General features: G+C 42.1%; 3 protein-coding genes and 1 pseudogene across 10 annotated transcripts; 3 read left to right on the top strand and 1 right to left on the bottom strand.

Moving 5' to 3' along the window:
• The first annotated feature begins 41,325 nt into the window (after positions 1 to 41,325).
• On the top strand, positions 41,326 to 43,244 carry LOC18434179 (uncharacterized). The gene has a single exon (XM_006844253.4). It carries the CDS (start codon positions 41,395 to 41,397, stop codon positions 42,958 to 42,960), a length of 1,566 nt encoding a protein of 521 aa, XP_006844316.1. The 5' UTR covers positions 41,326 to 41,394; the 3' UTR covers positions 42,961 to 43,244.
• A 4,933-nt stretch (positions 43,245 to 48,177) lies between these two features.
• On the top strand, positions 48,178 to 50,558 carry LOC18434180 (Tetratricopeptide repeat (TPR)-like superfamily protein). The gene has a single exon (XM_011625047.3). It carries the CDS (start codon positions 48,411 to 48,413, stop codon positions 50,094 to 50,096), a length of 1,686 nt encoding a protein of 561 aa, XP_011623349.1. The 5' UTR covers positions 48,178 to 48,410; the 3' UTR covers positions 50,097 to 50,558.
• A 50-nt stretch (positions 50,559 to 50,608) lies between these two features.
• On the bottom strand, positions 50,609 to 94,341 carry HOS15 (WD-40 repeat family protein). 8 transcript variants are annotated; one of them, XR_016046169.1, is made up of 15 exons: positions 94,086 to 94,341; positions 86,406 to 86,559; positions 85,917 to 86,316; positions 75,041 to 75,132; positions 74,903 to 74,949; positions 62,337 to 62,487; positions 62,055 to 62,118; positions 60,682 to 60,840; positions 60,440 to 60,564; positions 60,133 to 60,207; positions 59,781 to 59,834; positions 59,615 to 59,688; positions 53,620 to 53,774; positions 51,326 to 51,400; positions 50,609 to 51,218 (listed from the first exon to the last, which is right to left on the bottom strand). XR_016046169.1 is itself a non-coding variant. In XM_088854190.1 (14 exons), exons 4-14 carry the CDS (start codon positions 75,119 to 75,121, stop codon positions 50,999 to 51,001), a joined length of 1,125 nt encoding a protein of 374 aa, XP_088710316.1. In that variant the 5' UTR covers positions 75,122 to 75,132; positions 85,917 to 86,316; positions 86,406 to 86,559; positions 94,086 to 94,341; the 3' UTR covers positions 50,609 to 50,998. The 8 variants fall into 8 exon arrangements, 4 of the variants coding, with proteins under 4 accessions (XP_088710316.1, XP_088710317.1, XP_011623350.1 ...); XR_016046170.1 differs by having other exon boundaries at positions 60,440 to 60,561; XR_016046166.1 differs by having other exon boundaries at positions 86,406 to 86,551.
• Positions 94,342 to 142,202: 47,861 nt separating this feature from the next.
• Positions 142,203 to 142,656, top strand: LOC148779467 (uncharacterized; annotated as a pseudogene).
• Positions 142,657 to 144,179: the final 1,523 nt, after the last annotated feature.

The raw sequence follows: 144,179 nt of genomic DNA, 5'->3' as shown, positions 1-144,179 counted from the left end.
CAATCTCAGGTCACATGTTTTGCACGCAAGTCTGGACTGCTTCTTTCTTTGATATAGGATTGACGTGGTAAGCAGCCAAATCCCTCCATCTTGCTAGGAACTCATCTACAGGCTCGTCTTGTCCCTGAATCAAGGTTAGAAGCTCGATGGTTTTGAGTTCTCTCTCGACTTCATAGAAGTGCTGGTAGAACAGTTCCATCTCTTCCCAAGTGTGTACTGAATTTGGGGGAAGCTGAGCATACTAGTGAAAGGCCGGGCCATCAAGAGTTTCAACAAACTAATGGAGGAGGAGTCTCCCATCAGCCGCTGTCTCTCAACATGCCTCTTGGAAATGCACGACATGCTGGTGCGAGGATGTTGTACCATTGAATAGGGGGAGCTTTCCCTTTTGGTAATCCGAGGGAAACAAAACTTGATCAATGTTGGAGGGATACAGCTTTTGGTAAAGCGTTATCCCTTGCATTTCTGGGATCTATCTGTTCTTCAAGCCGTGGGTCACCATGGTGTCTATGTCTACCTGTGAAATCATTCGAGGGACATAACTCTTTTGCTAGGCCGGCGGGGGAGTCTGCTTTGGAGCTACGTCTTCTGGAGGATGGGAATTAGCCTCATTGCTGAACAAAGCAATTGTAGCCCGCATGCTTTCCATGTGATTTATTTTCTCCATCATGGCGCGCACCATGTGTTCTAACCTATTCATACTCTCTTCTTAGCCATCGTTAGGTTTGTTCACAACCATAACGCTGACTACTTCTTTAGGGAGGTCAGCCTCAGGTGCGATTGAAGGCTTCCTAGCTTAGTGGGTCGTGCGCGATAGATCGGTCAACAAGGTCTCAGCATGTCCCTACTGAACTTGAGTCTATATGTCGATTGCTTGAGAACCAGTTCTAGATGGTCTTGGGACAGTGGCTGCTAGGTGGTCGGGTAATCTTCTACGACGTCGACCACTGTACAGGATTCTCAAACCTCCTCTTCGGGCTCTGTCATCTGAAGAGGGTAACTCTGTCATCTGAAGAGGGTAGAAGGGGTTCTTGTGAAGAGGGTCATCGAAGCTGGCGATCCTGACTACTTGAGTGGCTTCTCTAGCCCTGTCGCACTTGGCTTTGAGGCTTTGATGGACCTCACGCCAGAACTGTGATCAGAACTACGGTTGTCCGATTTTCTTGCGCAAGAAAGAGCTGTCTCCATCAGATGAAGCAATGGGTGTGGTCCAAGAACTGGGGTCAACCTGGGTCAAGGAGGACAAATGACTTGATCTCCCATAGGGTCTTTGCCCTGAGCTCTCTTATGGGCTCCAGAGACATGACTGAGCTGTTGTGGTTGGCTCAAGATCGTACTCTTGGGGAAGGTCTTTGAGTACTAGGGCTCGAGGTGCTCACCCGAAAGAAAAGGGGCAAGCGAGAGAGAGATCGACTCATGATGGCATCTGAATCAAGAGCGAGCGGTAGTCTGGGAAGGCGACGTGTGTGCACCTTTCGAAGAAGGATCACGACTGACTTGGGAGTCGACCCGAGCTCGAACAGTCATTTTAGCCTTTGGAGACCGAGAATCGCGAGCATGTGACTGCAAGGGAACAGGAGGGAGCCTGTCTCTTACAGAGTGCGTTAGTGTGTGCTGAGAGCGAAGACGAGGGGGTCGTCTCCTATGTACTCGGGTTGGCGCGGGAACGACGTTGCCCCAAGTGGTGGGATGCACATGCATGCATACATGTTTTGGCCCAAGGAGGCCTAACCCTGGACACTGACTCGAGGCACTATAAGGGTTGCCCCGAGGTGTGGCTCGAACGGACGACCTTCGAGCCTTAGTGTGTGTTCGAGAGGTAGAGGCCCCAAGGTCTCCTTCTCGATGTGTTGAGTGTCTAAGAATAGGGACCCCAGGTGGTGCACGAATGTGGGGAGTAGCCTTATGACAACCCACATGAGAAATGACAACATGTTTACCTTTTGAAGCTAAGGACAAGTAGTACCTCAATAATACTACCGGCAAGTGACTTACCGATAATAGGGTGCATGCTATGAGTGGGGGTAGACGTGCCACCCATGCAGAGTGCTTTAGTGGGGGTTCCACTAAAGCTTGGAGATGGGGAGTTAAGGATCTTTAAGTCCCTTCTCACACCTATCCAGTTCAAGACCTAGGAGCTAGACACTGGGTCGTCACTCAGCAGGTAGGTCAGGAACAAAGTTGGAGGAGCTTGTTCTCGAGGGGAACTCGCGAATACAGGGATCAGAAAGTCCCTGATTCGGATAAACAAGTTAGAGAACCCTAAAGCCATGTGAATGCAATGCAGAAAAACAAAGGAGAAACTAGCCAAACAAGAACAATCCGGTGAAGGGGTAGTGTGACCCCAGTGGAGTCACCAAGCTGGTTAGATGCCTCAATCTCACCCCCGGGTCGGGATGATCTGGTGTCACATGTCTCGTGTTTCAAGGAGAACCTGGAACTTGAGACCGCTCACTCGGAACCTTGTTAAGAAACAAGGGTAGGTACACCAATCGGTGAGAGAGGAATTTGGTGTGAGGTGGGACACACCTCACCGGGGTCCGTCACTTACTCGGGTTGACTCACGTGGGGTGCCCTCTTAATGGAAAGCCCCCCAGTCTTACAACTGGTTCGAAATCACCTCCCTTGACCTATATTCTCCTATTTCTGCGATCACACACACATGGTTAATTTACAAGACAAGTGGGCTGATGGACCCCACCTTGTCATTGGGGGAATGCACATAAACGTAACATTTAAAAGAAGAAAATGATGAATATGACGATAGATATTAGGGTGATTGAGAGAAAAAGAAGAAAGAAATAGAACAAGGAAAGAGAAGAGAAGAAGGAGAGGTTGACCAAGTGGCTAGATTGTCACAATGGCTAGACCAGTATGGTGATTGACTTAGTGTGGTAGAAAGACAGGCATGGTAACTCAGACCAGCAGGCAGCAATACTACTCGACGGTAGAACCAACACCAACCTGCCTGACATGATGGTGACTCTAATATGGCAGCAAATTGCTCGACGACGAGACTACCATGACAGTGTTAGACTTAGGCTATCTCTTGGTCAAACAAGAGAGGAAGAAGAAAAAAAATAGAGAAGAAAGAAGAGAGAAGAGAGAGGAGAGAGAAGAGGAGAAAAAAAAGAGAGAAGAGAGGAGAAAGAGAGAAGAAGAAGAAGAGAAGAAAGAATGAAAGAGAGAAGAAAGAAGAGAGGAGAAAGAAGAGAGAGGAAAGAGAAGAAATAAGAGAGAAGAGTGAAGAGAGGAGAATAAAGAGAGAGAACAAAGAAGAAAGAGAGAAGAAGAATAGAAGAAGCGAATAAAAGAGAGGAGAAAGAAGAGAGAAGAAAGAGAAGAAAGAAGAGAGAAGAGAGAAGAAAGAAGAGAGGAGAAAGAAGAGAGAAGAGAGAAGAAAGAAGAGAAGAGAAAGAAGAGAGAAGAAAGAGAAGAAAGAAGAGAGAAGAGAGAAGAAAGAAGAGAGGAGAAATAAGATAAGAAGAAGAGAGAAGAAAGTGAGAAGAAAGAAGAGAGAAGAGAGAAGAGAGAAGAGAGAAGAGAGAAGAGAGAAGTGAGAGAAGAGAGTAGAGAGAAGTAAGAGAGAAGAGAGAAGAAAGAAGAGAGAGAATAGAGAAGAAAGAAGAATGACGAAATTAAGAGAGAAGAAATATGAAAGGCACTGGGGTTCTGCCGCCCATGCTAGAGGAGAGAGAAAGAGGGAGAATGCATGGACAACGATGGAGTTTCACTGTCCATGATAGAGGATAGAGAAAGAGGGAAGGAGAGATGAAACATGGACGACGATGGGTTCCATAGTCCATAATAGGAGAGAGGGAATAAGAGAGAACATGGATGATGATGGGTTTTGTTGCTCATGATAGAAGAGAGAATAAGAAAGAATATGGATGACAATGGGTTCCACCGTCCATGACAAGAGAGAGAATAAGAGAGAACATGAACAACGATGGGTTCCACCGTCCGTGATAAGAGAGAGAGAATAAGAAAGAATAAGGACGGTGATGGGTTCTGTCGTCCATGATAAGAGAGAGAGAATAAGAGAGAACATGGACGGCGATGGGTTCTATCGTTCATGATAAGAGGGAGAGAGACAGGAGAGAGAAAAGAAAAGGTGCACGGTAATAGGCACCACTGTGCGTGTCAAAAGGGACTCAGACAAGACCTGGCCCACCACTTGGGAAAGGGCCCGGTTCAATGTCCTTGTCAGAGAATGGGGGAAGAAATATCATACGTGGGGATGAACATCGTCGTGCACAACATGGAGAAAGAGGACTTTGGACAAAGGCCTGGCCCTCCACTCGGGTTAAGGCCCGCCTCACTGTGTTCATTCCAGGAGGTAACAAAAGAAGGGGGATGTCATTGATTAGGTGCCTCGATCTCACCTCCCCAGATTTAGGTGATCTGGTGACACGTGTCTCGGGTTCAGAAGACCCGAGACCTAAGATCGCTCTCTCGAGAACCTTGTTCATAGAACAAGGGCATGTGTCCAACTAGTGAGAGAGAAATTTTGGATGTGAGGTGGGGACCAACCTCACCTGGGTCTGTGACTTACTCGACTGACTCGGGTGGGTGCCCTCTTAGATCATGACGAAAAGCCGCCCAGCTGCTTCAGCTGTTTCAAAATTGCCTTCCTTGACCTGCAATCTCCTTGTTTTCTGCACAATACTATCATGGTTAATTTGCAAGACAAGTGGGCTAAAAGACCCACCCTTGTCTTAGGGAAATGCACATTCATATGACTAGGAAGTTAGGGTGATGAAAAGAAAAGGGGACCTGACAAGGGGATGAGACTAGCATGATAGCTAGACCAGTGCAATGAACTTGGAGTGGTAGTAAGACAGGCACAATAACATAGACCAGCACGACGACAATACTACTCAAAACCAAGGTCGATATGACTGTCCTAATCTGGTGTGGCAGCAAGATGGACATGGTACTGAAGACCAGTCAAGTGAGAAGAAAATGAAGAGAAGGCACGAGACGGCGAAGAGATGGGATCTCGACTATGCTAGACATCGCTACCCACAACCGTGGAGTAGCAGTGTCACGGTAATTGGACAACGCTAGACACTACTGCTCACGGTTGGAGAGCGAGCAGTGAACTACAGGCGGCACTGGCAACACGAGAAGGCACACACCCCTTCATAGGAGGCGATAACCTCTTGTGAAGCGTGCGACAATAGCCACTTGTTGAGCGCCCGACGATAGTTCCTTTTGAGGCACAAGGTGATAGACGTGGGACGCAAGAAGAACCTGTGGACGATGATGAGTACCAAGTGCAAGAAAGAGGCTCACAAATGGAGATAGGCACTGAGAGTGTGAAAGTAACTCGTTGATGGCGATGGGCATCGAGCGTACGAAGGAAGCTCGAGGACAGCGATAGGCACCGAGAGTGCAAACGAAGCTCGTGGACGGTGACACTTATTGCGGTGACCTCTCGCGGGCAACGATAGGCATCGTTGTCTGTAATAGGCATGTATAAGGGGCTACGGGTGGCAATAAGTTTTGCCATCTGTGCTCCTCACTGAGATGTCGAGGACACATCTGCGGACAACGATGAGCAGCACCATCTGCGGACAGTGATGAGCAGCACCATCTACAGACCATGTTGAGAGATAGAGATGAACAAAAAAGAAGGAGAAAGAAGCTCGCTCATGGCGCTAGCAGCCATGCAGGACCTGTGAAACCACAGGAGGGGGAAAAAGAAAAGAAAGAGATATGCGCGGCACTGCCACTGCCGTGCATGGCCTCTAGAGGAGCTCAGACGAAGAAGAAGAAGAAGAAGAAAAAGAAGAGAGAGAAGAAGAAAAGAAGAAGAAAACAAAAGAAAACAAAAGAAGAGAGAGAAAGATTTACCTTGAGCTTAAGGGTACTAATCCAAAATTTTCTCTCTCCTTCCTCTCTCTCTCCAAACAAGACCCAACAATAAGAAGGAATGGGAATTTTATTAAGCAAAAGTTCTCTTTGGCAAAGGGTCTGTGTACAATGGTAGTACGTTGTATATATAGAGTTGTGCCCTGAGTGGATTGATCGAAATTAAAACTAATTGCTGGAAATTAAGATTTAACTGAATGAAAAGAAATTAGAAAATAGGGTGCAAAATGATAGATTTGGCCCCCCTTCCTAACAATTTGTGGAATCCCAAGACAGTCCCTGTGCTGCCCTAGAACGTGCATGATTTTTCATGGATGATCTGGGGTTGTTCTGATGCCTGTTTGATCAAAAGATGATTGTTTTCTTGTAGGGATCGGCATGGAGATTGATTTGATATCAACTTCGAGCCATGGATTGTGTTTTTAGGCCACGATCACATGTCTTGAAATTTGGATGAATAGTGTGCTCGTTCCTTAATATTTTTCGTTCATTTCTTCACTGGATCACATTGAGCATGCCGTCACGATCGCGTGGCAACAAAAGAAGCTCGATTTCGTGTCCGAACGAGAATTTTGTAACTTTGAAGTTTTGGTTGAAATCTAGAATTCCGGTGACAGAATTTGTAGTCTCTTCATCGGCTTCATGTGCGAAATCCGATTGTTCATCATGTACAGGGTTCGGACTAGTGATAGCCATAGACGCTACGCACATGATGCAACTAGTTTCACGTCGATCAGAGTCTGTGAGCGGCATGATTTGGCTGCTCGAGCGAGGCATGATGCTGCTGATTTTCCTGTAACTTTCTTCACAGATCAGCAACTTCTCTCTAGCTTTCCTTCATGCTCCGGCGTCATCACGGGGTGTGCCACATATTGAAATGCTCGTCTTGACGAGACAAGCATGATCACAAAATTTGAGCGTAATCGGACTCCAGACAGGTGAGATATGAGTGTCAAAAGTCACTATTCGTGACTGCCTCTATAATGGACTTCAATTGCAGGGTGGTCGCATGAGAATAGCGTGCGACTCCTCCTGCTTCGCTCTTTTGCCTATAACTTCTTCCTGAAATATCTGCTGAAGCTGAAATTTGACCCCTAAGGGTTTTCAACTGTACCGGATCCAGTGACAGTGGTCTCACAGCAATTTGATGCACTAAAAATATAGTTCCAGTTATAGGGTCTATTTCAGGGTGCCAGAGGTTGATTTTGTCAAAATTGTTTCTTAGTCTGCATTGCCTTAGGCATGTCAGAATATGACAAAACTTGACAGGAGGCTTTTTGGAGTCCCTATGAAGATCGTGACTAGTTCTAGGGCCATTTTTGAGACTGTTGAAATTTCCACTATTTGTTAGGCTTTATTGATTGGCTTCTTCCTTTTATTCCGCATCGAGGACCCATGATGATGAAAAATATCTTCCAACAGCATGTCCCACCAAATTTTTTTCTTCTATATAAGCGGGAAGGACAATCATTCGAAAAATTTCCTCTGGCTTTATTTCTTTTTTCTTCATAACCACAGGACCATGTGAACACCGAGGAGATGCACGCAATGCTGAAACTAGAATGCTCAGACGTTTGGATCCATTGTGCAAGTCCATCAGTGGAGACTTTAAGGGGATAAGAGACTTTTGAGTGATTTGTCGAAGACCTCACCCTCAGGGGACCATTGGAGATTCTGATAGCTTGAGGATTTTGTGTGGACCTCATTGGTCAAAATCAGGCCTATCTAGCGGCCAAGTGTTATAAACCTTTGATCGGCATTGTTTGCTGCTACACCAGGTTTGCTTTTGACAATCAAGATACCTTAGTGCTAGTAGGGGGCTTTTGGCCTTCGTGAAGGTCTTAGCCTGTCGGCTAGGGGAAGTTTTGGTGAGGCGGCCTTGTGGGCCCCATCCTACCGGGTCTAGTCGGGGGCTTTTTATTGGCCTATCCCGAAGGTCTGGGCCTGTTGATTAAGGAAGGTTTTTGGTGAGGCGACCTCATGGTGAGGCATTGCCTTAAAGTCTCTTGTAGGTTGGATCCTCGCTTTGTCAGTTTCTTACCTTCATGGGGGTCTTTAGCATTTTGGAGGGATCTTTCGGTCATCATGCTCACCCTCAAGGACTCTTTTTGTTTGTTTTTGGAGGTGAAGTGTGGGAGATCTTATGAGCCTCTCACTCCCGAGTGAGCTATTTTGTGTTGTGATTGGATGCTGGCAGTTGAGGATTTTGTGTGGACCTCATTAGTTAGAATTATGTATGTTTGGAAATTGGGTGCCGGCTGAGACTGTGGTGCAACATCAACCTGCTTTTTGTTGGTCCAAGAGCCCTTTTTAGGTTTTCACCTGGATTGGGGAAGTGGAGGTGTAAAGACGGTTTTCACTAACCTCCTTTAGTTTTTGACTCTTTTACCCATGACCTTGCAGCCATGTCAACCATTTTCTTCCGTTTTTGCTCACGGTATTCTTTTTGGGTTTTCACCATGCCCAAGTTTTATCTTCATGAAACTCTTTTACTCATAGTTTTGTGACCATGCCCGTCCATCATTTTTACTCATGGTGTTCCCTTCTCCAGGTATACACCATGCCCGACGTGTTTGGTCATGCCTTCAAGATCTATGTGAAGCCTTTTAACGTCGTGCGGCCAGGACGTGCACTATAGTTTAGGGTCATATAGCTTGATCGTATTGGGGATGAATGGCAATCTGTTGAGGCAATAGAGTGAGTATGGTGATGCTTTTGACTCACTTTGGGGAGATGGAGGCTACTTATGAAAGGTGGATGATGTACGAATGGTGGGTGAAAAGTGGTGACCCACTAGCTGACAGCGAGTATGGGCGGCAGAATGGTTCATCCTTTTGTGAGTATGGGTGCAAACTCACTGAAGAATGATGGATGGTAATAATGAAGTGAATGAATTCACTGGGAAAGCAATGAAGGTGGTGTGAGCACACGAATGGGTTGGTTAGGAAAGGCATGCGTGAAGATGCACGTAAAGGGCATGTGCGCATATGTGGGGGCATCTTTAAGGTCATGCCTCCCGGACCTGGGCAAAGTAGTTTAACATCATGTGGCCAGGACGTGCACTATGGTTTAAGGTCATGTAGCTTAGACCACGGTTAGCAGTTTAAAGTCATGCAACTAAGACCATGCAGTTTAAGGTCATGCAACTAGACCTCTGCTATAGTTTAAGGTCATATAGTTTGGACCATGCAGTTTAGGGTCGTGCATCTAGACCATGACTGTGTAGTTTTAAGGTTATGCAGCACGGACTAATGTATGGGTCACCATGTAGGTGAAGCTCCATGGGGGATAGTGTATGGGTCACCATGTAAGTGAAGCTCCATGGGGGATAGTGTATGGGTCACCATGTAGGTGAAGCTCCATGGGGGATAGTGTATGGGTCACCATGTTGGTGAAGCTCCATGGGGGATAGGTCTGTGGATAGCAAAGAGGTTGTCCATTTCACAGTTAAAGTCATGCGTATGGACTATTTGTCGCACCGTGCATTACAATTTTAAGGACTTGTAGCTCGGACCATGGTTATGTAATTTAAAATTATGCAGCTAGGACTATGCAGTTTAAGGTCATGCAACTAAACCTTTGCTATAGTTTAAGGTCATGTAGTTTGGACCATGGTGCTAAGCCTTTTAACGTCATGCGACCAAGATATGCGCTATGGTTTAAGGTCATACAGCTGGACCATAGTGGTGCAGTTTAGAGTCATGCAACGAGGATGATGCAGTTTAAGGTCTTGCAACTAGACCTCTGCTGCAGTTTAGGGTCATATAGTTTGGACCATGGTTATGCAATTTAAAGTCATACAACTAGGACAATACAGTTTAAGGTCGTGCAACTAGACCTCCGCTACAATTTAGGGTCATATAGTTTAGACAATGCAGTTTAGGGTCATGCACCTAGACCAAGGTTGTACAGTTTAAGGTCATGCAGCACGTACCAGTGCGTGGTGAGGGAATGCGACTCCATGGGGAACAGAGCCATCACTGGAGACTAGACTTCTTGAGGAGTGAGACTGTGATGCAGGGAATGAACTTTCTGAGAATGCAGAACGATGGTCCAGATGGAAATGCCATAGTATGCACACGACGCTAGGTCTTGGATGGAGCACGTGGCATTCGTCTCTGGGTGAAGCACACGACGGAGCGCATGGTGTTACCCTCTGGTGAGGCTCATGACGATACTCTCTGGTGAGGCACATGGCGATAAGTCCTCAAGAAGCACACGATGATAACTCCTTGATGAAGCGCATGGCGACAGCCCCTTGACGAAGCACGTTGCGATAACCCCTTCAAGTCTCAAGCTTGACCCTCCCCGGCCTGGTCTTATTGCCATTTAAAGATGAGGACTGGAGTGTCATTTCGAACTTGTGAGGGGCAGTTTGTGGCACTGTTGAGTATAAAAGGGAGAAAACCCCCATTTTACTATTTCACTGAAGGGTAAAACAGTCGAAGAGAGTTTTTTAGAAAGAGAGAGCTGGAGTTTCTGGCAAGAGACATTCAACGAGAGTTTCTCTGCTGATACTCGCAGCATACAGGCCTTCAGGAGTTTTTTAGTGAGCTCGAGCAGGTCACAAACCTTCGCACAGTGTTTTGCGAACGTTCTTAGAGAGTGCTGGGTTCTTTTGATCAGGGAATGGGGCTTCTTAGAGCCTTAGCGGGATTTACAGTGGTGCTTTGCTGAAGCTCCGGTGCTTTTTCGATAGTCCCTTGGCTGAAGGAGAGGTTGCAAAGAAGTCAGGGGAATTTAACGTTCTTCTGGTAATCGGAAGAGAAGAAGCAGAAGCAGCAGTGGGCTCACCGAAAACACAGTGAAATTTCGATGAGTTGTGGGGAACTGTAGAAGTGCGAGAAAAAGAGAAGGGAAACCCGTAGGGTCACAGGGAAGCTTTCGGGGGATTCCGATGGTTTTCCTGATATTAATGGCTGTTGGAAAGGGGAAAGAAGAGGGTCAGACGAGGATTCATGGTGGTCGGAGAAGTGCTTTCCCAGAAGGAGAGGAAACGTCGATGAGGACTCGAGGTGTTGCGAGGCCGTAACGGTCGAGGAGGTGAAGGGTCGTGGGACGGCGCACAGTCACCTGCCCCACTTGCGGTGACAGGCCACGCAGTGAGTGTCAAGCGGCGTGCCAAGATTTCGAGGGACATGGTGTGCTGCAAGTGTGACACGTGCGAACTGTTGGAACACATGTGTTTTTGCTTTACTCAACAGACGGTGATAGTCCCTTGATTGCGAGACGGCGATAGTCCTGTCTTTTACCGTGAGAGAGCGATAGCCCTGTCTTCTGCACACGACAGTAGCTAGTTTTTTTGGTTTTTGCTTGTGCATAGACGGTGGATGGATTCAACAAATGTCTTCCCAGTGGTTAGTCAATACCTCTAAAGCTCCCATAATGCAGGTGCCTTCAAACAGGGGTCTCATTGTCGGTGAGGATGAAGAGCCTCTCAATACTGAGAATGAACCGCATCCCTCTCCTCGACCTATTGTATCTGAGAGCGAGAGTAAGTTATTGTCTTCTCAAGATAATTCCAGTTCGTGCGACTTGATAGTAATGGGCAATAGGGAAATTCCTCTTGCGACCTTGAGAGGGATCCTTGCACTTTCTGCTCAAAGAGAATTCATCATAGGGTCAACTTTTGTAGTCACCTCCTTTTCAGGACAGGTTTATTTATCCTCTCTCCTGGCGCACTCGTGGAGGCTTTGTCATATCACAGGCCTTGATCCCTTTCCTACACAAGTTACAAGGCTCAATCGTCGTAATGTATCTGCGGATAATGGATGTGATCATCTTAGAGCCACTTATCCACTTTTCGGTCGGGCTTCTTTCTTCGAGCTGGTCATGTTCCCATTTTTGGCGAAGAGGCTGATAGATAACCTCCTAGACTTTGATGTTCCTTGTGCAAATTTGTTCAAAATGAAAGTGACTGAAATAGCTCAACAGGTTAGGGCAGTTCTGGATTTAAAAGAATCAGCTTCTATTGAGAAACATCCCTGTATCAGGCCTTTACTTAATTTCTTCCCTGAGCCTTTGACTGTCGCAGATTCTACGATGGCACACTTGAGTAACCTTGAAACCAACTTGCTCATCAGTCTGTTCGTTCACACGAATTTCGAGATTTTTCCTTCAGAGATTCCTTTGATATTTAAAGAAATCGCATGTTTTGAAAATGAGGATGACATGGTGATTCTTGAACATAACATCAATGATTTGAAAGGCTTGCTTGCTATGGCCCGTGAGGTAAAAAAAGACCCATTTTCACCTCAGCTGGTACGTGGAGAATATCCTCCCTTGGTTAGAAATTTTGCCTTTCTTCTGGCGACGGCTATGAAGGATGGAATCAAATGGATACAACAGAACTACTATCAGCTTAGTCTTGACAACTGAGTGTTCTTCTCCATTTATAATTCGTTGTACACAAATATTTGGCAATAAAAATGCCTCTCTTTGCCTTTTACTTTCTTTGTACGCCATCGCTTGTGACATTCTCTTGTTTTATGAAAAAAATTCTCTCTTTTGCTTCAGTGTGATGGGTGGATCTTTTATTCTTCCTTCTCTTTCTGGGGGAGCCTTGGCTTCATTCGAGGTGCATTTCTTTTGATCTCTTCATAAGTCTTAGTCTCAGGGATGAACTCCCTTAACTGCTTTGAAGTAATGCGCATAATCTCCAACTGATTCTGGAGGCTACGAACCTCACTTCTTAGCTCTGCCATGGGATCCTGTTCCTGAGAACTAGAGGACTGACTCTTGTCCACCTATACTTCTTAGATAGCCCCTGAGAAGTGTAAGACCATCTTTTGGCTATTGGTGATCTCCTTATTCAAGGAGGATGGAATTTGGAGTACTTTCCTTGGTGCCTGGTATGCCAATTCTGCTTCTAGAAGAGAAAAGGGGACATGCAGGACCTTTTGCTAGTCCGACGTGTAGGTTACCATCAATGTTGGAAGGTCCACCTCTAGGGCTTCCTCGGGCTCATGTCTTACTTCTTACTTGTCATTTTGTTCTTGCTAATTAGAAGTAGAGGTAGAGGGGGAAGCTTCATATTCGGGAGAGGACACCATGACCTCGGAGAGGTGACAAGGTATACTTGGGTAGATAGGAGTCAAAGGGAGGGTATTGCCTTGTCTTTCCTCCTCTTTGAAAATGTTTGTAATCATTCGCCCCCGATCTTCAACATCATCATGAGATGAGGGTCCTGTCTCTCTCACAGGCTTCCAATCATCATCCTTTACCTTTTCTGGTGCCGGACAGTCTGTGAAATAGTACTTAGCGTCAACGTAGTAAGTCTCGACTATAGGGAACGGTCTCTTGTCAGCATAGACCACGTGCTGTCTCCCACCTCGGCTAAACTTGAAGCATTGATGGAGCGTGAAAGGATCCATCCCCTGATCATGAAGCCAAGGGTGGCTGAGGAGGACATTGTAAGATGCATTGGTGTCGATTACATGAAATTGAGCATAATCGTTGAGGTCACTGATCTTGAGGCGAAGACAAACTGTCCCAGCTGACTTTTCTCTTGATTGATTGATCCCTTGCACGCTGATGTCGGTAGGAGTGAGGTCATCAGATCCTAATCCCAATGGGGTGAGGATCCTTCTTGAGATCAGGTTGACTGGTGATCCTCCATCCAGCATGATCTGGTTGATAGGGCAGGTGTGTAGTTCACCATTCTTGAAGAGGGGGCGATTGTGGAATTTACCCCCAACTGAAGGTCATCTTCGAAAAAGGAGGTTGCCAAGCACCCACTCAAGATGGCTTGCTCAATAGGCTCCACTTCAGTCTCGTACACCTCTGGGTTAAAAAGGGCCTAAACCAGGGCCATACGATAGTCTTTAGACAGCAGGAGGGCATCATAGATACTTAGAAGGGCTGGAAGCTTTCTCAAATGCCCAATTACATCACATTTCACCTTATCCTCATTAGTCTTCTATGTTCCTAATCCAATCAGCTTGAGGGATATTTGCCTCATCGAATTTCCCGATCAAGGATACCCCTTCTCAGTGACCTTCAAGAAGAGACATAACAGGGTTGCTGGCTGGAAGAAGGTTCAGTTGGGTACCCATCGGGAGACTTGGCTCCCAAGGCACATTCGCATTGCTTAGGCCACAAGCTTGGAAGCTACCAAAATCAACAAGTATGTGTTGCCCCATTTTGGTAGAACAGTGCGAGCAACAGAAGCCCACGAACGCTGGTGGCGGATCACCAGTAAGGGGTATTGGGACGTGGACCACCATTTGAAGGGGGAGAGTAGCTGTTGGAGTCAAGATACGAGGTAGCAGAAGGTGGCGATGACTCCTCCCCTGGGCGATATTTTCACTCTAGGTTTCCCTCAGGACTGGTGAGAGATTAGGCGGCCATGTCAAATTACTGTAGACAAGTCCATGCCCTGATTTCTCATTATGGAGAATGGGACAAAGAGTATTTTTTACCCTCTCTCTATGATCTTCAAATGGAAGGAAGGTCGTAAGGTTCCGGGGTTTGAGACACGTCTGGTGCAAGACTTGAACGAACTACACAACAAGCTGGCCACTAGTTCCTCCAAGATAGGTACCCCCAAGGCTGTTGCATCCACACAGGCGAAAGGAAAGAAGAGAGAGCTGGCTACCCCAGCGGCTCCCCGTGCTCTAGCTAAGAAGGCAACCGACGTTCCAAAATACAAAGGGCATAAGATCCCAGCGGTCCACAAGCCAGGGGATGGCTCCTCACCCTCGGTTTCTTCAGAGGACTACGTGTCTCCGTCTATTTCTAGATCGCCCTCTGCTCTTAAGGATTCACCTTCTTATTCACCTGAACCTTCTTCTAGCCCTTCAAAGGCTCAGGTCGGTGCCTCAAATCCCACTGCCCCGATCGAAACTGCTTCTGACCAGGAAGTGACGTCTATGGCTGAAGCGGAAGGTCCAATCCCGATGGAGGTGAACGGGGCTGATGAGACCGGCCTTGTTGAGGCAATCGAGGCAAAGAGGGCCTCTGATACTCAGGAGGTTCTTGTGCCTATCGAGGAAAGGAAAGCCTCGGTAGATCTACTGATCATATGAGAGGCTGAAGCCCTAGGGACTGAAGAGGGGCCACCCGAGCAGCAGGAAGTTGCTCCCCCGGGTGATGTTGTTGTAGGGGATGTAGAGGTAGGACAACTAGGGGTCAGACTTTGAGGGTCCAAAGGCAGTATCTTTGGCTATAGAGGAGGTAGGCCCCATGGGAGAGCCTGTAGCTGAAGTTGTTACCCTAGAGGAAAAAGGCGAAGAAGGTGTCAAACCTACCGAGGAGGAGATGGTGGTTCAAAAAGAGAGCGAAAAGGGAGAAGGGGCTGGCCCTGAAGGGGCTGAAACAACTTTGGAGCATATTATGATCGCTTCAGAAAACGAAGGGTGGGGAGAAGAGTTTGGCCATGGGGGGACCGAGCCTGTTGATGATGAGGCTGACAAGCAGGTTGAAACTATGGCTCCTTCCAAACCTGCAACTGATGAGAGCCTAGGCTTCACAGTCCCTCAAGAAGAGCCCGCCACTCACATGGCTATCATCCCTTCGATTTATGTCGTAGAGACTAGTACTCTTCCCACTGCAGCAGCCTCAATAGCACTGCCTAGGCCTAGCTTGAGTGGTATGTTCGGGATAATGATGGACATGCTTCGTCTGGGTGTGCAGAGGCTAAAGGGTCTGCCTCTTACTGAACGTAATGGTGCAATCAATAGTTGAGGCAGGTTGCCCTTGCAGGGGGAGTACCAGAGATCATCCCTTACTTTGATGGCATCATAAATGAGCTAGAAAGGTGGAGAACAAAGGCCTTATGTGAAGAAGCAACTGCGCAGCGGCTGGAGGGCTTGTAATTAACCCCTTTGGAATCCTCACCTTTGTGCTACCGTGAACTGGTAGAAACCTAATTGCAGCAGAAGGATGCTGCAATCTCCTAGAGATCTAACCTCGCTGAGGAGGCCATCGCCCACCACTGCAAGGTGATGACTCTGAGGGGGAAGATATTAGAGCTGACGCAGAAGCTTGACATGCTAAAGAAGGAGACTGCGGCTTGGGAAGCAAAGGACAAGATGCTTGATGAAAACATTTTGGCACTCAAGTACTCCTTGGAAGAAGGGATCACCTTGTTGGAGCATGAGGCGAAGTTGGTGGTAGAGTTGAAGAGCAAAATTAAGCAGGCGAAGGCATCAGCTGCAACATACATGGGGAAGATCAATGAAGTAATTGATCAATGTTGATGACGCCTTCTTTCTCTTTTTCTTTTCATTTCCTCTTATTGTAAGGAAAAGAAGCTTGTCATGCCCTCTTGATTTGTGAATGGAACAATTCTTTTCTCTTTCTGTGTGCGGCATGTCTTTTGTTCTTCCTTCTCTTTTTATTTCTTCTGCACTTTCACCGTGTGAGATGAAAAAGAATATCCCACTCCTTACTTCATCTTTTGACAGCTTGTCATGGCTTCAATGACCTTGAATGGGGGAGCAATTGCTTCCTCACCCCTTAGTGTTTGGTTGGACAGGGGTTCATAATTCATGGTCCTCATTATTTGGTGAGCTTATTCACTGTATATACTCCAAACTGGGGGAGCCTTGGCTTCGATTCGAGGTGCATTGCTTTTGAGCTCGTCATAAGTCTTAGTCTCAGGGAAAAACTCCTTCAAGTGCTTTGAAGTGATGCGCATAACCTCCAACTAATTCTGGAGGCTACGAACCTCACTTCTTAGCTTTGCCATGGGGCCTTGTTCCTGAGAGCCGGAGGGGTGACTCTTGTCCACCTGTACCTTTTGGGAGCCTATGAGAGGTGTAAGACCTTCTCTTAGCTGCTGGTGTTCCCCTTGTTTAAGGAGGATGGTGGTGTGCCAATTCTTCTTCTAATAGAGCAATGGGGACATACAGAACCTTTTGTTGGTCCAGTGTATAGGTGACCCTCAGCGCTGGAAGGTCTACCTCTAGGGCTTCCTCAGTCTCAGGAGCTGCTTCTAGCTCGTCATTTTGTTCTGGTGAATTAGAAGTAGAGGTAGAGGCAGAAACTTCATCTTCAGGAGAGGACACCATGACCTCGGAGAGGTGGCAAGGTATACTTGGGTAGATAGAAGTCAAAGGGAGGATCTTGCCTTGTCTTTCCTCTTCTTTGAACATGTCCGTAAGCATTCGCCCCAAATCTTCAACATCATCATGAGACGAGGGTCCTGTCTCTCTCACAGGCTTCCAATTGTCATCCTTTAACTTTTTTGGTACTGAAAGGTCTGTGAAATAGTACTTAGCATTAGCATAGTGAGTCTCAACTATCAGGAACGGTCTTTTATCAGCATAGACCGTGTGTTGTCTCCCATCTTGGCTGTACTTGAAGCATTGGTGGAGCGAGGAAGGAACTAACCCTTGAACTTAAAGCCAAGGGCGGCTGAGTAAGACATTGTAAGACCTATCGGTGTCGATTACATGAAACTGGGCATAATCATTGAGGTCACTAATTTTAAGGTGAAGGCGCACTATGCCAGCTGGATTTTCTCCTGATTGGTTGAACCTTTGCAGAGTGATGTGGGTATGAGTGAGGCCGTCAAACCCTAATCCCAATCGAGTGAGGATCCTTCTTAAGATCAGGTTGACTACTGACCCTCCATCCAGCATGATCCTGTTGATAAGCTAGGCGTGTAGTTCATCATTTACGAAGGGGGCAACTGTGGAATTTTCCTCCCAACTAAAGGTTGTCTTCAGAGAAGGAGATTGTCAAGCACCCACTCAGGATGGCTGGGTCAACCTCAATAGGCTCCACTTCAGTCTCGTACACTTATAGGTTAGAAAGAGCTTAAACCAGGGCCATAAGATAGTCTCTAAACATTAGAAGGGCATCATAGATTCTTAGGAGGGCTGGAAGCTTCCTCAAGTTCCCAATGACATCATATTTCACTCTATCCTCATTAGTCTTCTGTGTTCGTGCTCCAGTCACTGATGTAGCTGGTAGGGTAGGTTTAGGAACAGGATTTAGTTGAGTTTTTTTTTGTGACACTGGTTGACTTTGTTGTTCAGCAGATGCGGTCTGGGTGAGAAGTAATAGGTATTTGTATTAGGGATGTAGAGGCTTGAGGTTTAAGCTTAGGGAAAAGTGAAGGATCAGGAAATTTGAGGACCTTGAGCTTTTGAGGTGTGGGTTGTAGCTTCTTCCCCAATCTTAAGCTCATTTGCCTTGTGCTGAATGGAACTTCCAAGATATGCACCCTATAGGAGGCCTCTTTGGAACAAGAGCTTGAAAATGGCTCGGTTTTGGCTTGGGCTACGTGGGCATTGGTGACTGTCACGAATCCAACCTCTTGGGCTAGCATCTCTCTGAGATGCATTCGCTGCGACCTGCTGAGGCTAGTGCCTTTGAGCTCTTTGTTGAGAGCGTGGAAGTCTGGGCACTGTCGAGCTGCACCTATGAAAGAAATAGAAGAGGAGGGAGGAGAAGAAGAGTTAGAACGTTCCAGGTAGCTTTTACGTCGTCGTCGGAATTGGACGTGTGCAAGGGGTATTTTAGGTCTTGCCGCGAATCTGACCATTAGGGGGTGCTTTTAGTGTCGTCACCCTCATTGGACTAATCCTAAGCTGTTGATGACTCAGGGATGTCCGCCTGATTAGATGAAGGGATAAGGAGAGTTGCACTTGGGATGAAGTCATGCAAGGTTGGCAGTGGAAGAAGGGGCCTGAGAAATTCTTCCTCGACTAGTGGCTGAGGAAGACGATTCTCTCAACGAGCTGACCTGAGTGCTCGTCTCCTTTTGGATCCCTGAGGAGGGGTTTGGTGTACTCTATTGGGCTGGTGAGTAGCCCTAGCATGGTGGACTCCCTCACACTTCAAGGACTTTAGCCTACTTCGTCCATGGTAGACTTCCCAAGGCTGAGAAGTCGAGGGCACTGAAGGGTCCAATGTATGCTCATAGGGGGCCTATAGTGGGGCTTCCTCTCAAGCAGGAACGATGGCTTGGAAGCATTTTGGGAGGACTGTACAAATAATGTGACCTTTTTGGACTTTCTCCCCGACTATAGCTTCAAACCCAGAGCATTCTTTCAGCTCGTGGCCCCATACTTGGTGATATGGGCACCAAAGGTCTTTTGTACCCTGAACAAGACACTTAGGCTGCCTGGCGGGCTTAGGAGTGATGAGGCCCTGTTGGAGCATTACCTCAAAGAGGGCCTGCAGAGGGTCTTGTTCAGCACTTCCCGGGGCTTGTGTCTGGATGACTTATTGCGCCAGTGGAGTAGGGACTTGAGAGTGTCCTTTTAGGTTACCATGAACTTCCTATCATTACTGCATCTTCTTTGCCAAGAGCTCATGGAAGCAAGTGCATTCACTCAGGTCATGGCCTCACATCCGGTGGTACGTGCATCAGAGGTACTCAGTTCCTAGAGGCAGGAACTTGGGCTGCCTTGTCGGCTTGGGCATGACGAGTTCTTCTTTGAGCATTACGGAGAATCGTGCACATATGATAGCGGGTGCCTCGTCATCCTCTTAGATCGTCACTATGTGAGAAGCCTCAGTTGCCCCAAACGCTTTCTTTAACTCTTCGAGCTTTATCTGATCCTTGTTAATAAGGGCTTCGATAGTGTTTTTGAGCTTATAGCAGTCATGAGTGGGGTGGCCTACTTACTTATGATAGGCGCAGTACCTCTCGTATCCAGCTTGTTCTTCGGTGTTGACCTCCAGTAGTTGGATTATGTTTTGCTTCAGTAATAATCGAAGCGTAGGAACCCACTCCTTGTCAAAAGAATACACCTTGTTCTAGTGCTGGATCAAGTAGTCACTTCGATTAATATTTTTAGAAGGCGAGACCCTGTTATAGGATTGTTGCTTTTCCCCTGCCTCAAACGTTTGAGCCTTGGATAGGTCCAACATTTGAGGGGAGGTGTTCTTACTATCAGTCATAGTGACAGCCGCACTGATAATCACTTTTTGCTGATTGCACCGATTGTTGGAGATGGAGTTTGAGCCAGAGGGTCACTGGAGAGATCCACCATGATGCTTGGACAGACCTTCTACACGAACTGCTTTAGAGATGAGCTCTGACATGGAGGTTGGATTGGAGGCCTTGACATGCAGGGCAATCTCGGGCAGCATATTCTATATACAAGTCTGAATTGCTTCTTTTTCGATCATGGGAGTGGCATGAAACGTTGCCAACTCTCTCCATCGGGCGATGAACTTCTCAACGGGCTCACCAGGGTCCTGAGTCAAAGTGAAGAGCTCGATGATCTCTACACTTCTTTGGACTTCATAGAAGCATTGGTAAAACAACTGCTCCATTTCTTGCCACGTATGCACCGAGTTTGGAGGCAGCTGAGCGTACCATTGGAAGGCTGGCCCTTCGACAGTCTCGACGAACTGACGGAGGAGGAGTCGCCTGTCAGTCATTGTCTCTCAACAGACCGCTTGGAAGTGAGCAGTATGCTGATGCGGGGATGTAGTACCGTTGAACAAGGGGAGCTTCCCTTTTTGGTAGTTTGGGAGAAATGATACCTGCTCAATGTATGAGGGGAACGACTTTTGGTAAAGCGGAGCCTCTTGCATGCCCGGGACCTTGTTCTTGAGACTGTGAGCCACCATGGCATCTATGTCAGTTTGGGAAAATTCGCGGGAAGTAGAGCTATCTTGGGAGACCGATGGAGGAGTTTGTCTAGGAAATGTGTCTTCACCAGACGAGGAATCAGTCTCATGGTGAGAAGAAGGGGACTTGGAGGCTTCTAGGCATTCCATCTTTTCAAGGATGGACTGCATCATTACCTTGAACCTGTTCATCTGCTCTTCTTGGGCGTCGTCCGACTCGTTAATCACCATGACATTGAACGTTTCTTCTGAAAGGTCAGAGCCAGGTGGAGTAGTAGACTATTGAGGTTGGCGAGTCATGCGTGGCAAGTCAGTTTACAAGGGCTCAGCTTGCCCCGACTGGACTCTCGCCTAGTACGCCGACCTTGTGAGGACCGATTCTTGATGGTCTTGGGACCGTGGCTTCTGGGCAGTGATCACCGAGCAATATTCTTCGACGTGCTCGGGTTTTGGAGTTTGGAGAGGGAAAAAGGGATTAAGAGGCAGGAGGTCACCAAGGATGGTGACCTCAACGCAAGATATGCAGGCCTCTCTTCTTCTTAATCTTGAGCATGTAAGGGTTGTGTCTATCAACTGGAGTAGAGAGTGGGGCCCAAGGATAGAGGGCAAACTGGGTTTTTTCCTTGGAGGCTGGAGGCAACCAGGTCGTTCCCTCGAATCCCCTTATGAGGCCCAGGTGCATGCCTGATCTGAGGCGATTGACTCAAGATGGTACTCTTAGGTAAAACCTTTGAGTACCAGGTCTCGGGGTGCTTTCCTGGTGAAGGAAGAGAGACAGGAGAAGGAGCTGGTTCATTACTCCGCTTGAGTCAGGATCGGGGAGGAACCTGCAAAGCTGGTGCATGTGCACCTTTAGGGTTAGTCGTCCAGGTGACTTGGGGGGTCTGCCCTGGCTCCGTCAACTGGTTCGACCTTGGGAGGTCGAGACCCACGAGCTTGTGTCCGTGAGGGACTGAGCGGGAGCCTATGTCTCGCAAGATGAAGCTGTGTGTGCTGAGAGAGAGGACAAAATAGTCGACCCTCGTGTGCTCGAGCTGGCGTGGATTTGGCACTACCCCGAGCTATGGGATTCAAATGCATGACACGTATAGGGTTTGGCCCAAGAAGGCCTCGCCCTAGACACGAGTTCAAGGTAGCATGAAAGTTTCCTCGAGGTGTGGCTCAAGCAGATGGACCACGAGCCTTTGGGTGTGTGCGAGAGGTGGAGATCACAAAGTCTCCACCTCGGTGTGTTGAGCCTCTAGGTATAGAGTTTCGAAGTGGTGAAGGAGTATGGGGGGTTGCCTTACGGCGAACCTCAAGAGCGATGGTAACCTGCTTGCCTCTCGCCAAAGCAGTCAGAGCAGCCTTCCAGTGTACCCCAGCAATACGACCGGCAAGGGACTTGCTAGTAGCAGGGTGAGTGCTCTGTGAGGTAGAAATTGTGCTACCAATGTGAGGGGCCATGGTGGAGGGTCCATCAGGGCGAGGAAGCGGGGAGTCAGGGACCCCTCAAGTCCCTTCTCGCACCAATCTAGGAAAGAACCTGGGAACCGGACAGAGAATACCGACTCAAGAGGAGTGTAGGGAAGAAAGCTTGAGCAGTTCTCTTCCCTGAGATTGTCACGAGTGCAAGGATGAGAAAATCCCCAACTCGGATGAAAGGGTTGAATAACCCAAATGCCATAGAATGTAATGCAGAAAGAAAAATGGGATACTGATCAAACAAGAGCGAACCAACGAAGGCGTATAAGTCCTCAGTGGAGTCGCCAAGCTGGTTAGGTGCCTTGATCTCCCCTTCTCGATTCTAGGTGATCGGGTGATATGTGTCTGGGGTTCGTAACCCAGGAACTGAGATCGCTCTCTCAGGAACCTTGTTCAAGAACAAGGGTAGGAATCCAACTAGTGAGAGAGGAATTTTGGATGTGAGGTGGGGACCAACCTCACCTGGGTCTGTGACTTACTAAGACTGACTCGTGTGGATGCCTTCTTAGATCACGACGGAAATCCCCCCAGCTGCTTTAGCTAGTTCGGAATCTCCTCCCTTGACCTACAATCTCCTTGTTTTCTGCACAACACTACTATGGTTAATTTGCAATGCACATTCATGTGGCTAAGAATGTGAGAAGCTAAGGTGATGAAGTAGAAGGTTCGAACAAAGGTGAGATCAACCATGGTGCTTGGACAGACCTTCTATACGAACCTCTTTAGAGATGAGCTTTGACATGGAGGGTGGATTGGAGGCCTCAACATGCAGGGTAATCTTAGGCAGCATATTTCGTATACAGGTCTGAACTGCCTCTCTTTCTGTCATGGGAGTGGTATGATAGGTTGTCAACTCTCTCCATCGGGCGATGAACTTATCGACTGGCTTACAAAGGTTTTACGTTAGAGTGAGGAGCTCGATGGTTTCCACATTTCTCTGGACTTCATAGAAGCGCTGTTAAAACAATTTCTCTATTTCTTGCCATGTGTGTACTGAGCTTAGAGGTAGCCGAGCATACCACTGGAAGGCTGGCCCTTCAAGAGTCTCGACGAACTGATGGAGGAGGATTCGCCCGTTAGTCACCGTCTCTCGACAAGCTACTTGGAAGTGAGCAGTATGCTGGTGAGGGGATGTAGTATCATTGAACATGAGGAGCTTCCCTTTTTTATAGTTTGGGGGAAACGGCACCTGATCGATGTACAAGGGGTACGGCTTTTGGTAAAGCGGCACATCTTGCATGCCCGTGATCTTATTCTTGAGACTGTAGGTCACCATGGCATCTATGTCAGCTTGCGAGACCGTGCTGAGGGTAGAACTATCTTGGGAGGCCAGTGGAGGAGTTTTCATGAGAGTTGTGTCCTCTCTAGGATGGGAGTTGGCCTCATGGTGAGGAGGAGAAGCAGGGGACCTAGAGGCCTCTAGGCGATCCATATTTTCAAGAATGGACTGCATCATCACCTCAAATCTGTTCATCCGCTCTTCTTGGGCATCATCCGGCTCGTTGATTACCATGATGCTGACTGTTTCTTCTAGAGGGGTCAAAGCCAGGTGGAGTAGTGGACTGTCGAGGCTGTCGAGTCGTACGTGGCAAGTCGGTCTGTAGGGGCTTAGCATGCCCCAACTGGACTCAAGCCTTATGCGCACATCATGTGATGACTGATTCTTGACGGTCTTGAGACCGTGGCTTCTTGACAGCTCGGTCTTTTCTTGTGATGGTAACCACTGAGCAATCTTAGACTTCTTGCTCAAGTTTTGAAATCCGAAGAGGGAAGAAGGGATTGTGAGGCAGGAGGTCTTCAGGGGTGGTAACCTCAACCTCCTTAGGAGTCTCTCTAGTCAGGAGTTGTAGGCCTCTCTTCTTCTTGATCCTGAGGCAGCAATAAACTTCAGTCCAGAATCGAGCCTGAGATTTGGACTGCCCCGCCTTTCTTGAGCATGCGAGGGATGTGTCTATCAGCTGGAGCAGAAAGTGAGGTCCAAGGTCAAGGGTCAATCTGGGTTGCTGCCTTGGAGGCTGTAGACTTCTATCAGTTGTCAGGCCTTTTCCTAGAATTCCCTTGTAAGGTCTGGGTGTATGGCTGAACTGAGGTGGCTGACTCAAGATGGTACTCTTAAGGAAAACCTTTGAGTACTAGGTCTCGAGGTGCTTGCCTGGCAAAGGAAGAGTGACAGAAGAAGGAACTGGTTCACGACTCCGCTTGAGTCGAGATCGGGGAGGAACCTATAAAGTTGGTGCGTGTGAACCTTTGGAGGTAGCCTCCTAGTGACTTGGGGGTCAGCCCAGGCTCGGTCAGCTAGTTCGACCTTAGGAGGCCGAGACTTACGAGCTCGTGTCTGTGAGGGACCGGGTAGGAGCCTATCTATCACAATGTGAAGCTGTGTGTGCTAAGAGGTAGGACGAAGTGGTCAACCCTCGTGTGCTTGAGATGCCGCAGAACTGGCGCTGCCCCGAGCTCGATGCAGATGCATGACTCGTGTAAGGTTTAGGTCGAGAAATCCTAGCCTTGGACACGAGCTCAAGGCAGCATGCAAGTTTCCCAAATGTATGGCTCGAGTGGAAGGACCACGATCCTTTAGGTGTGCATGAGATGTGGAGGCCCCATGATCTCCACCTCAGTGTGTTGAGCCTTTAGGCATAGAGGTTCAGAGTGGTGAAGGAGTGTGGGTCTAGCCTTGGGGTGACCCTCAAGAGTTATAGCAACCTACTTGCCTTCCACCCAAGCGGACAAGGAAGCCTTTCGGCGTACCTTAGCAATATGATCGGCAAGGTACTTGCCAGTAGTAGGGTGCATGCTGCGGGTGGTAGCAAACGTGCTACCAATGCGAAGGGCCTTGGTGGAAGGTCCACCAGGACTAGGAAGTGGGGAGTTAGGGAGCTTCAAGTCCCTTCTCGCACCAATCCAAGAGAGAACCTAGGAGCCGGACTGTGAGTCCTGACTCAAGAGGAGTGTAGGGAACGAGGCATGAGAAGCTTGCTTCCTCAGGACGGTCACGAGTGCAGGGATGAGAAAATCCCCAACTCGGATGAACAGGTTGAATAACCCAGATGTCATGACTGAAGTGCAGAAAGTAAAAGGTGATGTTAATCAAGCAAGAGCAAACATACGAATGGGTAATAAGTCCCCAGTGGAGTCACCAAGCTGGTTAGGTTCCTCGATCTCGCCTCTCCGGATCTAGGAGGTCAGGTGACACGTATCTCGGGTTCAAAAGACCCTGGACTTGAGACCGCTCTCTCAAAAACCTCGTTCACAGAACAAGGGCAGGTGTTCAACTAGTGGGAGAGCAATTTGATATGTGAGATGGGGACCAAACTCACCTGGATCCGTGACATAATCATGTTGACTTGCACGAGCGCCCTCTTAGATCACGACAGAAAGCCCCATAGCTGCTTCAGCTGGTTCGAAATCACCTCCCTTGATCTGCAATCTCCTTGTTTTTTGCACAACGCTATTATGGTTAATTTGCAAGACAAGTGAGCCGAAGGACCCACCCTTGTCTTAGGGCAATGTACATTCATATGGAAGAAAAGATGAGAAGTTAGGGTGACGAAGAAGAAAGTTCGAATAAAGAAAGAAAAGAGAAGAGGGCTTGACAAGGGGATGAGACTAGTATGATAGTTAGACCAGTAAATGACCGACTCAGAGTGGTAGCAAGATGGGCACGGTAACCCAAACCGGCATGACGATAATACTACTCAAAACCAAGGTCAATATGACTGTCCTAATCTGGTGTGGCAGCAAGACGGGTATGGTACTCAAGACCAACACGACGGCAATACTACTCTACATCCAAACCGTTATGACAGTACTACACCGAGTCTATCCCTTTAATCAAGCAAGAAGAGAAGAAAAGAGAAGAGAAGAGAGCAAAGAGAAGGTGCGAGACGGTGAAGCGGGAAGGTCTCGATGATGTTAGGCATCGCCACCACAGCAGTGGAGTAACAGTGTCGTGGCCCTTGGATGGCGCTGGACACTGCTACTCACAACTAGTGGGTGAGTAGTGAACTACAGACGGTGCTAGCCATCGCTGTTGGCAACATGAGAAGGCAGCACATCACTTCGCGGGTGGCGATAGCTTCTTATGAAGAATGCAGTGATAGCCTCTTGTGAAGCACGCGACGATAGCTTCTTATGAAGAACACGGCGATAGGTGTGGGACTCAAGAGAAACCTGCAGATGGCGATAGGCACCGATCGCATGAAAGAAGCTTGTGGACAGCGATAGGCACTGAGCACACGAAAGAAACCTGCAGACGATGATAGGTATCTCCATGACCCTTCACGGGCGGTGATAGGCATCACCATTTGTGATAGGCACAAGGCGCACGAGAGAAGCTCGCAGACGGCGATAGCTATCGCTGCAACCCTTCTCTGGCGGCGATAGGCATCACCATCTGCGATAGGCACAAGGCGCAAGAGATAAGCTCGCGAACGGTGATAGGTATCGCCGCAACCCTTCACGGGCAGCGATAAGTATCGCTGTCTAGGATAGGTGCGCAACAAGGTGAGACCTCTATGGGCGGCGATATGCATTACTGTCTGTGCTTATGCAAGACGTCGAGGACACACTTATGGACGACGATGAGCAGTGCCATCTGCGAACCTTGCTGCGAGATAGAGATGAATGAAGAGAGGGAAAAAGAAAATTGTGCATGGTGCTGCCATCACCATGCACGACCTGTGAAACCACAGGAGGGGAAAATAAAGTGGCATGCACGACACTGCCACTGCCGCTCATAGCCTTTGAGAAAAACTCAGACGAAGAAGCAAAAAGAGAGAAGAAGAGAGAGAAGAGAGGAAAGAAGAGAAGAGAGAGAAAGAGATTTACCTTAAGCCTAAGGATACCAACCCAAAATTTTCTCTCTCCTTCCTTTCTCTCACAAGACGTGACCCAACGATGAGAAAAGTTGAAGATTTTATTAAGCAAAGCTCCATCCTTTGTACAATGGTAGTACGTGATATATATAAAGTTTTGCCCAAACATGGGTAGATTGATCAAAATTAAACCTAATTAATGAAAATTAACATTTAATTGAATTAAAAGAAATTGTTAAAATGGGTGCAAAATGATAGATTTGCCCCCTCCTAACAATTGGGAAAATTCCAGAACAGTCCCTACTACTGCCCTAGAATGTGCATGATCTTCCATGGATGATCTGAGGTTGCTTTGGTGCCCGTTCGTCCAAAAGATGATCATTTTCTTATAGGGCTCGGCATGGCGATCAATTCATACCAACTTCAATCCATGGATCGTGTTTTTAAGCCACAATCATGTCACTTGAAATTTGGATGAATCTTGAAAACTTCGAATCAATAGTGTGCTCGTTCCTAAATGTTTTTCTATGATTTATTCACTAGATCACATTGATCATGTCGTCACGATCGCATGGCAATAAACGTAGTTAGATTCCGTGCCCGGGCAAAGATTTTGCAGTCTTGAGTTTTTTGCCAGAATCTGGAATTTGACATCAGAATTTACGGTCATTTTTATTGGATTTGTGTGTGAAATCCGATTGTTCATCATGCACGGCATTCGGACCAGTGATATCCATGGACCTTACATACACGATGGAAGTAGTTTCACGTCGATCGGGGTCGCGAGCACAGTGATTTGGTTGTTCGAGTGAGGCATGTCACTGTTGATTTTATTACAACTTTCTTCACGGATCAGCAATTTCTCTCTAGCTTTTCTTTACGCTTGGGCGTTGTCAATCATCTCCTTATGAAGATCATCGAATTCCTTTCTTAATTTTTGCATCTTCTCCCTTATTCCAATCATCCTGTTGAAGAAAGTTCTCCCCTTCATCTTGAGGTCGAGCTGACGAGCAACCATAGCAGCCTTCTTCTCAGCATAGGAATCTATTCCCTTGCGATGACACGAGATTGACGCCTCTAATGAAGCCAGCCTGTTGGTTTCTGCCTCATGTTGCAGTCTTCCTAACCACCAGCTTTCCAACTCATGTAAAGTACCATCAAAATGATAAGGGACTTCTAGTGCACTCCCAAAAACAGTGATCGCAGAAGCAAATTCCCTAAGTTTGGCCAAGGCCTCGCCCAGCTCATTGAGAGGCAACTCCCTCAAACCCTAAAGTCCAGCACGAAGCATGCCTGAAATTATACCAGAAACCCCACTGAAAATGGGCTTGGATGATACTACTGGGTTTGCCGGGCTCGTAGAAGTGATAGCCATTTGAGTCACTGGCTCTTCTGAAACAATTATGAAGACCAAGCTTCATGCATCTCATATTTAGAGGCAACCCCAGCCCTAATCTGCTTGGTCTCTTCAGAACCAGCCTCATCACCTTCTCCCTCAATGAGATAAGGATCCCGAAATTCATTGCCCGAGGCGGCAAAAACAGTCACTTTTAATGGTGATTTGGTGTAGTGAGGCCACATGGGAATAGTGTACGGTCTACCTCTTTTCGGTATTTTACCCATAACTTTGTCCTGGAGTGCCCGATTAAGCCGAAACTTGATCTATAGGGGTTTTCGGCCGTACCAGATCTAATGGTAGTGGTTTCACAGCTGTTTGACACACCAAAAATATAGTTCTAGTTATGGGATCCATTTCAGGGTGCGAGAGGCTAATTCTGCTGAACCAGTTTCTCAGTCTGCACTACCTTAGACATGTCGGAATGCTACAAAACTTGGAATGAGACCTTTAGAAGTCCTTATGAAGATCTTGACCAGTTTTGGAGCTATTTTGAGATTGTCAAAATTTCCACTATTTGTCAGGCTTTTTTGTCTAGATTCTCTATTTTATTCCATATCGGAGACCCATGGTGCTGAAAAATGTCTTCAAAAATCCGACTTTAGGGATTCCTACCTTGTCGTTAAGTGTGAACTATAGGGTGACTTAGTGGCCACCATTCATTTGGTGAACATGCATGTGTTCATGTGGACCATAAGCCATTGGTCGTGCGCTCGTTGGGCATTAGCCTTGAGGCTGCCCCGAGCTGGGTGCATGTCATGTTGTGTTAGGTGGATGGCCTTTGGGCCATCTTTAGGTGTGGGGTCGGGTCCTAAAAGGCCCGACACCTTGGAGTGTGTCAGGGTAACCTGTGGGTTGCCCCGAAGGAATGGACCTTCCTTTTTGTGGGAGATTGGTGACTGGGCTGCCATTCTCATGAGTGGTGATGTGTGGGGCAGCCTTTTGGCTGCTCGAACATGATGGGCCGGTGGCATAGCCATCGGTATGAGTGGTGTGGGTGACAATAGTGATTGGCCACTAGGACACGTGCAGAGTTTATGTGGTGTTGTCTTTCAACCGCCTGTAGAAAGCAATGACATGTGCATTGTCTAGAGAGAAGGAGGCCCTTGGGGCTACCCTAAGAATTAGGACTGGCGAGTGAGTCACCAGTAGCTATGTGAACAGGTGGGGTGGAGGCCATCGGGCAACCAATGCAGGTGAGACTAGGGTGTATGGAAGTATGGACTATGGAAGATGTGACTAGGGTATATTAGAGTATGGACTATGGAAGGGTTCTAGGTTGGGAGTGAATGGTTTTAGGTTAGAAGTGAAGAATTCAAGGTTGGAAGTGAAGGGCTCTAGGTTGGAAGTGGGAGGTTCTAGGGGTAGTCCTTAATGGATGACATTTTTCTCTCTCTTCTCTTTGGGATGACGAAGATAGAGCCAAAAATCACAAACTAAGAGGAAGCTCCATGCATCTCCTTAATTTTTCCACACTTTGAACTTAGGGTTACAAATGAGGATAAGGTGCTTACATATCATCTCCTTGAAATAAAGGTGGATGACTAAACCAAGCCAAATTGTTAAATATTAAATTTTTCTTGAATTTAAATTGAATCCTGTTTTTTGGGCAAATTGACACCACCTAGAATTATGGAAATGATCAGATGGTCCCCAAAAGGGCTCCATAGGCTATGGTGATCGTTTCGGGTCTTTTTCGAGAAGTTACGGCAATTTCTAATGAAAATAGTATCGTAAACGTGACGGTCTTAGTGAGACGATCATTTTGACATATGATTTGATTCTTGAATCGAGGTTTCGAACCTATCTTGAAATCCGGCGAAAGATGATAAACTTGCAATCTTAAATGCTCGATCTTGTTTGTTTCTTGATGTTTTGGGTCGACCTTTTCATCATATATTTAAGGGAAGCCGCCACGATCATTTCGTGATAAAAATGACTCGATTTGGTCCATGGATCGTCACTTTCTGAATTGTGGAAGTTGTCGAAAAAATGGATTCCGGTCACCAAAAAATGTACCTTTTTGTAACCTCAAAATGTGGTATCTTTGGTCTTATATCACATGTGATCTTTACCTCAAATTGAAATGCTCGATGTCATAGTCACAACGGACCTATTTTCATGACGATCCGAGGTCGGGGCTTCATGAAGATCAAAAGGGTCTCCTTGCAAAAATCTGCAGAGCATGAGTTTTTTCATGAAATTTCTCTCTAGGATTTCTCTCATCCTGAGTCGTGCCATGGGTCGTACCATATATCAAAATGTGTGTGTTGATGAGACGAAGAATCTTATGAAATCTGGGTTTGATTGGGCTTAAAACGGAGAACATATAACCCTTGGAAGATAATCCCGAGTTCATAAGGCACAATTTTCAGAAATAGAAACTAGTTCACTGAGGGTGCACCAGAATAATATAAAACCTATCATTTTTTGGTAAGTTGACCCTTGAATGGTCCATAAGTGCCAGAATGAGCTGAAATTTGATATTTGGGGATTTTCGGATCTTTTGAATCCAATAGAAGTATTCTGATATTTATCTGAGACCCCGATAATAGGACTATAGTTATGAGGCAATTTTTCAGCATGTTAAGAGCCAGATTTGAAAACTAATTTTTTGTCTGATCTTCTTTAACTTTGTCAGATCGTGACGAATCATGGCAGGTGTTCTTAGGGAGTTAAATACAATACCCACATATTTTTTGGATCAATCTGACACCTTTAATAATTCACTCAAAAATCATTGTTTATTCGATCAGTACTTCTGTAATCCGCAAGCATTTTGGTATCTATAGGCCTAAGTTGCAATTGACTTCCTCTTTATTCACACCATGGATGCAAATATAGAAAAATACCGTACAACACCCATATGAGGATATCTCGTTTAAAGAAGTCAACAACCTCTCAAGTGAGTTTATGACCCTCAACTCATTCTCATGTAGTGATTATCCACTACGACAATCTAATGAGATATTTTCCATATTGCCCATGATGAGGCAAAAGCGGAAGTCACATAAAGAATCCGAAATAGACATTCAACTTATTTAAGTTTCAGAGGAAACTTGATTGCAGCGATAACGAGGTGTTTTAATGGGCGTTGGGCTCAATTGTCTATGTGATCAAGGTGACATGGAGGACAACAATGGACGCTTCAAGGATGATCAACACCCGTTGTTAAAAGCTCAAGGTCTAGAGGGGGTGGCCTAGAGTCTAAGGGATGCGTTTGGGTAAATTTTGGCAGCGTAACAGTATGGTAGGCCAAGACAGGAAATGTGATACCAAGGACCTCTATTTATAGGCCAAGATTCGGGTTTAGAGGTAGTCTAGAGAATGATTCTTAAGGAGGAGCAATATTTATTAAGACACATGACTTTTGTAGATACCCCTGAGAAAATTTATTTCTGAGTCCCAAAGCATACACCCTAGTGAGCCTAGATCCATTTGAATGGTCCCAAAACTATATGAAATATGTCCCATGCTGTAATATATCTCAAGAGCTTTTCAACGATTCAAGAATCATTAAAATCTAATACGTTGTTGAGAAGATAGAGATCTTCAAAGTTCATCTAGGGAAAATGATCAAACTGCCCTAGGGTGCAAGCCGCTGCAGGTCGCATCGGCGAGAAGCCCACGGACCGCACGAGTCACCACGAATTGCGCATCCCATCGGGCCCAAAGGTGGTCTAGATCTTGAAATCCCTTTTTAGACAAGGAATTTTAAGTCGTTTTAAAGTGAGATAATTCCAAAAATCCTTTGATTAATCCTTTCCTAGTCAAATTAGAACCTCACAATTATTACTAAAATTTTCAATCATATAACCCTCACTTAAACCTTAAATACCCCTGAACCATCTTGGAAAATTCCTTCAAAAAATTAGTAAAAATCTTTAGAAAATAGTTAGGAAGTTCTAGAAAATTAGAAAAATAGTCTAGAAAATACTAGAAAGCCTAGAAAAATCCTAAAAAATTAGAAAAACTAGGAAAAATTTAAAAATATAGAAAACTTCCAAAACTCATAAGAAAATATAGGAAATCCTAAAATGCCCAGAAACCTATAGGAAACCATTTCCTTTCTTTGGAAATATTTAGGAAAATATCACAAATAGGATCCCTAAGCCTTCTTCAACCCTAAAATAACTCCAAATCTAAGAAATCCAAGCCAAATTACATCAATTCCAACAACAATAAAGTGCATTAAAAAAGAGGAGATAGTTGCGAATAGTGGCTTGAACCGAGCCTGAAACTCTGGGATTTGGGTTCCCCAATATTCTACTATTTTCTTTGTTATTTCTTGAATTTTCAATTTATTTCTTTAATTTTCAGTTTATTTTCCTATTTAGGAAAGTTAGTTGGGATTTTTATGATTTTTAAGGTCTAAAAGTCAGAATCTATAGCTGGCATTGTCAATAGATTTAGAAGAAAATCAGATTTGTAGGATATGTGATAATTCTATGTCTATAATTTGAGCGAGCCCCACTTTCTCTATCGATCAAAAAATTTTAACTCGTTTCGCAGGAATTTGGGTTGACTTCACATCATAGATCGGTCCAAATTCGGATGCAAACATCTTCATAGGCCTTAGGAGATGTAAAATAACTCATGATTGTAGTTATATTGTACTTCAGTGGGAGTATGGTCCATGTAGAACCAAAGAAACATGCTTTGTAATGCCCATTGACCCACCCAAATTGGGCGGTCTAGGCTCAGAAGGGGAGTCCAAACTGTATAAGCTACAACTATCGAGGGTTTGCAAGGTTAGCCCTTATTGGGATTAGAGAGATGCCTAGATAGTTTTAGCAAGAAGGTGGTCGGTCTTCTGTATAAGGTTGGTAGTTTATGAGGACAATGGACAAAATCCTCACCATTACCACCATAAGTCATATGCACATGGTAGCCGTATCTATGGGAAACTACCTCTAAGGGTAAAATTTGTACATGTGCTAAAGAGATGACCCTCTGCACAATTGCGATAATATGCACATGTCCATACACGAATTGACTTGTCATTGGGGAAGCTTGAAATCCACACATTAGGATTGTTTTCCTACTATTTATTAATTGTCTTTGATGGTCCAATCATGAGCCCCTATGATGGACTGTGGTTCAAGGGAATCATTGGGCTAGTTTTAGAAGATAGTCTCCAGACAATGAGAACTAACATAGATGGAGTGCCTTAGTCATATAGTCCTGGCTTGATAGATCTATATCTCTTTTAGTTTGGTTTAACAACATTTTAAAATATTTATTGATTGAAAAACATATTTTTGGAGTGCCGAAATAATTTTTTTTTGCATCGCAAATGTTTAATAAAATAAACATGTTTTCAGCATTAAAAATAAGCCTTTGTAAAAACACCAAAAGGTCTTTAAAAATTTTCTTATGCCACTAAAACATGTGGAGCCCATATGGAGAAGTCCCACACATGGGGGACTCTCCTAAAGTGATGCATGGTAGTCTTATGGGTCTCCCAAAAGGTTTGGGAAACCCTAGTGTTTACATGTGAACCTGAACGAAACAGACTACCTAAATTCCATTCTGTATGGATCCATGTCCAAAAACGTTAAATTCAGATGTTCATAGAGATGGTTCCCTTCGAGTTGTAGATTCTAAGAGATAAGCCTCTTAGGACTTCCCTCTCACGATCTATCCACTGAGACGGCTTAAGCTTGTGTAGAATCCAAAGAGACACTTAGAAATCATAAGAAACAAGATGAATGATTTTTTAGAAGGATTTTTTAAATACAGAAAGCAAAATAATAAAAGAAGATGAAGAAAATTTAAACAAGAAGTATAAAATAGGGTTTGGCTTAAATGAAGTTGCAAGTCTGTGCTCCTTGAACTTTGAGGTTGTTTATCCAGATGTTGAATTACATTTCAAGGATATCATTTGCTTACGAATTTATATATAGGGCGTAAGGTTTGCTTGACAATGGTCCGCTTATTATTCTCTGAAGTTGATTGGAACTGGGTGGCAGATCTAGGATTTGAGAGGCCATGGTCTAGGGTTTAGGATATGCGAAGTATAAATTAGGGTAAGGGTTTAGTCTTTGTAAGAGATCCCAAAATGATCAAAATGCATTATAGAAAATGCTTGCCAGATCTGGGCCCCGATCATCGAGCTCAATTTGAGCCGTCAAATAAATTAGCGATGCGAGGCGCATCACTACACCTACTGGTCTTTGCGATGTGCTATGTATTGTTGTTCTTCCAGATCTCGCAAATAGTTTCATACTTTCCAATTATGGGATATTTTCTGCAGGATTATATTCAATACACACAACTTTTGAGATTTCTTGAATATTTTCCCTCTTGCTCTCATGAGACCTGCCGATTTTGGGAATTTATCTCCTAAAATGGATCCTAAAGTATATAGGTATATTTTGGGGAATATTTAAGGCTAACTGTGGTCAAGATGTGGACTATGGTTTGGTTTATTGTATGGTTCACTTGGATAGTGTGCTTTAGGGTTTAGGAACTCAGAAATGAAATTAATTTCAAAGGGGGTGTCAATAATTGGCCCCATTTGGCACTCCTGTTCTTTGATAAATAAGAGAGCGACAAAGAAGAAGGTGCATGTGAGCGATGGAAGCTTAAATTCTTTGAACCAAATGGTCATTGATGGCTGCCCCATTACGTTAGTCGACCATCATCTTTACCCAGTCACCGAGGGAATTTTCCTTATAAGGTCTTTCGGCCAAGCATTTTTCCAGATGTTTTTGTTGAAGACGTTCGGGGCTTGTAACCTGGGTTCCATTCTAGGTCTTAAGTCCACGATGGAAAATGGAATCAATATTTAGCTTATCTGAAATATCATTTGCCCTTTTGCGCCTAGAGCTTTCTGAAGCTTAGGAGTTTAAAGGTTTGAAAGTTTAATGATTTCTTAAAAGACTTAATAAAGCTTTTAAACCTCCGGATGGTTTGCTTTCTAACCAGGAAAATTGTTGGGAAAAGTTTAAGAAAGGTTATAGAACGTTTTCCTTCGGCTTTCTCTTCCCGATTATACTCTTGATCCTCTAGATCAAGCAGACCTCTCGGATTTTGAATTTAGAATTGGATGACGAGACAATATATCCTGATTTTTTAGACCAGATCAAACTCTCTTGTTTTCGAAAACATTTTAGAAGTTTCGAAGGGGAGGATTCTAGAAAAGAGATTGGTGCTGGATTTTAAAAAGATAATTAGAGTATCGAACAGTATCTATTCTAAGATTTTGAAATCCAAATTCGGCTATCCTGGTTTGAAACTTCAAATTGAAAATTGTAAAACTCTAGGGCATGTTTAGTTCGTATGAAAATGATTTTTTGGAAATTATTTTCTTAAAAAATAACTAATTTCTCATGTTGGTTCGTCACAAGAGTAATAAATATTTTTATCTATGAAATTAATTTCCGTAAAAAGTAATCAAAACCTAAGAAATTGAAATCATATCTATATATGTATGATTCCAATTTCTTTCAAAATTATTGGGGCAAGGGTGTAGGTATGGCTGCCATTGGGCCGGGGCTGGCCCGAGGTTCGGCAAGGCCCAAAAATACTTTAGCCCGGCCTGGTAAGGCCCGGCCCAAAAAGTACCAAAAATCCCAACCCGCCCCCAAAATATATACTATCAAAGCCCGGCCCACACCAACACAACCCAAAAGGAATATATTGGGCTTGGGCCCCACTCTACCAAGAAGTCCACTCTTTTTATTATTATTATTATGTCACTATTCAAACTTTTCTTTTTTGTAGTAAACTAAAAATATTTTTTGAAAAATTTAAAAAAATATTGTGTTTTTAGAGCGAGAGAGATATTGGGTTTTTACAGACAAAAAGAGGGATTGGGATTGTAGAGAGAGAAGAGATATTGGTTCTTAGAGAGAGATATTAAGTTCTTAGAGAGAGATGAGAGATTGGGTTTTTAGAGAAAGAAATAATGAGTTTTTAGAGAGAGAAAGAGATTGATTTCTAGGGAGAAAAAAGAGCTTGGATTTCTAGAGAGAGAAAGAGAGATTGGGTTTCTAGAGATAGGGTTTTTAGATAGAGAAAGAGAGATTGGATTTTTAGAGAGAGAATAGGGTTTTAGAGAGAGAATGAGATATTGAGTTTTTAGAGAGAGAATGGGTTTTAGAGAAAGCAAGAGAGATTGGGTTTCTAGAGAGAGATTGGATTCTATAAAGACAATGGATTGTTAGAAAGAGAAATAGAGATTGGATTTCTAGAGAGAAAGAATGGGTTTTTAGAAAAAAAGATTGGATTTTTAGGGAGAGAATAAATTTTTAGAGAGAGATAATAGGATTTAAACTAGAGAAAGAAAAATTAAGCTTCTAAAGAGAGGGAGGGTTTTTAGAGAGAGAAAGAGAGATTGTATTTCTAGAGCGAGAGGATGGGTTTTTTAGAGAGATTGGGTTTCCAAAGAGAGATAATAGTTTTTAGATAGTGAAAGAGAGATTGATTTTTAGAGAGAGAAAAAAAAAGAGATATTGGGTTTCTAGAGTGAGAAAGAGAGAATAGGTTTTTAGAAAGAGAAAGAGATATTAGGAGTTTAGAGAGAGAATAAGATATTAGGATATTGGTTTTTAGAGAGAGAGAATTGGGTTTGAGAGAGATATAGAGATTGGGTTTCTATAGAAAATGTGTTTTCAGTGAAAGAAATAGAAATTGGATTTCTAAAGCGAGAGAATGGGTTTCTAGAGAGAGAGAGAGATTGAGTTTCTAAAGAGAAAATGGGTTTCTAGAGAGAAAATAGGTTTTTAGAGAGAGAAAGAGAAATGGATTTTTAGAGAGAGAATAAGTTTTTAGAGAGAGAAAGATAGAATAGATTTTTAAAAAGAGAAAGAGATTGGGCTTTTAGAGAGAATGAGTTTTTAGAGAGAGAATGAATTTTTAGAGACGGAAAGATAATAGAATTTTAAAGAGAGAAAGAGACCTTGGATTTCTAAAAATAATGGGTTTTTAGAAAGAGAATTACTTCTTAGAGAGAGATTGGAATTTTAGAGAGAGAAAGAGAGAATAGGTTTTTTAAAAAAAAATGAGAGATTGGGTTTTTAGAGAGAGAAAATGGGTTTTTAACGAGAGAGAGATAACGGATTTTTAGAAAGGGCAAGAAAGATTGAGTTTTTAGAGAGAGAAAATAGGCTTTTAGATAGAGAAAGAGAGATTGGATTTCTAAAGAGAGTGATTGGATATTTAGAGAGAGAAAGAAAGATTGGATTTTTAGAAATAGAGAGTAACTTATATTCCGGATTCTAGGAGAGTAGATTCTCAAATAGTTTACCAAACGAAAGAAAACAATTTCTTAGGAAATCAAGATAGTATTACTAAACATGAGAAAATACAGAGAAATCTAAATCTAAGAAATTAATTTTCTATAGGAAAGCTATTTCAATGAGCCAAACGTGCCCTTATTTTGAAAACTTTTATGAAAATAAGGATTTTCTAAAGATTTTTGCTTTTAATGTGGGCCTTCCCATTTGATCACTTATGACCCTCTAGTGGAAATTTTAATAAGGGAAAAGTTTATATAGAGCCTAGGCTTTAAACAATCAAATTAGAGCCTACTTCAAAAATTTCATTAGAAATTGTTTTTTTAATATCCAAATATCCTCAAATCGATCATCTCAACATCAAGATGCATGGATTTGAGAAAAAAATGAATGTCAAGTTTTGGAAATATTACATCTTGTAATGCATTTTTGGACCATCAATTTTTAAGTTATGCAAGTTTTTTTAGATATGCTCGATCTACACTATTTTTGAAGCTTTAAATTTTATAATTAAAGATAAAAATATATTTTAAGGCTGGTCAAAGATTTTCAGGATTGAAATCACATTTTTCGACACTATTTGATGGTGGGCTCTAATTTGATTGTTTAGAGCCTCAGCTATATACAAACCTCACCCTTTCAATTATATATATATATATATATATATATATATATATATATATCTTAGGGTCTCATTCACTGAAAATCTAACTCAAAAGCTAAACCTGAGATATAATTTTTTTGCCCCTGATTTTTGCTTTAAAGCTATGCATTTTTAGTTAATTCATGAATTCTCTCACCCTTGGATCTTAGTCCTCTTGCCACATTCCAAAGAAATGATCCTCGGGGTTTTTGAACATAACACAACTTAGTAGATGCGGAGCACTGTCCTTAGATGTTTAGGATCTCGATTTTATTCCTCCACTACCAACCTCAAAAGTCCAGATGGTTGAGGTCCTTCATATTTATTTAGATATACTATAACCATGATTTGTCATATTAATGCCTCTTGATTGTTTTGGCCCCGACGCCACTCGAGACAAATGAGAGAGTGAAAGTTTCTGCAAAGCAAAAATAGACTTCGGAGATCTGAGAGAGAGAAGAGAGAAATTACATAGAGAACATGGAGAGAGTCAACTTATTTTATCATTGGCCCGAGGTACTTTTGGGGCTTTCATATTATTGGCCCGAGGTCCTTTTGGGGCTTTCATCCTAGCAACATTTTCTTCCTTTTTTTGTTCTTTATTTTTTCATTTCCCATCATGTGGGTTCCTTTCAAATTTTCATCTTTTTGTATTTCTTAGAAGAGTTTGTAGAACTTTCTTTTATTTAAAATGTTTCCATTAGATTCGGTAAGGACTTCTCGTATTCCTTCAAGGATATGATCTTCTTGCCCATTCTACATGTGGCAGGGAGGTCCTCTTTGTTTTCCTATGATGTTTTTTGCCTCTAAGTTGATATCCCACACCTTCTCAATGGTGGTTGTTTTATTCCATTGGATCCCCATTGTGAATCACTTCATTCGAACTTTATATTTTCGAATAGGAAATCACCCTCTATTTGCTAGTCTTTCAATCTCTTGCCCAATTTACTAAGCTCACTGTTATTTTATTTTATTTCCTTTTAAAACTTTTTATTGTTAACTATTCCAAAGTATGTGTTTAAATTTTAAGTACATTCGAATTTGAGTTAACTTGGGGTCTTCACAAAATTTAAATTTTATTTTTGAAATTTAAACCGCCTCATTGTAAGGGGGTGTCAAGACCGGGTGCATGGAGCGCTATTTAGAAGTACCCTCTCACTATCCCATCTACAGCTCCACAACCTTGTGGTGCCTATTGGTACTTTGACCAACAATTCTAGAGCCATAAGACTGAGAAAAAGGATCTTCAGCCTCGGTGTACTCATGGATCTTTTCAGAGACTTAATTTTGAAAATATGTGGATCTTGTGTTATCTTAAGCTTAAATTCAATAGTGGGTCTTCATCCCACTCCCTTCCGATGGTGCTTTTCAAAAGGAAGCTCGGGTTGTTGAATTAATCTGTAAACTTGCCCATCCTCAATGCTCGAGTCTTATTGGGATTTCTTTGATGAGGAAAGCTATTGGGTTAACATTTAATTTCCTAAAGGCGTTGTGGGGTACCTTGGATAAGAAATCATCCTCACCAACTTCCCCTTTTTCATCATTTTCCAGTGAGACTCCTATGAGTTTCTTTTTTTTGTATTTTTAGTTTTTCAATTTTTCATAATAATACTTATTTATAAGTAAATAATATAATTACTATGGTAAGTAAAACTAATTTTACTTATATTAGTGAATAACATAAGTAAAAATGTAAAAAATATAAAAATAAAATTATATAGCCGCAAATAGAAATTATAAAAGTAAATAATATAAATGAAGTTTATCATCACCATTCGAGCCTTATCCCAACTATTTGGGTCGGGCTACATCAATCATATTCCATTATTCTGCTCAATCAAGGGTTATACTCTCAAACAGGCTATAGATCATCATATCTCTCCTCACCACTTCTATCCAAATAATATCATTGGAATTATTTTAAAAAATAACTACCCCAAAAACTAGTTTTAAATAGAATTGTGATCATATATTTGAAGTTTATGTAATACGATTTTATATTTTTATTTGTTCTAATTTTTTAAAATAATATGTAAATAATATATTTACTTAGGTGTAGCGTAGATGAGGACGTTGAGATAAACGAGTGGCAATACAAGAAGAGATATAATTTGAAATGAATACATCCAAGAGAACAAAGGTGTGACTCTAATAGACAATAAGAAGAGACAAAGTAGGCCTACGTGCACGGGCTATGTGCATCACATACCCAATACAGTACATATTAGGAGGTGCAAGATGGTTCGCGTGGAAGGCTCAAAAAGGGCAAAGCATAGGCTCAAAAAGACATGGTCGAAAGTAGTGAGAGAAGATGTGGGAACTTATAGCTTCACTGAGGGTAAGTCTCTTGATAGAGCATAATGGTGGGCTGAGATTCATATAGCCAACCTCAAATGGATGGGAAAAGGATATGATGATGATGATAAAGTAAATAATATATTTATTAATATATTTAATAATAATCCTAGAATAAGTAAGAAAATATTATAATTAAAAATACAAAAAAAATATTATTTAATAGAAGCTCATATATGAAGATGAATCTATCAATTTCTCTTTCTTTCCATCTATAATCGAATATGTCTTTCTGAAATTTAATTTGAGATTAAAATTTTATTTTAATGATTAACATTCAATGCACGATCATATTCACTAGTATAATTAAAAGAAAATGGTTTGATAGCGTTAGGACCCTATCAAAATAAGTAAATCCTCACCTCATAACTCATCAAAAATTGCAAGTCGAGCATTGGAAAACCATTACTTCGATCATCTCGACTTGAACATTATGGTTGTGAAAAAAATTAGGATTTCAACCTCTAAAAATAGTATATATTATAACAAATTATCTGCACCGTTTATTTTGCCTTAAAAAAAATTATTCATACATTCGCAAGATCCGTACCATATTTGAGTTTCAAATTTTATTGTTGGTATTAGAAATCGATTTTAGAGGTATTATATAGATTTCCATTCAGTACTTTCCGGATAAAGATTTGAGGTGTGCCTTTATTTTATTTTCATAAAGCCTAGGCGCCTCATCGATAATTAAATGATGCTTGAGAAGAGGCCAAAGGTGGAATGGGGAGAGGGTCTTGTATACGACTCCTATATGTGAAGAGAGAGCTATAAACGTACACGCTCTTCTCTTCCACAACTTCATGCCCTAGCCAATGTCACAAGCCACATCATTATCGTCCATTCATCACCATTAACAAGCCCCAAATGTACATGTGGACTTTTCTAGGCCACCCATTTTGTCTGATGTCAGGAATTGCTTTTGTGGCCACTCCATAATCATCCATTCCCACCATAAAAAAACCCACCCCCTCACCCTCTCTCTTTCTTACTCCCAAATAAGCCTGCCCACTCTCTCTAAAAACTTAATCTCTTTTCCCACTGTAAACATAACCCCATCTTGCTATGGATGTGTGTGCATGGATAGAGAGCCTCCCCAACCCTGATGAATGGCCCGATTCAACCTCCCCTCCACACTTAGAACTGTGCACCACTACTAACAAAGAAGGCAACCCTAAGAGTTTGCTCTTTAGGGCTGAGAGAACGGCGGGCTCCAACACAGAAGCACTAGTCACCTTCTCCCTCTGTGCACCTGGCTTTTGGCCCTCACCAAACACTCTCTGGGTTTCAAACCCTTGCCCTCTTCTCACCAACTCCATGGAAAGAACCCTCCTCCCTCTTCTGCTCCAACTCCTTGAAGAGACCATAGCTCGCGCTCCGGACTCACACATGCCGTCTCCTCGTGTTTTCCTCCAACCGAGTGTGGCGGCCGCACTCCTGGCGCAGCCATACACCACTCTGTCGGCCTTTTTCAACTTTGCATTTGCTTGCAGGCTCTTTTGGCTCTGTGCCTTTGATGCACCGGCAGATGTTGGGTCGCTGTATTTCCGCACACTGGCCTCTGGGCTTGATGTGGGCTCGTGTAAGGAGGCCATGAGGTCATTCTTCTTAGCAGTGGGTGCAGACCTCGAGCTTCAGTTCATGCGCGCCCTGGCCTATGCTCTCACCAAGTCACTGCTGCTCAAGGACCTAGGATCAAGCCAGCCAGACAAAGAGCGTGGCGCCTCATCTTACTCGTACATTAGGGCAACCAGCGGATTTTTGGCCCTGAAGGGTTACGCTCCGCTCCTGGCCTTACGTCGAGCTACAAAACAACGTGCCTGCGAGGGATTACTTGAAACCGGTAAGTCAGTGTTGCGCTATGTCCTGGCGCACCAACAATTGGAGGTGATAGTCCAGTTCGAGTACTCGGTGAAGGTTCGGGGGGACCACGCCATGTTTCGATTGTGGGTCGACAATGTGAGGGTTGATGTCACCCGGCTTGGGTTTGGAGCTGCCGAGGAGCTCATTGGAGAGAAGCACTTCCCTTCAAGGATTTCCGTCATGATTGGACCCGAAGTGAGCTCAGGTGGCTCCGTGGTGGGCCTGAGCCTGAGCAAGTCGACAGCGAACCCAGAGCGAAAGGTAGAGAACAAGAGAACTGTGAAGGGTAGCTTTGGGAAGTCAAAAATACCGACAGTCAATGCCATGGCCAGTACTTCGACGAGGGAAAGGCTGAGGAGTTGGAATGTGGAGCAGTACGCAGAGGGAAGCACGGTTGTTTTCGACGCAGCTCTGTGCGATAACACAAGTGGTAGCGAGGTGGCCTCGTTGAAGCAAGGTGTGGTTTCCGGCAGCGGTGAGCCGAAAAGTAGTTTTCGGAGGCGGTATTCAGGGACCCATCGGGCATTTAACAAGATGGGAGGGGTGATTTTGACTGGTAATGAGTGTGGGGAAGGGGTAAGTTGGAGGTTGTTGAAGGAAGTGGTGGGCAGTGTGATGAAGTGGAAGTTGGGAGCCAAGGTTTGGGTGAGTTACTTTCCTAATGACTGTAACACTTCTTACTTTGAGACTCGTTATGTAGAGTGGTTTGAGGAGGTCAGTCTCCATGTAATTGATGAGGAGTCAACATTAGTCAGTACCAAAACTTAGGGTTGGCAGTTTATAAAAAATGACCCAATCCTTGGTTTGTATATAAATAACTGAACACAGTCAAGAGGCCCTGTATCTACTCTGATTTCCGTTTTGTTTTTGTGCCACGAACCAGATTTGAGATGCCATTGCGTGAGGCTTGCACCCCATAATACAAATACACATTTGAAGAAGACAGTGTTCTGATCATCACAATTGTATATGTGGAAAAAGATTGTATAAGGCGGCAATTTTATTTGTAAAACATATTTATTTAAGCATGATAAAACATATTTATTTAAGCATGATACTCAAGTGCAAAGTTCTTACATTTTTGGACCTCTTTTGTTTGAAAAATGATCCAATCTACAAAACCTGACTGAAGTCCAAAAAACAAAAATAAAAAATGTAAAAGTTGAAAAGCAATTTTTCTTATTTCTTGGGCATTGATCTTCCATAAAATATAGGATTTTTCGTATTTTTGAGAAAGCAAGGGAAAAATTACTGTAAAATTTTTTTTTGTAACAAAAATGATCCCCTTTTTCATATTTTATGCTGAAGTATTGTTTTTGTCAGTTTTTATTTTTAATACACCCACGCCGACACTCTATGTTGGAGTTATGTCCTTCCAAGGCCTCGATTCCAACAGTCTATTGCGGTTATCTATGATAGTGGGAGTGATCCAGAACCCTGGTCTCACCGGATCGTGGCAAAATGTGATTTGAAGGGAGGTCTATGTGCTTGAGGGGCTTTTGAACCAAAAGGTTTGGAGCGTTTCCTCTATTCAAGGTTTGTGTATATACCTCATGGCAATGTGAGTTAGGGGTGCCTATTTCTAAGAACTACTATGAGCTCGAGTATTCTTATGTGTTGTGTGTGAGTCGACTGGGGTTTAAGAGGATATAAACCAAAATCCATGACCATGAGCCTTCTCACCGCATGCGCATATACCATTGCAAATATGAAGCCGCTCTCTCAAGCCAAGATCCCCATCGAGAGAGTTACGCATATGTGCTAAGATAGAGGACCCCTACATCTGCAAGACTGTATGTCATCCGAGGCGCACCTTCAATCCACTATAAATTTAGGACCCAACCATACATGAGGTTGGCTTTGATGAGCCAACCATGGGTCCTTTCAATGTCTGTAGATGAGCCTTGTTGGGCCAATCCGAGAAAAATAACTTAGGGTTCTGGATCTAGCAGAGGGGAGTGCCCTAGTCACCTATTTGTTTTTTTATAGGATCCTAAATTCTCTCACACTTAGTTTTTAGTGATGCCAAACTAATTTAAATTGAGGATTTTCAATTTGTTTGGACGCAATGATAATTGAGAACAGCCACACATGTGGTACCTAAGTAATGGGTGCCACATGGCAGCCACATCATGTCCTATGTGTGACGGGAAAAGATGGGCTGGCGTGTCCACTTATTGTGTAGGGATGAAAATGGGTTGGATCGGGGCTGGATCCACCCAGATCCAGAGGATCCGAATAGTATACATTGGATCCGGATCCAAATCCAGATCCAAATCCCATCGAATTTTGAATATTCAAATTTTATATAAGATCCAAAATCCGGACACTAATTTACTTCCAATTTTTAAGCATGACAAAAGACCATTTTGCCTTTCAAACAAATCCTAGTACTTATCCGAGAATTATGAGATACATATCACCTGGCTCTTAAAGAGAAAAAACCACTTGTCTTAGAGAGAGAACCACATATTAGTTCTTAAAAAAGACAAAAAAACCAAGTAATTTTTAGAGAAAGAAAATAATACAAATAATATTAGGGTTATTTTAATTTTTTATTATTCTTTAGTTTATCTCTTCAAGAATACGAAAGGAGGTGCGCAGGGATATTTGTGAACATTGACTTTGTGTGCGAGTTGATATTTATGGATTTGGATTAATTAGTTATTGATTGATTTGGGTTATTTAGTTTGGAATATAAATAGATAAGATTAAATTAGGGAAACTAGTTTAGGAATGTAAAAAGATAAGGTTAAATAAAAAGTAAGTTTTTAGGCTTTGGATAAGAGGGATGGTACGTGAGGTCAAGGGAAGACAGACAAAATAGGGAAGAAGAGATAAAATAGGAAAAGTGTAGAAAGAGTATTTCTTGTTAATGTTTATCTTATTTTTTAGTATATTTAAAGGGAGGTTTCCCTTCAATGTAAACGAGGTAGATAAGTTAATAAAATTTGGTCACGTAAAGAGATTTTTTGGATGGATTCCCTTACAGACCTTGAGAGAAGATATATTATCTCAACTTTAGGGTGAATTCCCTTGCAGACCTTGAGAGATGTATATTATCTCAACCTTTGAGTGAAGACCTTGAGAGAGGGTATATTCTCTCAACTTTTTATATTTATTTATTTTTGTTTTATTTTTTTTGCATCAATTGGTATCAGAGCAAGTCAGATCTTGAGAGCAAGAAGTTAGATCCTGAGAGCAAGTTAGATCTAAGCAATCAAGCTAGCAAGTTAGACGTAAGCAATCAAGCTAATCCTACTCCTGCTATGAATTATCGTTGGGTAGAAAAGTTTACTAAAGCCCTAGATGATTTTCGAATTGAAGTATGTGAGATGAATCAGAGGTTGCAGCGGTTGGAGAATAATCTTCCTCGTGAAGAAAGTACTCACAACCACATTCATCTTGCACCGATAATTCCATGACAAATCCAAGGTGTTGATTTCAAGCATATTGAAGAAATTTACAAGCCAAATCCGTCGTGTTCTATAGAGAAGCCAGATCCGAAACGTCCTATAGAACGACCACGAAAGTTTGACATTAAAATGGATCTCCCAAAATTTCATGGTCAAGCGTGTTCATCGATTGAACTTGCTGTTTATTTGGAGCTGTACCCATTCCTGGTTAGGAATAATCAGCCCAAGCTCGTATTCAACAATTACTCTTGGAATACAGTTGCAGGCACCAGTTTTGAAGAAAAAGTATCGAGACTCATGATGGGACTTCATCACTGGGGAGAATGATGCAAATAATATTAGGGTTATTTTAATTTTTTATTATTCTTTAGTTCATCTCTTCAAGAATAGGAGAGGAGGTGCGCAGGGATATTTGTGGGCATTGAGTTTGTGTGTGAGTTGATATTTATGGATTTGGGTTAATTAGTTATTGACTGATATGGGTTACTTAGTTTGAAATATAAATAGATAAGGTTAAATTAGGGGAGCTAGTTTAGGAATGTAAAAGGATAAGGTTATGGTACATGAGGTTAAGGGAAGAGAGAAAATAGGGAAGAATAGATAAAATAGGAAAAGTGTAGAGAGAGTATTTCTTGTTAATGTTTATCTTATTTTTTAATCTATTTAAAGGAAGGTTTCCTTTCAATGCAAAAGAGGTATATTAGTTAATAAAATTTGGTATCGTTAAGAGATTTTTGGAATGGATTCCCTTGCAAACCTTGAGAGAGGGTATATTCTCTCAACTTTAGGATGAATTCCCTTGCACACCTTGAGAGAGGGTATATGCTCTCAACCTTGGAGTGAATTCCCTTGCAGACCTTGAGAGATGGTATATTCTCTCAACTTTTTATTTTTATTTTCTTCTGGTTTTAATTTTTTACATCATAAAACATCTCCTGCTCAACAACTCCTTCCACACACAAGCACTTTCACCTGCCTACCCAATGATCAATAACCCAAAGCATAACCATATTTTATTCGAGCACCACATGAAAAAAATCAAGTTACAATGTATCAAAACCTAAAACTAAGAGAATCCCAATATCCAACATACATCGAAGGACAATGATGCAATTCTATGAATCGAGACAACACAACATAATTATCTTTCAATTGAACTATAAAAAAGATGCCTTAATGCAATCTGCTTCCAAAGACAAGGATTTTGCTGCGCCCTCTGTTTCTCCTAGCAAGGAAATCATTTCACCAACTCTATGTTAAACCAATCTGCACTCGTACATCTGAGACATAACAAGTAAAGCCGATATCTGTCAAGAAAAGTAAAAAACCACATTAAACAAATACTAATTAATAAGTAAAGTCAGCATCTTTGTCTTCATGTAAAATCCATCAATAAATCAGATGTATAAGCAACAATGTAATAAAGAATAAACAAATAATATGATGCATCCATGAGCATTGAATAGATATAATGCGGAAGTATTCGGTTCAAAACAAAAACATTAGAATTTTTATGAGCATATTTTTTAAATGAGTAATGATCCTATGAGTCCCTCCCACACCCATGTGTGGAGGACCCTAAACGATCACCATTAAATTTGACACAGATCTCTATATAAGTCAAGACTCACACCCATGTGATAACTTTTTTAGAGATCTGTGCCAAATTTAACAGTGATCCTTTGGGGTCCTACATACATGGATGTGGAAGGGTCTCATAAGATCTTTACTCTTTTAAAATGAGCCCAAAAATACTAAAATCTATAAGGCAGATTTCATATGGGCCCAAAAATCCACCCAAAAATGGCAAATTTGACAAAAAGGCACTTTCCTTCATATCTCCTCATATTCATTTTGATTTCCAAATCAAAATCAAGTATCAGTAAAACTAGTATTGAAAAAGGGAATAAATCATCAAGGCATTGTGATTTTGGTGGGAATAAATCAAGTTTCAGCATAGAAAATCAATGCTTCTCCTACCATCTAGCCGTCCAATTTTCATTAAGAGAGCCACTCACCGTTTGATCTTCGATCCGACATCTTCAGGTATTTTATTTTTATTTTTTTTTACTACAAATTGTATAGATATGAATTTTGGTATGTGTCATCTTCTCATTGGGGCGCACCTGTAAAAAATATTACGAATACTTTTTCGATAAAATATTATGACCAAAATACCCCTTGAAACTGTCAGGGGTATTTTGGTCATTTTATTTTATTAGATATATTGTTTTTATGTTTTTCGATAGTGCAAGTTTAATAGAGGATTGGACGTACAAAATTTGGTGTCAAAATAGTTTATATAAAAAATATTAAAAATAAAATAGTATAGACACGTGATATTGTGATTGAGACAATCTTAGCCCACCATTCGTAATGGATGGTTGGATAAAGGGAAGCTTATAAGTTTTATGTTGTCAAGGAAGCCTAGGAAGCTTGCCCAAAGCAATAAGCACTTGAAAATCTTGAAAATAAACCGTTTAGATAATTTGTTACAAAATACATTATTTTTAAAATTTGAAATAAACTTCTTCTTTATATTCATGCAGGCCCTCAATTAAAAGGTTTTCTAACCTCGGAACACTCTCACTTATAAACATTTTTCTTTTTTCTATAACCCTTTTTAAAATTTAGGAGATTACATAATTTTTTACCAAAAAAAAAATACAGGATCCAAAGAGTGGAACCAACGACTTTGTGAAACTGGAGATGATTCCCTGTCCTGGAGAAACCGAGTCGTAAAACCAGGCTCCAAAGCACGTATCAAAAACTTGCCGGAGCAAAGGAAGGAACAAAAGAATCATGGTCGTCGTCTTCACCATGTCCCCGCCATCTTCACATTCCCTCAACCTCTACTGCTCTCTCCAATCTCCTTCTCTTATTACCAACCCAACCCTCACCAGGCCTCCTCACCTCCAACTACCAGACAGGATCAAATTATTGCTAGGTTCATGCAAAACCGCCTCTCACCTCGTCCAAATCCATGCATCCATCCTCAGAAATGGTCTGGACCGCAACCCTTTGTTGCAATTCAAACTCCTTCGCTCGTACTCATCTTCCGGTCTCGTGAACCAAGCACGCCTTCTTTTCGATCAAGTGCATGAACCCAATGTATTCTTCTGGACTGCTATAATTAGGGGTTGTGCACTGAATGGATTATATAAGGAGGCCATCCTCCTGTATTACCAAATGCAGGATGGAGGGGTTGAGCCCAATGCCTATACCTTCTCCTCCCTCTTGAAAGCCTTCTCAATGGAACTTCTAGTAAGAGAAGGGGAGGCGGCGCATGGCCATGTCCTTAAACTTCAATTGGGCGATGATTCTTTCGTTCAATCATCACTCATAGACATGTATGCGAGGTTTGGGAAGCTCGAAGCTGCTCGTCAACTGTTCGATCAAATGCTCCACAAAAGCATTGTTTCTTACACTGCCATGATCACCTGCTACACAAAGAGGGGCGAGTTAGACGATGCTCGAATGCTCTTTGACGAAATGAATGAGAGAGATGCCATATGTTGGAATGCAATAATTGATGGGTACACCCAACATGGTCATTTCAGTGAGTCCTTGACTCTTTTCCAACAAATGCTCTCAGAGAATATAAAACCCAACGAAGTAACCATGCTCTCAGTGCTCTCGGCTTGTGCTCATTTAGGGGCATTGGATTCAGGCAAGTGGCTCCATGCTTACATCGATAACAATGGCTTTTCTTCAAACTTGTTCGTTAGCACTGCTCTCATAGATATGTATTGCAAGTGTGGGAGCTTGGAGGATGCACGCTCTGTGTTTAATGCTATGCTCAGAAAAGATGTTGTAGCTTGGAATGCAATGGTAATTGGCTATGCCATGCATGGACAGACCATAGAGGCATTGAAACTCTTTAATCGAATGTGTGGATTAGGGCTTACCCCTACTGATATAACATTCATTGGGCTGCTCAATGCATGTAGCCATGCAGGTTTTGTGAAAGAGGGTCAAAGGTTATTGCAATCCATGAAGGAAGAGTATGGAATCGAGCCGAAGATAGAACACTATGGTTGCATGGTTGATCTTCTCGGGCGTGCAGGGCATTTGGAAGAAGCATACAACCTAGTGAAGGGCATGAGTATTGAACCTGACCCAGTTATATGGGGGGCCCTTCTGAGTGCATGCAAGCTCCATGGAAACGTCAAGCTAGGGAAAAGTATATCTGAATTCATAGTTCAAAGTGGAAATGCGAATTCTGGAACCTACGTTCTTCTCTCCAACATTTATGCTGCAGCTGGTAACTGGGAAGAGGTGGCAAGAGTGAGGACCTTGATGAGAGAGAGCGGAATAGTAAAGGAGCCTGGGTGTAGCTCAATTGAAGTCGATAACAAGATCCATGAGTTCGTTGCAGGGGACCTGAAACACCCAAAGGTGAAGGAGATCTACGATATGATGGATAAGTTGAATAGTTTGCTGAAATCTGAAGGATATATTCCGCAGACCAATGTAGTTTTTGCATAATATTGAAGAGGCTCAAAAGGAACTTCATAGCATTCAAGACAACATATCAAAACAGTTGAGAACGTTTGTATCTTCTCGCATTGTCACGATGCAATGGAGCCAATATGGAAGAAAACTGGGCACAAGCAAACGACCAGAGATCACAATCATTTTCGCTATTTTGCAGAGATGTCAATCATTTTCTCTTTTCCAGAGATACACAATCATTCAAAGTAGTATGATTGACTCCCTCAATATCCGTCAAAATTCACTTGGAAATTGAGGAGAGCTGTGGATTCAACTTGTGTCAATGATGGAGATAGAAGGTGGTAGCACATCCGTTGGCCAACTATGGGTACCTCATGACTTAATGGGAGATGTACATAATCAAATCCTAAAAAAATATTTTAGAAAAGCTTTCATGGAACCCATGTAAAAACTGATCCGGATTGTGCAAATGAAACTTGGAGTTCATTGCTGAAATTTATGCTTACTAAATTTGAAGAAATGAAGATGGCATGAGAAAGTAAATATTTACTGTCAAAACCATAAACACATTAAATATTAGTAAATATAACTCCCAGTTATCTACACGAGCGGTTAATGGACCACTCATAGTCTTAACTACTATCTAAAACATCGAATTTCTCCCTGAAAGTTGGGCTTGAGGAAGAGGGGCCATTACACGAGATTTCCATGGATTGCTAGTGGAACCAAATCTTGAGCGCACACTAACATCAAATGCAGTGATTGTGCATGGCAATATTTTACATAATGGGGTACACAAACAATAACTAGTGCCCCAAGTGCTAGATCACCATCACCATTGACCTAGGCGAAACCTCCCAATGGAGCATAATCTTATGGAACTGGTAAACCACAGGACATAATTGATGGGGGATGGGCTAGCCATACACAAATCTCTACATTCTGATGTCCAGAACACAGACTGTACTGTTGGAGAAGCAAGCGGCAACCTTGTCGCCCTCCTTGTTCCAACACACTTCAAATATCCCTCCACTTCCTGTGTAAGTCTTCACAAGCCTCCCATCCTTCACGGACCAGATGTGTATGCATTTGTCGAACGACCCGCTTGCCAGAAACTCTCCACTCGGGCTGAATGCAACTGAATACACAGGTTCTCTGATAATTTTGCCAAAACAGAAAACTTGGAATAATCACAACCCAGGCCCAAAAAATGAACAAATAACAAATAAAAAATAGAGAAATAAAGACAGTCAAGATCATACTTGTGACCATTCAAGCTGGACAGCATAACACCTTGCTCCACATCCCACAGCTTCACCGTCGAGTCAAATGAAGCACTGAGACAGAAATGAATATATCAACTACAGTCCACATGAGGAACAACCCAACTATGGTTCAGCTCTCTAAGTACAAATTGTATAAATAAAGATAATATACCTACTTAATTCTGATGATGAGGTGTCATCTCAAGAACAAAAATACTGAAACACAATCTGGATTCAGTTTTTAGTTATTTATTTGCAACATTCAAATGTCTTATCATAGACTATGTTTCTGATGATTAGCTTTTCCATTGATAACTGTGGTATCATAAATGGCTACAGAACTAACTAAGCAATATTAAAAACGCAAGATTTCCATTGATCATGCTTTGCCTATGTATCCCACAGTCATATCAAGTGAACCTTTCGTGAGGTCCAAGAAGACTCCACAGAAGAAAATATGGGATAATTACATTCCAGCTTTGACACAGATGGTACAAATGTTAAAACTTCTTACTCCCTTCAGACAGTTGCATGTCATTGCTCATATTCCTTAGTATTTCTGTGGTCCTGGGCACTTAGAGAAATTGTACTTTAACCCCCAAAGTATAGATGGCAAACTTTTTCACCTCCTTCACATAGGCATTCAATTCCTCATTTCAGTTCTTGGAGGAAAAAAATCATTCAAGCAATCAAAACAAGACCCAAATTAACAAATTTTGGGAAAGGAAAAGTTGTTTGTGAGTCAGCGAGTGCAAGACCCCGCTGACTCACCAATGTCCATCTTTAAGATGGAGGCTGTGGAAAAACCACGGGGCTAAAATAAATTTGGACAGCCTAGAAATTCCCTTTGGAATAATATTTTAAATATTAAAATTTTTGTATATTTTTTTTCATATTCATGATCATCTTAACCTCGATCATAAATCTCTAAAATCTTGCATTAAAAATCCATCTCTAACATAGGTTTAAGAAGGCGCCCGCATGTGTACAGTATGAGTCGGCTGACTCATAGAAACCCCATCCGTTTGGAAATTATAATCATTGATTTTCTAGTTTTCTTAAATAAGTTCACATCTAGATTTTGTCACCTTTATCTCCTCTATTATGTACCATGCCAGATTTCTGGCCAGCATCTAAGAAAAAAAATACCAGCTGCAATCAAATCGAAACAATACTGAATCTTGTTGTCCCTAAGATTAGCCTACCAACAGAAACATAATTATACATTCCATTTTCTTTTTCCACATTCCAATTCATTCCTTACACAAACATCTAACTATTAACAAATCATGGAGACAACATAACCAATCTCATCCTGCTTGAGGTATAGTCTCCCCAAAAAAATAGTGATCTAGACCTTGCAGTTACTTATTTTTTCCATCCCGAGATGCTCTCCATATAAAACAGCTAAAAATAATTCTTCACATAGGAGCACTAGTACAGGACAATTGAAAAAATTTGCGACAACATACGCAAAGAAAATTACATCAATAAGCCAGGGCTCAGGACTGTAGTTTTTACTAATAGGTTGGCCGACCAAACCAAGCCACCATACTCCGGTGATATTTTCTTCAACGCTCTTTAAGTGGAAGGGCCTTACTTCAGCTAGAGAGACCAAATGGAAATCAATGGCTTGTTCTATTGGTTTTTTTTCCTGTTTACCATGGGCTGCACATATCAAGGACCTGTGATTGTGGTCTGAGGCCAAATTATCTGGTGAAAAATAGAAGCATGTGCTTTAGGAGGAAGGGAGAACGGGTGGAAAGCATGAAAACACCAATTAAAGCTGCTATTATATCATGGGGCAAAGTCACGAAAAGAACTTTTGGATGTAGTATGGTGCACTTTGAAACCAATTAGAAGACAAGCAGATAAGTAAGCAGCAAAAGTGGCATCCTCCCCATGAAGGTTGCTTGAATCTAAATTTCAATTGCAGTTCTCATGGAGAAGACGGGCTAGTATGGTTGCCTTTTGAGAGACTTTCACCAAAAGATCTTAATGACCCACTATGTTCCACTCCCTGCGTGTTCTTCAAATGAGGTGACAATCAGTTCACTTATTACAGGCCTAAAGAATCTGGAAACTAGAAGGGAAGAAACCAATTCAATGGATACAAGCAGAAAATGTGGCATCGTACACCTAAAGATTGCTCAAAATTAAACATTGATTGCAGCTCTTAGGAAACCTGGGACCTGCTGCCATATGTGGCTTACTGAGGGACCATCACAGCGAGATCTTAACAAACTTCATGCCTGTACTTCAAATGAGGTAGAGATCAGATCAAAACTCACAGGCGCAAGAATTTCAAAACGAAAAGTAAAGATATCCTCATAGAATGGCACTCCTCCAATGCCATAACATTAGGTAGTGGCAGGAACACCGGTCCTTGGCAGATGACGGCATCGTTGAAGAAATTTCGAACCATAAGACCAATTTAAAGTTACACCTGAGGAAGACAAATGAAGAAGTCGGTGCACTAGCAAAGGAAGCATATCCAAATCCCATGTAACAGTCACTGAATTTCAGATATTGAGATAGGACATGAAGACTCAGCTTTGGGAAGAAAAGAAACACACTTGCACATCAATGTTTTATATTAATGAAATTCAGCTATCAAACAGTTACCAAACAAAAAAAAATTCTGATGATAAAGATTTTAGAGTTAGGTCAGTAACCACCAAACAAGGCTCCGCTCCTGTCACTGCTTTCACCAAAGGAGAACTTCGTAGGAAACAAGGAACCCACAATAGACATGCCTCGTGGGAGAAGTCATATCTAACTAACAAGTTATGATTCAGGTTAAGCTCCCAACGTGCCATGAATATATCATTAGGCACCGTACCAAAAGAATAATATTGAATATCACATACATGGAAGAAATAATTACAGGAAAAAAAATCTCTATTCACATCACTCCAGCCGTCAGATGTCAAAAAGGCATTAGTTGAGTTGCATTGTTCCTCTAGTCAAAGTCTGTCAAAAAAATTGAGATAAACCAGACATTCCCTGTAGACATCGGATGGCTAATATGATGTGAAGTTTCTTATAGAAATCACAATAAAAATAAAAATAAAAAAAAAGGGTCATCCATGTCGAATATTTTCCTTTGTGAGCCCATAACCTACAGTTGCTGTCCAATTATTGCGCTAACAGACATGGTGGGATTAGCTGTTTTTCTACTTCATAAGTCAGTTTTTAGTCTTTCTCATTTCTTCAGCAACTTTGTTCCAAATGAGAAAAAGGGATGGTCGAAAATAAATTTATTACAATAAGAGATCATTTTCCCTAAGGAATTTTCCTGAAAAGATCACCCATTCAGAGCCTGGGATTATTTTGAGTATGAGCCAAAAAAAATGCATTTGCATATACTTTCCAAATAGTTTGGTGAACATATGCTCACGTATATCCTTCCTGATAAATCATTATGCCAATATCAGTCCATCGAATTCAAAGGAGTATTGGAAATTCAGAATGGAAAACAGAACTGATCCCTATAGATAAGATTGTTTAGTGAAGAGACATATCACAGAGCTGGATGGTGAAAAATTTTGGGGAAATTTCTATTTTTTTTTGAGAAGTATGCGTGGATTTCCATTTTTTTTATTTTCTTTTGGGGAAATTTATTAAAAGATCCATGAGATATTAACTATTTAACACTTTACTCATATCGTTTGATTTTACTTAAAATACACATGGAAAGAACAAGATCATGAGTTGGAATGGTTGCAAAAGCGAAAATGTTAAATTGTGCATCTCTTATGAGTATTTGGATAATTTCCCAAAATTTACATACTTTCTCATCGAGAAGCTCTTGATTGAGATGGGTGGTTTCAAGTTATGTTGAGAACTGTTTATTGGTCCGTTCCTATCTTGAAAAAGAGTCAGCAGAAGAATTTCAGTACCTCAATCCAAAGGGCAAGAGAAATCTCAAGATATAAGAAGATAAAGAAAAAAAGAAAAGGGCGGAACAAAGTCGAGAATCCTTAGATGATGATATATCTAAACCTTCTCGATTTGAGGATTACGAAAATCTGAAATCAGAGGAAAAACAGACAGATTGTACTCAACCTCCAATATTTAATAAATACGAAGATAACAAAGAAACAAAGTTGCTAAACAAATTGTTGGATCACTAGAATATGAAAGGAAATTCAGTCAAAATATGATTCGCCCTCGACATTCGTCTGCATCAGCTTCAGATTTTTCATCTTCAAGGAATTCTCTTACCTGCGCTTGAGATGCTTTTTCAGAATACCCTGGAAATCCAAATTCTATTCCTCAGCTTACTGGGACCTCTTCTTTCCATTCTTTCATCATTAAGCAAGAAGGTTTTATTGATAAACAAGGAAATATAAAATTTCCGGAGGTCAAAAAAAGAATATTTGGATTATATATCTTTTTAGACTCACTGTTAAAATCCATTTGTAAAACAGAAGTAAATTTACATGTAAAGGGTGAAGGTCTTTGTCCAACATTTTTACCCTTTTTCTGAAAAAACTGAAGTAAAAAGGTGGATTGATAAAAAAAATGAAAGTAATATTGCGCAAATTGATATTTTAGTATATATTCAAATTCTAGTTATAATTTAATTTAGTGGCTTTATTAGATGTTATGCATATAACCTGGAAAAAGCTTTATTATGTCAATTTAGGGGTAATTTTGACAAAGATGGTTTGTGCTATACGACCCAATTTTTCATTATGTTTAAATGATGGGTTTATTACCAAAGCTTTTATAATTGTATAGAGATAACAAGAATAGATTTGTTACAAGGGTGGTCTGTATATGCTGCTATAGCATCAAAGTGTATTTTTTCCATTTAACAGATAGTGTTGTTATCTGTTCTAGGTTAGATTATGGTATATGTTTACCAAAATACTCAAACTATGTCGATGAATTAGGACCGACTATAAATACTAATGCGTTTATCACTGGTTTTCCGAATATCTCTAAATATTTAGACTCTCAAAGATCTATGAAAAAAAAAGAGTAGATTTTAATTGGCTTCCCAAAAAACCTCATAGATCAGATATTCATTATTGAACAATTTCTTTAATCCATTCAGAACCTCATCATCAAAGCTCTTCCACTTGTTTGCCTACAATCCAATTGGAGTCTCCTCCAAAGGCTAAATTCTCCAAACACAAATTCTGCCCAAATAAAAATGTTCAAAACTACTCAAATAAGTGAAGATGATGAAAAAAAATTGCAGTAGATGGAGTATGGCTGCCATAAATAGCCTACTCCACAAATACCCCTACTCAATTACAGGAAGAAAGTGTTCTATGTTGAGAGTTGATGCCAGTTATTTACTGCTGCAAAATATCAATTCCCAGAAAGTTCAGAGTGATGAAACTAGGCAGTTGAATTATTTGTTGCATTGGACTTCATTTGCTGAAAAGTATATCTCGGCGATTAAAAATCAGCTTAACGAAATCAAGAAAATCTTGAATTATTGGCAGAAACAAAACAACATGAAGAAAAAAGAAAAATACAAGGGGAAAGAAAAAATTTTAGAAATTTATGAAGATTATCCGCGATTAAAAATCAGCTTAACGAAATCAAGAAAATCTTGAATTATTGGCAGAAACAAAACAACATGAAGAAAAAAGAAAAATACAAGGGAAAAGAAAAAAATTTCGAAATTCATGAAGATCATTTGAATATGTCAAAAGAAAGAGAGACTCATAAGAAGAAGAAAAAAAGAGGAAGAATCAAAGCATTCTAGAATCAAAGGCATTCTTTAGTATTTCAAGAAAGCCCTAACAAAACAGTGAGATAAATGATTAAAATTCTAAGCCCTAACAAAACAGTGAGATAAATTATTAAAATTCTAGCATTAATCCCCAAATAAAAATGACAAGATTCACAGAGGCAATTTAAGGAATAAGAGATCTTGGAATTGATATTCCATTTTGAATATAAATGGATTAACCACCACCAGAGGAGGAGAAGAAACACAATTTCTTGGATCCATCATTGTCATATGATGCAAGAAATGAGAACATGGGTCAAAGAAGATGTGGATAGTATTGTAAGGACGTTCCAATGAAAAGCTCTGTATTGGTGACAAAAGTCAACTAACCAGGAAAAATATGCCATCAAAGAAAGAGGATTGGTTGAGCTGGGTTCAAAATTTGCTGATAGCTCAACATGCTAGTCAGGCAGCTATGGACATGATATTATTAACATAAAGAAAATTGACTGAACTAGAAAAATTTGAGAAATTTTCTAAAAGCTTTATCCAATAAAGTTATAGGATGGGACTCCACAGAAGGCTTATGCATAATGCTACATATTTAGGTGCTCCAGAAAGTATTGCTGAGATGGTGGTAGAAACAATTTCGATTAAGGGCATAGCCTTAGATTCTTTAGTATTATCTGAGGTTATTGGATATTTGCTCGCCTTGAAATTAAAAAGTTACAGTATCACATAGGTGCATCAAAACATTTCCTTAAGATTGATCCTAAGATGTGCAATAGTATCAAAGGAGTTGAAACATATAATATTCCAAAAATTCCAAAATAAAAAAAAATCATAGAAGGCCTTTCAGACTTTCAGTTTCAACAAAAACAACAGGCCTTTTAGACTAAACAACATGATCCACAAGACCCTGTTATGCTTGTAAGTAAGAAGGGTATTGTGCAGCCCAATGTCCCTCAAGTGCGCCAAAGCAGATCAGAGCCATTTTCTCAGAACAAAGAAATATAATGGGCATTGTAGATAAAGAAACAAAGGAAGAATTAGATAAAGCCATTGAAGAAAAAAAGGTATATGTACTGGAAAGTCAATAATTATAGAAGATTCCTTTATACTTTTACAGAGTAAGTTCATCAGATTCCTTCACTTTTATAAAGCAGGTTTATAAAAAGAGATTCCAATTGCTTGTATTGAAGAACTTCAGGTTAAAAAGGGTCCTTTTGTTTTTTTAGCTATGTAAAAAGATTTCTTTTCCGATGTAAAGATGAGAAGTCCTAACTTTTGTAAAAATGGGTTAAAGTAGCCCCTCTTATAGGATCTTTAAGTTTTTTCCAATGACTTGATGTAAACCACCTGAAATGAAGTAAAGGTGGTATTAGGCCCTTTTTCTTATATAAATATGTAACCATTGTGGAACACACTAAAAGTGTAAGGTAAAAGCCCAAAAGGACATGCATGGAAGTAGCGACAAGAATATTGTGACTTATGGTTTGATTAGGGTATGGCTCTTATAGAGCGGAATAGCATAACAGAATTCGTGGAACTGACCCCAAATAGTTGGGATAAAGTTTAGATGACAATAAGGATCCAACATGTAACCATTCCAATTAAATGAAGCATAAGAGTTGAATATTGCGCAATTACAGGTTAAGTTCATCCAAAAAAAAAAATTTTGAGCAATTGCTTGAATGGGAGTTACTCTCGGAATCTCTCAAGTGAGATCATCTAATAGGTTCATTTCGGTACATTAATCCAGAAAATTGCCAAGTCTTTCATTAAGGGTTGTCTTCTCTGATAGTAAGTCCGTTTAAAAAGAAACTGCTAGGTGGTCTCAGACCCAAGTCCTAGCAAGCCTTTTTTTTTGTGCCTCTCGTCTGTTTCATCTCAGTGAGCTAATTAGGGAGCCGGGTATCAAGTGTAATCCTTCACCAGGAGATCTGAAACCTCTCATCTCCATCCCTTTTTTTAACCCTTTGATACAGTGATTCAAAGATCCTCTCTCTCTCTCTCTTTCGCTCTCTCTCTATCTGTCTCTCCTTGTTCTCTCAGTAGCTCAGTTGTCTCTTTTCGTAATTATTGTTTCTTCCTTTTCTATCAAAAGTACCAAAAACAAAGTATTGTGTTCATTTGACCAATATTCTCTCCTTTGAGTTCTTTTATATAAAAAAAACATAAAAAACAGAGTCTTCCAGTCTATTTATAGCTTTTGTCTTTGTGTTTTATTAACAAAAAATCATAAAAAAAAAAGTCTCTCCTATCTTTGATCGTTACAGTCTTTATCAGCCATCAAATGCCAACAAGGCAGAGCTGATTTGTGTGCTGAATTATGTCATTCATCCATTCAAAGTATGTCAAAGAATTTGACACAATTTGCGCAAAAGAACGACATACCCCAGCCATTCACTGTGAACATCACATAGCTGAGGTGATGTGAAGTGTCATTGTATGCAAAATCTATATAGAAAGTCCGTAAGCAATGAAGACAACAAGGGAAAAAATGCCAAAGAAAAACCCCCTACAGGTTCCATATGTTAAAGAGTCCACAAAACATTGCCCTTTAAACAAAAGGTACAGTGTGCCCTTACCTCGCTAATAACAATTGCTGATTGGGATTGTTGGTACCTTGGCCAGTAGGGCTCCATTTAATAGTATATATTTCCTGTGGTATTTTTTTCAGTCAAAATCCATGTGAATGTCGTCACTCATCAGTGAAAAAAGAAAAGCAATACTTCAAAAGCAAGTAAAGAAAACCTTTGTGTGCTCTCTTAGATCATGTAAGCATTTATCCTGCTTCAAACTCCAGATCTGCAACAAATCATATTGTAAATTAGCAACTTCTCTTTCTTCTTGCTTTTAATGTTTGCCACTCACATTAATAGTTGGTATCTACCTACACCATAATATAGCGAACAACATTTTGCTTACTGCAGGACATAAAGTAGTACAACAGACATAATAGTGAACATAATGTTGTCCAATGTTTACACTGCAATAAGTGCAGAATGAAAAGGTATACAAGCAATTGAACTAGATCTTGTTTGCTACATCGGAAGGTCAAGATTCAAATTTTATATGGTAGATCACAAAATAATGAAGTCACCACCTTTGCAGTGAAATCATCAGAGCAAGAAGCCAATAACGAGCCTGTAGGATCCCATTTTATGGCATTCACTTCACCCTGCAATTGCAAGCAGAAATTGAACTCTGTTACAATAATGGTATTTCTCAAATGCTACTGAGGTCTTATGAGGATATGGTATTACAAGAACATTCATTAATGCATTATTCCAGATATCTAACTGTCAATCTACAAGCATAAACACATAATAAAAACATATAGCAACAAATATACTATTCAAAGGGCCCAATTAGATCCTCAAAGAAGATATTCAGTGTGGAATAGCATTAACCTGGTGGCCTGAGAAAATCTTAATAGGAGCTCTCTCTCCTATCTTGCAAACATAAATCATGCTGTCTGTCGAACATGTTGCAAATGAAACATTGTTGCGCCAATCAACATCAAGGGTTGGAGCTGCTAAAGGAGCAATAATAATCAATAGTTCAGAACGATAGATCTTGGGTTAGAATTAATTGACACAAAAAAGGGGAAAAAAAGAACAGAGGACATTATCTTCCATAGACCATACATAACCTGAATGATACTCAAATTGTTGCTTCCACTCCCCACTCCTCACATCCCAGACAATAGCTGTTTTATCAACGCTTCCACTCAATAGACTGTCACCTTTCTTGTTCCACTTCAAGGAAAATATGGGACCTTTGTGCTTTGTTAATGTATTCTTCAGCTCTCCTGAAGGAAGGAGGTTTATATGTTTTTGTAAATAGTTTCAGTGTCAGGAAACATCGGTTGAAAAGTGACATATAAGATGTAAGAAAGAGCATCAGAACTAGATGGATACAATATTATTATTTCATGTATGTAATGAGGAATGTCAAAAACATCAGGTACAAACAATCACTAATACAAATTCTTCCAAAGCATCATGAGCAATTGAAGTAAACTATACTATCTTATGGACCATGATCAAAGACCACGAAAGGCCCAATGAAAAAAACAACCATATACATGCTAAGCCTTTACCAAATACTTTTTTTAGCTAACAGAACCTTACCAGCAATTTAGGGCTAGTTTGAGTGCCAGAGCAAATAAGCACAACATTGTGCTTACCCCCAAATTGCAGCCCCCAAAATATGGCTGGCTTGATGTTATGTTTCTTCTAATATCAGAGCAGCCATTAAATCGCACACTTCTAAGGTAGAATCCATCCAATTAGGTGTCAACCAAGGGCATATAACAGAGCATTGACAGCAGGTGCAGAGACTACTAAATGCTATCTAAAATATGGCTCGGGTAGCATTAAAAAAGGCCCTTAAGGTTTACATTTCAAGGTTTTGAACCAAACCCGAAAGCAAATATACATATGCTGAAAAATCTGGGACATTCAAAAGAATAACAGGGTTACACCATTGACAGAAATGAATGGAAATTAAAATAATAGTAGTAACTAGTAAGGTTCTAAAAAAGGACTTAAATATTTTCATTACGGTTCTCAAAGGCATCATTTATCATATCAGATGGAAACTCCAACAGATGGAAGAGTAAGAGCAGGGGTGGAAACAAGAGAGAGGAACAACAGAAATTCAAAAAATTATCAGTGGCCAAAAAGAATAGACTTACAAGTGGGCAAAGAATCAAACGGTCCTGCTCCCTTATACAATCAAATCAACAATTTGGCCCTCATTAAAAAAAATATTGATGCTTACTTCCAATAGCAATCTCGATCTCATTATGACCATTCGTATACAACTACCTTGTCATCCTTAATTCTCTGTTCCATGTTTTTCTATACAAATTATTTAACTAATGCCATTACAGAAAGATGCATGAAAAACCAAAGAAAAATTTCATGTAGTAGCAGCACGAATCCTTTTCAATGTAGTCTAAGAGGAAGCAGCTAAGATTGTTAGGCTAAATACACTTGAAAATGTAAAAAAGTTACTCACCATCTCTAGTCCAAATTCTTGCGTGACCATCATAAGAACCTGTAGCTAGAAGGGTCCCCTCAGCCTACAAAGTAGATACTCATGTAATTGAAAATAATCAGAGAGAGGGAAAATATAAATATGAATCTATAAGCTAGCCAGGGCCTAAAAACTCCATGTGCATGGTAAGAACTTGAGCTCAGATGGAATAAAAGGAAAAAGAAATGCAAGATGAGGATTAGCGCCACTGAGAGTACAAAAAGAAGACATAAAATGAAGTCCCAAATCACAAGCAACACTCACATTCCAATCAAGTGTTGTGACATCCTTGCTCTTTTCATTAGTTCGTCCTTTGAAATGCTTCAAAACCAGCGATTTGGAAGGCCCACTTTGTGTAGTAGCACTACAGGGGCCATCTGAAATTGTCCAAATTCGAGCAGTTGAGTCTCCAGACCTATAAAATAATGTACCCAAGAACCAAGAGAAAAGCAGTCACGATATCATAATACTATCAAGCTGGCCACATCTTAATAATTTTGTCTATTAGTCCATTCCATACAAATTCTTACAATTAGAATTTGTCATAAGTTCTGATGTTATAATCTGCAGCAAGATTTGTATTGAATAGAAGATAGTTTTGGTAATCTCTAGTACATAATAGTCATTTCTAGCAATTATAATTAAAATACTCTTCAAAAGCTATGATAGATTAGTATGATCAAGGGAATTTTCAAAAAATGGAGGTGCACTAGAAGGTAACATATGAAGGCACAACAATTAAAGGCCATGACACATTGAGGACATGAGGAAGCCCATCAACAACCTGAAAGGTTTTGTTCAGCTCCAAAAGATTCGTGCAAGGGTTTATGGCAATAAAATAATCTCCATGAGATTGCAAGATCCAGTTTGTTTTCATTCATATCTCAAATAATGAATTATCTAATGGGAAATGGACAAATTAATTTCCAAATTCTTAAATCTACAGATTTAGGTAATGTTGTGGAGGATAAAAGGGACTTACCACATTTGATTCGCATGAAAATTCCCTCATGTGGATATATTTTCACATCAATTGGTCCCAGTGCATCGTTTCACACCAATTGGCAGCTAATTGGTGTGAAAATATTCCCACACTGAACCACATGAGGGAATTTTTCACGTAAAAATGTGCCTTAAGGCTTTAATAAACTATAAATGCAAACCCACAACAAAAAAATATTGTGTAAAATCTTTTAGTAAATAATTTAAGTTCTTCATATTTCTGGCAGGATACATCAGACTTAAAAGCCACAAGATAATAAACAACACACAAATTTCCATACCAACAGGCTATTCCTCAACCCCAAACAGTTGAATGTCAAAAGTTCAGAGTATAGGCTAAGTTCAAGTTAATTATCACATAATATTTCCATATCTAATATTATTTTTCCTTTATTGAATAAAACCATGTATAAAGTTGTTGGACTGAAGCTGCCATAAACCAAGCAATGACAACCTTAAAATTAAGGACGTAAAGTATAACTCTATTTCCTATCATGTGTTTCCGTAAGTATAGTGACATAATTAGAAGGAAAATGGTTTCAGGCGGGCTGGACTGCATGACTACATATGCTGTCCAAAAAGTGTAAAGCATCCATCTTAAAGATGGATGCAAGTAGGTGTTCCATCTAAAAATAATGGAAATTAATGGTCTAAAAGTTTTCTTACTAGAATTATTATTTCTAGTTTTTAAAATGTACTTATGTTTTCATATTCATGATCTCCATGTTAAAGATTACATGTCCTTAAAAATTAAGTCCAAAAATCCATCTAAAAAACAGATTTATTAATAGGCCCGCATTTCTACATATGCGGGCTTGGCTGCATAGAAACCGGGTCCTAATTAGAATTGAATCTGTGGTTTAGTTTTTGTAATGTTAATTGAGAGTATCCCAGCAATTGTCATACTGTCTACTAATGAAATTGGAAGGGATATATTCTTGCCACTCAAAAATTTTATTTCTTCTAAGAATTGCATACTGTATCACAGGCTCAACCCCAAAACCTAGTTTTTTTCTCGAAAGTGAATTAGTAGAGAACATTGAGTTTCATCATTCTTTTATTGTGGGAATATTTGACTGCATTAATTATCTTATAATTGTACATTTTATCAAAATGGCTACCACATGTTGGGAGCTCTACATAAGAATAAGAAAGGAAACAACAAAAAGGGGAGGATTCGCCCATCACAAAATGCAAGTGTATGCGGTAAAGAAATGGCAGGCCACAAAGAGATGGAAGGGGTATGACAAGGCAAGGGAAGAGAAAAAGAGGAGCATGGTGACCAAAGGGGGGAGGGGGTGATGAAGCTCGGGTGCTCACTGGTTGTGCTTCTTGGATGGTTTCACCATACAAAAGGCTGAAAGCCGACAAAATTCCTAAGGTATAGAGAAATGGGGCGACCCATGGTCTGGTTAAGCGAGAGAGAGAGAGAGAGGTGGTGCAGGCAGCCCACAGGCGGAGCATGTTACAGATATAGAGTTACATGGACAACCCACCAGACGAGTGCTCCTAGTAGGTGAACCCAACATGTAGAGGAGCCCGTCACGGGCCAATGAGTGTTGTCCTCGCATATAGGTTTGGGCATCCCACAAAAGTGCTCTACTATGTTTAGAAGGGAGAGAGAGAAGGAATAGAAGGGGGGACAGAATAGAGAGGGGAAGGAGGAGAAGAAATTAGGGAAAAGGGAGAGAGGGTAATCTAAGGCGAGGAAAGAGTGTGCGAGTTTTAGCTTGAGAGGAGGAGAGGGGAGGGATGAGGAAAGCAAGGGGACGAGAGGGAGAAGAGGTGGTTAGATAAAAAGTAAAAGAGACCAAGTAACATATGAGAGAATGAGAAAGCCAAGGAGCAGGAATAGAAGATGGTCAGATGGAACTATTTGAGATAACGAAGGAGGGGTTATAAATTTTTTTATCCATTTTTCCTGACTTTCTTTTTTTAATCCTTCTTACTTATACTTTTTCCTTCGCCCTCTTCTTTGCTTCCTTTTTTTTCCGAAATGTGGTGTCTTACAAGAGACCAAAAAAATTGAAGGAGAATAGAAACCTACTGGTGCTTGGCTGCCGCCAGAAGGGTGTAAGCAAGAAGATGAGAAAGAGGAGAGGAGGAGGTCGTGAGAGAGACAAATATAGAAAGAGGAGAAGATATATAAAGAGCGGGTTAGACTGTGAAATTTTGGGATGTACAGCTAGCCATAACCTGGGAGCTCACCAAAACCAAAAAGTATAAGACCGAGAGTTGCCCACTAGCAGTAGGGAGAGAAAGAGAAGGATAGAGAGGAGAGAGAGAAGGAGAGAGCGAGAAGGAAATACCATTCCCTTGGAGCAGTACAAAACATAGCAACAATTTAGTATGTATATTGCTATAATGTGGGTGTAGGCATCTCATAGTAGAAGTGCTCTAATGTGGTGCAAAGGGAGAATTGAGGTAGAGTGAGAAAGAGGTGGATGAAGGAGAATGGGTGGGGTAGCCTATGAGAGGAAAAGAAAGGGGAGAGGAGAAAGTAAGAGGATTGCAAACAGCTAGGATTGCAAACAGCTAGGATTGCAAACAGCTAACTCAGCTAAGTTGGTGCTTTGCTCTTGTAGAGTAACAAGAAGTAGAAAGATTACAAAAAGAGAGGATTATCATAGGATTTAAGCAAGAAATGAAGGCGGAGAGATAAAGTGTGCCAGTGCTGTCATGAAAAGACAGCTTCAGAGTGGTGAAGAGTGAAGAGGGTAGAGTAGAGAAATGAAAAAGAGAGGTAGTGAGATAAAAAGGAGTTACAGAATAAAAGAGATTAAGACAGGAGAAGAGAAGAAGGGAGGGGGGAGGATAAGAAGAGGTAAAAGGGAAGAAAGACAGGAAACATACAGGCTAATGTGATGGGTTGGCTCCCCCGGCTGCACCTTCTCTTGCTTGTGCATCAGCGGCCTGGTTTGTGTCTACAAACATGGCAGAAGGACACTCCCCGCTCCTTGCACATTAAACAGATCTGGTATACACACCAGAGGACACCCCACCATGAGGGATGCCCAAGCAATGACAGAGTCTACAAACATGGCAGACGGACACTCTCAGCTCCTTGCACATAAAACAGATCTGGTCAAAGATCTAGTATACACGCCGGAGGCCCCCCCACCATGAGGGATGCCCAAGCAATGATACAGCAATTATCTCCTACTATTGTGATATCCATGGATCTCAATTCACTGGTGGATACAATTCCCTTCAAGGATTGCTCTAGACTCTGCAAAGGCAAAATCCATGACACCAACATATTAGTAGGACAGTAAGATTACCTCTAGATGGTCTCTAAGCATTCCGCCAATGCTCGCCGGACATGGGTTACCTAGGGACGATCCATATGTGTTAAGCTTCACTGACCCTATGATTGGAGGAGCCACAATGGGGCCAAGACTTAAGTCCTTCCAGCTGCTGAGAAATGCAGCAGGAGGAAGGTCAAAGAATAGCCTATTGCATTTGGCCCAGAAGATGGTTACAGCCTTGATGAGGTTCCAAAAGGTTCCGAAGGACTTGGGAGGTAAAGCTTGCACCCTGGAAGCTACATTTATTACTCTCTTTCCACATGGATCAAAAGAGTTGCCATCACCAAGACCCTAAGAAGGAAGATACCTCCTCTAGGGTACTAGGGGAGAGGAAAGCTTGTCTGAGGGACAACCAATAGCCTGTCAAACTCCGTGAGGAGTTTGGACCAAAAGGCCATGGCTGCCTTGAAATGTAGGAAGAGGTGATCCAAGGTTTCTTCTAGGGAGCACATGCGATATGACACACCAATAAGCACGCTGAAGTCTTCTGCAATGTAGCCAGTCCACACACCAATAAGCGAGCTGAAGTCTTCTGCAATGTAGCCGGTCCACCGTGAGGGTTTTTCCAAATAACGCAATCCAAAGGAAGGATTGGACCTTATGGGGGACCTGAGTGGCCCATGCTTTAGAAGCTATTGTTTGTGGTGCTTACACATGACAGAGCATGGAATAAGGATGAGACCATGAAGAAACCTGAAAGTGAAAGGGCCCAAATTATCCTGTCAAGCCATTCAATGGAAGGTAGACGCTATGGAGTTCAATGAGCATATTAGCTATATCATATGCTTCTTCATCTTTAAGGGCTCTCTGAACATAGGGGTCCAGGTAAGGGAGTCCCCACTCCATTTCCACGGCCCTAGATATGACAATTACATGGTTTTGAGCTATGTTAAGAGTGTCAGCCAGCCAGAGTTTGATTCCCAAGCCAAATATATAGGAAAAAACGAATCATGCTCCCCTTAGAGGACTAAAACTGATATGGTCTCTAAAACTAGCCCAACTGATACGGTCTCTAAAACTATCCCAACTGATATGGCTCTTCCAAGCTCGTGAAGCGTGTAAAGGGTGCTGTGGGAACTAGACTAAGTCCTATAATTCGTACTTCCATTTGATTGCCTTCCATCAGAATTGATCTTTTTGGCCATTTCTCAAGAAGAACTATGTTAGCTTGTTTCAAGCTCTAATTTTGAAACCTCTTGAAGATTTGGGTTTTCACACCTTGTCTCATGCTATCACATGGAACGTATGATTATTTTCTTTTCCTCCCCACAGGAAGCTATGCCATTAGTTTTTCAAGTTTCACGAGATCAAGGTCGACATGTGGAATAGTGACATCTAGAAAATTGGGAATTGGCAACATTGCTTTGATGAGCATTATGAGCCCCCTGGAGATAGGAGACGACTCTTACAAGAGCCCAACATCATTGCAATCGTTATTTACTATAGTCCCATAACACCTTCCTTAGTTTTCCTATGCACAGGGGCAGGCACAGGTATTTTGAGGGAGAACCTCTACCCACAACCTAATGTAGATGCCAAGTTACTCACTTTGGAAGCTTCTGAATCTATCCACATAAGCTTCACCATTGTTATGTTAACCTTCATACCTGTAGATATCTCAAAACATCTGAGGAACAGCCGGTGAATGTCCACCTGTTCAGGGGAGGCTTACAGAAGCTTTGTATCATTTGAATAAAAGAGGTGGAAGACTTTTGGGTAGGGGGGGTGGGGGCCTCTTAGATGTACAGAACCCTGACAGCATACGCCCCTCGAATAGGTGAAACAGTGATTGCGAGAAGACTGCAAAATGGCAAAGAGGAATCAGAAGAAAGAGCTCCCTTGACATAGCCCTTGAGAGGCTTGGAAGAAAGATTTGGCGTTCCATTAACCAAGATGGAGAATGAAGGGCGGAGATGCAACCTGGGATCTAAGAGCACCATCGCTGGCCAAAGGCCATTTTGGCTAAAACGTCATCAGAGAGGGAGTAGTCCTCATGGTTGTATGCCTTTTTTTATTTCAATTTGCTGACAGAGCCATGGGTACCTAAAAGGTATTGGGAGCGAATTGTTTCCTTAGTGATAAGGGCTCCATCAAAGATTTGTTTGTTAGATACAAAGGCCAGCGGGGAATGTGATATGCTATATTAAGAACAACTTTAAGACAAGAAGCTAGGCTCTTAGGATCTTGTAGGAACTTTTAGAAGACTAATAGGGTGGAAGTCTCTTCGATATTTGGCTCCTTCAACCTTTGGAACGAGGGCCTCGAAGGTGGCACTAATCATCTTGTGGATCTTTCCTCCATGGTAGATCTCATTGAAGAAAGCTAGTAAGTGCGGTTCAAAAACTCCCCAACATTTGAGAAAGATTGCCACAAAAAACCATCAGGTCTTGGTGCCTTACCTTGGCCTTATTCAGCCATTGCCTTTCTAATCCATTCATAAGAGAAAGGACTCTCAAGCCAACCAGCCTCTAATAGGAACAATGACTTGGTGGTTATCTAGCATTGAGGGTTTGGGACCTTCTGGTCTAGGTTTCTATTCCCATTGACACATTCAAGAAACCACTAACTATTTTATAAAAAGGGTAGGGCCTATATTCCCCACTGATCTACCCAAAAAAAGAAAGACAAAAAAAAACAAAACAAAAACAAAAACTATAAAAAACGGTCTAGGACCTTGGGGATTAGAGAAAAGCTTTTTGAATTACCCAATAACTATCCTCTTCACCTAGTGGGGCTCGTCAAAGGTTTTGTTATTCACAGTGATATGGAAGATCGAGTTAGCCCTCTTACACCGCTAGCAATTTTGTGGAATAAGGATGTGTTTCTATTGCCCTATCAAAGCCATTTCAATCTTGCCCTATCAAAGCCATTTCAATCTGGATCTTTTGCACCAGCAGATCTCTCTCGACTTGAAGGTGGTCGAAAGATTTGTCTGCATCCCCCCTGAGGTCCTCTCCTAGGGGGTAGCGTGTTCTAGACTTTTCTACCTCATCTAGATTATGGATACCTTGGGAAAGGTAATCTATGCTAGCCCCAAAATTGTCTGGAATCTGATTATTCCAAAGCTTCAGAGAACATTTAAGATTTTAAAGTTCTTGCAAAGGTGAAACCCAGCCAACCCTGGACTTGGAAGGCCAAACACTCTTGTATAGGAAGGACCTTAAATCTGGTTTCTTCAAACCAACTAAGCTCAAAATTTAGAGGCTTTGCTCCTTCAAGGGAAAGGAGTAGAATCTAGGTAGATAGGTTTGTGGTCCTAGGTGGTATTGGTAAGACAGTAAGACTGCAACAGAATTTTCCTCTCCATGAATGTTTAAACGAAACTTGTAGGGAGATGCAGATTTGAAAATTTTGACATGTTCTTAATCTCCAAGGGGAGGGACAAGTTCTTGTGCCCCACTGCTTAAGGATCTTTTGATGCAAATAAAATCAACAAAGGGTAGCCATTGCCGATCTGGATCACAGAAGCCGACTACAATCCCAAGCATATGAAAATTGGCATTTTGAACTCCAAAGGGGCCCCACTTTTTCCCTACACATATGGAAAATATAAGAATAAACCAAAATGCTGGCCCACCAAACAAAATGCATAAGGTCAACCAGCAAAATAAGCACCCGGCATGCTAATTGTCAAAAAATCATAATAATCACTGAAATTGGATAAAATTGGTGAAAGCAGTCGTAGATTGGGCCCAATCTTGTAGAACCCCACAAATGACGAAAAGTAAATGTCAAGAAAAAATGAAGATTGGAGCTAATCGCATAGACGAACTAGTGAACAGACAATTCGGAGAGGACCACAGTCAAACTTTGGTCAAACCTCTCCTAACAATCATCTAAAGGTTTTAACTCTAATCCAAGGTGCACCAATGGTATCCTCCAATTATCAGGTCATTGCGATATCGGATGACCAAGATACGGGCTAACAATGTTAAAAGCCACTCAAGAAGTATAGTCCAGGCCCAATACGACCCCAAATTTACAAAAGAACCCTAGAAATTTGTGTCCAAATGAGCTGAATTTGTTTTGTAAGAAAGGCATTCTCCAAAGAAGCTAAAGTTCCAAATTTGAGCTTAATCTGATGTCGGTAAATGACATTTTCGAAAAATCTTTCGAGACCATCAAGGGACCAACAGTTTTTAGGCAAAAGACTATATTGTGGGTGTGCACTACCAGTTCATGTGTAATTTACAGTAAGTGACAAATTTTGTTCCTACCAAGGATTCGATCATATCTCATGATTCCCATGGTCAAGTAAACTCAAATTTTGATATGTTGTTCTCCATTTAAACAACTTTCCATCCATATAACTATTGATGGGATTCCCACGACGAATCATAGCTATATTGAGGAATATAGTATGAGATTAAAAGTGGGCTATTGTATAGCATCTCCACGACGTCGATCCACTTTTCGACTCTTATCTCACAATCTGTGAAGCATTTCGAGCTGAAATTTTGTAGAAACGATCTTCACTTAAACCCCTAAGTATCTATACAATTTTTTCGGGGGTTTAAAACCAAATTGGGGGTCATTCGTACAGAGAAGTTGCCCAAAAGATGAAGACTACTGAACTTGGCAAAAGTGGCCAATACATTGATCCTAACTCCTGATTCTTGGAGTTTTTTATCCTAATTTCTTCTCAAATGCTTCAATGATGATTTCTCTCAGTTTCGTAGTGACGGATCGTCAAATAATGGCCAATAAAGGGTGAAATTAGAAGGAACACAAAAGGAGGCATGGAGTTCTCCAAGTTTGACACCAAATTCATAAATTTGATGGTGACTCCTTCAAATCTCGGAGTCTTTTTCCCAAATTTGTGGCAAAAATTATCATAACAACTTGCTATACAAAACTTTGGAAAAAACATTGAGCAAGAAATAGAAGAAAAAAGCATCAAACAAATAGGAATTGGATGAAGGTATGAGAGAACTCTCCAAGGGCAAATTCATGATATTTCTCAACTTCGGACCCCTTCAAATGGTCCATTTTGCATAATCTCTAACCAGCTTTTGATAATCCACCCACCAATGAGACATACAATCAATTTTCTACCCATGTTTCCTAGGCATGCTATATAACCCCATCAACCCTCATTTTCCAAGGGTTAGAAAGTTTGATTAGGAAGCTTAAAGCTAGAAATCTTGTGTAGGGGCCTTAGCCTAGAGTGAGAACAAATCTCTCTACCCAAATTACCCCTAACCAAATCCTCAAGTTCCAAGGATACCACCAAAAAATAGAAAAATATCCAAAAAAATCCCCAAAAATATAACATACCAAAAAATTCTTCAAAAATCCCAAAAGAATAAAATTACCAAGGAGACACCCTAGTAAATCATAAGTCCTAAAACAACAAAGCGGGAAACTTTGGCAAGTGAACAAGAACTAGACTAGAAAAAGACATCTTATGAAGCAAATAAACCTGTTGGCGAGATTTACCGACACAAGGATTGAGGTGAGCCATCTCTTCTCATCTATATATAGAACAAGGAGGGGCCACATCCCCCCGGGAGACCATGACGTGAAATCCTCCTTTAGCATGTAAAAATTGAAGTAATCGAGTGGGCATACTTCGGGAAAACATATAAAGTAGAAGATAAGATGATCAACCAAACTTCAGTCTAGGAGATTCAAGTACTCAGCCCCTCTGTAAGTACTACTCTCTTTTTTTTGCACTTACAAAATCAAATTGAAGTTGTTTATTTTTTTTTTTCATTGTGTTTACTTTGGGTCTTGCCTTTCCATTTGCGGTCAAAGAAATCAAAACATACAAGTAAAAGTACGGGCAAACAACTCTCTAGTAATTTGATTTTTGGGAATCTTGGGTATTTTCTATTTTGGGGAATTTTTTGATATTTTGGATTTTTGGGGAGTGTCCTGCAAATTGGAGCCCCAGGATCAATTGAACAATTGAAGGGCAGTATGTAGGGCTAAAGTCTCCAAATGGGTACTGTCCATAATACATGTAGGGTCTTCTAAGGTCAAAAACGTTAGTCCAATATGACTCCTAAAGATGCCCTCACTACTAAAATGTCCAAGACTTCCGCTGGAACTCCAATCAGGGTTTAGTTTGGGGACACCACAAATAGCAGGGTGCCATTGAGATAATCTTGATACAAATTGCGGCAATGACCAAATGATATGTTTCCACTAGGTATCTAAAACAATGATGAAAAGGCTTTGAACTCTTCGCAAGTGTGCCGCTAAAATATGCTTATCGCTTTAATGCGATCTATGATGGAAGTCATGGCGTGTTCCTCATCAAATATCCATCTTTGCAATCTAGCTTAGTGGCCCATACCGCGGCCAATGTAGATAGGTGCCAAAGCATAATATTTAAGGCCATGAATTGTGCTGAGACATAGCATCAAAATAAGTATTGGACAGATGAAGAGGTGACCCAAGCTTAAGTAAGAAAGACCAAATTCAAGAGGCCATATTATAGTGTAGGGATAGGTAGGGGGATGATCTCCTCTTTTCGCAACACATCACAAAATTGCTAGGTGATGAAAAGCTCCTTTTTTTGGATCCCCTCGAGTATTTTATTGACTCCTAGCCAGGTGCAAGACTGGACTTTGAAGGGTGCAGAGGTACACCGTGACATATTGGCAGGAGGGGGTCCCTTCACCAAAACCCCGAGAGGAGGGAAAGAAGGCATAGGGAATTCCATTGATCAAAATCAAGAAATGATAAGGGAAGGTGAATCCATCCGTTCATGCTCTCCATTTTGGGTCAATGCCCATTAAACTCATTGCCTGGTCAACTGGTCCAAAATCCCCAATCTACGTGGTCTTAGGCCTTGTCTAGTTTTAGCTAATTAGACCTGTATGGATGGATTGGTGTCTTGCATGGAAGCACTTGTGTGCTATCGGGGCACCATCTAAGATTTTGTCATCTTTGTAGAAGGGTGCCCTGTGGAGGAGATAACACCTGATCAAGTACTTCGCACAGGGGGTGGCAAGAACCTTTGCTACAACCTTATACAAGCTGTTTCTTTCCTTTTTGAAGGCAGAATCCTATATGAGCTGTTGATTAAGATATCAGGTCAAAATCATTGCTTTCATATGCAGCTACCAAAGAACAGGTCAAAATCATTGCTTTCATATGCCGCTTCCCTCTTTGGTATTAGGGCAACGAGCATGCAGTTCATCCCTCAATGGATAATATGGCCACTGTGGAATTCTGCAAACATCTCAACAAATCAGGGCCCAAAAACATCCCAAAATGGATAAAAAAATTGCAAGGGGGAAGCCATCTGCACCCAGCTCTTGTTGTGTCCCAGGTCTGTATGGCCCTCGTGACCTCTAATTTCACAAAAAAACCCTGGAGCCCAGTTCTACTTTCTTTTGAAATTGTTTGGAATTGAATGCTTTCCCTCTCTGGCCTTGTCCTATACTCTCTTGTGAAGAACATTTTGAAGAAATTTGTTATGACTCAAGCAATGTCTGCTTGTTCTTCCAACATTCCACCTCCTTTTTTATTTGGAGAATGCAGTTATTTCTTCTTCCACAGTTGGCTGTTCTGTGAGGGTGCCAATCCTCCTTAAGCCATTGGATTCTTGAGTGTTGGTACCAAAAGATCTCCTCCTGGAGTTTGGAGGCTTTCTATATGCCACACTATTAGCAATCAAAAAAAAAATCACACTTGCTGGATGGTGAAAAAAGTTTCGGAAAGGTTTCCCTGTATTCATATGACTCGGTATGACATTATCTGTTGCTTTTAAGTATGCTATTAATAATCGTGGCACACCTTTATTTTGCTAAATTCAATTCATGTATGCAAGTGTCATATTTCCTTTCAAATTCATGACTTAGAATGCCATTTTCCTCAACTCTAAGCGTGCGAGCAATAAACTAGGATCTGCCAATCTTCCCAACATTTTCAACTTTCTAATTTTTTCAAAATAAGTTGTTCTCATCTTCATCAGCCATGGAAAATGACACACCCCTTGGGATATGTAGAGTCACATGTATCAGGAAAAAATATTCATGCCAGATAAGTGTTTTCAGGGAAAAATATTCATGCCAGAGAAGTGTTTTTTACCAATGTAATCTCAAAAGATCATTTCCGGCTTTAAATGCCAAAAACACAATGCTTAGATGTCAAATTAAGACAGTTTACATTTTCTATATATTAAAAAAGAATACAGGAAATCACAATGATTTGTGTGGTCACCATTTCCATACATATAGAATAGAATGTTCTGCAGTAACATTATCTAATTACAGAAGTGTGAGAGTTCAAATCGCAAAGAGCATTTCTTTCACAGTTGAACTGCAAAACACATTTTCTTATTATAATAGAAGCCCAGGAAGATCCAGGTATAAAAGTGATTACAAACACATAAAGCAAGATTCTGAGGATAACTATCAGTGTAAACAAAATTTCCTGAAAAGGATCTGCAGAAAAAAAGAATTCTAACCAACAACACAACCACATGTTGCAGTTATAAAAGAAAGAAGACAGATAAGATTTTCAAGGAAGTAGCATAAGGCTGCAATAAGATAGAAATTTCCTCACCCTGACGCTAAAAGTGATCCCGTGGGACTCCAGGCACAAGCAAATACCTGCATATGAGGAATACCTCATGAGAAAAGCAACTAGTAGGCCATCAAGATAAATCAACCAACTATCCATGAAATGGGCCAACAGTCAAACCTCGGAGGTATGTCCTTCTAAAATAGTCACGTCAGAACTGGCTATCTCGCAGGTTGAAGGAAAGGAAGTAGATATATCCATAGGCTCAGGTCCTGCATAATAATACAGAGGAAAAGACAAATAACAAACAGAAAATCAATAAATTAAGTTTTCTGAAAGGAACAAGAATAGGGAGAGGAAAATTCCATCTATGAGGATACTAGATTATGCACAGAAATTGCAAACACCAAGTCCCGAAAATGAAGCACTTCAGGACATAGAATCAAAAAAATCCACACTCTCGTTCCCTCCCAAGAAAGGAGTACGTGCTAAAAGATTACATATTTTAAAGGATCAATGTTTGACGAGGATAACTCGTTACAATTTCTTCCTTTCCACCAACATAAATGGCAGATACCTACAAGGAAATTGAATTCCATCAAACTTTAAAAAAAATTTATATGCAAATCAACTCATGTCGGACCCTACAAAAGGAACCTACAAAGAAAATGCCAGAAGCATCCGTACACCACAACAAACAACATTCAGAAACATCACAAACGACTCATCCATGAACTAACTAGGTAAAGCACAACTGAAGGTGAGACTTCAACCCATTTGATCAAGTAATCTTTCATGACATTCCCCTTCATATCTAAACTCCATCCCTCCCTTCCTCCTCCCTCCATATCAACAATGCATAAACAATGTCACCGCACAATTTATCTCAATTTGAACATCATAACAAGGCCAACATAAGACTTTTTGTCTCAAACACTAATAACACAAATTGAAACCCTTTCTGGGCTTATATTTCAGCAAAATCAGAAATCTGATCCTTCTGCATCATCATTATAAGCCAATCCATATGTTCATACCTGAGCACGTACAGTTAAATATGTGGGCTTTGAACTCCAAATTAAGTTACGATTTGTTTCCTCACTGCATGGCTTCTAATGATGTACAATATACATACTGCAAGGTGTGATTCAAAATTGAATGCATTGATCAGAATGTTTTCACTAGTTCTTTTTCCAAATCGTTTAAGATGGGGCTCTGAAGATTTGCTCTCTAAAGGTCTGACATTTGAATCTACTTTGTATCAGGCATATCCTCCCAACTCTCTTGAAGTGAACAATTGACATATTTGTGGAGACCTTGAGTTATGCTTTTGTGCAAAATCTCACCCAATAGCACATATTCTTCTAGGATTCACTTTTTGTCAAGTAGAGGTATAACTGGTATGGTTTTCCCTCAACTTAGCAGTCTTATGTTCAAATTTGAGCCCCGATCTTATCTATATTCGGAAAAATGCAACAGATGTTGTAGCTCACTAACAGTAAACAACATGTCACCTCAAGACTCAAGTGTTGACAGAGATGGTTGATGTGAAGCATCCATCCACTCAATGCCTTCTTTGGTGGAGGAACATTCATCTCAACCATTTGTCATGAACAACACATAATTGAGATGATATATATTTCAGCGGGCTGGACTCATTGGAAGTCGAATTTCATCCGACTGCTCATTAGGGTCCTACTATGGAGAATGAATCGATCTTATGGGTGGCTCGGCCGCTCCCATCCGCTTCGACAAAACGAATATCGTTGCTCGCGCGGTCATAATAAATTCTTCCTACACCTTCTTTGGTTAAAAGATGAAGGTGTAGGAAGAAGAGAGAGAGGTGGTTGTTTCCACTATGTTGGAGCACTCATGGTGTCTAACATTGGTATCAAATGATCTACCAATGCTCTTCTCAATATGAGAGTCTCTTCGCGTTCCCCCTCTCTCGTCTCTCACCTTCCTACCTGCTGGAACGATATCTACAAGCTCTATCCCAAGACCTCGCTGCCCTCCTCTTTCCTCTCCCCCAAGCTGAGCTCCTCGTTTTCCTCTTCCCAAACTTCCTCCCGTCTCTCCCCTAAGCCCTCCTTTTCCCAGGTTGTAGCCTCCTCTCCGCCTGTTTTTTCCCCCTCCCCGTCCATTCCCCTCCCCCAAAGAAAATGCATTTTCGCATGGCCCCCATTTCCCCCTACTGTATCTCCATCGACCGGAAAGAGGTCGAAAAAGCCACGACTAAACTGTTCTCTTCCCTGATTGGTCGCTTCCTACTTGAGCACCATAACACCAAAGGCAATGAAAGAGCTGCACAAAAATACTGGAGGGAACCTAACATCACTTGCAGTCGCCTTGCTAATGGCGAAATCCCTTTTTCCTTCCCCTCTTCGAGTAGCGCTCATCTCGCTCTTCAAGACTCTAAATCTTTCTCCTTTCATGGAGCCTGTTGCCGTCTTCGCCCTCGGTCGCTGTCGGAGGGGTTTTTCAGGAAACAAAGGGTGTGGTTAACCTTCAACAATATCCCTCTCCAGGCCTGGTCACCAGGCACTTTCCACCGCCTTGCAGCTGCTTGTGACTCCTTTATCTCGACCCATTGGATCTCGATTGAAACCCTTCCTCTGGGCTCTATCAAAACCCTGGTGGAAGTCTTGGACCCCCTTTTGATTCCCAAAACTTTATGGCTCAAAGTCTCCGACCTTTACTTCCCTATCTCCACCCACTGGTCTTTGGCCTCCCCCCTCCATCTCCTGCTTTCCTTCACCACGCCACCCTCTCCAAACCTAAGGTCACTGAGACTAATTCTTGGACTCTGGTCACGAAGAAATCTCACCCGAGCAGAAGCAGTCGAAGGACTCCTCCTTGGTCGCTCGTCAATGAAAGCCTCAAAGCCGTCCAGCCTCTTCTGTCGGCCCTGTCTCCAGCCCCACCACCTCTGCTGTCCTCTTCTCCTCAAGGGCGAGCCCCCTCTGACCCACTTCCTACTGTCCAGACCCTCAACCCGCCCTTTTCTGCTCCCCTGTCCACCGCCCGTCGACCCAGTAAAGAGGCCCGCAAGGACCTCTTGCCTTTCTCCTCGAGAACCATGCCCAACCCGAGCACTTCTTTTCTGAAAGATCCCAACTCCCCTCCTCCCGCCTATGCCCCCTTGACAAGTCACCCCTTTCACGTGCCTCCGTGGCACACGTGGCAGCCGTCCCCCTCCCTGTACACGCGTCACACGGTGCTCCTTCTAGCCCACAAAAGTGTTCGGCGTCGCCTGACACCTTTCACCAGCCCTCCTCACCTTTTTCCCTCCCTCCCCGAGAATCTCCCGCCCACCTGCTTCCGCCCCCCTCTCCCTCGACTGACACACCCAGCCACCTGTCCTCCTCGAGCCCCCCCTACTCACCTGCCACCAAAGCAGCCCCCGTTTTCTGCCTCCACCAACTCCCTGTCTTCGCCTGTCCCCCCCGCTATCTCAACTCCTTCGCTGACCCCTCCCCTGCTCCTTTGCCCCTCTCCCACTAACCCCGTCCTCTCTCTCTCAGCAAGGGTTTGCTGAGACTCCCCCTTCATCTCTGTGATGCCCCTCTTCCCCCTCTAAACAGCGGTTCCCTTCTCCTTCCCCCCCCCCCCCCCCCCCCCCCCCTTTCTCCTTAACCTATCTCCCTCTTTGCCTTCTTGACTTCTCTCCGCCTCTACACCCCGGTGGAACTTTCTCATCTCTCCCCTATGGACCATAACCTCCTCCCCCAAGGCTTAGTGACCGCCCAAACTTGGGACCTCACACCCCCGGATACTGACTCCCTTTCCTCCTTGTTGACCCCTTACCTCTCCTTCACTGGACCTTCTTACCATTCCACCCTTATCACCACCCTTTCCTCCGTCCAGACCTACCATTACCTTGCGTACCTTCCCTCTCCTTCTTCGCCCATTCCTTGGCCTTCCCACTATGACACCCAACAGGCTTTCAGCTTACCGGTTCACCCCCCCTACCCTTATCAAGAGCACTCCCCCTTCTGGACTCTCCCTCTGTAGACCACACCCTCCCCCTTTCTCACACGAGGGGTAACCTTATTTCCTCCACTTCTCTGGTGATTGAGCCCATTTCAGCTCTTGGTTCACCTCACAAACCACTCCCTCCTTTACCCCCTGACCTCTATCCTACTTTTAGCCATGAGCCGCAGCCACAACATCTCGGGGACTCCCCTGGTGTCACTAGTCAGCCTATTCCCAATCCCCCACCTATACCAGAAGGTCCTAGCCAAAGGAAAGTTGAGGCAGCTGATGCCAAGAACTCTAACATCGATGACAAGATGAAAGAGATGTACAGAATCATGGGCTTTCACCATGACGGCCCAGTAGGTCCAAGCCACAAATTCATTACAGCAAACGCACACAGCAGACTCAAGGTACGACCCAAAGGTCATAGAGAACTTCTTAGCCTTTTCCCCTGCCCCTCTTTCCAGGACAAGCCTTCCCGGGGCTCTTCTGCTTTTCTCTCTTTCTCCTTCCCTAGGAGGTCTTCCAAACTCACCTTATCACCATCCCCATCTTCCCCTCTATGAAGATTGTTGCTTGGAATATTCGGGGACTGGGTCACCAGTCTAAGAAGAACGCGGTCAGAAACCTTTCTCTCAAGTACTCCCCCTCAATTCTGACCCTTATCGAAACCAAACAACCTGAGCCAAACTTGCAGCTCATCCACCATATTTGGGGTTTTAGTCCTTCCCAGTGGGTGGCACTACCGGCTGCGGGAGCGTCAAGGGGGCATTTGGGTCATCTAAAACCCGCAAGAACATAAACTCATCTCCTCTCTTGTAGGAGACTTCTCGGTTACTATCATCCTTTCCACCTTTCTGATGATTCCCCTTGGAAATTCATGGCCGTTTATGGCCCAAATTCTCCCTCCCTTAGACACAGTTTTTGGGCTGAATTGGACCACGTTGTAGCTCTTCCTCATCCTTCTTGGTGTTTGGGAGAAGATTTCAACGTCACCAGATGGTCCCATGAACGTAACACCTCATCCTCCATTTCCCGGGACATGAGGGATTTTGCGGACTTCATTAACAAGAATGCCCTCAAGGACATCCGACTCCAAGGCAGCTTATTCACATGGTCGAACCACTCTTCTAGCCCTTCCCGCTCTAAACTCCGACCGTTTCCTCTTCTCTACCGATTGGGATCAACACTTCTCGGGGTCTCAAGCCTTTTCACTACCCAAACCTATCTCTGACCACTGCCCCATTCTCCTTGACACAAATGCCATCCCAAGAGGCCCAAAACCTTTTAGATTTGAACTCCTTTGGCTGGAAGAACCCTCCCTCCTTTCTCAGTTACCCATCTGGTGGGACTCTTTCTCGCTTCAAGTCAGGGGTAGAGCAGGTTATAGACTTCAAACTAGACTCCAGCACCGTAAAGCCTCTCTCAAAACCTAGAGCAAAACCCTACCTGACAACTTCTCTAAAACCAAATCACTTCTCTTGGATACTATCCAACGCCCTGACCGTTTGGAAGAAACTAGAGCCCTTGATGTCTCGGAACTTAACCTCAGGGCCCAATCCAAAATCGATTACCTTTCCACCCTGAAAAAGGAAAAGATCTACTGGTTCCAGAGATCCAAAGTTAAGTGGTTAAAAACAGGCAACCAAAATACTGCCTTCTTTCATCGGATAGCAAACTGTCGCCGAAGGGACAACACCAACTCGGTGCTCAAAGTCAACAATTGCTTCCTGACCCAACCTACCAAAATTGAGCCGACCATCATAGATTTCCTCCAATCTCTTTACGCTCAACCCTCTAGCCCAAGGCCTCGAATGGATGATCTCACCTTCCTGACTTTGAGGGAGGACTTAGTAGCCTCTTTGGAACAACCTTTCTCTAAGGAGGAGATCTTCCAAGCCCTCAAAACCCTTGTTGTTGACAAAGCCCCAGGTCCTGATGGATTCCCTATTGCCCCCTACAAAACTTTCTGGGGCACTTTCAGTCCCGACTTCTTCATTTTCTTCAAGGAATTTTTTCATAGTGGAATCATTCACAAAGCCATAAATGCCACCTTCTTAGTCATGGTGCCCAAAATTGAAGGGGCTAAGGACATCAAGGACGTTCGATCCATTAGCCTCTTGAATTCCACCTACAAAATTCTGGCTAAAGTCTTAGCCTCTAGACTTCAAAAAGTTCTCCCTACAGTTATCTCTCCTTCCCAATCTGCCTTTATCCAAGATAGGCAAATTTTGGATGGGGTCTTGGTAGTTAATAAGTGTCTCCACTCTAGACACCTAGCTAAGAAACCAGGTTTAATCTTCAAAATAGACTGGGAGAAAGCCTACGATCACGTAGACTGGTCTATTTTGGATGAAAACATGTCGAGGTTGAGCTTCAGAGATTGCTGGAGGAGGTGGATGAGGGGATGTTACTCCAACCCCCATCTATCCATTCTCCTTAACGGATCACCGAAAGGTTTATTCCCGGCTCACAGGGGGCTTCGCCAAGGGGACCCCCTATCCCCTTTCCTCTTCGTCATAGCCGCGGAAGTCTTCTCTTGATCCCTCTCTTGCCTCTACTAGCACGATCTCCTTTCTAGCTTCACCACCAGCCCCTTGGTGTCACACCTGCAATACGCAGATGACACCCTAGTTTTCCTTGGCGCCACCCTTGAGGAAATCGACACCCTTAAACTCTGTCTCCAATGCTTCCAGACAGCTACAGGGTTTAAAGTCAACATGAGTAAATCTAAAATGATGGGAGTTGCCTTGACCCCTGATGAGGTGCCTGCCCTCATTCCAGACTGGGACTGCAAAGTGGAAGATCTCCCCTCCACCTACCTGGGTCTTCCTTTGGGGTTTGGGAAACCCAATAAAAGACTTTGGTCTCAGATCCTTGATAAAGTTGAGAGACACCTCTCCACTTGGAAAGGTAGGTATCTCTCACCAGCGGCCAGAGTCACCCTGATTAAGGCCACCCTGGCAAACACCCCGGTTTATGCCATGTCCTTGTTCCAGATGACGGTACAAGTAGCCAACCACATAGAACTATTTATGCGAAACTTCCTCTGGTCTGGCCAAGCAGAGAATACTAAATTTCACCTGGTAGCCTGAGATAACATATGCCTACCAAGAAAACATGGGGGCCTTGGGATTCGAATCCTCAGAAAGCATAACATAGTTCTCTTAAGTAAATGGTGGTGGCGCCTGGCCACCCAACCGAATGCTCTTTGGGCCTAAATTTTGCGCAAAAAATACAATATCCAGGATGATACTTGGGTACCAAAGAGTATCCAAAAACAGAGGGCATCCGGAGTGTGGCTGTCTCTGGCTTCTTCCCTTCCATTGTTCAAAAGGAACATTAGATTCCACACTAGAGTTGGCACCAGAGTCAAATTCTGGAAAGATCTTTGGATTGGTACTTCACCTTTGTGCAAGGCCTTCCTCTCCCTCATCTCCCTCTCCTCTGATGGCAACTCCACTGTTGCTGACGAACTGCCTATTGTTGGTGGCAGAAGAACTTGGTGTCCTTCATTCCGCAGACACCTCTCTGAGGACGAGTGCACTCAGTTTCTACTTCTACTGGGTACCTTATCCTCGCACTTCCTCCCCCACTCTGGTTGTGATTCTTTGGTTTGGAGCCTATCCCCTTCTGGCCTCTTTTCTGTAACCTCTTTCTACAAAAGCCCTCATTCAACCTCCAACCTTCCCCCTGAACCCCACCTTTATTTTGTCGAAAGTGTGGTCCACCATAGCTTCACCTAAAATCAAGTTCTTTTGTTGGATTGCCTGCTCATAAAGCCCTCACAGTCGACCAATTACAAAGAAGAGATCTTTCCTTACCAAATAGATGTGTCCTTTGCCTCAGGGAGGAGGAATCCAACCCTCACCTGTTCATTCATTGCGACTTTTCCAGTCATCTGTGGTCACTAGTACTCCAACTTTTCGGCCTCCAATGGGTTACCCCACCGATGGTCAAAGCTCTCATCACCTACAACTTCGATTCTCAGTGGCCCTCGGCTGGGAAATTATTATGGAAGGCCACTGTGGCTGCCACAATCTGGTCTCTATGGCTGGAAAGGAACCATAGGATCTTCAATGGGGCTCAGCTACAACAGTCAGCCCTTTCCTACAAGATAGTCTCGTTAACATCTTTATGGGCTTCTCATCATAAATCCTTTTCGGGGATCCCTAGGAACACTTTCTTTCCTCATTGGAGAAACATACTCAAACATAGACCTCCCAAACCCCCAAGAATTAGCAGATGGCGACCCCCACCAGAGGCAGTATTAAGTTGAACTTTGATGGCTGCTCTTTAGGAAACCCTGGTCCCTCAGGCACGAGGGGTGTTTTCAGAGACAGCCAAGGCTTTGTCCTCTTTTCTCTCTCGGCGCATCTTGGGACTTTTGACTCCCAATATGCAGAAGCCATGGCTCTCCTTCTGGGATCGAGAAACTTTAATTCTTCTTGGGGCTCTACACTGATTGTAGAAAGATATTCTTCTAACACCATTTCCTGAGGAAGAGGCTTGTCCCCCCCTCCTTGGCATTTGTCCTCAATCTTTGATGAGATCTCATATTTATGCAGGGTTACCAACATCTTATGGCAGCATACCTAGAGGATGTCCAACAGTCTCGCAGATCTACTGGCGAAGGAGGGAGCTAGTTTGCACTTGGACCCCCAGACTAGGTCCAACTCCTTTTTTGTTCAGGACCTTAGCCGCACTGACTCTTAGACTAGGTCCAACTCCTTCTCTGTTCTGGACCTCTATAGTACAGTCTAGCACCTCTCTTTTTGAGCAAGCATGTGCTAAGTTTTTTTGTATATCTCTTTGTATATCCTATAACTTGGGCACTTCTTATAAGCTTTTACTGTTTGTGGAAGACTAACGTACTAATGTTTTTTTACTGATAGCCACACGGGAGGGTGTGTTTTCAGTCATTCCTCTTGTAAACTCTCATAAGAAATACAAAGTTAACAATACTAAAAAAAATAAAAAATTTCTTTGGTTTTCTTTGCAAGTAAACTAAATTTATCATACGTATTTTGGAATACATTAATTTACTCCCTGTAGTCAGCAGAGTCTAATATATATATATATATATATATATATATTACACAATTAAGATTATGGTTACCCTGTTTTATATTTTTAAGAGAATTAGGCGTAGATTATGGATTTTTATTTTTCTATTTCTGATTCTGAAAGTTGATGAGATAAGGTTTTCCTTTAGTAGTTATTTTTTTGGGAGTTCTAAGATGAAGGGAAAGTAGGTGGTCTATTGTGAAGCATTTAGGGTTTCCTTTGTAAAGTGTGGTCACAAAATTTTCTGTTTATAAGACAGAGTACTTAGGGTGGACTGCATTGAAGACTCCAAGAGAGGCCATAATCTTTCAATGGATAGGGAGATCCTTGCAAGCTCATATAGGGCCTTAATCTCTTAATGATTAAAGTTATTTCATGTAGCTTCCCTTGATTACGTTTGATATGTTTTCCCCTTCCTCTTTTCTATTTTATTTTTCTTATTTCATGATTGTAAAAACCGATATACAAAATTGTCATGTGTGAGAATAAGTATGATTTACATGAGCAAAAAGCAATGAAGAAGAGAGAAGTATTAGATCAAATAATTGAGGTGAACATTAATACTGTTCTTACAACCCCATATTTAGCCAAAAACTCATTACGCTCATTTGATACCCTCAGTGAGCACTGAAATGAAACAATGACCTCAGAACTCAATTCTGAAATTTCTGCAAAAAAGTACCTGCAAATTTCCATGTACAGTGAGTTTTTTCACTAGCCAAAAAAAATTTGTTGGTTGAGTCCCCTTTAACAAGAAGATAATTCTAACAAAGGTGAAAAAGCATACTGCCTACTACGAAATCTTAATCGCCTTTTCCCGAATCTTGTGCTTTCGATCCCGCTACCGTAACCAACCATAAACAGGTAGCAAAGAGAAATTCATAGGCATTGAAGTCTAGCCCTGATAGTGGAGGGGTCAGCCGTCCACCATAGCTCGAGTGGGGGATTGAATAATAAGAATTTCCGATATTGGGAACTCACTTTATCTATGAGATGTTTCCGGCTGGGAGGGATAAAGGCAAGGGAAGTGCGCAAGCTAGAGCGGAGCTAACACTAGAACTCTTTCCTGCAAGTGAAACTCCAGCGGGTGGAGCTAACACTATAGCTACTTTCCCGAAGCGAAGGGAAATAGAACACTAAGAGTAAGGGTTAGCTAAACCCTAGCATACTAACCTCCTCTAAAAATGGAATCATTTCAATTTTGTTCATGTTATATGCACTTGCAGGGCTTGAGTGAACAAGCAGATCATTCTATCATTCTTGCAGAGAGCTCCACAAATACTAGCCAGACCGGGATTTCCCTAGGAGCCCCGCCATCATCAGTATAAAAAACAATATCTGTTTATTTTATAGAATACACCAACTAGCTGTTGATATAAAACATTTAAACAGAAAGATGGTGGCACCCAAAAAAAAAAACTAGATGATGGATGCAAGCGAACTGCCTTTCCATCTATAGAGAAAGGAATGAGGTACCTGCCTGCCCATCCCGATGATTTTAATATGAGGATTCAGGTTATCAAGGCCTTGATGCAGATCACAGTCAACAAGTACGCTTGAATAAACATTCGAAAAATTTTATACTTCTGGTTGATATAGGAAGCAAAAGATTTGGAACAAGCCAAATCCAGGAGATGGAGGTTTCCAACTAGTCCCAAACACTCAACCAGTACAGAAGTCAAATATAATGCAGTAACAAGAACTTGCAAAGATGGAAGTCCAAGAATAACCAACCAAAAAATAAATAAATAAAAAGCATGTGAAATAGAATGCAAAAATATGAATATTTCCAAGAATATTAACTCCAGATTCAAAAAATAAAATAAAAAGAATACTTCAGAAATCTTGATGCACCAAACTTTAAGTAAGATGGGACATATGTCACTCAATGAAAAGGAGCACTTGCAATTTTAAAGAAAATATAAAGAACATGTTTGTGGTCATCAAATGATCAAATGAATGAGGCTAAGGGAAGAGAAAAAAATAAATAGGATATTTGGTAATCATTCACCTCCACCATTTTCATGCTCCTCGGGTTTAGTTTTGGGTTTCTCTTCTCGATCTTTGCCCAGTTCCTTATCAATGTATTCTTCATGTTGCTTCTCTTTTTCCTTTTCCTTTTCCTTTTCCTTTTCCTTTTCCTTGACACGTTCCTTCTCCAAACGCTCTCTCTCCCTTTCTCGTTCTCTCTCGAACTCCTTCTCTCTCTCTTGTCTATCTCGCTCCCTTACACGTACATGTTCACGTTCACGTTCATGCTCATGATCATATTCTTTCTCTTTCTCCTTCTCTTTATCTTTCTGAAGATTTTCTTTCTTCTCCTTTATAATTTGTCGCAACTCATAGACATTTTTCGTAATAAGATCCAATGGTTGCAGAAAAGAGAAGTCATCATCAACATCTGTATCACTCTGGAATGTTAAGCATGGATCAGCTACTAATGTTTGTGCAAGATAAAATACAAGCAGAGGGATACAGATAAATCGTAACAGAAACTCACGTTGCTTAGATTGGCTTCCAACTCCAGATATTGTAGTCCTTTCTGAACAAAAGTTACAAGAGCACCAGGTGGAACTAAATTTCCATCTATAGTACTTTTATTAATCCCAGCTTCATATCCAAGAGCAAATGCTGAATGTACGAAACCTGAGATACTTGAATGAAAAAATAAATAAGAAAACCTATAGCATATCAGAAAGAAAACAATAAGGAATAAAAAAACATAAGGAAACCCAAGAATACCATGTTAGGGGATCTGTTTCACCGTAAAACACTAGGACAATCTTAATTAATCTCAATGCAAAAAAAAAAAACATTGTAGCTCAAAAACCGCCGCAAATCAAGTCCTCCATGATCAAATCAGAATTGTACATTCAAAACGTGAATCACAGATGATAAGAAAATTTCAGATCATTGAAATCCCCTAAAGTGTTTTGCCCGAGGGAACAAAGCTACAGATTGGTCACCATATACATGCACAATAAATAGGAAACATAAAGGATGCAAGAAACAAAGCAAGCACGATAACATGGGAAACTTGAGCTATCAAAGGCAGCTTGATATCCAAAACTGCTTACATTGTTATCTGCTGACGATGGACCAAGTATGAGAAACTTGAATAGGTGTGTTAACTCATTAGCATATAACCACCAAGAATAAATCATGGGGTAGAACCCAACACACTAAGCATATTTTAATTAAAAAGATAAGATACATAATGCAAAAAAAAAAAAACATTCGCTTCATTTTTGTTATTTTTACAAAGCAAAGGAGATTTCTAAAACAAAAAGTATTAAATGTTCACAGACCTACCATAAACCTTAAAAGATTCTACACTTTTACTGTAGCATATTTGCTGATTAAATAGTTACAAAAATTTACCACCTATGCTTGCAATTCATCCGAGGAATGTGCAACCCGATACTGCAGGTTTCCCTCAAACAGGGCAGGACCCTCATAGGAGAAATCACACTCCATTTATAGCTACCTAGACTGGAACTACAATCCTCTATCTCAAGATGCACCATGAGCTGAGTGCATAAACATTTAAAAGAGCTAAAATTGGCATCATCATTCCCCCATGCTCCATGGTGGAGCTTGTATAGCAGAGACTTAAGACAATTATTTGCTCACATTGTTGGAAGTCAGTCCAACCTCTCAACACAATACTCTTTTCTTTTCTTTTATTCCCATTTTCTTTTTGGGCTGGGGGAGGAAAGGGAAGGCCCTGGTGGGGGGTGGGGGAGTGGAGTAGTTTGCTGATATGCACCGAGATACAGCCATGAAGCAAGTGCATCACTTCCAATGTGCACAATAACAAAAATATTTACAAATTACCAGAATGAAAAGCATAACATAAATATGTGATGTACGCAATTGAAGGCAATTTAATTTCACATTTGTCCCCTATAGACACGATCTCTAAGTCCTCAATAGTGAGTAGTAGATACATTGTCTGTCTCTATTCTCTGATCTAATTAACATGTAAATTCAAAAGAATATGTGTTACGACAATCAAGCACTTAGAAAATTATCATTTAGCATCTAAGTATGATATAGCATATAGCCAAATGCTAAAGTATTTGTATGTACATCCAAAAACCAAGAGTTTTCCTTTTTAATTGGCGGTGGGCAGCTCATGCACAGTATTTCCACCCACATGCATGGTCTGCATATGCAGGTGCATCACACCATGTGATGCACTACCTAGGTAGGCAAATCTTGGCGGTAGCGCGGCACCACTTTGATGAGGCCGCATAATGTGTTACATGCCACATCTGAGAACCATGACACTAACTTGATCGAATAATTGTATTTTGAGTTCAATGTAGAGCAAACCTGACTCTTCACCTCCAGCACAATCATATCTACTTCATAGTTGTCGGGTGCGGGTGCATTCCCGGGAGCGGGAGCAGGAGCGGGTTCAGGTCAGAAAAATCGTGAATTGTTGGAAGCTCCTTGTGGTTGGGATCGTCATCCGTACGATCCTATATCAATCAAGTGGGATACTTGTCACAAGGAAGCACAATTCCATGGGGAAGGAATCGCAATAGGATGTTTTAAGGGATCAAGAATGATGCGTGGGTTCACAGTACCATTGGGCACAAAACTGAATCATTGCATATGAATCAGTGCCAAATAGAGAAAAAATCATATGCACGGTGTCATACACTTGAGAACCGTGATTTGAACCCGCTGGGAACGCAAATCACAATATAGGGAACGACATTCCATCCAAGATTCCTAGATGGAACCGCGGAATCGAGGTCCCAGAGATGGTCCATGACCTTTCCTCCAAGGTTCCAGCAACTATGATCTACTTCCAGCATCTGCATTCTAGGTGCAGGATTTGGGAACATGCCATTTACACATCTCCATAAAGATTGGTTATTGGTTGTTTAGATTTGAGAGACCGTACAGAACAAAAATCCAAGCAAGGCCCCCTATCACCCAAGGGTAACTAATTTTGAATCACGAAGAATGTGGTTTGGCATTTACTCACGCATTCATGACTGTATATGAGAATCATTAATTGGATGGAAAGAGAAACCTATTTATACAAAGTGGTGTTAAGTTGTGGGTTTCATAAATTGGATATGATGATCTGTCCTGGGATTCATGAACTCCTGTCAAATTGAGTAATTCCGAGGTAAGTGGTAATGGAGACTTCCATGCCCCTCGAAAGGACCCAATGTTTTGGCTGGGTAGTTGATCTAGGACTCACCCCAGGGATCAACACATTGCTTTTCATGGACCACATTGTTTTTTATTGGTACCTCATAGAGGATCAAGTCCAGTATTAGGGTCTCTCTATGGACCATTTCTTGATTCATGATTCCTTGGCTTAAACAATTTAGAGCTTTTTCGTTGATCTATGGGGGGTGCACTCTTTAGTAGATCAACTTTTAGACTATGGACTTTAAACACCGCAACCAAAGGAAGTTATGTCTCACTGCCATCTAGAAAATAGGAAAGGAATACAATGTGAGAATTTCAAAGCAAGGAGTATTAGCAATAAGACGATCAGGGGGCAGATTCAATGCTTAGGGACACCATGCTTAGGGACACCAAGGACAAGTTTGAGGATCAAATGTTGAAAGTTTCATGCTGGAGTGCGGGCCCTTAGTGCACAGTATGAAGTTCCCACCAAAAGAAGTGTGGTTTGACAACCTCCACCAACTGCATTACTCAGTTATAGGTTTATTATTGATAATTATTGTTAAGTTGTACTTCAACGATAGTTCTTCTGAAAACCCTGAACATGCTAGGGTGGAAGGATCATTAAAAACTATTATGGGACTATGGGGTTGACTTTCTCCAAACCAATAAGAGCATATAACATGATAAACACAAGTTTTCACCATCTTCACTGGTTTTAAGAGTTAACATCCATGTTTGATAGGCCATTAACATTGAACTAGACACAAATGTGGGGGGAAAAGGGGAAAGTAAAATAATAAATCAAAACAAATAAAGTTTGATAGACTATACTCTCTCTTAGTCTCAAGATTTGCAAAGGAGCTTACCCCAAAGATTTCTTCACAAGATCCACAAACAAATTCTTTCTTTTCTTCTCTATTTTGTCCCTAGTCCAGTGGTCACATATTTATAAAAGAAAAAAACTCTAAACCCTAACTTGCAACCTAGGAAATCCTAATCAATACGAAATCCTAGCCCTTCATCTTTAAAAAAATAAACTTCCAATTCTACCCCTCAAATCTCTAGAACTAAAAAAAACAAAAATAACCCTAAAGAAAACTAGGAACGCAAAATAAGCCAAAACCTAAAATCTAAAGAATATTAAAATAAAAATACAAAAAACCCATTACATTACTCCCTTGACATACGATTAGTAGGGTCAAATGAGGTGCACCTTCCTTTGAGATTGGCCAACCAATTTGACGATATCCTTCACATTTTTCATTTGAGTAGGCCCGTAGGTGGGCTCGTCAGAGACCATCCCAAACCCAGCCGGTGAAGAAGGGCTCTCTATTCGAGCCCAAGTCAAACATGATAAGGCCCAAACACACTTGTTGAGAAGTAGAACTGCTATAGATGTACTTAAGCAAGGCCTGAACGGGCCCAGCCTGCCATACTCATCCAAATTTTCCCTTAGCAAAATACCATCACCCCTCTAGCCTTTGCTTTTTAGAATCTGTCCTCCCACTCGTTTGCAATATTCTTCAATGCGGGCTGTTATTCCATTTCACAAATTATTCCTCCCCAAAAAACACCCACAATCCTCTTTCTTTCACACAAATCTGTTACATAATTACTTTCTAGTGTTTCCAATTCCAAAACACATTTGGTCAAGAAGATATTAATCGAACAAGTACTCTAAGGCAATGAAGCGCTGAATAGACTAGAAAGTTCATGTACTTTAGAACCCAAATATAAAGGAAAGAAACCCAAGTTACAAACTTCTCTCATGGCCATTGCAATTCGAAATTTACATTTAGGAAAACCAAAATATGCCTCTCTGGGGCAACATTCATGTTCTTCAAATAACTACAACCTCTAACCCCTTTATGTAACATTATGGCAAATCCTCCAAACAGAAGTCACTCTCCACTAATGGCTATCTCTTTTTCTTTTTCTTTTTCTTTCTTTCTTTTTTTTTTTTTTTTAAAAGCAAAAAGGGAGAATGGCTTACGCTGTAATATAAATCATCAATTTCATAGGAGCTTGTGCGGGGCTATCGTTGCTTCCAAGCTCATCTTCTTCTAGTTATATAGGAGATTTCAAGTTCCTCTGTTAAAAATGGCTCCAGATTATCTTTTACCATGATTGTTGATAATTGAAGCTGCTCCTAAGAAAGGCGATGGCAGCACAAAGAATGGTCGAGATTCGAGGAGATAGAAGCTTGAGGTGACCATCTATGATGATCAGGTTGCCAAAGCGGGGGTTAATGTTCTAAGGCAGAGGGGAACCAAGGTTGGGCTTTCTTGATTTCATAGCAATTTGGTTATGGGAATGGTAGGGATCCATCCCTCCCTCCCTCCCCTTGTTTTTGGGGGTAAATAGGCAAGTTGTCAACCTAGCTCTGTACATAAGTTTTTCATCAAAAAGATTTTTAAATGGAAGATGGATTAAGATTAACGGAAAACGTGTGCTTATATTTTATGGGCCTTTTGAGAGAGAGATAGAGAGAAGAGTTTCATGGATTTGATAGAGAGAGGAATTTCATGGATTTGGTACAAAGAGAGAGAGAGAGCAATCTCAAATCAAGTTTAGTTCCTGGTGGAGAAATAGTCCCAAATTGAAGACTAGGCACACAGATGGGACAAAAAAAGACCATAAAAAGCAAGATAACGAAAGGCTAGGATTCTTGTCTTGGAGTTTAAGGGCTTAGGATGTGATTATTTCATCATAGCCACCTAGGTTCAACTTCAAAATTCAGTCCCTTCTTGCGAGGAAAAAGGGAAAATGCATGGTCACATGTTGTTTATAATCTAGTGAAGGCCCGTCAGGTCTCAATGCCTAGGCCTGAGCCTGGATGGCTATTTTAACCGGTCTCACATTTAGGCCTGGCGTTGCCTGATAGACCTTGTACCTAGCCAAGTCAAGCCAATTCTGCTCAAACTATCGAGCTACTTGGCCCACTTACATGACTAGTTTTAAGGAGTTTTCTTTTCAATGCGTACCTAGAGAAAACATCGATGTCAAGCTCTAAGCAAACCATGATGTCAACATGGAGTCTACTTTTAAGGCATTCCAACCACCACTGATAAGTGGCAACACATTTTTGGCAATTTCCTCTCATGCCATTCTCTTGCTTATTTATTCACCTCTATCAATGTCACTTCTACTATTTTATCTCCTAGTTTTCCTCCAATAATATACAACTTCATCACTACATGCCATAGAGAACAACTAGATCTCTACTCCTTTACTAATTGAAATTGTTAAACTATAAATGCATGTTGATTTGGCTTAATGCACTACTTTCATATAATAGTCTTCTAGTTGTTATCATAGACTTGTCGTGTGGGACCAAGCAACTTTACACATTTCATGAAATAAATTGCTATGAGCAAAACAAACATATTGAATTAATTGCTACTTCACATGGAGCAGGTTGTGGCAAAAGAATCGAGATCCTATAGAAATAGATTATAACACATATATGGTAATACATATAATTGGAAGTTGAGCATCACGTACACCAATGCACTAACGTGAGGTGGCATGTCAAAAGGCAAGGAAAATGATAATATGCACCAACATGAGGTGGCACGTCGCATATAAGACACTCGTATGGACAAGGGAAATCCATGTCAAACATAGTGTTTTTGCTATGTAGATGTGCAAGGCCACAAATTGGATGAACAAGAAATGCATGTTCATTTTGTGATACATTAGTGTCTACATTAAGTAACAAGCATGTCCGTTTTGTAAGACATGCATAGCTATATGTCTCTTATGGTGTGGACAAGCATGCTATTTGATTTGGACGCACGTGTTTTTTTTCAGATTAATTATATTATTAAAAGGTCACAAACTAATTTTTGGCAAACTTGCACAGACATCCTACTGGACTTTGCTAAATATAGGTAAGTCGGACTCTTCGAATCCAAGTCAAGCAGGAATTTCCATATCCATGTTCATGTAACATAAAACATTGGCCTTGGTGCTCATGCCAACACACATTTGTATGGCTTCAAACTTGCAAATTGTGGCTTGTCCACATGGTAGAGCTTTGTGGGTTAGTCAAAACTCCCAAAATTGGAAAAGAACCAGAACTAGGAGAGAAAGAATAAGACAAATTTCATTTGGGTTCCACATAGGTTCCACATACCATACAAAAGAGGCTACGTAAGAAACAGCAAGGTATTACAAGCGGCTACCCTCCATAAATAGGCTATTACACAAAACAAAGTTAGGAAAGCAACGAGGTTTCAAGAAATTAGTTGTGCAAAGAGGACACCAGATTGCATTATGTCAAAGGCATATAGAAAAAAATGTAGACGCAGTCACAATAGGGAAAGCAATCGTTTCAAGAGAAAGAAGAAAATCACTGATTCACTGATGATGATGGTAGATAAACATTCAATTATTTAGACTAAGAAGCATACAGCGAGAGAGAGAGAGAGAGTACGGCCAGCTCAAAATTTGCAAGTTATCGTGAACTGAAAAATGAAAAAATGATAATCAGAAGAAGAAGAAGTGGCAGATTGAGAAAATATGGCTTTCCAAGATATTCAACCGTCTGGGTTAACCTGCATAGCAGAGGGTTCTGAAGAATTAGCCTTACAACATACATCAAAAACAGAACAAGCACATAGAATTTATAAGGCAAGTCAACATAGAGGCAAAAAATCAGATATGCTCTGATCAGATGCAAATCAAGCCCTAGATTTAACAACATCACAACCTCTCGACATAGCTCACAACCATTCTTGGAAAAGTGAAACCAGAGAGCAGTCTTCATCAATATATGTGCCCTAGTCACTCACTGGTCGTTTCAACAATCCCACCAGATCATTCAGTTACATATTTCAAATCCAGAGAAAAGAACAAAATCCATGGCTAAAATTCAGAATTACCAAAAATTAGAAAAAATAAATAAAAATAGAAACTTTATCACGGTTGCAAGCCAACAGCATACCCCTTTACCTATATTTTCACTAACAAAACGAACTAAACCAAAAAACAGTTCCATAGAGGCGCAGAGGCCAACCTGATTCGTGAAGGTATCGAAAAACAAGGTAATTGAGCTCAACGGAAGTAATCATGGCCATCAGTGTGGTTGAACCCAAACCAGTTCTTCTCCGATATAAAGCAGAAGCTCATGGCCAATCTGAGCATAAATAAGACGAGTCAAGCGAAAAGGAGGGAGATATTAAACGAGGCGCCTTAGAGAGTTTCCAAGGAGGGGAATGGGAAGAGGACGCTTCTCCAACTTAGTTTCGGTGTTTCCCCCAAAACCTGCAACTCCGAGAGAGAGAGAGAGAGAGAGAGAGGGGTAACAAAAACAGGGCGCAAACAGAACGAGTTACCTTCGGTGTTTTAATACGGATCCACGCACCCTTGGGAACATTTCATCGATCGGGGTCACGCGTCCGCGGTCGAAGACACCCGCCTTAACGGTTCAGATTACGGCTGATTATGAACCGGGCCGAGCCCGTTAATGGCCCCTACTGGACTTGTTAATGGGCCCCTAATGCTTATCGGGCCTTTAAGAGGCCGGGCCGAAACGCCCTTAAATTTGCCCAACGGCCCAAAAATTCCTTGGGCTGGCCCTCGTCCCAGCCCATTTATTTATTTTTATTGTTTTTTTAGATCTTCACTCTAGAAGCTTTTTTTATTTGTAGTAGGCCAATAATAATAATAATAATAATAATGCATGTTAAAATATTAGGATTGATACATTGAGATCATTTATCTTTGATACAAGGTGGTCACAATTGCTTACAAATATCCGATGTGAAGTTTAATAGCTTGGATGTATCATAAAGTTCGAAAAAATTTCTTTTGAAGTTTGAGCTTGGTCAATAGAATAATTGCAGCTACCCAATTTCACATCCAATGGTCAAGATTAATATATCACCTTGTACCAAATGTAAATGGTCTCATTCTATACTTTTTCTAAATTATTTTTCAAAAAATTTAAAACCATGTTTCTCTTTAAAAATCCAATCTCTCTCTTTCTAAAACTCACTCTCTCTCTCTATAAACCCAATATCTTTCTCTATAAAACCCAATATCTCTCTTTAAATATCCAATATCTTTTTTTCTCTCTAAAAACCCAATCTCTTTTTTATCTCAAAACACATATTCTCTATCTAAAAACTCAATCACTGTCTCTTTCTAAAAAACCACTCCCTCTTTCATTAGAAACTCAAACTCCCTTTTTCTCTTTAAAACCCCATTCTCTTTTTTCTCTCTAAATACCCATTCTCTATCTTTAAAAATCCAATCTCTCTTTTTCTCTCTGAAAACCCATTCTCTCTCTAAAAACCCATTCTCTCTCGAAAAATTGAAGCTCTCTCCCTCAAAACCCAATCTCTCCCAATCTCCCTTTCTCTCTAAGAGACATTTCAACTCAAAAGCTTGAATTAATTCCAATTGTGTCTCTCTCCTTTACCTTCAGCCAAATAAATAAAGTTCTCCCTCTCTCTCTCGAACTTTACCTTCTTCGAAATAAAAAAGGCTCACCCTCTCTTTCTCTAGCTTTACCTTCACCCAAAATGCCTACTAATCTCTCTCTCTCTAAACCCTAACTTTCTCTCTCGCCGTTCTGTTGTTACAAATATTATATTTTGTAACCCTAACTAGTTCTTAGAAGATCTATATCTTCACGATCTTACAGCAAGTTCACCCTGATATTGGTATTTCCTCTAAGGGCCATGAGCATCCTAAACAGCTTTATCAATGACAATATCGAGAAGCTTGCTCAAGAGACCTCAAAGCTTACTCGCTACAACAAGAAGCCCACCGTCACAACGAGGGAGATCCAGCCCTCTGTTCGTTTGGTTCTTCCTGGTGAGCTTGCCAAGTATACAATTTCATAGGGTACCAAGGCTGCCACCAAGTTTACTAGCTCTTGAATGTGTAGTTTGAATTTGAATTTTAGGGTTTCTCTCTCTCTAGATTATTATTTTTTGGTTCGTGATGTGACGTTTCTAAAGTTTGTTTCATATCTCACAAATTTATCTATGAAGATCAAGGTTTTTCATTTGCCCATCAAGAGGCACAACCATTGTGAGTGAACACATGCATCCATCATTTTTATTTGGAGAGATAAGAGATGAGATATATATAAAGAGACGTACTGCAACTATGGATACTTAGGGAGATATAGAAAGAGAGGACGACTATGAATATTTAGAGAGAGGGAGAGAGAACCCCAATGGATAGGAGTTGCAGAAGCAGCTAGGCTTTTTTTAGAGTACAATTACAGAGTTATTCTGAATCAAATCACCTCCTCTCTCTCTATCTATGAAACCCTCTCTCTCTCTCAAAATGACGAGATCAAAACCCCTCATTAGCAGCAACAACGGCAGGGCTGTAATATCCATTGTTTCCTTCTAACCCAATATTTTTTCCTATATTTTCACTCACCTCTCTCTCTCTCTCAATGTATTCATTTTTTTAGCAAAAAACATTGCATGGCTACTCTGACAGTCTACTCAACACATTATTTAGAATGGATGTAAACGAAGTTCACCAGCAGGGGACTACCGGGCCTTCTCGGGCTAAGTCGGGCTTCTTCGCAAATGTTTGAGCCTTATCAGGCTTATTCCCAGGTCGCCGCCTAAGTAGGCTAGCCTAAAAGAGTTCGAGCTTTTCCGGGCATTGGGCCTAGCCGGCCCGTTGGCAGCCCTAGTTCATATTAGACCGAGGCATATGAAATGGTAAAAAATTAATTTTATTGTTATATAACAAAAAATTTCAAATAAAAATGGACCTAAATAACTATGTAGGTTTTAGATGTATTTTGGTCAAATTTTTTGTTTATAATATTTTTGTTAGTTTATTGAATACATCATATAAAAACGAATGCATAGCCCAAATCAGGTAAATATATTTTTCTGAAAAAAATTTTAAAAATAAAATTACTTTGTTGCCCTTAGATAAGACTAGGTCCAATCCTTCACATGTTCAAATCATGTGGTCATTGTACGATCTTCACAATCAGTAAAACTCATGTAGCCACTAACCTTAAATAATAATGATCCTTAAGTAATGATTGTATACACCTCTTTGAAATTTTGGCCAAGGGAATTCCCATTAACAATATAGCTCTAGACCCTGGAAACCATACTAGCTTAGTAAACCTTAATCCATTATAACCATATTGGGTGTACTTTTATCACAAGTCAAATCAGATGACTCATACTTCACCTCTGAAAAAGTATGGACACTTAGTCCCAATGGAAGACTAAGAGTAAAACCGCTTGAGGATAATGCAGCAAACCTACAAAGGATAAATATGATTCTTGCCATTCAAGTGTGATTATGATCGGAGCATAGCTTAGTCTATAGATTTTGAGAATAAGTCAAGGATTGTCTCAACAACAGCTTAAAGCTACCTAGACCAGGGATGGCTTGACCCATCTCAGTTTCAACGACAGTCTAAAAATTGCCCAGAGATGGCTTAACCTATCTTAGTTTCAACAACAGTCTAAAAAGCTGCCCAGAAATGGCTTAACCCATCTCAGTTTTAGCGGCAGTCTAAAGCTGCCTAGAGATGGCTTAACCCATCTCAGTTTCAGCGGCAATCTAAAGCTGCCTAGAGATGGCTTAACCCATCTCAGTTTCAGTGGCAGTTTAAAGTTGCCCAAAGATGGCTTAACCCATTTCAGTTTCAACAGCAGTCTTGAACTGCCCAACGATGGCTTAATCTATCGTCAGTATCATTATTCGACAGTTAAAGCCTTAAAAACTTTACGGATCGCACAATCGATTGATATCTAGAAGAAGGGAATTGTTTATTAAAGAACAAGGAATTCTCTCGTTTATTAAGCTATGTTGAACTCTAGGCTCCTTGCTTTATCACCCTTAAAAGATTAGTATGGATTGAGTTGAAACAACAGAAGTGGCTATAACCGACTACCAACATCATTGATGATAATGACGAATCTCTGGTTCTGCTCTTGCAAAATTATGGGGTTCAAAGGTTTGAGAAGTGCTACCAGATGGCATCTGTGACGAGAACCTGGTAGAAAGATCAACATCGTGAGAAGTTAAATACAAGAGGTAAACCAAAGGTAAAAACAATAAGGTAAACCACGTATGAAGACAAAGATCGTGCCCTGCAAGATTTACACTTCAATTGAGAAGATAAACTCGAGACAATAATGGATGGTAAAGATTCGAAGATCCGAAATAGATAATTATCCATAATTCAGCACTATAAAAAGGGGTACTCCTCGGTTGAAGGGGGGATCGCACTTTTTTTGAGAGACACAGGTCGCACTTTTTTAGAGACATATGTCACACTTTTTTTAGAGACACAGATTGCACTTCTGAGAAACACACAGCTTAGAAGAGAGAGTAGTCTTCAAGACACAAGGAGAGATATAATCATCTCCTACGATTTGCTTGAGACCCGTTTCCTTTTGAAGACCAAACTCGAAGGATAACAAGTCATTACTTAACAGGTATAATGAATATGCCCTCGACGTTATCTTTTCCCTTTTACATTCTGCAATTTTTTCTTTAAAAACGAATGTATTGGTTTCAAAGTCAGAATCAAAGGTGTTCAACTTATTTTAATTATTCAAAGTCAATGTAAATGTAACAGAGGGTCAAACCTCTGAAATTGCTTAGTATCCAGTATAAGTAATAAAGCATGTGTTTCTAATATGATGTACACAGGTAAATTTGGCCCTGAATGTGATGCCCTCTAGTTTTCCATCTGGAGTCCAAGGTCTATTTAAAACATTATGTATTTCCTTTAACACATACACATTTTAGAGCGACCAAATCTCTGACGACTCCACTAGGGAGTAATTTACCTTTTATCTCTGATAGAGTCTAGGACGTCGAATTTCTCTCTCGACAGGTCTTGATCCATGATCCTCTCTATTCTACTCTCGTGTCTTCTGTCTTTACCCTGACGAGATTACCCCTATTTAATAGGTTTAGGTGATCATGGCTGCGGAAGTCACATCCTTCCATGTAGAAACAATGGAGGTTCCATTATATGCCTCCCCAATCAAGGGACAACCTACTTTTCCCGGTGCCGTGGTTATCCCGTATGTTGAAAACGCAGCAACTAGAGCAAAAGAAGCCAAGTCACGAACCTTGATGGCTTTGACAATAAGGAAATCTCGCCCTCAAGTGGATCTAATCCTTGACAACAAACTTTTGATGGTGATTTTGATGTACCTCAATCGACACTTGCAAGAAAAGCCCAATAGCGGCGATATCGCTCGCAATATCACAAAAGCAGCATGGTGTTTGAACGTATTTTTCAGCATCTTGGTCCTGGTAGGAAGCAAGTCAATAAATCCTATAAAACAGTGGAAACTCCCAATAGTCTCGAATCAGCCCCAGAACTAGTCAAGATCTTCGTTAGCACTTCAAAAGACTACCTGCCAAGTTTCATCGTGATCAGACATATCTAAGGCAGTGAACACAAAGAAACAATTTTCAGCGAAATCAGTCTCTAGCACCCTGATATGGACCCTGTAACTAGAGCTATACTTTTGGAGAGTCAAACAGCTATGGGACCACTGCCACTAGATCCAGCGCGGTTGAAAACCTTTACGGGTCAAGTTTCGGCTTAATCAGGCACTCCAAGACAAAGTTATGGGTAAAATACGTAAAAGGATAAGCCACACACTATTCTTGTGTGGCCTCACTCCATCAAAACACAATTAAAGGTGGTTGTTTTTACAGTTACTTTTCGGGCCTATAACTCACTTGTTCCCAGTTAGATCGCTCCCAAATTTGGTGAGCATATTCATCTCATCAAGACGAGCAATCTGATACGTGGTATGCCCCGTAGCGACGCCCGAGCAAAGAGAAAAACTAAATGAAAGTCGCTGATCTGTGAAGGAAGTTGCAGAAAATTCAGCAGCAGCACACCTTGTTCAAGCAACCAGATCACAACGTTCATATACCAGATCGACACGAAACCAATTGCATTATGTGCATGAGGTCCGAGGCTATCTCTGGCCCGAACCTCGCATACGATGAATGATTGAATTTCACACACGAAGGTGCCAAAGATGCTGTAAATTTCGGCCACTAGATTTCAAGATTATGGCAAAAAACTCAAGATGACGAAATCTTCATCCGGACACTATCAAGCTGCATGTTGCAACGTGATCGTGACAGCATGCTCAGTGTGATTCAATAAATAAATCACAAAGAAACATCAAGGAATGAGCACACAATCGATCTGAAGTTTTCAAGATTCATCCAAGATTCAAGTCTCTATGATCATGACTCAAAAACATGATTCATGGCTCGAAGTTGGTATCAAAACGATTGCCATGCCGAGTCCTACAAGAAAACAATAATATTTTGATCAAACGAGCAACAAAACACCCCCGGGTCCGCCATGGAAGACCGCGCAAGATCTTGGGCAGCAGTAGGGATCGTTCTGAAATCCCACACATTGTTAGGCATGGGCAAGACAATATTTTTGCACTCATATTTAGAATTTCTTTAAATTCAATTAAATCGTAATTACCTTCAATTAGGGTTACTTTGGGGCATCCACCCATGTTTGGGCCCAATTCTATATAAACAGGCACTGCGTCATTGTAAAAACACTCTCGATTCATTCTTTGATAATTCAATATAAATTTCCATTCTTGCTTGAGCTTGTGAGTACGTCTTAGAGAGAGAGAGAAGAGAGAGAAGAAAAGGATTGGTACTATTTGAGTAGGTAACTTTTTCTTTCCTCCCCTCTTTCTCTCTCCTCCCTTTTTTTCCCTCTTCCCTTTTTTCTCTCTCCTCCCCTTTTTCTCATCTCTCTTCTCCCCTTTTTCTCATCTCTCTTCTCCCCTTTTTCTCATCTCTCTCTCCTCTTCATTGCAATTGACACAAGTCAAGTGCCTGTTGGTTCTCTTCTTCTTTCATCCTCAACACCGGGTGAGGTTTCCCTCTCTTCTTCTTCTTTCATTCTCAGCACCAATTGGTCTTCTTCTTTCATCCCCAGTGCCGAGTTGGGTTTTCCCTCTCTTTTTCTTCTTTTATCCCCAACGTCGGGTGGGGTTTTCCCTCTCTTCTTCTTCTTTCATCCCTAGCACCGGGTGGGGTTTTGCTTCTCTTCCTCGCCTTTCAACCCCAACGTCGAGTGGGGTTTTCTCCCTCCTCGCTTCCCTAACAGTCGACAAGCCTCAGCACTTGTTGAATTTCTCTCCTCTCTTTCCTAACAATTGGTGCACCGTAGCGACGGTTGGATTTCTCTCTCCTCTCTTGTCACAGTCGGTGAAGCCTAACTTCGGCTCAATCCCTCTCCCTTGCTTCACTCATGTTGCAACTAGTGCAAGCATAGCGCCAATTGGTCCTCTCCCTCTCTTCTCTTCTGACAGTTGGTGAAGTCTAGTGTCGACTGTCCTTTCTCTCTCTTCTCTTCTGAAACAGTCAGCAATGTCCAGTGCCACTGCATCTTCCTTCCTTCCCTCTTTTATCCTCTTGTCTTTTCTCCCCCCCTTTGTCTGTTCCCTTCTTCTCTTACTTCATCCTTTCCCCCATGATCACCACTTTTCTATTCTTGGTCCGTTTTATTGTCACGACAGACTGACCATCGTGCTTAGCTAGTCGGTATTGGTAATGATGTCTAGTAGTAATCTCGTGAGCTGGTCTTACTACTGAGCCCGTTTTACTACCATGTCAAGCTAAATACTCGCCAGCTTGATCCTCTCGCTTAGTCGAACACTTCTCTTTGCCGTCTTTCCTCCCTTCTTCGTTTTTGAATGCGCCTGCTTGTGTATGTTCACCAAAGAGGAAAAGGGTCCCACCCATCTTACAACCTTTGCCATATATGTGTGTAATTACAGAAAATAAGAAGAATACGAACCAAGGGAGGTGATTCCAAACCAGTTTCGTCACTGGGGGCTTTCTTCATGATCTAAGAGGGCACCCACGAGAGCCAACCCAAGTAAGTCTCAAACCCACATTTAAAATTCCTCTCTCACTGGTTGGTAACACCTGCCCCTATTCTTGAATGAGGTTCCCAAGAGAGTGATCTCAGAAATATCCTCGGTCTTCTCTCGAAACCCGAGGTGCGTGCCGCCTGATCATCCAGATTCGGAAGGCAAGATCGAGGCACCTAACCAGCTTGGCGACTCCACTGGGAACTTACTACCTCTTAATGAGATCGTTCCTGTTTGGCTAGTTTCTTCTTTTATTTTCTGCTTTCATTATCTTTCACATTCACTTATGGCTGCTGGGTTCTGTAACCCATTTATCCAGATTGGGGATTTTCTTATCCTCGTATTCGAGAGTGTCTTTAGGGAACAAGTTCCGTCGACTTCGTTCCCGACCATCCTTTTGAGCAAAGACCCCTTGTTTATCTCCTAGATCTTAACCTGGATTGGTGTGAGAAGGGACTTAACGGTCCCTCACTCCCCATCACTTCACTCTGGTGGAAACTCCACCAAGGTGCCTTGCATGGGTGACACTTATGTTGTCGCACACAACATACACCCAGCCACCGGCAAGTCACTTGCCACTCGTGTTTCTGAGGTACGCCAAAAGGCTGCCCAGTCACTTTCTGCAAAAGGCAAGCAAGTTGTCATTGCTTCTGTGGGTCGCCATAAGGCTACCCTCCACATTCCTACACCATTGGTCCCTATCCTTAGAGGCTCAACACATGGAGGCGGAAACCCCACAGTCTTCACCCCTCACACACACCACAAGGCTCGTAGGTCACCCACTCGAGCCACAACTCAGGGCAACCTTTCTGTTACCTCGGGTCCGTGTCCAAGATCGAACCTTTTAAGGCCAGGTCCTGCGCATGTTACTCATATGCATCTCACTGCTCGGGGGGACGCCGTTATTGCACCAACTCGAGTACACAGGAGACGACCTCCACTTCTTTCTACTATGCACACACAAGCACACCCTGTAAAGGGCAGGCTGACACCCATTCTCTTACAGACACTTGCTGATAATTCTTGTCCTCCTTAGGCCAGATCACCTGTACAAGGCCGGGTGGACCACCAGGTCTCCAGAGATCCTTCTGCAAAGGGTGCACACGCGTCGCCATCTCAAGCATCCCCTCACCCTCAACTCATGCCTCCTCATGAATCAACCCTGCTCCTTCTTCATCGAGTAAGCACCTTCAGCCTTGGTACTCGAAGGTTTTCCTCAAGAGTACCATCTTGAACCAGCCCCATCACTTAGGTCGTGTCTCTGGAGCTCATAAGAAAGTTCGGGCATGGACCTCATGGAAGATCGAGTCCTTCATCCTCCCCGATCCAAGATGACTCCAGTTTCTAGCCCTCGTCCATTGCCGCACTTGATGGAGATAACTCTCTCCTGTGCGAGAAGAGTTGACCAGCCGCGAACTAGATCACAGTTTTAGCGTGAGGTTCATCAAAACCTCAAGGCTAAACACGATAGAGGTCTGCAGATTTTGACTAGGGAAGAGACCAAAGCAGTCGAAAGATCCAACTTTGACGACCCTCTTCGCCTAAATCCTTTCTACCATCTTTAGACGATAAAGATGAAGAAGAGCTTCATGAGCCCTGTGCTATGGTTACTATCGTAGAAGAATACATGGCCACTCAGCAACCATGGTCCCAAGACCGTCGAGAAACGATCCAAACGCGATCCGTGTACAGGAGTCGAGTTCAGCTAGGGCATACTGCCCCCTATTGACTGACCTACCAAGTACGACCCATCAAGCTCTCAAGCCTTCAGCTGCCACTAACGTTGACCTCCCTAGAGAAACAATCAGTGTAACGGTCATAAACGAGCCCGATGATGCGCAGGAGGATTGTATGAACAACTTTGAGGATATGGTGCATGCGATGATGGAAAAGATCGATCTTATTGAAGTTGCACACTAGTCAGCTAACCATGAGGTCAATTCCCATCACTTTGATGGTGCACCTCCACGGCAGCCCCCTCCGTCTACCTCACAGGACAATTATGTCCCTCATCTAGTCTCTCAGTTAGATATTGAAGCTATGATCATCTATAGCCTAAAGAATAGACAAATTCCCGGGATACAGGGTGAGACGCCTTATCAAAGACCATACCCCTCCTATATTGATCAGGTCTCATCCCCTCAGACTATAAGAACGAGAAGTTTCCCTTATTCAGTGGAACCACCTCCCCGAACCAGCATATTGCCCACTTTCAGGCGGCATGTCGGAAAACAGCGGCCGACGGGAGACTTATTTTCTGACAGTTCGTTGATACCCTCGATGGCCCGACATTCTAATGGTATGCTCGACTTCCTCCAAACTCGGTGCATACATGGGAGGAGATGGAGAAAAGGTTCTATCAAAGCTTCTATGAGGTCGAGAGAGACATTCAAACCATCAAACTTCTCACCTTGACTCAAGAACCTGATGAGCACGTGGATCAGTTCATATCAAGATGGAGAAACTTGGCTTCCCGCCACCCTCATCCTATGCCTGAGAAGGAAGCAATCCAAACTTGCATGTGGAACATGCGACCTAAAATTGCTCTACATGTCGAGGCCTCTAATCCGACCTCCATGTCAGAGTTGATCTCTAAATCAGTTCGCGTAGAGAGTTTATCACGCCATCATGGTGGGACACGACAACCATCTGCAAGTTCAGCAAACAACCGGGGCAATGGTAGCTCTCAAAATAACACATAGGATAGCCAATAGAAAGGGGTAATTAGTGCAGCCGTCATGGTCATTGATTCATAGAAGGCTCCCTCCCAAACTTTGGACCTCTCTAAAGAGGTAAGCACGGTGAAGGTAACACCCTAGGCTGGCAAGCAACAACAGTCGTATAATCGGGTACCTCCACCAGCCAACTATGATCGGAGTGATTATTTCACCAGGCATAAGAACAAGGTCTATCCCTTCGAGAAGGAATGGGTCCCTGCACTGTTCTGGTTATTATTAGAACAGAATAAGATCTAGCTTCCAGAAACCAAGTTCCCTAAGCAATCCGACCTTGACACTCAGGCGAATTAGTGTGCCTACCATTGGAGGATCAATCATCCCACAGATGACTGCTACACACTGAAGGATATCATTGAGGCCCTGATTCTGAAAGGTCAGATAAAGCTTGAAGAAGGCCTTCGGGGAAGCTGCAACCTCCTATGCCGTAACCATTCAGGAGGAAGACGAAATGCTCGATATCCTCCATGCTTTCTTCATTATAATGCTTCAGGAAGACATAATCACACTTAAGCAGGCAAGGCAACCCTGTCGCCTTACTAAGGGGACTAGAGATCGTTGGTGCCCATTCCATCAGATAAGTGGTCATTATTTGTCAGAATGCACAACTTTCCTTGATATATGCGCAGAGAAGATACGGGAGTGTCAAGAATTTTACAATCTCCCCGTAACTAATCTCCAAATCACTTCTCCATTAGGGCAAGAAGATCTCATCAACCAGGACCTTCCTATCAGTGATTCAGAATCTGTGGAACCCTCAAATTCTCAGCCATGGATAACCTACCATGGCCAAAGTAGACTTAAGTCCTTAAGATGAGGAGCGGTTCACCAAGCTAGAGTAGTTTGCCACCCCAGCGAGATGAATTAGATATCACTTCAGAAAACCAGAAAGAGACGGGCACCAAGGGCTGCTCGCCGAAGAAACAAGACTGCTCAACCCATAGTCAAGCAAGAATTTCTCAAGCCCTTTCCCCCATTACCAACCTTGCTAGACTTCATCCCTAGCACAATCCTTTTTCCTTCTTCATTCTGTCAAGAAGATGCTCCCGTCTCATCTCCCACTCAGCAAATGTCCGATGAGGGTGACGATGTTAAAAACACTCCCCAGCAGTCTAAGCAAGGGAAGGACCTAAAAACCCCCTGCAACTGTCCAACTCTAGCGATGACGTAAAAACCTCCCCAGATCGGTCTAATGAGGGGAACGACCTTAAAAGTTCCCCACCTTCTAACCCTACTCCTCCTTCTTCTCCTACTTCTCATTCTTTCTCATCTATATCTCTTGCAGGTACAACCTTGATATGTCCGAATTTCGAGCCTCTCGATAGAGAACTTGAGGGATCAAACATAACAAAGACGCAACGAAAACGATTGAGAACGACCTTGAAGCTGGCAATAGGATTCCCAATAGTCTCTAATACCTTGGCAGCTAAAGCTAAGGCAGAGCCACCTACCACAAAAAAGCGCAAGAAGTCGAAGCCAAAGAAATTCTAGCCTTACTTTGAGCAGAGATTGAGAGAGTCAAGGGGTCAAAGCTTCTATTCTCAGGGAGTCTGCCACATGGTGCAAATCCCTAAAGCAATGCCCACCACAGGGCAGATAAGCCTCAGATCAGGAAATACGCTGCAGCCTCTACCGCTGAAGTCGGGCACCTTGAAGTTTTCCAGTCCGCCACTACCCCCTAATCCAAAAACTAGTCTTCCTATCCTACAGTTACCTGGGCTCCTTCCTAATCCCAATACTCCAAACAATTCACCTATTCTCCAATTCTCTTAGACCCCTTTGATCTCATGCACTCAGTCTCTTCCAAAACCTCAAGCCTCTGTCACTCAAACTAAGCCCGCTACACAATCAAGTCAGCTAGCCGGCCAAAATAAACCCTCTTTACCCAAACCTGTTCCTCAACCCAATATACCCATCAAATCAGTGGTAGGACCAGGAACACAAGGCCTTGATCAAAAAAAGGTGAAATATGATGCGATAGGGCATCTACGGACGCTTCCAACCCTTCTCAGTGTCTACGATTCCCTCATGCTCTCGAAGGATTATCGGATGGCTTTGGTTCAAGGACTCTCTAACCTAAAAGTGTACAAGACCGAAGTAGAACCTATTGCGGTAGACTCAGCAATTCTACAAGGATGTATGCCAATTACCTTTCCAGAAGATGATCTATAGCTAGGGGAAAAGTTTCATAATCGCCCTCTCTTTGTTGCTGGTGAATTACATGCGTGCCCCATCAACCGAATCATGTTAGATGGAAGGTCGACAGTCAACCTCATTCCAAGAAGGATCCTTACTCAATTGGGGTTGTGGTCTGAAGATCTAACCCCGACCCACGTCACAGTTTAGGGGTTCAATCAATCTGGAGAGAAGCTGGCCGGTACGATACACCTTTGTTTTAAGATTGGTGAGTTGAACGATTACGCCCAGCTTCATGTAATCGACACCAATACCTTGTATAAGATTCTCTTTGGTAAGCCATGGCTCCATGATTAGGGGGTGTTTCCATTGACATTACACTAATGTTTCAAATATAGCCGAGATGGGAGACATCATACGGTCTATGCTGACAAAAGACTGTTCCCTATGGCCGAAACTCAATATGCAGATGCAAAATATTATTTCACAGATTTGGCCGCGCCCCAGGAGCCAAACGATGGGGGTCACAAGTTTACGGTCAAGACAACATCTTCTCCCCATGAAGATGTTGAAGATGTTGGGAGAACATTGATAAACATGTTCAAAGAGGAAGGAAGGCACGGCATAACTTTACCCCTAACCACCCTTCATTCTAACATCCCAACCATCTTCCCTCAAGAAATTCCTTCTTCCCTTGAAGAAGAATCTTCGCCCTCTACCCCCAGTTCTATGCCACTTCGGTCCGAAGATGATCCAAAGGTCACCCCTAAGATTGAGCAAGCCATGAGGATAAAACTTATGGCTCCAAGGATCACTTATACCCCAGACCATCAGAAAGTCCGGCATAGACCCATTGCGCTCTTAAGAGCTGAAGCAGTGCAACAACCGCCATGAAATTTTTTTCAATTCCGGTTGCTATAAGTATAAAGGATGCTCCTTAGACTGGTGACCAGCTAAAAGTTTTACTTTTCTCCAACCTCTCAAGAGGAGAGCAGTCAGAGAAAGAACAACTTTCTTTCCCTCAGAGGTAAGATCCCCTAGCAAACCTAAGAACATAAGTTCGCAGTCTCTAGAGTCAGTTGGAGGTCATGCGTATCGCTTCAAGGCATCTCAAGGAGTTCGTGGCAAAGACTAAAAGCTATGATGAGCTTGAAGTAAACACGCCACTAATAGAGGCCGAAGCCCCTCCTGACTGGACTATCTATAGTAACTAGGCTCACCAAATCATGAGGAAAATGGACTATGAGCCCTTGGCCAATCAGACACTAAGAGGAGAAAAAGCATTGGCTCCCTATTTTGAAGCTATCCAAGCTGTGATAGCCCACCATGGGGCTAAACAAGGCCTAGGGTATTAGTCTATTGGGACAATAAGGCATTCAAAAGAATCACATGAAGCGCATCAAAAGTAAAGAGAGAATGAAATCATGCAGTAAAGTTAATAAAACAGAGAAGCGCTTTATTCATTAGTCAAAACTTTTACAAATACCGAAAAAAGGGGGAATGACATGCTCAGAAACGATCAATCATCTTATTGATCTTTGCACTGCATGCTTCAGGAGAAGTCTCGGTGCCTTGAACACTTGCCTTCAGCTCCACCACTGTTTGAGTTGCCTCTGTCATCACCACAGTTTCCGACTCAATTGTGTCATCGAGTTCGGACAAATCTGCAACCAAAGAGGTCTCCATGGCCTTCCTTTGAGCCATCTCCATCCTGAGGCCCGTGGATTCTTCTTTCAGTATTCGCATTGCCTCTCTAACTTCGATCATTCTCTTGAAGCTCCCTTGTGCCTCTCTCTTGAGGTCCTACTGGCACCCAGTTATGAAGCCTTTCTTCTCAATATAAGCATCTATCTTCTCGCGACTATGCAAGATCGACTCTTCCATGGAGGCTACCCTTCTGGTTTCTTCCTCATAATGCAGCACTCCCAACTGCCAGCTCTCTAACTCGTTTAGAGTTGCAACGAAATGGGAAAGTACTTCTGGCATCATCCCGACCGCAGTAGTAGCAACAAACTCCCTCAGCCTGACCAAACCTTCTTCTAGCTCATTGAAAGGGAGCTCCCTCAAGCCCTGTAGGCCTGCTCTAAACATGCCTTCAATCATGCAAGAAACATCACAAAAAACAGGTCTGGACGGTGCTGCTGAGAACGCTATTGCTGAAGACACCTCGACCTCAAGGGCCAGGCTTGTTGAAGTGATAACCATCTGAGCCACTGGCTCCTATGAAACAAGGGCGAAGCCTAGAGCTTCCCGCCCTTCAGGCTCATAGGCAATCCCGACCTCAACCTGCACAGGCTCTTCGACGCCAGCCTCACTGTCTCAATCCTCTCGTATGGGGACCTCTACTTCTGCCCCAACAGGCTGTAGGGGAATCTGTTCCCCTTGCTCTTCATCCTCCTAGATTGTCACCTCAGCATCACCAAGTTCAGGAATTGCCTCTTCTCATTGAACCTTGGCCACAAAGAGCTCTGTCCCCTTATCTTCATGACTCGGGACCAAGGGAACAACAACCTCTTGGTGCTTGGGCACGTCGCCAACATCGAGCTCTTCTCCTTGATTTATAGCTCCTGCCTCGATCGGGGCACTAAAATCCCCATGCATGGAGGCTACATTGACATCAAAACCCCTATCCGGAGCGAGTGCTTTGGGGTTTTCATCCTCGTCAGTCTCCATCCAAGTCTCCTCTGACTCAGGAACTATCCTTGGACTCAAAGGTGCCTCCCTAAGATCCGAAGTCACCTCCTGGGCAGAAACAATGTCAGTAGACTCAGAGCGGCCAGAGTTGTCTGCCACAGTTTCTGAAGAAAAAGAAAACATTTCAGCAGGAACTGAAGATGGTCCAGAGAGCGCCGGGGGTGATACTGAAAGAATTCCTAAAAAAGAAATCAGAAGAGGAAGGAGTACCTCTGTGTTTTGACATCATGGGAAGCTTGTCACTCTTGCGTCTCAGAGTACGCCCACTAGCTGAAGACGGTGCACGAGTGTCGGCAGTAGTGGGGAACTTTCTTTTCTTTCCACTGCTGAAGTAGGAGCTGTTGTCTCAGATCCACCTCCCTGAGAAGGCCCTCCAGCCAATTTGTTGTGGGGACCGCTCCCGATTAGGGCATTCAAGTCCTGTGATGGATGCTTCTCATAACCAGGGCTTGTTGCCCCTCATCCCATTCGAAGATCGAGATAAGATTATCAAAGATGCTCCCAATCCTTGTCTTCATTGCAAGAAACTCTGGCGAGGCCTCATCAGCTGCTATCTCGCGTGGAAGCCTTAAAGCTCGCCAGTTGGAGGGATGATCCAAGGCAAACACAGTGTCGGAAGCAAGGGCATCCACCAGCCACCTTTGCCTGGTATCCTGGCGCCAGTTACCATTCACCCCTTTCCAAAGATGATCCATAAACAATCCAAAAATTTCAAAAAAAAAAAAAAAAAAAAAAAAGGGGGAAATGATGCTTTTAATAGGTGATGGTCTGATTGAGTATGATGGTCCTTGGGGACCATCACTATTTTCAAAACTTTTACTTTGGTTTAACTTTTGCTTTGCTTGCTTTTGCCTCTTGCTGCTTGCAGCTGGCAACGTCCTTTAGCGGACGTGGTTTTCGTACGATAAAAGCAGACTTTTAACCCGACACCTCAGGTATGAGGTAGAGCGTAATAAAATAATATAATAATACGTTATAAGAATTTAAATAGGGGATGTGAGCACCCCCAACCCTAAAACAAAATTTTGAGATCTCTCTTTCTAGTCGAAACACAGTGAACTTCTCTCTCGAACCGAATTTTTTTTATCGGAAGGTCCCTCTCAAATAATTGTGGGTAAGTGACATCGTCTTTCTGAAAAATAGTCTATTTTTAATAAATAGTGATATTTCCGTCTAGGATCTTTATTTTATCAGTTTTGTGTGTAAGTGACCTCATTGTCTCGAAAAATAATCCATTCTTTTTAAAAATAAAATGAAATAATTATTTCTGCTTATTATCATGAATTTTAGGCGCGATAAATTTTATGCGCACGTGACCTCATTATCTTGAAAAATAATCTTTTTAATAAAAATTGTGATATTTTATCTATGTTAGAAATTTTGAATGCTGTAAATTAGAAAAATAAATTTATTTATTTTTCTTGTCTATTGTTAGAAATAAATGTGATATTTCTGCTTTTAGTAAAATTGTGATATTTCTTTCTACTGTTTTGAGTATTTAGACATTGTAAAATTCATGTGCAAATGACTGCCTTATTATTTAAAAATTGACATTTTTGCAATTGATTATAGTAATGTTGTGAAATGTTTATTTGTGAATTGATATTCTATAAATTGTGATAATTCCGTATTCTTGAATTTTTATAAGAGTTTTTCTATACATATTAAATTGGCAATTATGCTAGAATGCCTTTACAAACTGCTACCTTTCTAAATTTGAGCCCAAAATATTTGATTGGTTATTTTTGAAATATTATAGAAAGTGACTGTTATTAATGGTTTAAGTGAAATTCATATTAATGGTTTCAGTGATATGTTGAGTACATGATATTGCTGCTTTCGACTGTTTAAAGAGATTTAGAAATAATTTAAGTATGCAAGTGGACTCATCCGGTTCGCCGGTGAGGTATAAGTGGACCTATCCGGGACGCCGGTAGGGATTAAGTGGACTCATTCGGTACGCCGGTGAGGTATAAGTGGACCTGCAGGGATTAAGTGGACCTTTCTGGGACGCCGATAGGGATTAAGTGGACCCATCAGGACGCTGATGGGGTATATAGGTGACCTACTTGAGACGCCAGTAGGGTATTTTGTGAAATCCTTTGAATTATGTACTGCCGTTAAAAGTGTTATAAGCATTTCAATTACTCGGATTATACTTAATTATGCATTTATTGAAAGTAAAACTGTCGATGCATTTCTGTTAATAGATCTCATTTTGGAAAATATTGATATCTTTCAATCATGATTATTTTTAGAATTATGATGATCACTTACTGAGTAGCCAAACTCATCAAACTATGGTAAACATTTTTTCAGGATAACTACAGATTCATTTTGAGTGTTAGTCAAGATCAACCTTGGAAGATACTGTTGTTGTGCTAGCTTTCTTTATTTACTATGTAAGACCTCGCCACTGTAAATTTGTCCTATCAATAGATGTATATATGTTTTGTCCGTCACATCTCAGGAATAATAGTATTGTAAATTCTTGGGGTGTGACAATTATGGTATCAGAGCAATATGTTTAAGATCCTTAGGAAATTTAAAAAGAATGTACTTAAAATCACATTTATTGTGTGTACAGATCGGGATAAAGTCAGGATCCAGAATAGCTGAAGCCAATATGGAAGGAATTCACAAAGCCTTGAAAAATATGGTTGCTTTAATGCAACATCAGATGGAAAACAATAATCCACCCAGGCAGTCAGTTACAGGAAATGGTGGGAGCAATATCGAACAGTTTAAGAAATTAAACCCACCTTCTTTTAAGGGTGCTGTAAACCCACTGGAAGCCGAGGGATGGATTATGCAACTGGAAAAAATATTCGAGGTTATGGAATGTCCTGATCATAGGAAGGTGGCCTTGGCAGTTTTTATGTTAGAAGGTGAGGCACAACACTGGTGGCGAATGGCAAAAGGAGTATTGGTCAAAGAAAATAAAACCTTGACTTGGGAAGTATTTCTAGAGGCATTTAATGAAAAATATTTCCCAGATTTTATTCGAGACCAAAAAGAAATGGAATTTCTAGAATTAATCCAAGGAAATAAGACAGTAGCACAGTACGAGGCCAAGTTTACTGAATTGGCCAGGTTTGCACCACATATGATTAATAATGAGGCAAGAAATGTGAAGAAATTTGAAAGGGGTCTCAGGCCAGCTATTAGAAGCAGAATATCAGTCTTGAAATTAAGAACTTATGCTGAAATAGTGGATCGTGCCCAAATTGTCGAAAAAGATTTTGAAGATTACCAAAAGACGAAAAATCAGAACAGTCATATTAGACCTACATCATCTAATCGACAACAGTTTGAAAGGCCAAACAAGAAGCCAAGGCCCTCGCCATTTTAAAACCCAATAGAACCATGTAGAAAATGTGGGAAAAATCATGGATCAAGCCCTTGTTATTGGAATACCGGAGTCTGTTTTAAATGTGGAAAATTGGGACACCAGATTAAACAATGTCCTAGCTTACAGACACAACAGCTTCCAAAGCAGGGAGAGATAGCTCCGAAGCCTCAGATGAAGGGAAGAGTATTTGCGATTACCGAGCAAGACGCTCAGGCCTCAAAATCAGTGATCCAAGGTACTCTTACTATCTTCCAAAAAGTAGCTCATGTTTTGATTGATCCTGGATCTACTCATTCATTTGTGTCACAACACTTTGCATGCCACTTAAAGGTAGAACCAGAACAATTAGAATACATTCTAGAGGTAGCCACACCGATGGGAGATTCAATTAGCACCAATATAATATACAAATCATGTATAATAAAGATAGAAGAAAATGAACTGTTGGTTGATTTAATACTCCTGAAAATTCAAGATTTTGATGTAATCTTAGGCATGGATTGGCTCTCTGCATACCATGTAAGTATTGATTGTTATAAGAAAATTGTTACCTTTAGTATTCCGAATCAACCAGTATTTTACTTCAATGGTGTCAAAGAAGACTCCCCATCATATTTAATCTCTTGTATTCGACCTAATCGCCTCCTTCGAAAAGGGTGTCAAGGCTTTCTTGCCTATATCAAAGAAGATAGGAAGGAAGAAATAAATTTGGATACCACTCCGGTTATCCGAGAATTTCCCGACGTTTTTCCTGAAGAATTGCCAGGATTACCGCCTGATAGGGAAATTGAATTCTCCGTTGAATTATTGCCAGCGGTAGCACCAATTTCTAAGGCACCTTACAGAATGGCTCCTGCAGAACTTAAAGAACTGAAACAACAATTGGAAGAATTATTAAATAAAGGTTTTATCAGGCCCAGTGTGTCACCTTGGGGTGCTCCAGTACTGTTTGTCAAAAAGAGAGATGGGACTATGAGATTGTGTATTGATTATAGACAGTTGAACCAAGTGACAGTGAAAAATAAGTATCCATTACCTAGAATTGATGATTTATTTGATCAATTACAAGGATCACAAGTGTTTTAAAAAATTGATCTTAGATCTGGATACCATCAGCTTAAGATTAAAAGTGAAGATGTACTCAAGACAGCTTTCAGAACAAGGTATGGCCATTATGAATTTTTAATCGTGCCTTTTGGATTAACCAATGCACCAGCTGCATTTATGGATTTGATGAATCGGATCTTTAAGCCCTTTTTGGATAAATTTATTGTGGTATTCATCGATGATATTTTAATTTATTCCAAGAATCAGAAGGAACATGAGCAGCATGTAAGAATGGTATTGCAAATATTAAGAGAGAAGAAATTGTATGCCAAACTTAGTAAATGTGAATTTTGGCTTGAACAAGTGACATTTTTAGGACATGTCATTTCAAAGGAAGGTCTATCAGTTGATCCTTCAAAGGTTGAAGCCGTTGTTAATTGGAAACAACCAAGTAATGTGACTGAAGTTCGAAGTTTTTTGGGATTGACAGGATATTACAGAAAATTTGTAGAAGGATTTTCTCGAATCGCAATCCCATTGACTCGATTGACACAGAAAAATGTCAAATTTGAGTGGACAAGTGAATGTGAGGAGAGTTTTCAAGAACTAAAAGTTCGATTAACTTCAGCACTTATTTTAACTATTTCTGAGGGGAGTGGGGGATTTGTGATTTATAGTGATGCTTCATATAAAGGTTTGGGCTGTGTATTAATGCAATATGGGAAAGTAGTGGCATATGCATCCAGACAGTTGAAAAAATATGAGAAAAAATATCCAATTCATGATTTGGAGCTAGCCGTAATAGTATTCGCTTTAAAAATATGGAGGCATTATCTATATGGTGAGCAATTCGTAATATACACGGATCATAAGAGTTTGAAATACCTTTTCTCTCAGAAAGATTTAAATATGCGGCAGATAAAAAGGATGGATTTCTTAAAAGATTATGATTGTACAATCCATTATCATTCAGAAAAAGCTAACGTTGTGGCCGACGCTCTAAGTAGAAAATCTACGGGAGTCTTAGCTCATCTAATGATCCAAGAAATGCGATTGTTAGAAGAAATAGTGGATTGGCATCCAACTCCGTCCATTAATGGTGTGGTAAGTATGATTGCCAATATTAAGGCGGAACCCCAACTAATCCAACAGATTCGATTGGCACAAAAGAAAGACCCTCAGCTTATAAAAATTATAGAAGAGGTGAAGCAAGGAAAGAGAGATGAGATCTCTATATATAGTGAGGATTTGCTAAGATTCAAAAGTCGGGTTTGTATCCTTAATGATGAGAGTGTAAAGAAAGCTATCTTAGAAGAAGCACATCATTCGCGTTATACAATACATCCCGGAAGTATTAAAATGTATCAGGACCTGAAGAAAACCTTTTGGTGGAATAATATGAAAAAAGAGGTAGCACTATTTGTGTCTAAATGCCTAACATGCCAGCAAGTAAAAGCTGAACATCAAAGGCCCGCTGGGTTGTTGCAGGCTTTACCGGTGCCAGAATGGAAATGGGAGCACATCTCTATGGATTTTGTTTCTGGCTTGCCTAAAACAAATTCAGGACATGATAGCATTTGGGTCATTGTGGACCGGTTAACCAAAGCTGCCCACTTTCTACCGATTAGCACGACGTACACTTTGGATCGACTGGCTCAGCTGTACATTAAGGAAATAGTGCGGTTGCATGGAGTTCCTGTCAGTATTGTATCGGACAGGGATACTCGATTTACTTCTAAATTTTGGGCTAGACTACAGTCAGCCATGGGGACGAGACTCGCCTTTAGTACTGCCTTTCACCCCAAACTGATGGACAATCGGAGAGGACCATCCAAACCTTGGAAGATATGCTGAGGGCCTGTGTTATTGACCTTACAGGAATCTGCGATGACCATTTACCCCTGATTGAGTTTGCTTATAATAATAGCTTCCAAGCCAGTATTCAGATGGCACCATATGAAGCCCTGTATGGAAGAAAATGCAGGTCACCCAAATGTTGGGACGAGGTTGGTGAAAGAAAGCTTTTGGGGCCAGAAATTGTCCAGATAACTACAGATAAAATAACATTAATTCGTGAAAGGCTCAAGACAGCTCAGTGTCGGCAAAAGAGTTATGCCGATAACCGAAGGAGAGATCTTGAATTTGAGGAAGGTGATCGAGTTTTCCTAAAAAACTCACCAATAAAGGGCATTATGAGATTCGGCAAGAAAGGAAAGTTGGGCCCACGTTTCATCGGACCATTTGAAATCCTGCAAAGAATCGGAGGTGTCGCTTATAGACTTGCCTTACCACCCGAATTGGCAAATGTTCATAATGTCTTTCATGTATCTTCACTACGAAAATATCAGCCCGACCCGTCCCATATCTTAAAATATGAACCTTTACCAATCAGGAAGGACCTATCCTTCATTGAGCAGCCAATTTTGATACTGGATAGAAGGGTGCAAGTGTTGCGTAACAAGAAGATTCTTTTAGTCCGTGTATTATGGCAGTACCATTCAAGATAAGAGTCGACTTGGGAACGAGAAGACGGAATTAGAAAAAAATACCCCTATCTTTTTCAGTAATCAGGTACACAAATTTAGAGGACTAAATTTCTTTAAGGAGGGAAGAATGTAACAATCCTAAAATTTCAAAAAAAAAAAAAAAAAAAAAAAAAAAAGGGGGAAATGATGCATTTAATAGGTGATGGTCTGATTGAGTAAGATGGTCCTTGGGGACCATCACTATTTTCAAAACTTTTACTTTGGTTTAACTTTTGCTTTGCTTGCTTTTGCCTCCTGCTGCTTGCAGCTGGCAACGTCCTTTAGCGGACGTGGTTTTCGTACGATAAAAGCAGACTTTTAACGCGACACCTCAGGTATGAGGTAGAGCGTAATAAAATAATATAATAATATGTTATAAGAATTTAAATAGGGGATGTGAGCACTCCCACCCTAAAACATAATTTTTAGATCTCTCTCTCTGGTCGAAACACAGTGAACTTCTCTCTCGAACCAAATTTTTTTTATCGGAAGGTCCCTCTCAAATAATTGTCGGTAAGTGACATCGTCTTTCTGAAAAATAGTCTATTTTTAATAAATAGTGATATTTCCGTCTAGGATCTTTATTTTATCAGTTTTGTGTGTAAGTGACCTCATTGTCTCGAAAAATAATCCATTCTTTTTAAAAATAAAATGAAATAATTATTTCTGCTTATTATCATGAATTTTAGGCGCGATAAATTTTATGCGCACGTGACCTCATTATCTTGAAAAATAATCTTTTTAATAAAAATTGTGATATTTTATCTATGTTAGAAATTTTGAATGCTGTAAATTAGAAAAATAAATTTATTTATTTTTCTTATCTATTGTTAGAAATAAATGTGATATTTCTGCTTTTAGTAAAATTGTGATATTTCTTTCTACTGTTTTGAATATTTAGACATTGTAAAATTCATGTGCAAATGACTGCCTTATTATTTAAAAATTGACATTTTTGCAATTGATTATAGTATTGTTGTGAAATGTTTATTTGTGAATTGATATTCCATAAATTGTGATAATTTCGTATTCTTGAATTTTTATAAGAGTTTTTCTATACATATTAAATTGGCAATTATGCTAGAATGCCTTTACAAACTGCTACCTTTCTAAATTTGAGCCCAAAATATTTAATTGGTTATTTTTGAAATATTATAAAGAGTGACTGTTATTAATGGTTTAAGTGAAATTCATATTAATGGTTTCAGTGATATGTTGAGTACATGATATTGCTGCTTTCGAATGTTTAAAGAGATTTAGAAATAATTTAAGTATGCAAGTGGACTCATCTGGTTCGCCGGTGAGGTATAAGTGGACCTATCCGGGACGCCGGTAGGGATTAAGTGGACTCATCCGGTACGCCGGTGAGGTATAAGTGGACCTGTAGGGATTAAGTGGACCTATCTGGGACGCCGATAGGGATTAAGTGGACCCCTTAGGAGGGTGATGAGGTATATAGGTGACCTACTTGGGACGCCAGTAGGGTATTTTGTGAAATCCTTTGAATTATGTACTGCAGTTAAAAGTGTTATAAGCATTTCAATTACTCAGATTATACTTAGTTATGCATTTATTGAAAGTGAGACTGTTGATGCATTTCTGTTAATAGATCTCATTTTGGAAAATATTGATATCTTTCAATCATGATTATTTTTAGAATTATGATGATCACTTACTGAGTAGCCAAACTCATCAAACTATGGTAAACATTTTTTCAGGATAACTACGGATTCATTTTGAGTGCTAGTCAAGATCAACCTTGGAAGATACTGTTGTTGTGCTAGCTTTCTTTATTTACTATGTAAGACCTCGCCACTGTAAATTTGTCCTATCAATAGATGTATATATGTTTTGTCCGTCACATCTCAGGAATAATAGTATTGTAAATTCTTAGGGTGTGATAGATCCTTATCCCAATATGTGATTCTCCACCAGTTCACATATGCCTTGGTTGTTCGAACTCTCCTACCAAAGTGAGGTAGCACATATTTGCTGGTCTCTGTCATTTCAAGATACATAGACCAAGTAGTCCGTATGTGCTCTTGCAGCCAACACTCTCGAAAACTTCCAAACTCTTCTGCCCTCCTATTATACACCTTACTCCGATGCTTTTCGAAGAATACCGAGAAGGGGCAGCCTTGGTGAAGCCCGTGCTGACGGGCGAAGTGGTGGAGGAAATACCCCTCTAGCTGGGCACTGTGAGGAGTCCGATAAGGTAAGACGCCCCCTCTAATGCTCACCATGAACATGGATTCCTTAATTGTTGTGGGAGCACCATCCAGTTCCTTCCCCAATTCATCAACAAAAGCAGGGTCGGTGAAGCTCTCGACCTGAAAGGGGACCCTCCTCATGTTCAAGGAATCATTCCCAAATAGGCCCCTCCCCTGGGGTGTGAAATATAGCCCTCTGGTTCACTATCCTCATCAAGAAGGGCCACAATTTATTCCTTGAGTACTGATGCTTGACATAGGTATCACGGAAATAAGCTGCTAGCCACCCGTACACATAATGCACAGGAAATGGAGTTTTAAAATCTCCGGGAAAAGATTCTCCTCCTACAATGTCTTCCCTCCCTCTTTGCCCTTGTAGGCCTTTCCACGGGAGATGGCCCCCAAGCCATGGTATATATTGCACAGGACTGGCTGAGCTTGGGCATACTCACGCCCTCTGGACATGTCACAGGCCATGTATAGTACCCCTGGACGAATGTTGTCCTCCTAGCTAGGAAGCACAAATTTACACGAGAACAGGGCCAAGGAGGCAGACAATAAAACACGATCATCACCAGTTTCAAGTTGATATATGGGAGGTGTCACTTTTGCAATTGCCTTCCCTTTCCCCTTCAAGGTACCGTGACCACCCTTGGGATAATATCCATAAAAGAATTTCACCCATTATGTAAAGGTGACCCTGCCATTGGTAGAATGCCCGACGATAGATTGGTAGGCCTCAAAGATCTTTGAAAGACTAGCTGGCGGCTCTTCATCTCCCAAGTTTGCACCACCAAAGATGACTATGTTCGGGGGAAAGAACTCGTCGTACATGGGCTCAATCATCGGGGGGCCTCCAATAAAGTGAAGATCTAGCAAAGAGTTTCCCTCTTATCCATGACCAAGAAGCCAAGTATTGTTCACATGGCTCCATGTCTCTAGTAATACCTTTACTGTATTGGAGCAACGGTCATAGTAGCTGCCCGAACAATGGACCGCTACCAATAATGAAGCACGCTCAAGAGTGCTTCTGTACTAGTCGAGGAAGCATATCCCTTCAGGCATTAATGCTCCCCCTGAATCTGAATGCCTTTTGCTGACCACCTTAGTAGTCCTTTAGCCTCTACCATTCGCTTCCCTAAGGTAGGCAAATTCTCCCTGGAAGCTATGTTCCGATGCATACATTGAAGAAGTGCCATCCCTTCTTCAAAACAGACATTGCTATCATTGGCCTCCCACACTTCAAAGCAAACGGGTTAGTAACGAAAGTGACGCTACGAGGCCACTCTGGCTCGCACACTGGCTGGATCAGCCAAATGGGTTCACCCCTCAATAAGACCTCGCTTGTAAATCACCAGCTCCAACTTCTCCTTCCCTTGAGAGCCTCTTCACATCAGGGATTTGATATGAAGAGCCAACCATTATAAAGGGACTTAGTGGTTCACTCCCAAAAAGTTACTAAGACACTGGATCAACGTCGGTTGAATTTGTTCAACACTTAGTGTCGATTGATCCTCTTAAACACCTAGGGTCGGGTGAGCCTCTCGAATGCCCAACATTGGTTGCGTGTTAATGATTAGCGTCGGGTGAGCTTCTCAATGCTTAGTGCCGGTTGCACGTTAAACGATTAGTGTCGGGTGAGGTTTTCAAACACTCGGCGCCAGTCGAGCTTCCCATTGCCCAGCATTGGTTGAGCGCCAACAACTAGCGTCAGATGAGTCTTTCAGAGCTCAGTGTCGGTTGAGATTGCCAAAACACCCCAGCCGGTTGAGTTTTGCAAAAGCCAGCACTGGCTGTGAGCAAATCTCTCACACGTGCCATGAATCCTAGTCGTGACACCTAGTACTCAGTTGCGTCGACTGACAAATGTTGCAACGTCCTTCAATGCCGCCTGACACACCAATGAAAGCCAACCCCTCACCGCGTCTTCAACAACTGTACGCCTTCCCCATGATGGTTCACCTCCTACAATCATACGGTCCACCTCCTATGACCGTTCATCTTCCATTGGAACTTCTGCCACATGCTAGGTAACTGACTGAAAAAACTTTCCTGCTTACGTCTTTTGGCCTGGACTTCACCAGAACCTCACCGAGAAACTTCTCCAAAATTCCCCTAGGATCCTGGAAAACCTTTGCAAAATCACGAACAGTGTTGAAAAGTTACCACAACCCCGGGAAACCCTTCAAAAATTCCTAGGAAACTTCCAAGATGTGCGGAAATACTCACTGCAGCATATCTTGCCTCTTTTACCAGAAAAAAAATTACACCCGAAACCTCTTATGTTTCCCAAAAAACTTCTAAGAGAACTCGCTTTTCCTCACTGCTCTCCATGCAACTTCATCAAATTCTTGGCAAAGTCTCCTCGCTGGAGGTCATCCCTGCCAAACTGTCGGAATCCGACTGTCTGCTAAAGAACCTTCCTTGCAAAACTTCTGTTGAAGTCTTATTGCTCGCCGAAACTTCAACTGACTGCCCTCGTCACCATTAAAGAAAATTTTATGCTTAAGGTTTTTTTTACCCTTGGTGAAAAATGAGGGAAGAACAGGGTTTTACCCCCTTATATAGACTATGCTGCCCTAAAATGCCCCTCATAAACTGAGAATTCCAGTCGTGTCTAAGGAAAGCCAAGCAATGGTAAGCTAGGTTGGGCTTTGACTCAAGGCTCGAAGTAACTTTCATCAACCCATCACCCAACGACGGGTGAATTTCAAACCACCCTAGCGCCGATTGACTAATGCCAGGTTAATTTGAAACCACCCTAGCACCAGTTGACTAATGCAGGGTAAGTTTCGAAACAACCCTAGTGCCAGTTAACTAGCGTTGGGTGAGTTTTGAACCACCTTAGCGCAGGTTGTGCTTTTGAGAGCTTAGCGCACAAGAAACCATGATAGCTACACCTGGCGCCGGATGTATTACAAACAAACCATTATCACTGACTCCAGACTGGAGCAGTGTATGCCCTACCAAAATACCTAGGAGAGTTGCACCCAAATCGTAACTTCCCCAATAGAGTCATGAGCCGTCCCTCATCCCCCAATAGGAGTCGCGCCCATACCACAGCCTATTATCCCCAGTAGAGTTAGGGTCATTCTTACCTCTCCAATCCCTAGTGGATCTGTTTCACATCAAGCTACCTTATTCCCAAGGAGTCGGGTTACCTGTCATAAGCCAATTCTGCATAGAGTCCCATCTTTCACCCTAGAGAATACACTTACCCTCTTTAACCCTAGTGAAGTCCGCCTCTGTTGATCATCCTTTATCAGGTCACCATTTCCATCTAAGCCCTCTGCTTGTGTATGGCCTTAACCATTTTATCCTTAGGGAGTCAGATTGCCATCCACAGACCTATTCCCCAGGGAGCCTCACCTACATGGTGACCCACACTATGGTCTAGATGCACGACCCTAAACTCCATGGTCCAAACTATATGACCTTAAACTGTAGCGGAGCTCTAGTTGCACGACCTTAAACTGCACAGTCATAATTGTATGACTTTAAACTGCATGACCGCAGTCCAAACTATATGACCTTAAACTTTAGCTATGGTCTAGATGCACGACCCTAAACTCCACGGTCCAAACTATATGACCTTAAACTGCAGCAGAGGTCTAGTTGCGCGATCTTAAGCTGCACAGTCTTAGTTGTATAACTTTAAACTGCATGACCACAGTGGAAACTATATGACCTTAAACTGTACCGGAGGTGTAGTTACACGACCTTAAACTACACAGTCCTAGTTGTATGACTTTAAACTGCATAAACCATAGTGCACGTCCTGCTGTCATGACAATAAACTGCTTCGCACAGGCCCAGGAGGTACGATCATAAACTTATCCCCACGTACGCCCACATGCCGTTACATGTGTTCTCATGCACGCCTTCCCTAAACAGGTAGCCCAGTCGACATCCTTCTTCAGTTTTGGGTGAACAGGTTGCCTAGTCGACATCCTTCTTCAGTCCTTGGTGAACAGGTAGCCCAATCAACAACTTTCTTTAGTCCTGGGTGAACAGGTAGCCCAGTCGACATCCTTCTTCAGTCATGGGTGAACATGTAGCCCAATCAACTTCCTTATTCAGTCCTGGGTGAACAGGTATCCCAGTCGACATCCTTCTTCAGTCTTGGGTGATTAGGTAGCCCAGTCGACATCCTTCTTCAGTCTTGGGAGAATAGGTAGCCCAGTCGATATCCTTCTCCAGTCTTGGGTGAACAGGTAGCCCAGTTGACATCTTTCTTCAGTATTGGGTGAGCAAGTGGCCCAGTCGACATCCTTCTTTAGTCCTGGGTGAATAAGTAGCCCAGTCGACATCCTTCTTCAGTCTTGGGTAAATAGGTAGCTCAGTCGACATCCTTCTTCAGTCCTGGGTAAATAGGCAGCCCAGTCGACATCCTTCTTCAGTCCTGGATGAGCAGGTAGCCCAGTCGACATCCTTCTTCAATCATGGGTGAATAGGTAGCCTACCTAACTTCATTCTTTGGGTAAATAGCTAGCCCAGTCAACATCCTTCTTCAGTCATGGGTGAATAGGTAGTCCAGTCGACATCCTTCTTCAATCATGAGTGAACAGGTAGCCTAGTCGACTTCCTTCTTTAGTCCTGGGTGAACAGGTAGCCCAGCCGACATCCTTCTTCAACTTTGGGTGACAACGTAGCCCAATCATTATCCCTTCTTCAAGGCTGAGTGACAACGTAGCCCAGTCTTTATCCCTTCTTCAAGGCTGGGTGACAACGTAGCCCAGTCATTATCCTTCTTCAAGGACCCTCTGCCCATGCATGAAATGTGCATGCCCTATCCTTCTTCAAGGACCCTCTCCCCATGCATGAAATGTGCACAACTTATCCTTCTTCAAGGACCCTCTGCCCATGCGTGAAATGTGCATGCCTTATCCTTCTTCAAGGACTCCCCATGCATGAAATGTGCATGCCTTATCCTTCTTCAAGGACTCTCTCCCCATGCATGAAATTTACATGCCTTCTCCTTTTCTTAAGGACCTTCTCCCCATGCATGAAATGTGCATGCCTCTTTCCATGAAGCTAGGTGACAAAGTATGCTAGTCATCATCCTTCCAAGGCAGGAAACTGAAAAAGCTAAAGACGTCAGCTCACCTAGCCGGCACGACCAGACCTTCGGGATCAACTAATAGAACCTACCCCTGACTAGACTCAGTAGATGAGACCCATAGTGATACTTTGATCATCAAAAGAAAACCTGGTGTAGTAGCAAACAACGTCGCAAATTTGTCTCTTCTCCCCCTGAAGTCTCCACGGACAGACCTGCAAACAATGTATCCCTATGTCTGAGCATCCTGGTTACACCGTTATGTGAATCTCCTCAACGTGCATGTGATCCTATGGCTAAGAAGGAAAAAAGGGACGTGCATGTGATCCTGTGGCTAGGAAGGAAAAAAGTAAAAGCCGAAGGAAAATTTACAAATGATTGTCCTTCTCGCTTCCCTTGGTCCTTGGTAGGAAGCAGGTCAATAAAGCCTATAAAACAGTGGAAACTCTCAATAGTCTAGAAATAGCCCTAGAACTGGTCAAGATCTTATCACTTCAAAAAAGCACCTGCCAAGTTTCATCATGATCAGACATGTCTAAGCCAGTGAACACAAAGAAACAATTTTCAGCGAAATCAATCTCTAGCATTCTGAAATGGACCCTGTAACTAGAGCCATACTTTTGGTGCGTCAAACAGCTATGGGATCACTGCCACTAGATCCAGCACGGTCGAAAACCCCAATGGGTCACGTTTCGGCTTAATCGGGCACTCCAAGACAAAGTTATGGGTTAAATACCTAAAAAGGGTAAGTCACACACTATTGCCGTGTGGCCTTACTCCATCAAAACACCATTAAAGGTGGTTGTTTTTACCGTCACGAACAATCACTTTCCGAGCCTATAGCTCACTCGTTCCAAGTCAGATCGCTCCCAAATTTAGTGAGCGTATTCGTCTCATCAAGACGAGAAATTTGATATGTGGTAGGCCCCGTAGAGACGCCTAAGCAAAGGGAAAAACTAAATGAAATTCGCTGATCCGTGAAGGAAGTTGCAGAAAATTCAACAGCAGCACACCTTGTTCGAGCAGCCAGATCACAAGGCTCGTATACCAAATCGGCATGAAACCAATTGCATTATGTGCGTGAGGTCTGAGGCTATCTCTGGCCCAAACCTCGCATACGATGAACCATTGAATTTCACACACGAAGGTGCCAAAGCTGCTGTAAATTGGCCACCATATTTCAATATTCTGGAAAAAAACTCAAGACGATGAAATCTTCATCTGGACACGAAATCAAGCTGCGTTCGTTGCAATGTGATCATGATGGCATGCTCAGTGTGATTCAATAAAGAAATCACGAAGAAACATCAAGGAATGAGCACACAATCGATCCGAAGTTTTCAAGATTCAAGTCTATGTGATAATGGTTCAAAAACATGATTCATGGCTCGAAGTTGGCATCAAAACGATCGCCATGTCGAGCCCTACAAGAAAACAATAATATTTTGATCAAACGAGCAACAAAACACCCCCAATCAGCTATGGAAGACTACACAAGATCTTGAGCAGCAGTAGGGATTGTTTTGGAATTCCATACATTGTTAGGCAGGGGCAAAACAACCTTTTTGCACCTATTTTTAGAATTTCTTTAAATTCAATTAAATCATAACTACCTTCAATTAGGGTTACTTTTGGGCGTCCACTCATGTTTGGGCCCAATTCTATATAAACAAGCACTGCCTCATTGTAAAAACACTCTCGATTCATTCTTTGATAATTCAATAGAAATTCCATTCTTGCTTGAGCCTATGAGTACGTCTTGGAGAAAGAGAGAGGAGAGAGAAGAAAACGGTTGGTACCTTTAGGGCAGGTAACTTTCTCTCTCCTACCCTTTTCTCTCTCCTCCCATGTTTCTCATCTCTCTCTCTCTCCTCCTCATTGCAACTGGCACAAGTCTAGCACTTATTGATTCTCTTTTTCTTTCATCCCCAACTCCGGGTGGCGTTTTCCATCTCTTCTTCTTCTTTCATCCTCAGCGTCGGTTGGTTCTCTGCTTCTTTCATCCCTAATGTCGCGTGGGGTTTTCCCTCTCTTCTTCTTCTTTCATCCCCAGCGCTGGGTGGGGTTTTCCCTCTCTTCCTCTTCTTTCATCCCTAGTGCCGGGTGGGGTTTTCCCTCTCTTCCTCTTCTTTTAACCTCAGCGTTGGTTGGGGTTTTCTCTCTTCTCTCTTTCGTAACAATCGGCGAGCCCCAGTGCCGGTTGAATTTCTCTTCTCTCTTTCCTTACAGTCTACGAACCCTAATGTCAGTTGGATTTCTCTCTCCTCTCTTGTCATAGTCGGTGTGGTCTAGTGCCGGATTGATCTCTCTCCCTTGCTTTACTCCTGTCGCATCCGGCACAAGCCTAGCACTAGTTGGTCCGCTCCCTCTCTTCTCTTTTGACTGTTGGCGCAGTCTAGCGCCGACTGTCATTTCTCTCTCTTCTCTTCTGAAACAGTCGGCAATGTCTAGCGTCGATTGAATCCTCCTTCCTTCCCTCTTTTATCCTCTTGTCTTTTCTCCCCCCTTTGTCTATTCCCTTTTTCTCTTACTTCATCCTTTCCCCCATGACCACCACTCTGCTATCCTTTCGTTCAGCTAAGAGGGATTGAGGTTAGCCTCTCATGAAAGTCTTGTCGTCTAGACGTAATGTTGTTGTGCCAGGATTGCTTGGCTCGTTTTATTGTCGCGACAAACTGACCATCGTGCTTAACTAGTCGGTATTGGTAATGACGTTTAGTAATAATCTCGTGAGCCAGTATACTATCGAGCCCATTTTACTACCACGTCAAGCTAAATGCTTGCCAGCTTGATCCTCTCGCTTAGTCAAACTCTTCTCTCTCCGTTCTTTCTTCCCTTCTTCTTTTTGAATGCGCCTGCCTGTGTATGTTCATCAAAGAGCAAAAGGGTGAGGTCTGACCCACCCGTCTTACAACCTTTGCCATATATGTGTGTAATTGTGGAAAGTAAGAAGAACACGAGCCAAGGGAGGCGATTCTGAACCAGTTTCATCACTGGGGGGATTTCTTCGTGATCTAAGAGGGCACCCACTTGAGCCAGCCTGAGTAAGTCTCGAACCTACCTTTAAAATTCATCTCTCACCAGTTGGTAACAACTGCCCTCATTCTCGAACGAGGTTCCCGAGAGAGCGATCTCAGAAGCGTCTTGAGTCTTCCCTCGAAACCCAAGACGCGTGCCGCCCGATCTTCCAGGTTCGGAGCGCGAGATCGAGGCACCTAACCACGTGGCCATTGCGATCTATGAACCCAACCATCCTAGCGCTAAAGAGGAGTGGCCCGTTTATCCCCACCAAGGAGAACCCACAATCTAAGCCATCTCAACACCTCGCGAATATGCCTCGGGCCTCTTGTTTCTTACCTTTGATCATATGAGTTTCACGCTCAGTTGTTCAAGGCAATCAGACGCAGGTAATTCGACATTTCTATGGAGCTATCTCGCTCAATCCGCATGACATGCATCGATCGACGATTAGGAATCCTCGCAATGCTAACCCACTTAGATTGTCATATGCAACTTTGACGCAGTCGGTTCGACGTTTTATAAGGAGCTAACTCGCTCAATCCGCACAACACTCATTGGTCAACGGTTTGGAATCCTCGCGATGCTAACCCGCATAGATCGCCGTATGCAACTCAGATGCAAGCAATTCGATGTTTTTATGAAGCTAACTTGCTCAATCTGTGCGACACTCATCGGCGAGAGGTTAGGAATCCTCGCGTTTGCAAGCAAAGCCCGATAGCGGCACTATCGCTCGCAATATCCCAAAATCAGCACGACCGTTGAGATTTGTGAACCTAGCCGTCCCAACGATAAAGAGGAGTGGACAGTCTATTCCCACCAAGGCGAAGCTGCAATCTAAGCCGTCTCAACACCCCACGCATATGCCTCGAGGCTCCCATTTCTTGCCTTTGATCATACGAGTTTCGTGCTCAGTTGTTAAAGGAACTTAGACACAGGCTGTTCGATATTTCTAAGGAGCTAACTCTCTCAATCTACACAACATGCATCGGTCAGCAGTTATGAATCCTTGCAAAGCTAACCCGCATAAATCTTCTTATGCAACTATGACGTAGGGGGTTCAATGTTTTTATGGAGCTAACTCGCTCAATTCGCGCGACACTCATCAGCCTACGGTTAGGAATCCTCACGATGCTAACTTGCTTAGATCATCGTATGCAACTCAGACGCAGGTGATTCGACGTTTCTATGGAGCTAACTCGTTCAATCTGTGCAACATTCATCGACTGAAAGTTAAGAATCCTCACGATGCTAACCCGCATAGATGACCATATGCAGCTCATAAGTCGGCGGTTAGTCACCTCATGATGTTGATTCACTCAATCTATGCAACATTCATCTGCCAGTCACCAGGAGCTCTCGGGATAAGCCACTCAGGTCATCTCATATTGTTTATGTGCAAATAAACCTCAGCAAAATGTGATTTGAGGCAAGACAATTACAATCCTCATCACATTCCCAAGGCAGAGTCCAAACGTAAGTTGCTCAAGCAGATAAGTACCATACTCGACCGCAACAAGGCCATAGATCGGGACCAACCTGGAAGGTGATTCCACACAACTTAAGATACAATTCCTTAAAATTTGGCCATGTAACGTGATCAAGGCAACTGCCCAAAAGTCTGATGAGATGAAGAAACTCTAAGGGGTAAGATTTCCCTTGCCTTTGATGATGCCTCATCCCTCTCATCTAATGAAGTGCTCCCACCTACAAGGTCTCTTGTAAAGAAGGCAAGGCATCATCTAGTTATTGAAAGCCCGCATGTCACGTGTAGCATATCCAAGGCGCGAAAGGATCCCCTTGCGCCTTCGTTGTCTTTCCCTTTCAAAATTCCGGAATTGACCACACCAATATCAGATAATGAGTCAGCTGGGCCATTTGAAAAGGACCCTGTTGTGAGTGTGCTGATGAAGGGAAGGAAATGATCCACTCGAAATTGAAGTGGAGCTCCTTGGGGTGATTCTAACCCAAAAGAAGCAGAATTCTGAGCATAGATAGCTGAGCTCGAGGTGCTGAGAGCTGCTAGGGAGGCTCCTAACCCCAGCGACCCTTTAGGATAGCAGTCTTAGAACCCAATCATGGAGAACCAATCAGCCCCTATGCTAGCACCGTCGCAATCTCCAGCCAACACTGCCTTAAAAGAGGAGACAATGCAAAATTTGGTTATGGAGAAGCTGCGATCACTCCTTATTATGAGGATACAAACCCTTGACACTTATCGAAAACCACACCCAACGAATGTTGATGCAGTGTTGTATCCCACAAGATGTAAGATTCCCTTCATCAACACTTGGCCCACTTTATGTATGTTTGCGCGGACTTGATCAGTGATGAGAACCTCCTGATGCGACAATTCGTACAGTCTTTAGCAGGCCCAGATTTTGTCTGGTACTCATGACCACCTCCTGAGACCATATTTACATGGAAGAAAATGCAAGAAGCGTTCCTGACAAGGTTTCACAATACAGAGAGGGTCGTCCACTTGACTAAACTCCTCAATGTGAAACAAAGAGACCATGAACCTGCCCAAGATTACATCACTCGGTGGTGAAATAACAACATAGGGCTGGCTACCCCTCTCCTAGAGGACCAAGAGGTTCTCATGTGTATCAAAAACATGAGATCTGACATCGCAGTATATCTGCATGCATCTAAATCCTAGAACTTCAATGACTGGATAACTAATGCAGTTAACCTAGAAAGTCTTATGGAGGATTTTGGCGTAGGACTGAAGTCAGTAACCGTTAGGAGGGATGCGGATAGAGGAAAGGCCAAAGCTTCCCAATCCAAAACCTCCATGACTACTTCAGTGGTCACCCAAACAGGGAGAGAAAAGAACTATCCACCGCTCAGAATATATGACTCCTCACAACCGCCAGAACGTGGACAAGGAAGAGGAGGAAAAGGTGGACACCACAAATGCACTGATAGGGAATATTCCTTCGATAGAGAGCAGGCTACCGAGATCTTTGAAAAGCTTCCAACTGCTGGAACCATCGCGCTTCTCATGTAAAGGTATCCCAAGCAAGTTGGTCAAACATATAGAACCAATTACTGTCTGTACCATCAAATGGGAGGACATGTGACAAAATATTGCTATCCCTTAAAGGATATAAATGAAGGTCTCATCAAAGATGGAAAGCTCAAGTGCACCGAACAAGAAACACCAGAGGTAGAGGCAATGACGGTCAATATGGTGTCTTTCGTGATGGGCGAACCAAGACCCCAAGTAGTAGTTGAAAGCCTCCTGTATCAGGGGCCCTACGACTTTGATAAATCCATTGTACCAACCATTTATGAGAATCTTCTCATTATGGGACTTATTCCCCCTTCGAAGAGGTAGAAGACTTCAAAAAGAAGGCCTCCCTTAAAAGGAGTCCCTGACTACCAAAAAGAGAGGGAAAGATATAGTCGAGAGAGAGAGGGACAAAAAGAGAGGGAAAGATATAGAGAAAGAGAAAGAGAGGGAAAATAGAGATTGAAAGAGAGAGAGGGTGAGGAAGAGAGAGAAAGAAAGAAATCGAGATAGATGACGAAAAAGAGAGGGGAAGAGAGAGAACGAGAAAGAGAGGGAAAGAGAGAGACTGAGAATGAAAGAGAGAGAGGGTGAGGAAAAAAGAGAAAGAGAAAGATCAAGAGAGCGGGGGTGAGAAAGAGGGAGGAAAAGAGAGAACGAGAAGGAGAGAAAGAGAGATAAACCGAGAGAGAGGGTGAGGAAGAGAGAAAGAAAGAGATAGAGAGAGACGGTGAGAAAGAGGGAGGGAGAGAGCGAGAAACAAAGAGACCGAGAGAGGGGGGGCGAGAAGAGGGACGAAGAGAGAGAGAACGAGGAGAGAAAGATAGAGAAACTGAGAGAGAGGGTGAGGAAGAGAGAAAGAGAATGAGAGAGAGAGTGAGAAAGAGAGTGAAACTGAGTGAGAGAGTGAAAAAGAGAGAAAGAGAGAGAACAAGAGGGAGAGAGAGCGAGAAAGAGAGAGAAAGTGAGAGACCAAAAGGGGGAGAGAGAGAGGTAGAGAAAGAGAGAGAAATCAAGGGAGAGAGGGTGAGAAAGAGAGGGAGAGAGAGAGCCTACGAGAGGGAGAGGGCGAAAAAGAGAGAGGGAGAGAGAGAGGAAGAATGAGAGATGAGGGAGGGGACTGACGGCTAAGCTATCGATCTGATCCGTGAGAGAGAGAGAAAGAGAGAGGAAGAAAGAGGGAAAGGGGACTGATGGCTCGAGGGAGAGAGAGTGAGAGAGAGGGAGAAAGAGAGAAGAGAGAGGACCGACGGTTAAGTCGTTGGTCCGAACCGTGATGGGGAGAGAGAGAGAGGGCGAAAGAGAGAAGAGAGGGGACCAACAGTTAAGCTGTTGGTTTGAGCCATGAGGGTGAGGAAGAAAGAGAGAGAAGAGAGGAGCCGATGGTAGCCATTGGTCCGAGTCACGAGGGGAGAGAGAGAGGGAGAAAGAAAGAGAGGGGACCAGTGGCTATGTTGTCCGTCTGAGCCATGAGAGAGAGAGAGAAGAAAGGGGAAGCCATCGATTCGAGCCCTGAGAGGAGAGAGAGGGAGAACGAGAAAGAGAAAGAAGGGGAGAGACGGGCAAGAGAGGGGGGAGCCACCGGTCCAAGCTGGGAGAGAGAAAGAGAGGAAGGGAGAGAGGAGGAGAGAGAAAGGAGGGGACCGACGGCTTAGCCACCGGTCTGACTGGGAGAATTGAGAAAGAGATAAAAGAGAGGGAAAGAGAGGGAAGAGAGAAAAAGAGAGAAGGAGAAAGAAGGAGAGAGAAGGAGAGCGAAAGAGAGAGGAGAGGAAGAGACATAAAGAGGGAGAGGAGGGGACCGATGACTTAGCCATCGATCCGATTAGGAGAGAAAAAGAGAGAAAAAGGAGAGGGGGAAGAGAGAGGATAAGACAGAAAGAGAGGGAAGAGAGAAATGAGAGGGGAAGAGAGAGAATGAGAGAAAGGAGAAGGAGATGAGAGAGAATGAGAGAGAAAGAGTGAGGTTACCTAGTGTGGCCCTTGAACCGGACCGGGGGCTAGGTTGGGGTGAATAGTTCTAAGTAAGAAACAAGGGATTCTTGGTAGAAAGTGAGAAGTTATAGGGGTGGTCTCTTGTGGGGAAAGTTTTCTCTCTCCTCTCTTTGGGGGAAAATGGGTAGAGACTAAAATATCACAAACTAAGGAAAGTTCAAGCTATTGCATCAATTTTTTTGAACTTACATTAGCCTCTTGAACTTAGGGTTACAAATGATCATGCAATGCTTATATAGCATCCCCTTGAAACAAGGGTGGATACCCAAAACTAACCAAAATTGTTGAATATTACATTTTTCATGATTTAAAATGAAATCCCGTTTTTGGGGAAAAATGGTCATTTTACGCCTACCCACAATCTTAGAAATGGTGAGATGGTCCCAAAAAGGTACCATGGGCTGTGATGATCATTCGAGGTTCATTTCGGGTCCTTTCGGCAACCTTCCAGTGAAAATAATGTCGCAAAAGTGATGGTCTCGGCGAGGCGATCGTTTTGGCATATTACTTGATCCTTGAATCAAAGCTTTGAGCTCTTGATAAAATTCAACAAATATGGAAAATTTGCAATCTTAGATCTTAGAACTTGCCTATTTCTTGACGTTTTGACTTGATCCTTTTATCGTAGGACGACGGGGAAGCCGCCATGATCGTTTTGTGATAAGAATGGTTCGATTTGGTGACCGGATCATCTCTTTCTGAATTGGGGAAGTTGCATGAATTGGATTCCTATCATCAGAAAATTCCCTTCGCAACCTCAAAATACAATTTTTTTGGTCTTTTATTACATGTGATGTTTACTTGGGATCGAAGCGCTCGATGTCACAGTCGTAATGGACTCATTTTCAAGTCAATCCGAGGTCGGGGCTTCATGATATAATCATTTGAATGAGGCTACCTCCTTGCAAAAATCTGTAATACCTGAGTTTTCTTGAGTAGCTTCTCTGAGGATTTCTTCTGTCTGGGGTCGTGTTAAAGGCCGTGCCATATATCAAAAAGTGTGCATCGACGAGATGAAGAACCTCCTGAAATTTGGGCTCAATTCGAATTAAGATGGAGAAGTTATGGCCCTTTAAAAGTGATCCCGAAATCGTGATATAATTTCCTTAAGTGGAAACTGGTTCACCGAGGGTGCACCAGGATAGTGTGTAACCTACCTTTTTTGGGTAAGTTAGCTGCAGAATGGTCTAAAAGATTCTGAATGAGCTAAAATTTGATATCCAGGGGTTTTCGGATCTTCTAAATCTAATGGAATTGACCTGGTGCTCATCTGAGGCTCTGATGATAGGTTTGTAGTTATGAGGTGCATTTTTAGCATGTTGTAGACGCCCCATTTTAAATTTGGCGAATTCTATGTTTTCCTAAACCCTTAAGACCATATTATCCTAATAAACCTAAATCCATAGTCCACACAGCCTACACTGTTACCCAGAACCATTCTACCTTCCTAGAACCCTACAGATACCCTGTTTTGACCCAGAATCCTACAAACGCCATGTTTTACCAAACAAATCATTAAAAATAGTAGAAAAATAATTTTTGCCCCAAATTTTCTTTGAGAGCTTCACAACAGCCTGGACTACACTCCTGAATAAACACGTTTCAATTTTGGTTAGATTTGGTGTGGGCGACACCAGCAACACACCTAGTGTCACCCAACCTAATTTGGCCCGAAATTGTCAGCTTTGGCAAGACAACTCATTGATCAGTCCTGAACAGGAATCTGCCATTTTGGGCAGTCCTAGCTTGGGTGACACTGCCAGTATCACCCTATTTAGATAGGTCCAACTTGGACGATTTTTGACAGGCAGCATTTTGACAGCATCAGAATCTGCACTGCACTTGAATTTTTTTTTTCTGAGCAGTTCTGACCTGGGCGACACTGCGAGTGTCGCCAAGATCTGACTACTTGAAAATGGAAGTTTCCCCATGCCAGAGGTCCCCCAGCTGTTTTAGGTCAAATTTCCTAAATTTGACCAATTTTGGTTAGGCGACACTACCAGTTGCCCAGACCCGGGACCCCAGAAAGGCCGTCTAGGGTTGGAAATTTGCTGGTGATGATAAGTTGCCCTTTTCAATCAGTTCCCAATTCATAAAAAGTGAAAATTCGTGGCTATTTGTGGGACTGCTAGAGAAAAAGAGGGACCTCTACTAGAGAAAAGAGTTAACCGAGTAAAATCCTATCTTTGAAACCTATGCCTGAAAACCCTAAACCATTGAAGCTCTAACCTAGAAACCCTAGTTCTTCAATCATCCTTAGGGCACAATAACCCTTTAAGCCAGAGATTGTCTGGTCAACATCTGAATCAGAGAGGCAAAGAAGACGCCGGTTCTGATACGGGAGAGCCCTTGAAGGCTCAAGAGTCCCAGGCCATCGAGCCCGGTTTGGTATTCTTTTGTTACCCTTTCTTTCTTCTTCTTCTTACTGTCTTATTTCATTTTGATTTTTTTTGCTACTTTGAATTTGTTTTTTTAATGTTTTGGATCATGCTAGCTCTACCACAGATCTGAGAGCAGATCTACTCGTTTTCGGGTAGATCTGCCCTCAGATCTAAATTCGATTTGTCCCACTTTCTCTACCACTTCATTTTTATCAGTTTAAGGAGTCAAAATCCGAGAGATCTTCATCAGAAGATCTATCTGATTTTCATCGTAAATAGTTTGGCACCCACCGTGGGCATTTCGAGCTTGATCCAAGCACTGAAACTCGAGTTTTATTCACTGTTTTTACTATTTTTAGTCACAAACAAGTCCCAAAAATCAGTTGTGACCAGGACCCAGGGTTTTGGTGTTGTGAAACCCTGTCTATCCTGGGCGACACCACTAGTGCCGCCGAGGTCCAAGGCGACCGGGCCCCTGTCGCCTAAATCTAGAGGTCTCAGAACTTTCTGAGACTTTACAGTCTTGTTTTAGGGACTCTCTTGTGATTGCTCAAAAAAATTTCGATCAAAATAAAATTTTTAAAAATAAAAAAAAAATATTTTTCTTGATACAGGTTTGTTCTATTTTCACTTTTATGTTTTACTTTATTTTAATTTATTCCATCAGAAATATCATTTTCCCTGCTTCTGCAAGTTTATATTAACCTTATTTCACCGATGTGGGTGACATCACCAATGCAGCCTGGGCGACACCACCCGTGTCACTTAGTTTCAAAGGTCTCAGAAAACTTCCAAGACCCCACAACCCTATTCCAGAAAACTTCTTTGTTACTGTTCGTCAATTTTTTGGTCAAAATAACTTTTTTAAAAACTACAAAATATAGATAGGTCTGCTCTATTTGTTCTTTCTGATTTTATTTTAGTTTGTTAATTTTGATTGAAATCATGTTTTTCCTGCTTCCACCATGCTTAGTTTAACTGTGTTTCATCAAAATTAAAAAAAAAAAAAAAAAAAATACTTTGAGGGTTGCTTGTACCCTCCCTAAACCGTGTCCCATTTGAGTCACCCTCGACTCGAGCCGCTCTCGACTTAGCATGAACTATGCTTGGCTTCACTTTTTTACTGTACCTTCTTAAGCGTTGCTTACCCCTCCATCTATATTGTGCTTCGAGCGAGCTTTGCCTCGAAGTGCGCATCGCTAGGCCTGACTAGTGATAAGCGCTCACTTTATTTCTTCATTGCATTGTGTGCTTGACAATTATTTTTGATTGCATGCTTCTTTACACACTCCTGCATACACCGGACTGGGAATGCCCGAGAAACTAACAAACAAATATTTTGAAGGCCCCCAAAATCCGTGTTAACGGCGTGAGAGGACCCTAGCTTTGAGAGTCGAGGCCGTTGAGATTCACATTACTTTAATTGTGAGCACCCCTCTGTAATCCTTTGCCTCAACGAAACTTCATGTTTAGTAGGACCTGGTGAAAATCCTATAACATGAGGCTAGGATCTATGTGGGGACCTATATCAGCCTGGCCACATTTCAATAGTTAGGAACCCACTCTCAAGCCAAGCCTACTTATAATCTTGGTCAAACATTTTCGTGTGTTGTGTTTGCTTATTTCTATTGATTAATCTTAGATCTCAGTCTGGACCCACGTTTGGTCTGAGCTGAACTCTCTGGGTCCTAGTCTAGGCTTGTACCCAGCTTAGCCTAGGTCCAAACGAGGTTTCGCCTTAGTCCGAACTTAAGCTCCCTCTCGGTCTAAGCCGAAGGCTCGTTCCTAGCTCATCTTTGATCTAGTCCAGGTCCATACCTGGTTTGATCATCAAAACTCTCTGGGTCCAAGTCCAGGCTGGTACCCAGCTTAGCCCTAGTCCAAACCAGGTTTCGCCTTAGTCCGAACTTAGGCCCCCTGTCGGCCCTAGCCAAAGGCTCGGTCCTAGCTTATCTTTGATCCAATCCGAGTCCACACCCAGTTTGAGTTTCAAAACTCTCTTGGTCCAAGCCCAGTCTTGTACTTAGCCTAGCCCAGGTTCGAACCAGGTTCACACCGTGCTCTGAACCTAGGCCCCCCTTTCGGTCCTAACAAGGGCTTGTGCCTGAACTAACCTTGATCCAGTTCGGGTCCACACTCGGTCTGATCTTCACAACCCTCTAGGTCCAAGCCTGGGCTTGCACCTAACTCAGTCCAGGTCTGAACCAGGTTCACACCCGGTCCGAACCTAGACCCACTTTTGGTCCGAGCCGAGACTCATACCCATCTAGTCTAGGTCTTCGTCTAGGTTCTAGCATAGGTCTAAGTTTAGAGTTGCCTCTAGAGCTAGACTCGGTTTACCCTAGTTCGGGCTCTAAACCAAAACCTGTTGAGTCCAGCAAGTCTAGGTTCTGGTCTAGTCTTAGCCTTGGTCTCAGTTTAGGTTTTGCCCCTAGAGTCAGGCTAGGTCATCCCTAAGTCATCGAGTCTAGATCTTACCTAAAAGCAATCACCATGTCAGTCACTCAAGGAGACTATGATGATCGCCCCATGGTCGACTCTAAGCCAAACCTAGAAGCCAATATGCTGCAATCCCTTAGGATTACGGCCAGAACTCAGGTCAATCCATTATCCAACGCCCAGGTCTTCAATTAGAGGCAGAGTCCCAAGGGTCCACTCCTAATCCTGAAATTTGTGTGGTCTGAAAAGTCGGCTCCGCCCGAAAAACCATGAAGACTGGGCGTCGTCCTACAGGGGCTTTTAGGCAACCAAAGTAGGAGTTGAGTGAGGGAAGATATTCATGCAGTATCAAACACAAATTCCCACAACTCGAACCGAGATAACCTTGAGGTACAACGATCTCAAAACCCAGACCCACCTAGGTCAAAGGGATCTAACTCAGCCTTGAGCCACCATAGTACAGTTCATGATGTCCTGAACATTGTACGATGTCAAACTAGACCGACCCTTAGGTGAGATGGGTGTCCAAGCTACCCTTAAAAGTCGAGTTGACCTAGGTTACATCGTTCATGCCCCAGCCTACGGGTCGATCCCAAACCAACTTAGTGGTATAGGTCAACCCCTAACACAACCGAGTCAGGTGATTCTTCAATCAGGCACTTTAGTTCATCCGGTCCTACAAACTTTGCAAGTTTTGCAACCGGTGGTGACACTTATGGGTTAGTACGCCCCTTAGGCACAAATGTATCAAACTGCCTCGGTGACTGTGGCTCATCAATCTTAGGCCAATGCAGGCCAACGTGTACCCCAAGTCTCGACTCATTAGTCTATGCTTGGGCACCCACCGACCGGTGGCTCTACCGTCATGCCGAATACCCAACACAAAGGCACCATAAAAGCAATGCAGAATATGCTTGTAAGAATGGGCATGCATGAAATTCTACCCCTTAAGGCTTATGTTCATGAGACCCTTGGAGGCATGGAAGACCTTCCCCTAGGTTTTGTCATCCCAAAATTTAAAAACAAGATCAATGGGAAGAGCGATCTAGATACTCTTGTTAACCCATACCTCCTCTTCACTCGAGCTTTGCGAGACAGGCCTAACCAGCTGAAGGCCATATTTTCGCAAACACTGATTGGCAAGGCCTTGAACTAGCAACGAAGAACAATGTCCGCTCAACCACATATCACTTCAGATGAAATGTTCAACCAATTCGTCTCTCACTACCACAGGTCGACACCAAGATCTCTCTCCCTGGGCAAGTTCAGTGCAACAAAACAAAACCCTGAAGAATCTTTCGAGGATTTCATCGGTCGATTCCCCTAGGCTGTAATGTGGGTTATAGAATGTCCACTTACAGACCCAGCCAAAATCTCCATAGTCTTAGAGAATGCTACTCTTGAATACAAGACCTTCTTCAGCCAAGGTCTTATTCCCCACTCTTTCGACTCCATGATTGAGCGGGTGGTGTGACATGAAAGGGCCAGAGGGACACCCCTCAGCACCAAGCTCAACAATAAACCGATAACAACTCCCCAAAATAAGAACAAAAACAAAAACAAGGGGAATGCTTTCGGTTAGGTTAACAAAATTGTCATTAACGGATCGGCTCAAGGTTCAGCCACTCAGCACAACAATCGGAACCAAAACCGAAGGGGTCAGCCTAGAGCCAATGCTCAAAATAATAACCAAAGGCGAGAGGATAATTTCACCCCTCTCAAAGACCCATTAAAAAAGATGTTGGAATTACTCGTGGCTGTTCATCTCCCGTCACCATCTGAACCACCATTTCAAGTCACGGATAAGATTAAGTGGTGCAAATGGCATCAAAACCATGTTCATGATACTCAAAACTGCTTGTATTTGAAATGAGTGATTCAAGGGTTAATCAATAGGGGGGACATCACTATCGCACCTAGAAATCAACCTATCAAAGAACCTAATCAAAAGATGGGTATCTTCACAAATCCTCTCCCTAAGAATATGGTCACAACGGCCGAAAAGCTAGGAGCTCAAGACAACTCAAAATATTTAGTCGTCATTCACATGAGACGAAGAAGATAATCCTTGTCAATTCATATTTGATTGTGATCATCATTTTCAAGAGTCCGAAGAAGATCTTTTGAGCCTTCTAAGAGGAAACCCTTCACCTCCAAACCTCGATAACCTTCCCAAATGGGACCAATATGGTGAATATGATTCGCTAGAAATTGATATGGTTAGAATTAATGAAAAGGCGTCATCTCTCAAATAAGGGGCCAACACCCCGAACTCTCCCATTACTCTCGCTAGGACTGACCCTATCGAGCTTCAGGTTGGCAAGGTTGATTCCCTAACTCGAAGAAGTCGAATGTTCAAACCCATTCAATTGATGGTCGATACTCTCGATGAAAGAATGAGAAGCACCTCAAAAGCCAGACAACCAGCAAGGGTCACATATCACAAACTGAAGAAAGAAATTCAAGGATCTGCAACCACCTACGATCTACCGGCTCATCTCTAGAGAATCCAGGCTTAAATCTCCATCTTGGAGCTGCTTACCAATTCATCAGCACACATAGCCCAAATCGAAAAGGTCCTCATCAAGACACACATCCCGAGCAACACACAGCCGGATGAGTTGTGCGGAATGATCAGCCAACTGATGGGACCAACACTAATCGTGTTCATGGACAATGACATCCCAACTAGCTTCAATTGTCTAACCTCTGAACATCAACGGTTTCATGAAAGGATATGAGAACAGAGAGTGCTTGTTGATAATGGGGCATCCTTAAACATATGCCCTATGACAATAGTGAAGCAGATAGGCAAAAGTCCGGATGACTTCAAGCAATGTCAACTAACTATCACTGCATATAACGAGACCAAGACACAAGCTGAAGACATACTGCCTTTCACACTCAAGATTGACCCTATCGTCCAAGTGATAAAGTTTTGTCTTGGACATAAATAATTCATTCAACATGCTACTAGGAAGACCATGGCTGCATGAAAACCTCGTGGTCCTTTTTTGAAGACATTTTTCTGCACCTTGGGTCCCTGATGTGGAATAAAGGAGAAGCTAGTTAATAAAGCCCTGATTTATAGTGGAATTTCAGATAGTCTCAGAATTACCCCAGAACAAGTGAGGATCTTCCTTAGGACTTCAAAAGGGCACCTGCCAAGTTTCGTCGCAATTCAACATGTCTAAGACAGTGCAAAAAAAGAAACAGTTTCGAAAAAATCAACCTCTAGCACCTTGCAACAGACCCCATAACTAGAACCATATTTTTGGAGTATCATATGGCTATGGAATTACCACCATTGGATCTGCCACGATCGAAAACCCCTAAGGCCCAAGTTTCGTCTTAAGCAGACATTCCAAGAAAACGTTATGGCCAAAAGACTAAAAAAGGAGAGACCTAATGCTATTCCCGTGCGCCCTCACTGCACCAATCTCCTTTAAAGGAGATTGGTTTTCATAGTCAAGAACAACAACTTTCGGGACTCATATCTCCCTCATTACGAGTCGGGTTGCACTCAAATTTTGCGAGCGTGTTCGCCTCGTCAAGACTAGCATTTTGATATGTGGCACGTCTCGTGACGATGCTCTGAGAAAAGAGAAAAGCTAGAAAGAAAATAACAATTCGAGAATGAGAGTTGCAGAAAAGCAGCAGTAGCGCGTCCCACTCGAGTGGCTATATCACGGCGCTCGCGTACATGATCAACGCGAAACCAGTTGCATCACGTGCGTAAGGTTCAGGGCTATGACTGTCCTAAGCCCATGCCTGACGAACGGTTATATTTGGCGTACAATGACGTTAAAGTTGCTACAGAATTCTGGCAGCCGGAATTTAAATTCTGGTCAAAAACCCAAAATTACAAATTCAGCTTCGTTTGTTGCAACGCAATCGTGATGGCATGCTCAGTGAAATTCAGTAAAGAAATCAAGGAAATACATCAAGAAACGAGCACACTATCGATAAGAAGTTTTCAAGTTTATTACAAATTTCAAGTCACATGATCGTGGCTTAATGATGTGATTCGTGGCGCGAAGTTAGCATCAAATTGATCGTCATGTCGAGCCCAATGAGAAAGTGATCATCTTTTTGTCAAACGGGCATCAGGGCAACCTCGAATCGGCCTAGGAAAATCGTACACGTTCCATGGGTGTAGTAGGGATTATTTTGGAGTTTTGTGTATTGTTGGGTAGGGGCAAAATCGTATTTTTGTACCTATTTTTAGATTTTATTTTAATTCAAATAAATCGTAATTATCATCAATTATATCAGATTTTGGGCATCCACCCATGTTTTAGGCCCAAGTCTATAAATACCACGTTATACTTCATTGTAAAAAGAGGCTTTGACCTTTGATCAGATTAATAAAATTTAGAGTCAGAAAGTGGAATGAGATGAAAAAAATAAAAGAGATGAATTGAAATAAAATGAGATTAGAAGATGGAGTTAGGATTAAAATGGAACAAAGTGAAGTAAAATAAATAAAATAAAACGAGGTTATAGAAATAAAATAAGAGAGGTGAATAAAATAAAATGAAATAAATAAAGGGAATAAAATAAAATAAAGAAGATAAAGATAAATTAAAATAAAATAAATGAAGTAAATGGGATAAGGTAAAGGAATATAAGATGAAGTAAAAGAAAATAGCATAAAATAAACTAAAGTGAAAATGAGCCAAGCAAATAATAATAATAATAATAACAAGTTAATCGGTAAGGGAAGGGCAAGGCTTGGGTTATTAGATTATTTGGGTAAAAAAGAGAGAGAGAGAGAGAATTGGTTATTAGGTATGAATGGAAGAGGGCAAGGAAAACTAGCAATAAAAAAGAGGAGGTACTATTAGTTTAGTGAGAGGATTTGACGTTGGGTTTTGAGAGGATGTGAGGTATATAAAAAAAAACGTGTCCCCTTAAGAGAGTGAGAGAAGATTGTATATGGGGTACTTATCGAGGGGAATGGGGATGAGAAAACGCAACTAACGAAAACTTCCGGACGAAAAGAAAAAAGACGAAAAGGTGGGAATGGATTTCGTTTGTGGCTTTTTTTCCCCTTATGGGTTTTTTAGAGAGAGAAAGTGGAAAATGACAAATGCCGGAAAGCATGAGACAATGGAAGCGAAGGTGGAGGGGAAGAATTGCTGAATATTAATTTGTCTTGTAGTAACTATGCTCATTTTTTTTCTCTAGAAGATTCATAAGTGGCGGTTTAACTAAATCGATATGGTGCTTGGTAAAAAGAGGTGTACAATGTGATGAGGCGCTTGGTGAAAAGAGGTGTACAATATGAAGAGGTGCTTGGTAAAAATGGGTATATAATGTGATGGCCATGTGGCCCTTCATAGACCATATGTATAGGCGGTTAATTGAGTCTATAAATAGTAAGACATTATTATGATGTAATGTGTGTGTTGAGATAGAAAGGGTGAGTTAGGCGTAAGTGAAAGATTGTGGTTGCTCTATTGTACTACAGCTTGTGTTCTATTCTACAGCAATAGTGAAAGTGTCGATTGATTCAATCCAAGCTTCTTATATATTTTTTGAGTCGAAACTCTTTTATTTTATATTTTGAATTCTTTTTTGTTGCAACAAATTTCTATCAAACTGGTATCAGAGAAAAGTTCGAAAAGAATGTTATCCTCAAGTAAGATGTTCCAACCACAAGTTCCTCGTCTTACAAAAGAAAATTATGAAAATTGGTGCATTCGGATGAAAGCACTACTTGGATCACATGATGCGTGGAAAATTGTTGTAAAAGGATACAATGAACCCAGAAGAGGAAGCAAAAATGATAAACAATCGGAAAGTTGTCCTAAAAGAATCAAGGAGACTAGACAAGAGAGCTATGTTTTTAATCTATCAAGGCATTGACGAAAGCACCTTTGAAAAGGTTGCTTCCCGCCATCTCTGCAAAACAAGCATGGGAGATCTTACAAAATATTTTCAAAGGAGAAGAAAAAGTAAAGAAAGTTCATTTGCAGACATTAAGAGCCGAGTTCAAGATGCTTCCCATGAAAGAGACATAATTAATTTCAGATTACTTCTCAAGAGTGTTGGCAATAGCAAACCAATTCAAGAGAAATAGTGAGGTGCTAGATGAGGTGCGTATCATGGAGAAAATATTAAGATCTCTTACCCATAAATTTGAGCACATAGTTGTAACAATAGAAGAAAGTAAAGACTTGTCGACTATGACTACTGATCAACTCGTGGGTTCCTTGCAAGCCCATGAACAAAGAATGATGAAGAAAACAAAAGTGATCAAAACTAATCTCTCCCTAAAAGATGAAAGAGAAGGATTTAGAGGTAGAGGTCAAAGAGGACGTGGGACATTTAATAGAACTGGGCGATGCTATAACAATTCCAATTTCAATGCCGGAAAAGGAAACAACCAGATGTTGCAATTGCTCACTCTGTGGCCACAAGGTCAATCCCTTGCAAACACATGCTCGTGGTACTCAGCCTCCTAAGGTAGAAGACATTGCATGAGCCTGGGTTGATCCTCAGGTTGCGTGGAACCCTTCTTCAAAGGGGGCACATGCGCCGCCACCACAGACTGCATCGAGCTCCCGACCAAGAGGTCATTGGCAGCTGTCTCCTCCCCCATGTATCCCTTCTCCACCGGTTGAACAGCTCAGGACTTGGTACTCGAAGGCCTTTCCAAAGAGTACCCTCCTACAGTACCCTCTTCCAACTGGCCTGGCCTTTGGAGCTCATAAGAGAGTACAAGGCAAGACTCTTCTGGGAGATGAGGTCTTCCATCCCTCGTCTCTCCCCAAGCCAAGACGGAAGCCGGAACTAGCCTCTATCTCTGACCCACATCCCTTGCCACACCTGATGGAGACGGCCTTGTCGTGCTCGATGACAGAAGACCATTCCCAGTCTCGGGGCAAGCAAGCTTGCTGACCTCCTAGCAGAAAATCCCTTCCACCCCTTATAGCCTAGAGCAAAGCCTAAGGTAGAAGGACCAGGACCCTGCATGGTCATCAGCGTCACAGGAGACAACTCAATCGTGCAAACCCCATGGTCCCAAGACCGTCGCGAACTGATATTGACCCGATCAACGTACAAGGATCAAGCTCAGTTGGGGCATGTTGAACCCTAGCTGACTGACCTACCTCAGCTAGGCTGGAAGGCACGCGAGACTCTGACTATGCAAAAGACAGATCTCCCTGAAGAGAGGGTATCCTAATGACTACCGGGAGGATCGAATGAACTGGTTTGAGGACTTGATGCGTAGAATGATGGACAAGATCGAGCTCATGGAAGGTACTCAGTCCTTTGGGAACTCATCCCACTAGGGTACCAATTCTCCTCATCCAGTTGAGCCGGTCCTGAGGCAGTCACCTCCTTCACACGACCATTCTTCCCACCGTCTGATCTCTCAAGCTGACATTGACGCTATGGTTACTCACAATTTGCAAGGAAGGCAGATTTCGGGCATGCAAGGCCCAACCCTCTATCAGAAGCCCTATCCTTCCTATATTGATCAGCTCCAGTTCACCCCGAATTTCCAAAAGGGGAAACTCCCAATTTTCAATGGCACAAGCTCCCCTCATCAGCACATCACCCATTTCTATTCAGCATGTCAAGAAACGACATCTGATG

Source organism: Amborella trichopoda, chromosome 12, assembly GCF_054954075.1.
Source record: "Amborella trichopoda isolate Santa Cruz 75 chromosome 12, AtrichopodaSantaCruz75HAP2 v2.0, whole genome shotgun sequence".
Lineage (NCBI taxonomy): Eukaryota > Viridiplantae > Streptophyta > Magnoliopsida > Amborellales > Amborellaceae > Amborella > Amborella trichopoda.
The sequence above is the reverse complement of the archived record's forward strand: the minus strand, read 5'-3'. Positions and strand labels throughout refer to the sequence as shown.

Bases quoted from the DNA above. Each gene is read 5' to 3' on its own strand.
- LOC18434179 (XM_006844253.4), top strand. From the start codon at position 41,395: ATGGATGTGTGTGCATGGATAGAGAGCCTCCCCAACCCTGATGAATGG.
- LOC18434180 (XM_011625047.3), top strand. From the start codon at position 48,411: ATGGTCGTCGTCTTCACCATGTCCCCGCCATCTTCACATTCCCTCAAC.
- HOS15 (XM_011625048.3), bottom strand. From the start codon at position 94,146: ATGGCCATGATTACTTCCGTTGAGCTCAATTACCTTGTTTTTCGATAC. The intron at 62,488-74,902 runs GTGAGGAAATTT...ATTATTTTATAG, and splicing joins GGATCACTTTTAGCGTCAGG to GTCTGGAGACTCAACTGCTC. The intron at 51,219-51,325 runs GTATGATCTTGA...CAAAATTATCAG, and splicing joins TCCAGCTTGAATGGTCACAA to AGAACCTGTGTATTCAGTTG.